Here is a 144,179-nt window from a genome sequence, read left to right on the forward strand (position 1 = left end):
CCCATCCCTATTTTCAGTTTTGAATAACACTGACATCTCATTTTTCTATCCAATCACACACTAGCAGACGGTATATGTAACTTACCTCACAGAGTTCTCATCTTGCCCACATGTGCCTGCGATGTTTATTGAGGTTTTTCTACCCCAAACTGCTATTTGTATAACATGGGATTCAAGATGGAACTATGACTGTTGGTTAGGGTTTATGCTCTTGGGAGAACTTAGTCACCCTCTCGTGCAGTTGCATGACCATGACCTCATGGGCATTTGTCGGCATAGTTATGATAATTTGTTAATGAACTGTTGTTGTTTTAAATTGCCTACTTAATTATAGTGCCCCAGAACAATCATTTTTCTAATTTGTACCATAATTGCATGCCGAGATGAAATGTTGGTGTCTATCATGTGTTTGCGTCTAATCATTTCTTGTTCATAGGAAATTTTCCAAAGAGATATCTTCTTCAATAAAATGATGATCTAGTACCAGCTATCTGAAATGTACTTTCCTTAAGTTAGTTTGTACTTTCCTACAGTTAGTTTGTAAACTAACTGTAGCCTCAGTAATTTACAACCAACTCACTGAATACACATAAAATCGCACATGTAAAGATGTATGATATACTTAAATGTGTCCTGGTTTCAGTAAATATGAAAAAAATAACTGCTGTTGCCTACGTAGAAAACTTTAGCAGTTTTGATAATATGTTTGCCTCTAGCAATTTTAAAGAACACTTTATAAAAATAGTTCACTGAAAGGGTATGACATTTCCCACTCAATTGTGTTAGTGTTTCTGCTGCTGTACAGAATGGGCACCACTCACCATTGGTTCACTGTGGTGGGCCCTTGATTTTGGTGTGTTCCTAATTCATCAGGTGAACTGAATGTCCTCATTCTTCACAGTGCTACTACTAATCTAACAGCACTTCTTTCTTGGTATGACCCAAATTTGCAAAAGTCAGAGAATTTAAGCCAAGTCTCTTGTGAGATAAAGGGCAACAGAACACTAAGCTTTAGAAAGAAAGCCATGGTGGAGGCCACCGAAGTCAGCATGGCTCTTATATTGTCAGTGAAGTTTCTTCTTTACAGTTTACAGTTAGTTCCCATGGAAAAATACATTCAATGCAAAACATTAGTTATGGGCCCAACAGCAGAGTTCAAAACATGCATAGCCGAAGTACATTTTCCCCCCAAATACAAGTATGGGCCTGTTCATTGTCACCCACACAAAGAACTGAGTACCAAAATCCTTTACTCAACTAAATTCTTAATAAGTAAACTGAGACTAACCCTCTAATACCAGATTTGTTAAACAACATGATTTAGGGCCTTGCTATTCATGTACCTTGTAGGACGAAAATGACTGGGAAAGCTAGAATCATGAAAGAGTCATTTTATGTGGCTGCTAAATTCCTCTCAAATCTCCTTGCAACTTAACGAGCAAAGAAAGCTCAATGTGTAATGCCGGCTAATGTGGTTTATGTAGAAAATAGTATCAACCTATCTTTGTAGCTTATCTAAGCCAGGATAATACTTTTAGCCTTTATAGTAGACCCAACTCCATTTTTTCAACTCTTGACTATGTATTTCCTGAAACCCTTTTCCAAAGAGTTAAATTGGATGTGAAATCTGTACCAGGCTATCCAGCTGCCTTTGTTCTAAGTCTCGCCAGCAAAGCCTCGCCTCTGTATCACTTTCATTGCGTTCTGATTGAGCTTGACAGTGTGACAGGAAAGCAAAAGGACGCGATTCCAAACTGAATGAGAGTCTTTTTCAGCCACACAGCAGCCTCCTCCTTAGCCCCTAAGAAAAAGAGGTAACAGATGCTGATAGCAAAGCATCCCCCACCAAGTCCTAACTTTGATGCAGGCAGAAGAAGAATTAAAAAAAGAAAGAAAGAAAGGAGAAAAGACCCTGAATGGAATACAAAGGAGGGGGAATGGGGGGAAATGGTGGTACAGAAAAGTGACTGGGAGAGTTAGGGAGCTGATGCACATTCCAGAAATGATTTAGTTCTCAGAAAGGGGGTTGGTGTCTTCAGAATTTTCTCTTTCAGGTATGGTGCAAGAGGTGATTGGTGATACTGAGATGTCTTGGGATGGAGGATGCTCACGGAACTAAGACTTATCCCATGGTGGAAAGTAATACCCCACAGACAACTTGAGTGTGCTTTGGGGAATTGACCTTTCTGACTGAACAGTGTATAGTAGCAATTATACATTTTTTGGCTATTTTTTGCTTGTTTTTTTTTTTTTTTTTTTTACCATTTTTTTGTTTTGTTTTGGAAGAGAGTTTCTCTGTGTAGCCTTGGCTGTCCTGGAATTCACTCTGTGGATCAGGCTGACTTCAAACTCATAGAGATCCATTTGCCTCTGGTTCCCGAGTGTTGGGATTAAAGGAGTGTACCACCACTACCTGGAACATTGTAAGTTTTATTTCAGTATTTTCTGAAGTCAAGTGTGTAGGAGCATCACAGTGTTTGGTGTTAGAGTGAAGCCTTGTCTCAGAGAGGCTTCTGAGAAACAGCTCTCAGAAAGGAGCACAGTAGACATGTAAGACACCATACTGGGGATCTACTTGTCCATCTTATACAAGACTGTTTTCTTCTTAACATTTTGAGTTAGGGTAACAGTCTGCAGTCCAGGCTGGCTTCAAATTCAGGACCTTCCTGCCTCAGCTTCCCTATGCCAGAATTCCAGGCATTAATTGCTGTGGTTGGCATCTTATATTAGTATTTCTTACAATGTCAATATGTATTTAATCTGCCTTAATGTTTGTCTTAAGAACATGAATCAAAGTAGACAGGTTCTATCCAACTGGATGGGGACAGCGTGAAGGTTCGTGTGGTTCTGAATCCACTGCTAGGATAAAGAGTTGGGAAACAGAGGTGAGTCCCTCAAATCCATAGCCGAGCCCTCAGGGCAGGACAGGAAAGTCTGAGAACTAGTGCTCCTAGTGGGTACATAGGGAGAACAGGACCTCTCAGGGCTTTTGTATTTGCCTGTCTCTCAGAGAGAGAGGGAGAGAGAGAGACACAGAGAGAGAGAGAGAGACACACACACAGAGACAGAGACAGAGAGACAGAGACAGAGAGCAAAACTACTCCACATGGGCTAGAGCTTGCTCTAGTCTGTCATCTAGAATAATGGGGAGGACAATAAATGAAGGACTTCTGCCTTGATGATTCTCAGTGGCTGGTGAGCTTGGTAAAAGCTCCAGGAACGCAGAGCCCAGTGACATGGTATGCGACCCCTATGGGGTCATTATAGGCTATGGCAATGTCTCTATGTGGTGTGGCCACATTTAACAAAAGCATTAACCTTGATTATTAGCCAAGAGCCTGGTTACTGGGCCTTGCCAATTTTAACAACACACAAATTCTCTTTGGGCCTTTTTTTTTTTGTCATTTAGAAATTTGCAGTTGTATATCTTTTAACATTTATTGGGTATGTGTACAACATGTGTGCCATGGCAAGTGTGTGAAGGAGGTCAGTGGACATTCGAGGGAGTCAGTGTCCTCCTTCAGCCACGTAATTCCTAGGAATTAAATTCATGTCGGGAGCTGGAGAGAGGGCTCAGCAGTTAAGAGCTGCTCTCCAGAAGACCTGGGTTCAATTCCCAGCACCCACATGGTAGCTCACAACTATGTGTAACTCCATTTTCAGGGGATCCAGCACCCTCACACAGGCAAAACACCACAAATATCAACAAATTTTAAAAAAATAATCACATCGTCAGGCTTGGCAGCAAGAACTTTTACTTGCTGAGCCATGTTTTTGACCCTTTTTTTCAAATTTCAAATTTTATCTTGTTATTATTTTACTGTTTATCTTTCAAATATAATAATACTGATTTTTTGTCTTGAGTTGAAATGTTCAAAACATAAATAAAAAGTCAACTGAATTTCATGAAAATAAAGTTTGGGCCAGGCACAAAGTTGGAGCAAAAGATAGTCAAATTAGCTAGAATTCTGGCCAACATATACAAAAGACAAAGGAGAGGAAGACATTGATGAAAACAAAACAAAACAAAAAACAAACAAACAAACAAAAAAGCCTGAAGAACTACATGGCTGTCTTACGTCAACTTGACACAAGCTAGAGTCATTTGGGAAGAGGAAACCTCAACTGAGGAAACACCCCTACCACACATGCCTGTAGAACAAGTCTATTGATATGGGAAAGCCCAACCCATTGTGGGCAGTGACACCCCTGGACTGTGGTGGTCCTGGGTGCTAAAAGAAAGCAAGCTGGGAAGCCAGGAGAAGCTAATAAGTAGCTTCCTCCACAGCCTCTATGTCAGGTCCTGCTCTAGCTTCCTACCTTGAGCTCCTGGCCTGACTTTCTTTGATAATGGACTATGACTAGAGAGTTGTAAGCTGGAATAAACCCTTTCCTTTTCAAGTTGCTTTTGCTCATGGTATTTATCATAGGAACTGAAACCCTAACTAAGGCACCCTAAGGACCCTTAACTGAGCTTATAAATGACTCTCTCTCTCTCTCTCTACACACACACACACACACACACACACACACACACACACACACACACACAAAGCATATATAATACACGCTGAGTCTACAACTCTATGTTGAATATATATATATATATTGGAATTATTCTGCACAGATAGATAACTCATACATGGAACACTCATGTAGATTGACACATGCATTTATATATGTTATTGTATACCTAAATATGTTTGGAAATAATGACTTAAGACATATCTCTCATATTTACATTCCTATACAGGTTATACTTTTATGTCTTCCAGATAATTAATGTTCTCTGTCTATATTTAGTCTGATTTGATTTCCTTTAGAGATAGCTAATGGGATAACGCAAGCTCTATGAGCCAGTTAAATCAACCACCTAATCTTACACATGAAACATTAAACAGTGAGGAAGCATCAGCAATTAGCAAATTGCTTTGATGTGACTAACTGCCTGGCTCTCTGCATCACCAGCGTTGTGGGCCTAAGTCCCAGATGAAGCTGTTGATCTAGACATGCTGAATGCAAAAGTAATGAGCGTGCACTTCCTCATGCAAGGATGGTCCATCCACAGAATGCCAGGGAGCCCAGAGGGTGGTGGACAAGGTGTAGGTGGGAGGGAGAAGACCTAGGGAAGAAATCCCACTCTCTTTCTGGAAGGTGTTTCCCTGCTGAAAAATCTGACAACAGATATAACATAATTTTTAAAATGAAAAAAAAAAAAAGGTGTTGAACTGCCCAATATGATGCTGAAGATGGATCAGAACTTATCTTAGGTGTGGTGTCCAACTGGGGTGGTCTAATATAACCTGAGAGATCTGGTCACTAAATCTCACATAGGCACAAGCTGCTTTGTTGAGTATTGACAACATCTAAACACCATCCTGGAAGCAGTCTTTCCTCCTAGGACACGTGTAGCCCTAGGCAAAGCCATGCAGGGAGAATCAATGGGCACACAGAAGAAACATGCTAGTGTTTATTAGGAAAACAGTGTGAAGTGTGTACTTTTCATTGCTCAAGATATTTTTTAAAAATAATCTATTTTTATCTTATATTCACTGGTGTTTTGCCTGCTTGTATGTCTGTGCGAGGGTGTTGGCTTCCCTAGAACTGGAGTTATAGACAGTTGTGAGTTGCCATGTGGGTGCTGGGAGTTGAACCTGAGTCTTCTGGAAGAACAGTCAGTGCTCTTAACTGCTGAGCAGTCTCTCCAGCCCCTGCTTGAAGTATTTTAACTGAGTTACTTCATGTGACTCAAGGACAAGTGAAGGGGCCAGACTGATGGCTCAGTGGGGATCTGTTGCAAAGCTGATGACCTGAGTTTGCTTACTGGCACCCAAATGGCAGAAGGAGAACACCAGCTTCTTGAGTTGTCCTCTGATTTCCTTGCCACAAGAAAATGTGAAGAAAGGATACTTTTTGAAGCCATCAATGAGTAGATGAAGCAGAGGGAGAAAGATCCATCAACACGCTCCTGGTTACATTGGGGCAAGATGGTCTGGTAGGTCTGGGATGTGAGTTCAGGTACCCTGTCTTGAACCCTACTCTTCACCAGCTTCATCTCAGTCATCACAGGCATCGAGTCATCACAGAAGAAGGCTGATGGGGAAAGAGAAAAGGAATTGGTAGTTCAGTGAGAGGAAACAGCCAGTAAACATGGGAGAATTGTAAACCTACTGGGTAAACAAGGAAGCTGATGGTGGTGCCCAGACACTGGAAGTAAAGGGAAGTGGCAGGAAACTGAATACTCTTAAGAGGGGAGGGGCCCACAGCTCCACTGGCACATGACTGAGGAAGCTCCAGGGCAAACTTCCCAGTGCCAGCTGTGGCCATTTGTATGAGCTGATTTAGTTCCCTCCATGACCCCAGGAAGTGACTGGTAAAGCCTCATCTTTGGAAGTGGTAATGGATTTTTAGAGCAGTCTCTCTCTCTTTCTCTCTCTCTCTCTCTCTCTCTCTCTCTCTCTCTCTCTCTCTCTCTCTCTCTCTCTGTGTGTGTGTGTGTGTGTGTGTGTGTGTTTCTGTAGAGGCTAGGAAAAGGTGTCCTGGAGCTGGAGTTACTGGCAGTTGTGAGCCACTCAACATGGGTGCTGGGAACTGAACTCAGGTTCTCTGGAAGAGCAACAAGCATCTTAACCATGGGCGCTTTCCTGGGGAGAAGAGGCTGACCCAGATGGGTTTGAATGAAGGGTCAGAAGGAATTATAGATAAACGAGAGTAATAGCAGTGAAATAAAGAGAGCAATTCAGAAAGACCCTTACGTGCTTGGCCTGAATAAGGTATTTCAATATGACTTAAGTCATCTTTTTTTGTGCATTGGGAAAATGACCTACCTCTATCATCTCTTGAGTGACTGGGTGTGTCAATTTTCTGTTACTTTGATCTATTTGCTGTTGGACCAATACCACACTCTCCTAATTCCTAAGTGAAAAATTTAAATAATTAATTTGCAATATATATTTATAGTCTACATGTTTTGTACTCTCTAAGTTAAAGTTTTAAAGTATTATCAATTTATACACTACATGTGAAATTAACTTGTTTTAAAATTAGTTTTATAATTACCTTATTTCTCAGTTCTGTTTTAAATGCTCCTGTATGACAAATTTCAGAATCACCTTTGTAGGTTTTTTCAGAAGAGGCCTGTTTTTGTATTGTGTTTCTAGTAAGGTTAGGCTGTAATGACATTTAAAACTATTTACTTTGTGTGTGTGTGTGTGTGTGTGTGTGTGTGTGTGTGTGTAGGTCAGAGGACAACTTGTGGAAGTGAGTTCTCTCTAACATGGGTCCCAGGGATTGAACTCAATTTTCATATGTGGCAGCAAGTGCCTTGATCTCTGAGCCATCTTACTGGCTCTGTAGTGACATTTTAAAATACTATTTTTCTTTCCAAACCTTTATCAATGTCCTTCTACAGAATTTTTAATTTCCCTTCATACAAAGCATACATTTTTCTTGTTTTGTTTCCTTTTTCTCGTCTTTAATAGAAGCTACTTTACTTGTTTGACTTTGTAACTAGTTATTTTAAGCAAATAAGAAAGTTATTACCTTTTTATGTTTGTACTTTTACCAGATAACCTACTGAACTCTCTCATGTTTTACACGTTGGTTCACTTGAGGGTTTTCTTTTAAGACTATAATCTGAAAATAATGATACCCCTGCTTCCTCATATCCAATATTTATGCTTCCTACCTCATTCTCTGCTCTAATTACATTCGTGAATACTTCAAGAACAATCATTAAATAATTATGGTGATAACAAGTGCCCTTGTCTTGTTCCTGACTTTAATGAGACTACTTGTACCGTTTCATCATGTCACAGTGTCGTGTGGGCTGCCACTTTGTGGTGCAAAGATGGAAAGTTTTAGACAAATGACTTAGAGCTTTCTTTGTCATTAAGGTCTTATAATAGAAAAAGTCAAGATTTTTTCTTATGGTAAATTTTGAGATAACCACAAGGTTGTAATCCTCTATTTGTATGGTAAAGTCTCCTAGCAGATTTTTTTGTTATTGAGGGAGTTTCTAATATCCCTCTTTTGGATCTAAATTCAACATATTTGGCAATTCAAGCCCCAGGGGTGAGTCAGGTCCCTCGCTACCTTTACTTTTCTCATAGGGTGAGTTTCCTGCTAAGGTTTTTCTGTGTCTCATGGTCCCATTATAGCCACTGCAGCATAGTGGATATGTCCTATTACTTTTGGATTTCTAGGGTGTGTGTGTGTGTGGGGGGTGGCAACCCAATTCTCTTTCCACCTACAGCATACCCTAAGTCTGTATATGTTTCTGCTAATCACACCCCTCTAGTAACATCAATGACATAAACTATTTTTGTTTTTAATATAAAGATATCCTGTTTATTATTGTTGTTGTTGCTATGTGGAAGAGGAGAGAATTCAAGTCATCAAGCTTGCATGTTTGGACAGCAAGTTTCTTAACCCATTGAGCGACCTCACTGACCCTGTTTGTGAGTGTCTCACTATCCAGCCTAGGCTGTCCTTGAGCCTCCTAAGCACTGAGATCACAGGCAGGTGTGACCATAAAGTTCTTATTTAAATGTCTAGAGCGTAGTGCACATGAGCTCTTTGCTAACGTCCTTGCACACTTCATACTGCAGCAGATGCCCATAGCTACACATCCCATAGATTAAGCAGGCAGACCCACTGCTGCTCCACCTTGGCTCCTTGGAACTGAACAGTCAGTGGCAATGCTGTATTGTGTGTCTGCTATATAGCCAGTGTAGAGGGTCATGTCATCTCTCAGTATAGTCTGAGAATTGGGCATGCTGGTGCCCACATTCCCCCCCCTCCTGCCGTTACCTTCTAGAGCTCAAGAATCTAGATTCACTCATATAGTCAAGAGGACAAAATACTTATTGACCTCTGCTTTACTGTGTCCCAAGCATCATTTGAGTGCTGGCTAGATGATTGTGAATAACAAATCAGGTCCTTCCCCACCGGAGCTTCTAGGCCAGGGAGCTCCTGGCTAACTTTGGCACAAGTATGGTTTGTGTGCAAATGCATAAGCAGGCATGTCACTCTTTCCTTTCTACTTCGGATGCTTTCTAGTTCTTTCTCCTGCTTAGTTGCTTTGACTGGGATTTCTAGGACTGTGTTAAGTAATCACTTTGATCTCTCCCTGCTCATGTGATGCTAGCTATGGGTTGGTCCTGTATGTCTTTGTTGAACTGAGACATGTTCTTCCCGTAGTTAACTTGTTGAGAATTTTTAATATGAATGGATGTTAAATTTTGCCACATAAGTCCTGGCATTCTCTACATAGTAGAGCTAATAAGAATATGTTGTATATATTTCCAAATGGCTTAAAATAAGGGTCTTGAAAGTTATCATCATGAAATGGTGCATACCTTTGAGGGGATAGATTTCTGATTATTATGCAATGTATTTTTGTTTTGAAAAAACACACTGGACACTACGAACATGCACAATTATTACTTAATTGTAAATCTTTTTTAATATCAAGGCATATTTACATAGGAGAAAATGCTAGTACCTATTCCAATGGGAGTAAACATCAAGGATGTGAATCCTGGCTAAATGAACTCATCTTCACTCTATAAGCATAAACTTCTCTCCCTCTTAAAAATGTCTTTAAAAATATATTATGATGTTTATTCATATTAAAGAAAGTTCTGGAAACACTTCCTAGTCCTGTAGAGCAAGTTAAATATTAGTCTATATTACTGTGGCTTCATTTCAACATGTCACAGGTTTATTTGCAACCTGCATTTTTACCCGGATTAGTTGCCTAATGACTTCATTTTTTAGGTATTGTGGTACCTTTTTTTTAGACAAGCTTAAAGTATCTTACGTCTATTATCTTATTAACTATTACCTTAGGGAATATTAGGGGCATCTTAATTAGTGTTTCCATTGCTGTGATGAAATACCATATCCAAAAGCAAGTTGGGGAGAAAAGGGTTTATTTGGCTTACACTTCTGTATCGTTGTTCATCACTGAAAGAAGCCAGGACAGGAACCTGGAGGCAGGAGCTGATGCAGAGGCCATGAAGGGGTGCTGCTTCCTGGCTTGCTCCTCATGGCTTGTTCAGCCTGCTTTCTTATAGAACCCAGGACCCGCCCAGGGATGGCACCACCCACTATGGCTTGGACCCTCTCCCCATTAATCACCGATTAAGAAAATGTCCTACAATTAGATCTTATGGAGGCATTTTCTTAATAGAGGATCTTTCCTTTCAGATAATTCTACCTTGTGGCAAGTTGACATAAAGCTAGCCAGCACAGGTGACATGCATGCATTATTTCATGAAATATCACAAGGAGTTTGTGGTCCATGAACAAATGGAATGCACATGAAGTAAGGTAGAACTGGAGATATAAAAGTCTTCACAAACACTACTTGCCTTTAATTTGCTCCTCCCTCCAATCAGAGAGAATGGAATGGGCTTGGTGATGATGCTGAGGATGAGGCTTTTTTTTTTTTTTTTTAAATAGAATGGCTTAGATATATATTGGGAGGGAAGAGCAGATGATTTAAGTGGAAATATCCAGTCTTGTGGACAGCTGTTTGAGAAACTCCTCCAAATAATATACACGTTTTCCTGATGCGGATGCTCAGGAGAGGTCTAGAAAGTGCTTGACTCTAGGTAAATTTAAAAGAAGAAAGATTTACTCAGCTAATGTTTTGGAGGCTCGAGTGCATGCCACCATCTGCTCAACTCTGGTGAGGTCTCAACAGTGAGTAGCATCACAATAATGTGATTCCTCGTACAGTGGTCACATGGTAAGACAGGAAACTTTTCTTTTATAAAAAAAGATCTCTATATCATCTTAAACTCACTATGTAGCCAAGGATGACTTTGAATTTCTGATCCACCTGTTTCCACATCCCTAGAGCCTTACTGACATGCCCCATCATACTAGGTTTATATGATCCTAGGGATCAAATTTATGGCATGGTAGACAAGCATTCTACCCACTGAGGCAGATCCTCAGCCCTCATAGAAATGAACCTGCTCTCACCAGACCTGACCCACTCACAAGAAACTACACCAGTCTGCTCAGAGGCATTGATCCCATGGCATAATTAGCCTCTTCCAGGTCCCACACATTCACTATGTCTACAATGACACAGGGGCAGGCACATGAATGAAGGGTGAACCAGAGTTAAACCATGGCAGAAATGGATACATATTTGTGGAAAGAAAAAGGCAAAAAAGATGTGATGAGGCAAAGGGAAGACAGTGACCCAGTCTTTAAGATCTTGCAACTGCAGTGGTGGTGCATGCCTTTAATCCCAGTACACAGGAGGAAGAAGCAGGTAGATCTCTGAGTTTGAAGCCAGCCTGGTCTACAGAGTGAGTTTCAGGAAAGCCAGGGGTGCTTTGCAGAGAAACAACCAGGGCAGAAGAATACACACGATTGTATCCTGAAGTGGAAAGTACAGTCTGCAGATGTAATAAGACAGGAGACAAAGAAGACACTAAGGCAGCCTGGATGGTCTCGGAAAGCTTCTAAGAGGTGGAGTCTGAGTTAGACTTTAGAACGGAGGGATTTCAGAAAAGTCATAAGGAGGGAACTGGACATGTCAATGTCTGAGCAGGCTAGTTGTAGGAAGGATAGAAAGGAAGAGGTGTGTCTGTCAGTTGTGTGTTCTTACATAGACTAATAAGATTTTGTGAGACTGGATACAAGGCCTGTTTATTTTAGTGACTTTGCAGAAAGTCTGCAATGTTTTAGAAAGCAAATAGTAAAGGATCTCAGCTAACTCCTGGGTCTGAAAAAGGCATGCTGTCGCAGGAAAGAGATGCGTGGAGTCTGGAGTGTTCTTGACTTGTGAATATACAATAGACTTGGGGCACTAGCCTCAACACATTCATTTGCTATTTTATTGGAGCCACCATCTTTTAAAAGTATATGTGTGTATGTTGGAGCATATTGCTTGCTTAATCTGGCTGGTCAGTGAGCTCCAGGACTCCTCTTGCCTGTACCCACTAACATTAGGATTACAGCCTGTACCCACTAACATTAGGATTACAGCCTGTACCCACTAACATTAGGATTACAGCCTGTATCTACTAACATTAAGATTACAGCCTGTATCCACTAACATTAGGATTACAGGCACTCAGCTTCTCCATGAACACTGGAGATCTGAATTCAGGTCCTCACATTTACCCAACATGCCCCTCACCCAGGAAGCTGTTTTTCTGACACTTTACCCCATGTGTTTCCCCTCTAAAAGTGAGGTTGAGCTCACAATTGTTTCCTGTTATCACAGTTTGTTTGTTTTTAATTACTCTTTTTATACTTTTGACTCTGTTGTATCTACTATTGTCATATCTGGGCTCTCCGTTTATCCCAGACACAGTTCATCTCTGGCAGAGAACATTTCCTACCAATGTTGTTATTTTAATCTGGGCTCAATTAGTCTTATAAACCTTAAAAACAGCTATTATTATTTCCAGTAGTCTCTCTGGGAATCAGACCTGTCATTTCACTTAGCATTCTTCCCTTCTTCATAAATCAGAGGAATACCATCTCTGTTCTCTGATAGGATAGTGTTATCCTCAAAGAAATGTCTTAGTAAGATGCTAAAAAACTCAACATGATAGGAACCCATGTAGGTGTTTCTGGATAATTAAAAATGATTTTAAGTTTTAGGTATGAGCAAGGTAGAAAAGCCTATCTCCAGAGTGGAGAATACCTTATTTTCATTTTGGTTTTTAGACTCAGGGTCTGCCTATATGGCCCAGGTTGGCCATGAACTCCTGAGTTCCAGTGATCAACCTGTGTCAGCCTCCCACATAGCTGGGATCACAAAGTGTGCCATTATTCGGGGATAAGGGCACTGAGGACTTTGAGCATGCTCAGTAGGAGTGAAATGGGTTTTAATGCAGAAAGATAGAAGCTGCAGCACACCAGCACCACCCTTAGTTCTGAGCAAATACCAATAGGCAGGGTAATATACAGGAAAGAGATGGCAGAGTTTTGCTGAAGTTCATGCCCTAATTTATTACTTTCCCATCTAATGGAGAGCTGTAGTGAGAATGAGGTTCATATCAAATTCCTATTTCTCCGTTCTCCCTTTTTGTTCCCATTTTAATTCAGATGTATGCATTATCAAACATCTGTTTTAATTACAGCCATTGTTGAGGTAGTTAATCAGCTGTTGTCTCTCACCAGCCCAAATCCTATATTGCTGAATTTTTTTGTACAATCAAAGATACAGTAAATATAAAAGCAATTCTTGTATATCAGCACAAAAAATGCATACAACTTCTTTGCTCACTGATGCAACCAAAACACCCAGGAGTTATTATAATGTGCATTCCCTTGACACAGACTTTTATTTCATGCAAATGACTGTGATTAAGATTCAAATTCTTTTTTTTCATTTTCACACATTACTTAATCAATGTGAAGTACTGTGTAGAAATTGCATCTCTTCCTAACAGTGATTTTGACCAAGTCAAGTGTTGCTCCTAGAATTATAATCCAGACTTGTGATTCAATTATCATTTAGAGACTTTCTAAATTCAAATTAAGTTCCTTCTTGTCTCCTCCTCTCAACACTGTAAACTTAATATCAGTATGGATCATTTGTGACGTGCAATCAACATAACTTTCTGTTGTCAAAAATCAGGCAATGGAATGTCTTTCTCTTTCTCTCCCTCTCTCCCTTCACTTGCAAAAAAAAAAAAAAAAAAAAAAAAAAAAAAAAGCACAGCAACCAATAGAAACTGGTCATTAAAATGTATGAAAATGCTCAAGGTGCAGTCTATTTTTCCACTTCTGTTACATTTGGCTTTAGAGTGAATAAAATCGACAATCCCCAGCATACTTATCTATTTGAACTTACAGGGCATGGCTGCACACACCACCATTTAGAAAGTTAAAAAGAAAACACATGGTACTTAGAGTTTGGCATCTTTGCTTGATGAATTATAGTTGGACATTCAAAAAGCCCATTCTCATCAGAATCAACAAGGAAGGCACAAAACAAAGTAGCATTCCAGAGTCCTGCCAGGCAGCTCCTATAACTGCATAACATTGATCTATTTACAGTTTAATGCACCCAAGCTGGAAGCTGAATCCTGTTTTGTTATTGTCTGTGACTATCTCTCCATTGCTCATTTTGCATTTTATTTTTATTTGAGGAAAAAATTAGATTTGCCAAGGACTGGGAACTGGCAGGTTTGGGGTCTCATGATACCAGCCACATTCATTTTCTTACCATATGCCAAAGCTTGGATTTCTCTTAACCTCTGAGGTGAAACTAAAATATAATTCTAAATTGTTTTCCTTCCTTCAACATTCACTCCAAATTCCTCTTTTGTATGTCCAATTGCAATGTTGCAATGAACATGGGGAACATTCACCTTTTCTTTTCTATGGTTCCTTGAACATGGCACTGTCTCCTCCATGGTTCTGTGGTTCTGTCTCACATCAGAACTCAATTTGTTAAATTTGAATCTTTCTTTCTTTCCTTTCTTTTTTTTTTTTCTTTTTTCTTTTTTTTTTTTGGTTGGGGCTAGAAAGTTGACTCAGTGGTTAAGAGCACTTGTTGCAAAAGATCCAGGTTTGAGACCCAGCACCTACATGATAGTTCACCAAACTCCTCGGGGCACCAAAAGCCTGTATGTGGTACACAGATAGATGTACATGCAGTCGAAACATTCATATATATAAAATAATAAAAGTTAATCTGAAAAAAGAAGCTAAATTTTCATTTAGAGGAGTGTGACAGTTCCTTTCAGATCATCGTTTCTTGTTCATTCCCACAGGCATGGACACACATCTCCTGCTGGGAGACACTGAAAATATATTGGTAATAAGAAGATACGACAGTTCTAACGGTGCTCTTGCTGGTTGGAATCAAAGATCCAGATGTCTGAATTTATGAGACCAGGAAGTATCTGAGTGGCTACAGTGACTCTGAGGGAAGAAGTCATCAGCTGCTTTAGCTGTTCATGGGAAGCCAGGATAGTGTCCTCGGGAGTACAGCAGCCAGTCCTTTAGAAACTGGACCTTCATCATGTAGGGTCAGCCTCTGCTACCCACAGAGGGACCACAGGACAAATTTGTTTTGTTTTGTTGTTTTTCAAGAGATGGGATTTCTCTGTGTCACAGCTCTGGCTGGCCTTGACTTTGCTTTGTAGACCAGGCTGTCCTTGAACTCAGAGATCCTCCAGCCCCTGCCTATGCCTCCCGAGTATTGGCATCAAAGGTGTTTGCCACCACTGCCCAGCTGCAGGACAAAATCCCTATTTAGCCCAATCCTATCTAGGGGGATCCAAAGAGGTTTTAGGATAAAGCTACAGGAGAAAACTGAAGACGACTAACTGGTCTCAGTAGAATCTGCCCACATAATCTATTCAGCTGTTAAGAGCACTAGCTGCTGCTCTCAGAAGACCCAGGTTTGTGTCTCAGCACTGATATGGTAGATCACAAGCATCTGTGACTCCAGTTCCAGAGGACCTGATGCCCTCATCTGACGTTTTGGGACACAAGGCACATGCATAAGGCACATAGATATTTATGCATACACTTGAGCAAACACTCATGCAAATAAAATTATAAATAAAGAATTCATCTTTAATCCCAGCACTCAGGAGGCAGAGGTAGGTGGATCTTTGTGAGTTCAAGGCTAACCCGGTCTACAAACAGAGATCATGTCTCAAATTATCAAAATAAAAAAGTAAATCTTTAAAAAAGGTAATCTAAAGTCTGGTGTGGTAACACAAGTCTTTAATCTCAGAACTTGGGAAGTAGAGGCAGGCAAATCTCTGTGAATCCAAGTCCAGCCTGGTCTACAAAGCAAGTTCCAAGACTGCTAGGGTTGTTACACAGAGAAACCCTGTCTCAAAAAAAAAAAAAAAAAAAAAAAAAAAAAAAAAGAAAGAAAAGAAAAAGAAAAAGAAAAAATAAAGGAAATCTAATCTAAAATAAAGTTACTTGGAAATATAAATATTGTTACATTTAATTTACTACTGGTCATATACTGTGTGTAATAAATTATATTAAGTTTACCAGTTAATTATGTTGTTAATTTCAGTTTCAGATGACAAAATCAAGGCATAGAAAGTTCAGGAACCTGGGTTGTGGTCCACAATCAGGAAATGGTAAAGCCAGGCTCTGAAGCAAAGAACTCTAATGCCAGTGTCTCCCTGCTTGCCATGGCTCTGCTCTTGCCTTACTCTTCCTGACGGTGGCTTCCCTGTAAAAATATGCTGGAGAGTCCTGCAGGTACTGGAACCAAGCTGCCTGTTTCTTTGTGATCCTGAAACCATGCCTTTTGAGATGATTTCTGAGTGTTGTGAGTTTTCTGTTCTGTGTTAGTCTGAACTGCAAACAAACCATGTCAACAGTAGACAATCCTAGAAGGAGAGGGTGAAGTTAGAGGCCAGGGGCCCTCATGCATTGTGTCATGCCAATCCAACCACAGCTACAGCTACATCATGGTGATAAACAATCTTGTCATCTGGGCAGGGTGGGATAGGCCTGTACTCCCAGCCCTCAGGAGGCTGAGGCAGGAGGATCATACTCAAGGACAGCCTTAAGCATGCAGTAAACTCAATATGATAAGACCCTACCAAAAAAAAAAAAAAAAAAAAAAAAAGGTATGTTGTAAGAACTGCTTACAGCTATCATCATCATCAATGGAGATGAGATCTTGCTATGATGCTCATACTGGCCTGGTACCCCTTCATACAAGTAGTGCTTTTACCCCGGTCTCCTAAGTAGCTGGGACTTTGGGTTTGTATCACTGTGTCCAGCTATTATTTTATAGTCTTAACCAAAAGCCAAATTACAAGTGAACATAATTTTGTTAGAAATAAAAATTAATCTGCCATCTTGATCATACCTATGTCTTATTCGAGGCCTCACATACACAATGATCAGTAACCTTATCTGTCCATCCATCCATTCATCCATCCATCCATCCATCCATCCATCCATTCATCCATCCTCCATCCATCCACTATCCATTCATCCATATATCTATTATCTATCTATCTATCTATCTATCTATCTATCTATCTATCTATCTATCTATCTGATACATAGTCTTACCATGTAGCCCTGGCTGTTCTGGAACTCACTATGCAGAACAGGCTGGCTTTGAACTCACAGAGATCTTCCTGTCTCTGCTTCTCCAGTGCTGGGATTGAAGTCCTGTTGCCACTATACCCAGCTTAATTTATTCTTAATAGTCAAGCAATAAAGAACTATTAACCTAATGGGAAGCAACTTCCCTCCAATCTGAGGACACCTTATAATTATGTTGTTGGCATTTCTGGTACAGTTAACTTAAAATATGAAAAAAAATTAACTAATTAACAATTGAAAGACAGGGTTAGTAGACTAGTTTGGAGTTCAGAGATAGATGTGTGATTTTCTAGCTTTGGCCTCAAGTATTAACTGAGACAATAAGGTGAACATTCACAACTGTTAACTGTAGCCAGTGAGCATATTAGTCACCCCACCAGGTGCCCCACTGATTGTTGACACTTTCATAAGCAGTTAGGGAATAAAAAGAAAGGTCATCCAAAGGAGCATCTCAGACCGCATCACGAAGTGAAGTCCCAAAGTATTTTGCTATGTGCTGTTTGTAACAGTACCTGCTAAACACATGTAACTATTTAGATTTAAATACAAATCATTTATGATAAAATTAAGTGAAATAACTGAAAATTCAGTCCTTCACTTACCCTAGGCAACGGTTCAGTCAACACACTCTTGTGGAGACAATACAGTGGGGTAAGGGATGTCTATGGCAGGACTCTGATGAGGAGACACACAGACAAGGCTCCTCACTTTCATGGATCCCTTCTGAAATAAGGAAAAACAACCAACGCACCAAGCCAGAAAACCCAGAGACTTCCCACTGACAACTAACTACTTCAGAGCATGAGGCGTGAAGGTGCCAGGGAAATCACATGACTACCTGTCTTTTGTCATCATCAGAGCCAATTTCCCAATTGAAGTTCCATCTCCCAAAGGCAAGGAGAAATGACACTTCCCAGAAGTGTGAGCTGCAGACTGTGGTTGACCGTGGTCAGCTCTACCCACTCACGGACATCATAAGCTCCAGCCATATGCATGTGGTCACCGTTAGTGGCTTACGTCTTCCCCATGTTTGTGAAGAGCAGAAATCAGCAGCATTCACAAAGGGAATTACTCCATACTAGTACTGTGCTGCCCACCACTCTCCAGGATTTAAATATAGACGGGGAATTTGAAAACAGAGACTGGAAGCTGCAGATTTATTCTACAGCTTTGTAAAAAGTCTGTCTTGGTCTCCTCCAGCCTTTTCCTCTGTGCACAGGCTGAAGGTGCCCCTGCAGGGTGGGCAGCTGTGTGGGGTATGAGGAAGAGAGTAGTAGTCAGCTCAGGCTTTTTCCTCCAAGCACAAGCAAAGCATTTTATAGGTGACCAAGAAGCTCACTGCTCCATAGAGTCTAGAAGGAAACATTCATGGCTGTGCCAGAGGCCGATACATGTAAGAAAAGAAACATGTTTTGATCTGTGTGAGTGCAAGTTGAGTAACTGAGCAGGGTTACCATGGTCTGAGGTACAGGGCAGGAGTGAGAGCTGCAAACTTTGTCACAGGATTTTGTTTTTTGGCTGTGAAACCTTCATCATTGTCAAGCCTTCTGGATTGTCTTCCTTCTTGGACACACACTTCTGTCAGTGTCCTTTGCTGTTTATTTACAGCTTTGAAAATAGCCTGGAGCAAACAGCAGTTTACACAAGGGGAACCACAGAATGTGGTTTTCAATTACTGTTTGGGTGACCCCTGGGCTGAGATGGTGTGATTCTGAGTGGATTTTAAATGCCAGTGGTGACGGAGCAATGGCCAATGTTTATTTGTATAGGTTCTTAATCACTGGCATGGCATTTTTTGTTTTTATCCCTCTCTTAAATTTTGGAGCCATGAATTCCCAAATTATTACTATTTGGTTTTTTTTGTTGTTGTTGTTTTTTTAGGTTTAGAAAATTAACTGCAATACAAACATTTTTGTTCTGATTCATAAAGATTTTATCAGTGTTAATACAATGTCACTACTAACAAAAAAACTAATGTTGATCGGGTGTTTCTCATATGTCCAGAGCCTTCTGGTAGCCTTGAAGAAATGGATAACATTAACACAGGACTTTTGAATGTGAAGGCTGAACACATGCATGTGTCATAAGAGGTATGCAGGAACTTCAGATCAAATTCCATCATTAGCATTCAAAGTGAATCATCTAATAATTGTCATAAAGCTTTCCTGGGAAGTTTTTGAGTTGCCTGACAATACTAAGGTTGCGTTGTATCAAATGTAAACAGGGTGAATGGTTACACTGGACATTGAAGGAGTTCTGTTATAGGAAGTCCAGCCCTACATCATTAGCTGCTGAGGCAAGGTGGGTGGGCTGGCAGGAAAGACATGGCACCACCTGACTTTACCACTGTGGACAGAAGGAAGTTCATCCCCTCAACATATGTCTGGCAAGTCCTGAGTCATTCAGAATAACATGTGATCTTAACTTGACACTCAGCTTCTGTGGATTTTATAAACACACAATTTCTCAACTGAAAGCTCCCAGCAATTCTATTCCCTATTGCTAAGAGCTGGGCCTCACTGGGTGAGGGGCCCTGGAGGCAGTCTAAGCGGCTGTAGCAAACCAGGACTTGTGTGCAGGATTGCACCATAGCAAATGGTAAACCACCCTGTCCTCCCTGTCCTCTGAGCACCACCCAGCCCCTTGTGATCAGTTTGCTAATGTTCCAAACACTACACCGATTATGCAGCTTCAACTGTTTCTGGCTGCTCTCCGAGCTCCTAAAGCACATTGCACAATAAGATTTTGAAATCATGAAGTCTGTGCTCTGAAGGGCTCACAGGGTTAAATCACAGTAGGCGAAATTTCAGCCCTGGGAAGAAAGGAGAGAAATGAATTAGCAGGGCTACTGAGCTACCTTAGCCACAGGCAAACTTGCCAGAGTTCAGAATCTACTGTCTTCCAATGGCGTCAGAGAAAGGTGACAGATTCTGTAATCATGTCCTCTTTTCCCTAAATTGTATAGGTTTTAAGACCTCCCAAACCTGGACTGTAGTTCACTCTTTCCACATCCCTTTCTAGTCTCTTTCCCTACTCCATGATCTTCTTCCCAGAGCGTCTTTTGTGTTCATACAGTGAATATGTGTGTGTATGTATTAAATCTAGATTCTGAATATGATTAATTGTGTGTGTGTGTGTGTGTGTGTGTGTGTGTGTGTGATTGAGGGCTTAAACGCATGTGTCAGGGTGGCATGTGGAACTTCTCAGGAGTCACTTCTCTCTGTCCACTGAGGTAGTATCTCTTGTCTCTACTGCTGCACCAAGTGAGCTTCTAAACAACTTCGGTGCCTCTGTCTCCCATCCTCCCACAGAAGTGTGGGGATGACAGATTTGGGCCACTACACCCAGCATTTCTGTATGTGTCAGGGGTTCATCTCAGGTCCTCAGGTAAGCATGGCCTATGATTTTACAGTCTTGCTAGCTCTCATCAACTTGGGGTATTTTGTTTTTCTTCTCTTCTATACCCCCCCTTTATCACTTTCTCACAGGGTTCCCCCTCTACTCTCATGGTCTATCTATGCCAATGGGTATATATATTTGTGATTCAGACCTCGATTTCACATATGACAGAAACATGTGATATGTGCATTTCTGAGTTTAATCATCAAGATTGTTGGCATCCTCTGCAGACTTCATCCCTGAACTGTTCACACTATCTGGTTTATTAGTGACTTAGACTTGATGTGCAAAACATACATAAGATGAGGTATACTTTGTGGTTGAAGTGTGTGTCTGGTATTTGGCTCCAAAGTTTGACTATACTTTTAAAATTTTTGTCAGTAATTGGGATTGTACCTGGGGCCTTATACATGCTAGACAAGCACTGGCCCACTAAGTTCCACTCCAATCTACATTTGGCTTAAGATGGTCAGAATTAGCTTATTGAAAATGAAAACCCTAACCCTGGTAAAATGGTCCAGTGGACAAAAGGGTTTGTTGCCGAGCTTGGTGACCCAAGTTCCATCCCTAGGACTCAAGTGATCGAAGGAGAAGGAGAGAATCAAGTGTGTCAAGCTGTCCTCTTGCCATGGAACACATGTCAACATATGTACACACACACACACACACACACACACACACACACACACACACACACACTAAATAAACATATATAATATTGAAAACACTTCAATGAAGCCCCCAGCAGCAAAGGCACTGACAGCCTATGTACAAGGCCCTGACAAGGAACTTGGACAGATTACAGTGCCTTTTGTGAGGGCCCTCTTCATAGAAAATGACAAAATGATTTCATTTTCGCTACTTTAGTTTGCCGTGCAGTCTTACTCACTGGCAACCAGGAAGGTAAGAATCTGTGGCTCTTAGATTAAGATTTTTGTTTCTACCCAAATACTGTGAATTAAAATAGGTTTGTCCAAACTACTTTCGATGTGTTGCAAATCTGCGTGTCGTGTTAAAGTGGGCTAGTTGGGATAAGGATGAAAACTTATGAACTATCAGTTGCTCTCATATACTAAACAATTGCCCATCACACACCCTTAACTTTGAAGTTCAATCTGGGAAGAAGCAGGCTTGCTGGGAAAGTGCCACACTCTACTTTGTCCATAAATGTCATGACCCACTGCAGTCCCCTCAGGGCTGTGTGGGAAATCCTCAGAATAATTCACTTCTGCTTGATGCTTTGAGCCCACCTTCTCAGTGCCCTCCGCCATTGCGTTCCCAGGGCATCTCTCACTTTTTAAGGATTCAGCATTAAAAGTGGGTCTCCTGTTGTAGGCTCCACTGTTCATCAATTCCATAGGAACTGGGTGGGCATTTCATATTTTCTTTCCCTTTCAGCCCTGAAAGCAGCATTAGCAGAGAAATTCAAAAGCAAGCAGAAAACTGGCATAGCTAATTTAGGCTAATTAGGATGGCGGAAGCCGATTCGCACTTCAGAGCTTCCCATGCCCTCCCATGTCTCCACCTGATTGCTTTGTCCAGCAGCAAACCCGGGAGGCACTTCCAATTACATCACATCCTCTTCAAACACCAAACCACTCAAGCTAATTTTATCCTATTAAATAGACTGAAGGATCCAGAAGAAAGGGTCTCTCCCTCCCCACAAGCTTCAATTACCAGGGTCTCTGATTATCATCGCTTCAATCCTATATGCACAACTAAATACTTTTTTTTTTTTTTTTTTTTTTTTTTTTTGCTTAGCATTGCCTTCTTGATTTAGATGAAAAGCAAATGTTATGAACATGTCTTTATAGTTCTGGAAATGTGACATAAGGAGAAAAGCTAAAAAGGAAACACCCTACTTATTACCATGGGTAATCAAAGTCAATTTTGAAGTTTCCAAAGATATTAGTATCATAGAAATCAGCACCTCTCTGAATATTAGCATTTACAGAGCTCTCACTCTCTTGCTCTATTGCCTTTCCTTTCCCTCCCCTCTTCTTTGACATCTGCTGGGGACTTGCTACGTTTTCCAGGCAGGTCTTGAACTCAGGAACTGTAGTGATCTATCTGCCTCAATCTCTGGAGTACCAGGGATGACATACCTGCCACTGCCATGTTCTGTTCCTCTCTCTTTTCACAACTGCTGCAAAAGTAGCTAGATTCCAAGGAAACGGGGTTTCAAAGTTCATGATGAGAAGCAGGTGGTGCTGGAAGGAAAGGTCGAGAGGGTCAGTGAGACGGTAACACAGCAATTCATTCCTTCTTCATCTTTGTAGCAAACATTGTCATACATGCCTAGAGAATGACTTTCAAAATTCTAATTTCTAAATTCAGAATAAACTTTCTTCTCAATTTTGACCCATCTGGGTAGTTTTACTAGGAAATGTTTAATGTGTATTTAATTATTACAGCAGCAGGAATAGATTAGTTTTCTAGAATTCTTTCTCTTCTTCTCCTCCTCCTTCTTTTGCTTTGTTTTTGTTTTGCAAGACAAGATCTCATTATGTAGCCCTGGCTCTCATGGAACTCACTCTGTAGACCAGGCTGGCCTCTCCCCACCTCTGACTCTGCTGGGATCAAAGGTGTGCATACCACCACCTGGCTCTAGAATTCTTAATGTGAAGCCATATCTCTAGCCTAAGACTTGGAAGTGAAGTGGGACATTTTATTGCTCTCAATTCATTTTGGGAAATGAGTCATAAAAAGCCATCTTAAAAATCTTTGCTCTAGGCTAGTGGTGGTGGCATATACCTTTGATTACAGCACTGGGGAGGCAAAGGCAGGTGGCTTTCTGTGAGTTCAAGGCCAGCCAGGTCTACACAGTAGGTTCCAGGATACCCAGAGCTATACAGAGAGATGGATCTCCCAAAACAAAACAAAACAACACTGCCTGTTCAAGAAGACATGCCAGGTAAAGACACATGGATTTACATGAAAGGAGGTAAAGAACTGATTTTGAATTTAAATGTATCCACAGTGAAAGTTTAGTTCCTCTTTGGGATCAGAAATAGGTTTGACATGTCTTAGAAAGAACTAAATAAAGAAAGGTATGTCCACCTTCAATACCATCCAGGCACCTGAATGGTCCTTTGCAATGACAGCCACAGCAATTTTTCATTTCTCCTGGCTATGCTCTGTGTGATGGGGAAAATTGTGCAGGTTAAATGTCTAATGTCTCCCTTCCCTTTTTAAACAGTCTTTTTCCTTTAGCAACAATCTACCCAATGACTCTCACACAGTTGTCTCTATTACACACATAGACACACACAGACACACACAACACACACACACACACACACACACACACAACGAGTCTTTTTAATTGTCTTAGGACAATCACATCTCCCACACCCACCCCTGAAGAAACAGCTGTTAAACCAGCATCCATCCAAATTCTGTTTGGGCCAATTTTCTTAATGTTTCAGCAAGGCTTAATCTGTTGGCATAAGTGTTTAGTCCCATTAACAGCTAAAGTGACAGTCCACAGCTCACTGTGCTGACAGTAAACAAGGAATGTGAGGAATGGCTTTGAAACAATGGCTCAGCCTCAAGCCATTTTGTCTTCAGATGCCTGGAGACTTGTCCACACCAGAACTGCCTCTTTCCCTACAGCCCCACTCTTATATAAGGTGGACCTCCTGCCACAGGCTTGTCATTAGCTGACTAAATTTATGTCACTCACATCACTCTGATCTGATTGGCACGTGGACTCAGATGTTCAGTAAAGTCACTTTTCTCAGATTTTGGAGCAGATTCTGATAAAAACTGGAAGGAGGATGCACTTGTCTACAGTGGAGGTTGTTTGGTTTAATCACTTCTGCATATCCCAGGAGATGGGTTCCTCTGTGTAAGAGCTGAACTCCAGCACAGTGTGTTGTGCCTGAGAGCAGAGAACACAAAAATGGAAACAGACCTGTTCAGGTCTAGGCATAGTATCCAGGCAGTAATTCTTTAAACATCCAGCTTCCACTTTGAATCTCTTTAGGATGTCTCTGTCTGTGCAGATGTCCTTTTCTGTCATTTCCTCAACTAGAACTTCATTTTGTCAGACCACAAGTATATGTAGCCTATACTATGGCTGTTGCTTCCCACCTTTTTGCCTCTGCTGAGCCCTTCACTCTTTCCCATCATGTATGTGCCCACTGAGAACAGTGTTCATTGTCTTGGGATCTTCATATGACTGCAGGATTAAAGAGATTACCCTCAGGGAAGCCAAACTCCTCCTTGGGAACATTTTCTCTGGGTGACAATTTTCATGTGCACACAGGTCTCCTACCTGACCAACATTAATCAGTCATTCATTCCCTGAGCCCCACCCCCACTTCCCTTTGAAATCGCACACATGATAGACTCTCTCATGCATGTAGGTAGAAGTTTCTTTCCCAGCTGCCAATCCCAAGTAACCACACAGAGGCTTATGTTAATTACAAATGCTTGGCTGCTAGCTCAAGATTATTACCAACTAGCTCTTATAACTTAAATTAACCCATTTATCTTAGTCTATGTTCTGCACATGGCTAGTGGCTTTACCTGTCCCATCCCCCCCCCCCACATGTTGTGATCCCTCTGTGTCTCCTGGCCACTCCACTCACTCTGCCCTTCTTCCTCCCAGTATCCTTAGTCTGGTTCTCCTACATAAATTTATCCTATCCAGCTATGGGCCAGTCAGCTTCTTTATTAAACCAGACACAATGGCATGTATTCACACAGTGTAAAGGAATGTTCCACACATTTTCTTTCCAGTGTTGCTGAACAGAAGGGGTTGCATAGAGTGTGATGCTCCACAGCCTAAGGTTGGACCTTTAGACAAAGGGGACCAGGAGAAAGGCTGTAAGTGGAGAAGTTGACATATTTGGAATTTTGAAACTCTATCCCCAGCCTCTATTAAAATGAAAAGGCAGGGAGGGTTAAGACAGTGTTTAGTAAACTCTTGCTGTATGCTAGATCTTGTGGATTGTGTGGACTGGGAGTTGAGGCTTTGTGCATGGCAGGATGACAGGCTATATTTACCTACCTATACCCCAGGAGATAAGTTTCTATCTGTACATGCGCCCTATAGTTTCTAAACATACTTCATCTCAGCCTTTGCAGCTGGTTCTTTGTTACTCTGGAATGCCCTCTTCATCCCATCCATGTACACTGGCATCCCCCTGCCTCATTGGTCTTTGTGGTTGCTACGTACTCTTCAACACGCATGAAATATCTTTGGGTAGCCTTACCCTACCCACCATGTCTCTGATCTCAGGTGACCATGTTCCTTTCCCCTCTGGGTTTCTTTATTGACCTCTTCAAGTCCCATAAATACACTTGCTAGTAATGACTGACTTCTCTCTTGGATCTCTTCATCTTGACTTACCAATTATTATTGAATGAATGGCTACTCTGTGTTGGGCATAAAGTAGTCAAGGTAGGGATAGACAAAGCAAGGTCTATTGGGAAATCAGGTGATGAATTACCATGTGGCTCATCTATTTGCCTTTGTCCTCATTCTGTCACATCATGGAAATGTTTTCAGTGGGTCTCTTCTAAGATCTCATTGTCCTAATGCATAGGTATCTCTAGACCAGGGCCATTTTTAAGACAACAAGTTTTCTGCCTCTCTTTCTTGCCATCCCACCTTACTTTCCCTCTGTTTTTGTTTCCCTCATCCCTCTTTCCCTCCCTTGCCCTTTCCATGTGTGTGTGTATGTGTGTGTGTGTGTGTGTGTGTGTGTGTGTGTGCGTGCGCATGCGCGTGCATGTGAGTGCACAAGCCACATGCCTGTGGATATATGTATGTATCTGGTGAGAATGTTATATTCTAGTACATCTCCATGATACACAGTTTCCAGAGAAAGATTTGGAAGATGTAAAGAACTTTCTTCCATACTTTCTGTCTGAGTATTTTCATTATCCTCTCATTCCTGACTCTATTTATAGGTCCCTTTTTCCATATTCCCTGTGTACCTCGTTAAACAAAGCAAAATAACAACAACAAAAAAAACTGATTTAAACAATTTACATATTGTGCTGTGACTAATTTGTTAAAGATCCTTCCTGTTCAGGCACTGGCTACATGAACATGGGTTCTGTGCAACTCTATCTCCGAACATAGACTGCATCAGACTGAGTGCCCAGTGCATCAGTCAAGCTCATCTGAAAGGATGTGTAGTATGTGCCCAAGGACTTAATAAAGAACCTAACTTTGGGAGCTGGTGAGATGACTCAGCGGCAAAGAACACTTACTGCTTTTGCAAAGGATGGTTCCCAGCACCCACACTGGGCAACTCATAACTGCCTGTGACTCCAACTCCAGGGGCTTTGATGCCCACTTTTGGGTTTTGAAGGCAACTTCCCTCACATACGCATCATGCTTCTACATGTACACACTTACACCTGCTTGTGCAAATACCTAAAATGTGATCAATAATAGTAATAATAATAATGATTTATATACTATTATTATCATTAATTGTTTCAAGAACCTGGGTTCTTGGGCAGGGCAGTAACTGAAGTGATCTGGCACACTGTGGTAATATGTGAGAAATGACACCTAAGTCTCATGGGCTTCCTGAGTACTTGTGCCTTACTCCCTGCCAGGGACATCAGCAAGTTTGGGATCCCAGGGGACCCAGAGGACATTGCTTGCACTGTCTTGCAAAGGGCAGGGCAATTGTTCCCTGTTCTCTCTGACTTCAGGCAAGTGCAAGTGTGGCTATTTCTGTTCCTCAAACACACTTCAGTTTCTTACTCATGCAGCCTGTTCCTACCCATTGGGCTGCCTGGCTTTTGATTCTCTTCACCTCTCTTTAAACTAAACTCTAAGTCATTGTGTTTGTAAAGTCCTGTGTCCTCCTCCACAGATCCATCCACAGGATTCCCTTCCTCCTGGGAGCTAATTGCTCTCACCTGCTAACATCAATCATATCTACCTACTGTTATCACCTCCCTGACAGCTAATGACACTGACTGGCAGTTGTTTTTACCCCCACCCCTGGGGGTACTTTGTCTTGCACAAAGTAGATGCTCAATCAATTCAGGCCTTGGTTTTGATATTTGTTTTTCCAGGGACTCCCTCTGATTTCTTTGAGTGTCCTTGTGTGTTGACTCACACACAAGTCTGTCAGGTTTTGGGACAGTACAGATAGTGTTTGTCCTGTTCACAGCAGTCTCCTAGTATCTAGCATATAAATATTTATCCACAATAAACATTTGCTGGACAAATGAACTTAACAGTTGGCAAACACAGGTTGTAGAGTGAGGGGGACCCTAGGAGAAGGAACCATAATGAAAGCAGAGGAAGGCTGGCCTTTGAAGATGCTGATGTGGTGGCTTTGTGTCTGTATTTCACTTTTTTGAAGCACATAGGTAAACGTAGACTTAGCCATTATTGGGAAAGGACATTTTAGACTCCACCATCAATGCAAAAGGACATCAGTAAGTGTGCAGTGACATCATGGAGTCTGGATAACTGAGGGTCTGGTGGAATGGTACAAACAGATGTGTGATGTGGGGACCTTCTCTTACTCATGGGTAAAATGTACTTCCTTGATGCCTGGTGAACCTTGATTGACACTTGGGGTTTAGGCAGAATGATGTACTATGATGGACTGTGAGAAGTCTCCATCCTGTGATTCTAGACTAAATGTGTCTGTCCTCTGAGCACAACCTATTTGTTATCTATCCAACTACAACTGTTCCTTGGCTGAATTCTCAAGGGCAGCTGGACTGTTAGAGGTGGGGATAAAAGGTCATCTACCTTAAGTTGGCAAGAGAGTCTTTTCAGGACTAAGAACTATTTTACTATCATTAAATGTAAAGGTTATTTAAATTTTGTAGTTAGTCCATTCTATGCATAGTTCTTTGTGGACTAGGATTCCTTTTCCATAGCTTTATTTACAAACCTCCCAACTTCACATGTAAATGGGGGGGAAATGGCTCATTTAAAACTCAAAATGAAAACCTATGGTAAAGTCTTGCCGAGAGCTGTCCTATTAAAGTTATGATTGTACAATTGGATATTATGGAGGCAAATAAATAAAAGTAGGTAGAGACTGGGAACATGGCCACTTCCCCTTCTCCTGGTACTTGTAAATGAATGCTTTCAGTCCTCCCAATCCATCTTCATTAACATTGTGAGCAATTTGTATTGGTCTTACGATGCAGCATCTCTGCATTATGTGAACGAACATGGTGCCCTGGAAACAGGCAATTTAATATGACAAGCATCCCATCTCTCACTTTTTATTTCATAAACAGTAATTTCTGCTAGGAATTATTCCATGATTTGTGCATAATTTCATGCAGTGGTTATTTAAATATAAATAGAGAAATCTGTCATTTAATATCTTGTCTGCCCCTTCTTGGGTTGGCATTTGCAACATTTTAAAATAAGGCCACAAGTGAATGATATAAAAAAAGAAAAAAAAAAAGAAAAGAAAAATCCTCAAGCCACATACTAGATAGGAGATAATTGTGTCTGCTCATTAATTGTTCTTTGAGTGACCTCCAATTAACTTTCTCAATATTTCTAGTTTCTTTAAGAAAGAAACTTAAATGGGGTCTCTTTGTGAAATGTGTTTACAATGTAATGAAAAACCTCTTTGTTTACCTAATTAAGATGGCATTCTCTCAGAAGACAGGACTCCCTCTGTGGGGATTCAATTCCCCCCTTTGCAAATGCTAACTTTTGACACCAAACTAACATGGGAGCGGCTGAGATATGAAGCCAGACACACAAGTATGTTGACCAACACCCACCATTTTATTATTCTGGTGTCTCTCACCAAAAATGCCACAGAGTTGATAAAATTAATGAATTTTACCAGGATTCAAAGAGACAGCATGGGGGGAGGGGGTGGCTACTGTAATTAACTTCTGAACAGGAACTAATTCAGCAGTAGCTCAAAGACAGGAGTTTTGTGGATGTAAGTTCAGAATATTGCTTTCATTTGTATCCCACCACTCTCATCAAGCAAAAATTATGAAGACTGGCTAGGAAACATTATGAAACGGAAGAATAAAACATTGTTCCTTGCCCAAGCTTGGCTGTTTCTTTGTCTGTTCTAATCAAAGGCCTGTGAAGAGTTTTTCAGATCAAACAGACTTCTGTGCATATGACCCTGGGTGAACAAGGGATAGTTTCCCATTTCTAAACAATGCCTTGGTAGCAAGAACACAAAAGAAGAAAGTGAAAACATGGGTGTGTGCATGTGTGTGAGCTTGTATATACGTGTGTGTACACTAGTCTTACTGATGCCAATTCTAAGGACTGCTGACTTTCTGATCTACATGTCTGGCCTACATCTCTTCTCTTTGAACTTCCATCTTCTTCAAAGCAAGAGGTATCTTCACGGGGAACAAATTTCCAATTATGAGCAAGTAAGCTGAAATTCAAGAGATTCCTTTTCTGTCCTTATCCTTTTTTTTTTTTTTTCCTTCTTAATTTACTGTTGTCTTAAACTTGAAGGTGAAGTTTTTCTATTTCTTCCTTGTTTGTGTCAGTGTTACTCATTCACTCTCACTGACAAGTCCTTCAGCAGCTTTCAGACGCGGCGGCAACTTGTGTGCCTCCTAAGGGAGTAGATGGCATCCTCATACACACTACTGTGTCCTTAGCTCCCCAGACTCTCCTGGAATGGTGTGCTGACTTCAAACACTAGGGAGAGCTCAGTGCCTTGTAGGAATTCCTGTTTTGAGTCAGTCCCTCTAATGTCAGCATTATTAGAAGTTATTAGAACCATGTTAGATTCATCATTAGAGGGTAGCAGCATTAGAAAGGTTGAGAATCACTGATATAGACTATATTGAGATTATATTGAGATTAATGAACCAAGTATTTAATTATAAATTATGCCCCCTCCTCTCCGTTTTTCCCAGACAGGGTTTCTTGGCTGTCCTGGAACTCACTCTGTAGATTGGGCTGACCTTGAATTTATAGAGATCTACCTGCCTTTGCTTCCAAAGTGTTGGGATTAAAGACATGCCACCATGGACCCCCGCCCCACCTTTTATTTTTTTTTAAACAGGGTTTCTCTATGTAGTCCTGTTGTGGAGTCCTGGAACTTGCTTTGTAGACCAGGCTGACCTCAAATTCACAGAGCTCCGACTGTCTCTGCCTCCCAAGTGCTGGGATTACAGGTGCTCACCACCACTGCCCAGCCCCCCTTATTTTTTAAAACTCAGACTTGCTATTCAGAAAAAAAATTAAGCTGTTTCAACATTTTTCATGTTCATAAAAACGTAAAAAAGAAAGCTTGCCCTTCACCCTATTCCCAGGCTTTCTCATCACTCTTAGTGTGTTTGATCATCTGTGCTTTGCTGAACTCTTTCTTCTGGTCATGCTCTTCCTCTTTGGCCCCTCCTGACCTCATGCCTCACCAGGGGCCAGAATAATCTTTATACATACTGCTTCACCAGAATCAGCTCACGCTTGGATGCCTTGCCCCAACCTACTGAACCAACTCTCAGCATCGGTACTCTGTGTCAGCTAACCATTACTTTCCTTGAACTCAGGTGTCTGAATCCTAGACTTAAGGGTTTGGACCATTTGGAACCACACTTCTGAGGCAGCCCCCCTGAAGCATGTCCAGGTTTGTGCACCGTATGAGTATAAGCATGCCTGTTCATGACAGGAATCCATGCAGCCTGACCTGAACTGGCAGAAGACCAGAAAACATGCAAAGTTAGACAGCCAGTGATTTGGGGATGGCAAATCACAAGTTTAATTAAAATGTATCCTTAGAAAACTCAGCTCGCCTTCGGTCCTCGCCTTCGGTCCCAGCATTCAGGAGGCAGAGGCAGGAGGATCTCTGTGAGTTTGAGGCCAGCATGTTTTACAGAGTGAGTTCCAGGGCAGACAAAGTAACATAGTGTCTTTAAAAAGAAGAAAAGAAAAGACAATTAGCAAAAGGACAGGAGACCTCAGTGTGTCTTAGATCAGGAGTGAGAATACAAAGGGGTGCCTTTCAAGAATTCATTTCTGTTTCCAAATAAAGGTCAGAGAAAAATACAGGTGTTACAAAGCACAACTACTAAAATAATAATCTTTTTTTTTTTTTTTTGGTAGAAGTATTGCTGTAATACTGAAAGGAAATAATTAAAGAATAATACCCCACTTCTCACTTTTACCATAATTTTACTGAAATTCTTCCTTCTTGCCTTCTTTCTAATTTCATACATGCACTTCTGTGGAGGCACAACCCATGCATGCTAAAGTGAGTTTCCCCTAAATGAAGAAACAGTCAAGTCTTTATAAGTCTACACTCACAGTGTCTCACCAGCCATTTCGTTCTGGGATCCCCAAATTCCAAGCCAGAAGCATTGGGAAAATAAAGAGCCAGGGCTCGACTGACTGACTCCAGGGCAAAGCGCAGCAAATACTTCTCCCTGGTCACCAGGGGTTTGGAAGTTAAAACAACCACTTCCGATGAACTCAGTTTCCACTGCCCTCATTAATAGTAACAGTGAGCCAATGATTAAATTACAGATACAAATCCAGGCCGAGAGTCTTTAACACATGGGAAGGAAAACCGAGCTGGTTTGGGTTCTCTTTTTACCAGGAAACCTGTAGTGGACAGAACTAACACTTTCCACAGCAAGCAGAGAAGAAATAAAGGGCAACCAACAACACCCCAGTAAAAAGGCCCCAGAACACAAACTAATAAAATATGTCATATGCTAAGCAACTCAGCTGTCTTCAGAGTTATCTACACAGAGACAAGTGCTTTAACTTTCAGTGAATAATAATCTTAAAAACACACACTTTTTTTTTTTTTGGAAAAAACACACACTTCTTTTTTTTTTTTGGAAAAAAAAATATTCTCCTTCCTCATACTCTACAGACTTCTTTTAAAGCTTGTGTATTCTGAAACAAAAGTAGACACCCTCTTAGTGAATTGTGAATTAATCTGGAAAAAAAAAATCTGGTTTTATACACATGCTTTTAAATGTTCAGCTGAGAAGTGAGAAAAGAAAAGGGAAGAAGTGACCCCAGATTCCAATTTTCTCACTTAGATGAGATTTAACATCTCCGGATCACAAGGGCAGCTTAGGGCTGCCAGAGAGAATCACTCACTAATAGATGCAAGCGTACACTTTGCTGTCTTTGCTTTCCCAGTCACATTTTTAATTACTCCTTTAGACCACAAAGGCGTCGTGTGAAAACCACACGCTTCCTTTCAGCTGCTCCTCTTCAGAGGGGTCTTCTACATTCATTTTGTTCTGAATCCGATTTTATCCGTCTAAAATTTTGAATATGTCCAACTACAGAGTAGTTCCCTCTCAGGAAACTTGAGACAATGACAGGAATTCATAGTAAGTTTCTCCATTCAACCAGACATTTCTTAAGGGAATTGCAGAGGTGCTGTATAGAAAGAGTTAATGTGTGTATATCTCTCTGAAATTGGCAAATGTATTTTATTTCCTCTAATATTCTGACCAGAGATCTAAGCTTTCTTTCCTCCCTGTCCATAGGCTCAAAAAAAAAAAAAAAAAAAAAAAAAAAAAAAAGACTGCATTTGCTAATTATACATCCTGAAAAGAATTTGGTTCGGTGTAAGATGATCCTACTGATATGCTAAATCCCTTTTTCTGCTTGTGCTGCCTGAAGCTTGTGTCTAACATTTTTTTTTCAACTGTATGACAATAAAAGTTCGGGCAACAAAAGAAATAAATGGGCCACTAAAGAAGGTACAGCCAAGCACATGGCAGCCGCCGCTCCCTCTCCTTCTGGCTGCTCTTTTGTAGAATCGGGTTTGGTACCCTCAAGTCAATAGCCCAGACCCAGCCACCTTAGCCACTCAGAATGACACCCAAGCCCTCTCTCTTTACGTTCATGAATAGTCAGCACCCAGCAGACAAAATAGAACTAATCTTTTCTGACAGAATTGTTCAATTTTGAGGAAAATCTTTTGAGTCTTCCACACACTTGCAGAATATGAGACAACAATGGCCGCAATCAAATTTGAAAACAACGGTAGCCAATAGGATGGGGGAAATGTGCCCTTGAATGAAATGGCATACTTATTCAGTCCCAGTGGCCATAAAGTTGGGACAAATATTCATTTCAGTACATGAAAGAGATAAACAAATGGAGTGGGCATCCTCCAGCCTGAGCCCGGCTTCTGTGATAATTCCTTCTGGTATGATGCTATTATACACATGTCCTTCTTTCTTTCCTTTCTTTTCCTTCCTTTCTTCCTTCCTTCCTTCCTTCCTTCCTTCCTTCCTTCCTTTCTTCCCCCCCTCTCTCCCTCTTTTTCATAGAGGAAACATAAATACTTTTCTCTCAGAAATGATTTTGTTTGGGCAGAGGCAAGAGTCTCAGTATAAATGCGCCCCCCCCCTTGAATCCAGCAACCTTTTGTCATCATTTGAAAGCCATTTTGTCATTTAAAAACCCTGTAGCATATCAGTGACTTACAAGTCTAATGTGTGCTAAAGATGAATCTTTGCTCATACTCTCCTCTACCTCCCCCTGTTTCATACAAGGCATCTTTATACCTTTGGAGACAATACAAGCAAGAAGAAAAATCTCCCCCAGTTCATGGCAAAAACAGAAGTTAGCAACATGGTCTATGCAGCTGCAACACTGCATTTAAAATTCCTTTTTCTCATCGGAAGAGGGCTAATCCTGCCCCCGTAATTCCCTACAGCCAAAATGTGCCCCCTCCCCTCGTGACAGTGCAATGCAAAGACACTACCACGCTTATCTTGCCTAACCAGATGGCCGACTTGGATCAATGCACACACGCCACGATCAATGGGAGAGATAAGAATTAGGAAAACAGTGGTACATGCTCCCAGAAAGCTTGTACACTGCATAATTATTTTATGATTCTACACATGGCTACATGTGATACTGAAGTAGAGAAGGAAAGGATAATTAGAGTGCCAGGAAGAATTTTGTAGTAGACTACACTTTGTCAGTCAGCACTTGCCACTCTAGCAAACTCGCTGCCCTTATCTGAAAGTGATTTTAGAAAAAACATGAGCAAAAATGTCAGGGAAGGTATTTCCATTTTTTTGCCAGGTCCTGTCAAGTCCCAAAGTTGAGTTCAGAACCCAAGGAGGCTAGCTGGGATTTGGCTATATCTCTCGTCATTAGCCACTGCTAGCTGCCCAGACAAGGGAACCCAGCAGTTAATATTTGAATGTGATGCAGACTGTAGCCAGAAAGAACTGGGTCCCCCAAAGATGCAGTCAAGTCCATTCAGGAAATTAGTGCAGTAGGAAGTGCTGCCTTTGATTTCTATTTCCTGATTGGCTGACTGAAGCAGCATTTTCCAGCAGGTTGGTAACACTTCGGATGATGATGAAGGAGAAGGAGAAGAAACAGCAGCAGCCATTGTCCACTCCTTCCATAGAGCGATTTCTCTGTCTGCATTTGGATTACAGGAGAAGTATGTGAGGGTTTGAAGCTGGCATTTGGCTGCCTTATCAGAATTCAGACCCAGATCAGAAACCAGAACAATGAACAGTGCCAATCTTCCACCATGGCAATGTGCTCATCAGAGAAACAAGTGTTCTTTTAGTTTCCTCCATGTAAACTACTTCATACATGATTCTATTATTATTTACAGATGCCAACATCTTATTTACCCTGTGTGACTCCCAAATTTATACTTTTATCACCTGGTATTAAATGCTAACAAAAATGTAATGCTGTCTTCTTTCAGATTTGAGACTGAGTTTGCATGTCAATTAGAAGATTCAATGAACCTTTGCACTTTTTTGTAAAGAGAGATAGGAGCTGGGAACTGGGGTCAGCCTTAGAACCCATGCAGCCTGTCATCCAAAGTAGACAACTGCATTCAAAATAAGATGGATGTTCAATGTTCAAATATTAAAATGGCCACAAGCTAATATCTAAGGATCAATAAAGTAAGTATAACCTGGTAAACTCTCCGAGGGATTAAAAAAGAGAGACTGACAGCTGTGAAATGCCCCTCTTCTTCTAAGATATTTTTGTTGGGATAAATAGGTCTGGGTTGCTCTGTGCTTCAGTCATCCTCTGTGATATAATCTGTGGCATTATCTTGTTTTCCCCATCCTATAACATATCTCTCCTCAAACTTCGCTCACAATGGATGGCTGTATGCAGCTAACACTTAACTTCGATGCACACTATCAGACACACAGGCAGATCCTGGATCACATATGTGAGGTGTATTTCCATATTTATTTTTAGTTCAAAAATCTTTCAAAGGCAGAGCTATCATTTAACTTTTTAAAGCTTATTTCTCTTTTTCTCTGAGATAAGTGTAAACATGCCCTTTCCAGCAGTAGTCAGATTCATCTTGGATTCCTTTGGCTGTGAAAACTGATTCTGCGTAGATCATGCTTGACACAGAGTAACTGAGCTCTCAGAAGTAAGCCAGAAGCCTCCTGCTCTCAGGAAGGGAGACATCTAGTGTGGGAAATTGAGGGTTTGAGTAAGAGCCTGTGAGGTTCAGGACAGGGCTGAGATAGGCCCACATCCTGGCTGCAGACAAGGTGAGGGGCCTGCACCTGAGACCCACCAAAAATCCAGAAAAAACCATGTGCTCTCTACCCAATAGTACCCATGGCTCCTAACAGAAGCAAACCTCATCAGGTTGGAGCCCAAAGTGTCAGTGATCAAGACAAATGATATCTAGATCATAGTCAAAGCTCAACAGTCACCCAAGATCTTTAAGGGAGAGCCAAAGAACAAAAGGAAAAACTTTCTCAAATCTGTTTGAACCAAACTACCTGCATTTATCAGGACTAGAACAAAAAATAATGTGGCTAGTACATTTTTGAAAGTCAAATGTGCACTGCTAAGATTAGTAAGAGAGTTAGCATAGTATACAGGAAGCCCTTTGATTCCCAGTGCCACACTAACCAGAAGTGGTGGTATATGCCTGTAATCCCAGCATTCATTAAGAAGGAGGCAAAGTCATCTTTAGCTATGCAGTGAGTTCATGACCAGCCTGGGATACATGAGAACCAGTCTTCAAGGAAAAAAAAAAAAAAAAAAGCATTGTGCTATAAAATAATCCTTTTGCCTTCTGTGCACTGTGAAGGTGTGTTGCACTCATTGTTTTAATAAAGAACTAGTTGGCTAATAGCTAGGCAGGAAGAAGTCAGGCAGGAAAGCCAGACTGAGGGAATGCTGGGAAGAAGAAGGGTGGAGTTGCCAGTCAGATGCAGAGGACGCAGGGTGTGTAGAAGATGATGCAAGAAGCCATGAGCCATGGGGCAGCACACAAATTAATAAGTGGGGATTAATTTAAGTTGTAAGAGCTAGTTAGTAACAGGCCTAAGCTATCAGCAGAGCATTTATAATTAATAATAAGTCTCTGTATGGTTATCTGGGAGCTGACTGGCAGGACAGAAATTTCCTGCCAACAGCATTTCATTAAAATATACAAACAATAAAAGATCATTAAAGGACAAAACAACATAGCATGGTGGTGCATAGTCTATGACCCAACACTCGGGAGGGAGAGACAGGAGGAACGGAAGTTCAAAGTCATCCTTGATGGTATAAGTGAGTTCATGTAGTGTTTCCTTTCTGAAATCTTGTCTCAAAAAAGAGTTAAGGTGTTGGAGAGGTGGTTAAAAGCACTGTCTGCTCTCCCAGAGGACCCAGGTTCAATTCCCAGTACCCACAGGGCTGCTCACAACCACCTGTAACTCCAGTTCTAGGGGATCTGATGCCCGTTTCTGGCCTCCAAGGATACCAGGAAGGAAAGTGGTGCACAGACATACATTCAGACAAAATACCCACACATATAAGTAAACAAAATTAAAAATAAAAGAAGACAGAGCTGAAAAAGAACAAAATAATATTTTTATTTTTTTTCATCAAATTTGTTGGAAAACAACTTACATCCAATATGCTGCACCCATCTTGAATGCTCAATTCAATGAGTTCTAACAATATTCCTAGAATGTTCCCTTGTGTTCTGTGGCAGATAATCCCTCCCTCTTGGTGTTACTGCAATACACTTTGCTTTTTCTGGAATTTTATACTTTTAGAATTTTCTAAAAATGGAGTCATATCTTCTACATATTTTCGGGACCTGGCTCCCTTGATGTAGTATAATGATTTTGAGGTTGCATCACTTCATTAAACATCAGTAGCTCATTTCTGTTTACGACTAAGTAAGATTCTGCTGTTCGGCTCTCTCAGCTATTGTTTACCCATTCCTTACTTAACAGGGATTTGGTTTGTTTCCAGTTTGGCATGTTTGTGAAGAAAGATGTAGAGCAGCCACATAGAAGTCTTTATGTGGGAGCATGTCTTCATTAATTCTGGGTGTCTGATGGTGGAATGACAGAGCATATGTAGATATTTTCTTAACTTTTGAGAAACAACCAGACATTTTCCAAGGCGACTTACCATTTCCTATTCTCACCACAAATATAGGAGCTTGTTGCCCTATGTCCTCTGTAACATTCAATGTCGTCATTAATGTTAGCCATTTTAATGAGCATGCCATAAAATATCATTATGCTTTTACTTTGCATTTCCTTACAATGAATATGTTTATTAACTATTGTTATTTTTTTGTTCTATACATTATGTGTTCAAATCTCTTATCCATTAACATTTTTTACTGTTTCAATCATTTGTAAGCATTTAAAAAATCCTAGCAGGGCATTGGTGGTGCATGCAGAGGCAGGTGGATCTCTGTGAGTTTGAGGCCAGCCTGGTCTACAAGAGCTAGTTCCAGGACAACCTCCAAAGCCACAGAGAAACCATGTCTCGAAAAACCAAAATAAATAAATAAATCTTGTATACAAATAATTTGCTGTATATACTAGCTCCATTATGTTTATTTAATGGTATATTTTGAAAAACAAAACTTCAAAACGTAACAAGTTCTGTTTTATAGCTTGTATTCTTTTTGTAGCTTATGAAAGACATTTATTTTATGCTTACAAAGATTATTTTCTCTTCAATTATGTGTAAAGAGTTTCATGCTTTTTAACCATGTACATTTGGCTTAATTTTATTGTACGATGCAAGATAAACATCTCTTTGAATAGAAAAAAATCAACACTTCTAACAACCTTTGTTGAGAAAAACCTCCCTTTACCAATTGGATTTTCCTACACATTTGAAACATCAGCTTCCCTTCCACACATGACCCCATTCCTGATTCTCTGTCCTATTCTATTGATCTGTATACGGTCTGCCTTTCTTTAATAACACTTTGTTAAGAGAGTGGTAGTGACAGCTTCCAAATTTTTTCTTCTTTAAGTATTATTTTTTGTTTGTTAGTTTTGAAACAAGGCCTCTCTACATAGGCATTCATGGCTGTCCTGGAACACACTATGTAGACCAGGCTGGCCTTGAATTCACAAAGATCCTCCTGCCTTTGCCTTGTGAGTACAGGAATTAAAGGTGTCTGTCACCATGGCAGGATAATAGGTTGTTTTTATAGCTACTTTAATTTTACTTGAATTTTTAAAAACTTATGTGTGTTTGTGTATATGGACAGCGCGTGTGAAAGGTACCAGAGGAGGTCAGAAGAGGGCATCCAAACCCTGAGCTGGAATCTAGGCATTCTTGAGTTGCCTCATGGGAGTGTGAGAAATGAACTTGGATATTCAGCAAGTGCTCTTCACCACTGATCTGTCCTTCCTGCCTCTTGACCATTTTTTATGAACTTTAAGACCACCTTGCCAGTTTCCCTAAAATTTACTGGGACTTAGACCTGAACTGCTTTGAGCCTATGAATTAACTTGAGGGAAATTTACACTCTATTATTTAGTTTACCTCTTCATTTTTTGTGACTTTAAAGTTTCTTGTTCTGCAATTCTTAATATAAAAGTCTATACACAGCTGGGCAGGGATGGCTCATGCCTTTAATTCCAGCACTTGGGAGGCAGAGGCAGGTTGATCTCTGTCTCAGGAGAAATTAAGTCTATACAACTTTTGATGACTTTATTCGTAAGTACTTACATTTTGGACTCTATTTTAAAGAGTATTGACTTTTTAAATGTTGTTTTACAGTTGCTTGTGGCCAGCATATATAGACATGAATTGATTTTGTTGTATCTAATGATCTATTAAATGTGGTTTTACATGTTTCAGAGCCCTTAGAATTTCTCCAGCAAATAAGGAATTTGATTTTTCCAATCTGACGTTTCTGACTTTTATTTGTCTTACCTCCCTGTGGTGACTCAAATCAGTGCAGTGATGGGAAAGAGAAGTGGCAGGAACAAGCAAGTGCACCGCGCTCAGTTTCCGGGCAAGCAAGCAAGCGCTCGTCTTTAAGAATACCTGCATGTGCTTGTAGGTGAACTCTGCATAATGAAGGCACTTTCTTCTAGTTACTGAATCGTCAAAAAGTTGTGGTGTTTCAGAAAAGTGACTGAAAAGGGGGTTTTAAAAACAAAATTGTTAAAATTTCATGTCCCATGTGGGGGAATGGGTACAGCACTGGTCGGGGTCTATTGAGTTATCCCTACTTGGGGTCCTGGGTATCGGTGCCTGCATCTGGATTCTGTAACCAGTACAATAGACGGACAAGTGTCACCTGACAGACACTCATGGCCTTGGCAGTGTAACCTGAATCAGCCTAAGTATGGCTGCAGATGCTGGAGAAGTGATAACCAATGATGGGTGACTCCTAGCAGGATCAACGCTGCCTAAAACAGGGAATGATGAGAGCATTTCCCCATGACGGGTGAGGTATTTGTTATCCAGGAGACCTAAGACAGGGATCACTTCATTTAAAAATTAAAAAGGGAGGAACTGTTGGGAAATTTAAGTGCTTGTTCCTTATAGCTCTCTTCCTCTCCACCCAGTTGTAGAACTCCGGTGCTCTCAAGGTTGATCAAACAAGGTTGTTCTCATAACTTTCCAGTGTGCAGTGCCTGTGCCTTGACCCCAGGTGTAGGTGGTGCATGATTTCCTCCTATGCTCAGCCCATCCCCTGGCTTGGGTATATAAGCCCTTTACTCTCTGTAATAAACAGTGCTGATGGCAGCAGCTTCTTCTTCTCATGGTGGTCTGTTAAGTGTTTCAATCCTGACACCCTCTGCCAAGCTTGGTACTCTGGCTGCGCGGGTGCGGCAACATGTTATAGGATTCTACTCATTTTAAAAAAGGATTTATTTATTTCTCTGTGTGTGTGCCTATGAGTTTATACACAATCTGTATGCAATGCAGGTACCAGAAGAGGCAGGACGATGACATTGGATTCCCCTGGAACTAGGGCTACAGGCAGTCGTTAGCCACCCAGTGTGGGTGCTGGAAACTGAACCTGGGTCCTCTGCAATGTTCGTGTTGACAGAAGCCGTCCTCCTAGTGCCACAGTGCCTGCCTATCACTCTTAGTTTCTCCCTACACTTTCTTTTTCTTCATTGTGCTCATCACTTCCAGCACACTATGTCTTTACTTCATAGGACATTTTTTTTCGTGCTGTGTTTTTCTCCCCTCCAACTCCTGATGTCCTTGGGAAAAAACCCAGGCAGGACTTTATACATGATAAACAAGTTCTCCCATACTCACCCTTTTCTTGACTGGTGGCCACTCTTTACCATGGATTCTGATTGATTTCTTCAAATATGTAAGATATTGACAAAGACTTTTAGAAAGACACCCAGGGTTGTATTTTTGATGTCAAAAAGAAAGAGTGTGAACTCCAGAGACAGGCTGCTGAGGAGAACTAAAAAATTCTCTAATATTTGCTGCGCAATGATTTTTTTAAAAAAATCTGTAAAATAGGATAGAAACATCACTCACCGTTATGTGTTATATAAGAACCAGGTAATAGCTTTGTATAGTGACTCATGCCAGTAATCTCAGCACTTGGAAAGCTGAGGCAGGAGATTGAGGTCAGCCTGGACTGCATAGGGAATTTTAGGTTAGACTTGGTTATGAAGAGAGACCTTGTCTCAAAGACATTTAAAAGTATTGATGTCTGAGAAATATTAAGAAATGTTTGTTTACAAAGGGAGTGTTATACATAGCATTTAGTTGTCATGCATCCTGTCTGGATCCTCAGAAAGAGATATGGACTGGTTACCTTCCAAACTAGATATGCCTTTGTCATATGACATCCAGTCCTACCCATTTGCACTGAAGCACTAGCTAAGATGGAGATTTGCTTTATCTAATATGATGCTCCTTTAGAACTGCCTCTGAGTGGACTTAGTGAAGAGCTATTTCAGTCCAGATGGCCCAGAGCAATAAAATTTGAATTCTTGTCCAAGTCAGCTCACAGAAAACATTTGAATAACAACTGTGGGGGACTTTCTACATAGGACCACAGTGAACCTAGCTGTCAGCTGTCTCTCTCAAATGGCATTCTCCTTCCAAGAGAACCACAGTAGACTTGTAGGGACACAACTGGGACCTGCTCCAACCTACTTTCAGTTCTCACCTCCTTCATTCCTCAGTCCTATCAAAGGCTGTCCTTTTACCACTCACGTAAAGGTGAGCTCTTGGTGTTCTTCGGGGAACTTCCTGAGTCCTCTTGAGAGCACAGGGCTTTCCCAGCATCCTTTGTGACTTGTTCCATGTCCATCTGCAGGATAAAACATTAGCATCTGTCTTAGTTAGGTTTCTCTTGCTGTGACAAACACTATGAACAAAACCAGCTCAGACAGGAACTGGTTATTTCAGCCTACATGTCCCAGGTCACGGTCCATCATGGAGGGAAGTTAGAGCAGGAACTCAAGGCAGGAACGTAGAGGCAGAAACTGAAGCAGAAGCCACGAGCAAAGCTATCTATTGGCTTGCTATCCATAGCTTCCTCAGACTGCTTTCTTATACAACTCAGAACCACAAGCCCAAGGATGGCTCCACAACAGTGGGCTGGGCCCTCCAACATCAGTCATTAACCAAGACAATGCCCTACAGACTTGCCTATAAGCAATCTAATGGATTGCCCTTCCCAGGTAAGTCTAACTTGTGTCAAGCTGAAACAAAACAAAACAAAACAAAACAAAACAAAACAAAAAACAAACAGCAACAACAACAACACACACACAAACCCAAGATAATCATCCTAGAACAACAACAAAAATTAACCTGTTTGTTTTATGCTTCCAGTTTTTTTTGTTTTTTTGGGTTTTTTTTGTTTGTTTGTTTTTATTTACATGCACTATACAAATTCTAGACTTTCCTTAGTTCATCAACTTCCTTACTGCTGAGCAGAACATGCTCTTCCTCAGTGGAAGAAGGGATCAATAAGTCCATTTGGAGGAAAGCTAGTAAGAGAATATGTACTTCTGCAAAAACAAAACAATGCTTTCCCAGTTTCCATAGTCCTCTTCATCCTATCCCCTTGGGTACAACCTAGGACTGGAGATCAAAGGTACAGCCAGCAAAAGAATCTTCCCTCTGCCTCTGTTTTGTTTTGTTTGTTTGCTAATGGTGGTGTGTGTTATATTAGAGAAAAAAGCCCAACCAGGATTAATTAAAAACTTAAAAACCACTGTTATCACCTGTGCAAGACCTGCTGCCAGTGTGCTGTGTGGAGAGGAAGTGAATGCTGTCCTTTGAGATGGAGAACATCAGACAGGTGTTTGCTCTCACCATTTTTAAACAGGTTTATCTGTCGTCTATCTATCTATCTATCTATCTATCTATCTATCTATCTATTATTTATTGGTTTTTCAAGATGGGATTTCTCTTTAGCTTTGGAGGCTGTCCTGGAACTCTCTCTGTAGACCAGAATGGCCTCAAACTCACAGAGATCCACCTGCCTCTGCCTCCTGAGTGCTGGCATCAAAGATGTGCACCACTACCATCTGGCCAACAGATTTGTTTTAAAATTATGTGTCTGTATGTTTCTTTGTGGATATGTGCATGTGGGTGTTAGCAACTGCAGAGTACTTTAGAGCTAGAGTTATAGACCATTGTGTGTAGATGGAAGTTTCTGTTCTGCCTGGTCCTGCAGCCATTTAGTCCCAAGTAAACACACAGAGGCTTATACTAATTATAAACTGTTTGGCCAATGGCTCAGGTTTTTTATTGGATAGCTCTCTCTTAAGTACTAACCCATTTCTATTAATCTAAGTATTTTTACATGGTCTTGGCTTACTGGAAAATGCCTGGAGTCCTGTCTTCCTGGTAGCTATATAGTGTCTCCCTCACAACTCTCTGCCCTGCCTTCCCAGCATTCTCCTAGTATGGTTGCTGATAGGAGAGGTCATTCTGTAAATATGTTTCTCTTATTGTTTAATGAATAAAGCACTGTTGGTAGGACTAGGATACAAGGAGGTTTCGGGAGAAGGGGGAGGAGATTCAAAATGTAGGACCGAGAGAGCAGAATGCTGAGCCCTTTCTCCAGTAAGATGAGACCACATGGATTAACAGAAATGGGTTAATATTTAAGACAGAGCTAGCCAATAAGAAACTAGTAACTGGTCAACAGCTTTATATCTAATACAGCACCTCTGTGTGTTATTTGGGGCTGGCACAGCTCTGGGACCAGGCTGGCAGGAAAAAATGCTCATAACAAGTAGCCTTACCTATACTTCCTACCTGGCTACTGGCCAATCAGTGTTTATTCATCAACCAATAAGATAAACAAATTTACAGCATACAGGACATTCCCCCATCAATTGTGAGTCAACTAACCAAGGTACTGGGAAGCAAACACAGGTCCCCAACAGGATCACTAACTGCTCTCTAAATTGCTGAACCATGCATCGGTCTAGTGCCTCATTACTTCTATCTAATAATTCTAATATCATAGCCATGAAAGTGTGAGGACCCGAGTCCATCACTCTAGAGTCCATGTAAGGTCTAAGGGTGGTGGTGCATATCTGGAGAGGAAGGCAGGAGAATTCTGGGGGCTTGATGGCCAGCCAGACTAGCTAAATCTGTTTACCCCAGGTTCAATGAGTGCTTTTGTTCCACAAAATAGAGTGAAGGGGTTAGAGAGATGGCCCCATGATTAAGAGTGTTTACTGCTATTGCAGAGGACCTAGCTTTTGTTCTCAGCACCCACATAGCTACTCACAATAGCTTAGAACTCCAGTTTCAGGATGTGTGACACTTTCTTCTGTTCTCCATAGGCCCCTGCACACATCTAGTGTATATAAATTCATGTAGGCACATATATATACACACACGAATAACAAATAAATAAACTAACTAAAAAGGCTTAGTCAAAGGCTCTCACCACCACACTTGACAACTTCAATTCAATTCCTTGAACACACATAGTGGAATGCGAGAGCTGATTTTACAAGTTGTACTTATCTCCACACATGTAGCATAACACATGCTTGTCCACACACATGTTCATACACATACACCTGCAATAAATAAATACATGTAAAAACCATGGTTTCCTTTTAAATGGTGAATTATTAAGAAAGATATCTAACATTGACCTTTGGTCTTCACATACATATGCATACATGTGCACCTCCCTCCCCCACACACATACAAGATGCTTACCTAACTAGTGTGAGCCCCTGGATTCCATCCCTAACAAAAAACCAAACCAAAACAAAATAAACACAGCCCAAAATGACCTCAAACAAGCTCTGCATCTGGGCCAGGTTGGGGCTGGGCCTTTAAGAGTAATAATTGTGAATTTTATGAAGCCTATGTCTTATTTAAAAGAACAGTCATTCTTGTGCTATATTCCCAGATGTACTACTTTGTATATTCCCCAGATGCTGCTGCTTTCTTATGAATAAAGAAATAAAGTATTTTTAAGACGAGGGGGAAACACTTGAAGGCTGTTCTGTAATCCTTTTTATTTTTTTTGTTTTTCCCCTTTTTTGAGCCAGGGTCTCACGTACTTTGAGCTGGCCTGTGTCATACTGTGTAGCAGAGAGAATGGTCTTGAACTTCTAATCTTCTTCCCCCACCTCCCCACTGTTGGGATTACAGCAAATGCCTCTATCTCTGTCTCCCTCTGTGTCTCTTCCCCTCCAGAATTGCTTGTTGCTCATCCTGGCCTTGTACTCACTTTAGCAGAGGGTGACCTTGAACTCTGATTCTCCTTTCTCCATCTCCCAAGCTCCAAGATTATTGGCCCGTGGCAGCATGCCTGCCTTACTCTTGAGCTCCAAGTGTCCAGGGGTCATTAGAGCTTTGTCAGAAGTGCCTTTGTGTGGACATGTCTTCCTTTACTGTTTAGTCAGCAGAGACTCAGACAGACAGACAGACAGAAAGACAGACACACCAGGAAAGAGAGCAGTCTACTTCTCTGCTTTTCCTAAGATGGGCATGCAGGGAGGAAACTTGCAATGCCGTTAAAACACATTACTGCCTTTACACTTCTCTATGTGTGTGATAGCCTGGACTCTGCAGCTCCAGGAAAGCACACAGGCAGCAGGGGTTGAAAATGGAGGTGGGGGTGGGGAGAGGCAATGCAGCAGAAGACAGTAGCCACTGCTGTCAGGAGCAAGGGCTGCAGAGCCAGGGAGACCTGAGATCTCAGTATTTCCAAAACCCCACCCATAACTCACTTCATACTTGTTACACTACAAAGTCAGCTGGGTTCCAGTCTACAGATGAGGGAATTAAGACCTTAAGAGATTAATTTGGCCATAGACCCCTTGCTTGGATGGGCTCTGTGCTTCTTTAATCTTTGCTATTGGTGCCTTGAAATTTAAGGCATCTTTGAAAGAGACCCCTATAGTGTGTATGTGTGTGTGTGTGTGTGTGTGTATGTGAGTGCACGCACATGCACGCACACATGCATGTGTGTTTGAACTGCGTTGTGCCCTGCAGATAGAAGACTCAGTACTGCCCTGAAGCCTTTCATCCAGTGTTGTACCTCTGAGAACTGTGGGATTAAAGCTGGAGTAAGGGGGTCACTTCTTTCTCTGAGGGCAGCATTAAGAGCATCAGACCTTCAGGGTCTTAGGAATAAGAGTTTGCAGATACAGCCTAGTCTTAGAAAATGAGTTCAACAGTGACAAGTGTGGAGGAGGAATCAGAAGTGCCTGTGTATTCACATGCACCGCTTGCATTCATGTTAGTACATTTTAAAATTTTTAATATTTTAGTTTTTTCAAATGAGGTCTTACTCTGTAACCTAGAGATGTTCCTGGCAGTATCCTGAGTGCTGGGCTTACAGGCATGAGCCCTATACCCCTTCCTCAGTAAGTACTTAATAAAAGCTGGACAACATGAGGGTGGGCAGATGGCTCAGTGGTTAATGCACTTGCTGTGTAAATGTGAGGAACTGAATTCAGATCGCCAGGATCCCTGTAAATGCTGGGTGGGAATGACAGCACTCTTGGCATCCTAGCACAGACAGGGAGGTGGATCCCCAAAGCAAGCTAGCTAGCCGGGCTAGCTGAAAGAGGGAACTGTGGGTTCCACCGAGAGCACACCTCACTGAAAAGGGAGGGAAGTGATGGAGAAAGACTCCTGAGGTGTCAGGTTCCCACCTCTACCCACACTTGCAGGAGTACTCACCCACATACATGTGCTCACACATGCATGCTCACCGAAGGCATATACAAGTGAAAGAGAGAGAGAGAGAGAGAGAGAGAGAGAGAGAGAGAGGAGAAATATGAAGAAAACCTTCTCCATCTCCTCCAGTGCTCAAGGCAATGGCAGCATGGATTTACTGTCAAGCATAAATGCCCAGAGATGGCACACCTGCACAGCACTGTCTTGCTTAGTAGAAGTCTAGAAAAATAACATCAGGAATGTTAGAGAGGAAGTGTTCATAGTGGTACTATGATTAAGGTGCTGGCTCAATTCTGTGTGTCTCTTAGAGGAAGACCTTCCTGCTGGTCCATTTCATGCCCAGAGAAGGATCATCAAACCTTGTTCCAGGGCATCAGAAACACCTCCAGACCTCTCTCCCTGACTTCACCTCAGTGCTTTGGACTTAGCCAAGGTCAGGAAAAAAGGCTGCTGTGACCAGAAGGCCTGCATCCTGTAGCTCATCGTCTAAATAGCAAGAGCACCCCTATATTGAATCGTGTAGGAGGGCTCAGATTGGCTGTGGAAGACAAATTAGTACTTAACCAAACAGTACAGATAGGGGGTGTGCTGGCTACTTTTATCAACTTGGTACAAGTTGAAGTCATCAGAGAGGAGGGAACCTCAATTGAGAAAATGCCTTCATAACATCAGGCTGTAGGCAAGCTGTGGACCATTTTCTTAATTAGTGATCAATGTAGGAGGGTCAAGCCCATTGTGGGTGGGGCCATCTCTGGGCTGGTGGTCCTAGGTTCTAAAGAAAAGCAGGTTGAGCAAGCCAATAAGCAGCACCCATTCACGGTCTCTGCACCAGCTCCTGCCACCAGGTTCCAGCCCTGTTTGAGTTCCTGCTCTGACTTCCTTCAGTGATAGACTATGGATGCAGATGTGTAAGCCAAATAAACCCTTCCTTCAACTTACTTTTGGTTATGGTGTTTCATTGCAGCAGTAAAAACCCTAACTAGGAGGTCAAGTGGTAAGTGGTACACACCTTTAATCCCAGCACTTGGGAGGCAGAAGCAGGCAAACCTCAGTGAGTTCAAGGCCAGAGTGGTCTACAAAGTGAGTTATAGGATAGCTGGGGCTTTGCAGAGAAACCCTGTCTTGAAAAACCAAAACCAAATCAAAACAAAAAAGAAACCCTAACTAGGACAGGGGGAGAGGACGCTTATGATCAGTCAAGCCTGTGTCAAATGCCCACCTATTGAGCAGGCACTGACTAACAAAGCCACTGAAGGGGGTTGTCCATTTGATTATGCTTTATCTAAAGTTAAACTTAGCTTGGAGTTATATATTTTATCTGGTGTGCACAACAAATAAATATAAAAAGAATAAAATAAAAATACAGAAAAACTAGAATTCTATTTCTAATAGAAATAAAATGGAAGTTCAATATGTAATTTAAACTGTAATGGTGACTGTACTTTACAATGTAAAAGGAACAGCTGGAGGAGATTTTAATGGAGTCTTTTCTTAATGTAAATATATAAAATACATTCATTTTAACATGTTGGCAATATTAAACTTATTGAGATACATTACATTATTTTTACGCTTACAAAAAATCTCTATTTAGATGCTAATTTTAAAAAAACTTACAGAAAATATTTAGTGTGTGTGTGTATGCATGTGTGTGTGCATGCATTCATTCGTGGGTGCGTGCATGTGTGTGTGTGTGTGTGTATGTGTGTGTGTATGTGTGTGTGTGTGTGTGTGTGTGTGTGTGTGTGTGTGTGTGTGTGTATGTGTGTGCGTGTAGGTAGACCTGTGCCATAGCATGTGTATGTGGGTCTGAAGTCAATTGTCTGGGAGTGAGTTCCCTCCTTCCACCTTGTTTGAGTCAGGGGCTTTTGTTTTTGCTGCTGCACTGTGTGAGAACTTGTGTGTTTCCCATTTCACACTGGGAGTGTTATGATTGCAGGTGTAGTTCTAGAACTTGAATTCAGGCCATCAGCTGTGTGTTTCTGCCTCCCATCTCATGCTGTAGGAGTGATGTGATCGCAGGTGTAGTTCTGTAACTTAACTGAGATCATTATACTTGCCCAGCAAGCACATATATTCACTGAGCCATTTTTCTAGCTCCTAACCACCAACTTCTATTTGTAAATACTTGATCTATGTTTAAAAACCATAAAATTTACAGGAAGAAAAATATATTCATAGGCACATGCAATTCAAAAATTATTACTTTCTGTTTACTAATTTAGTATCAGTTTTAAAAATTTAAATGTGAGTTATCATGGATAAATAAAAATCTGGGAAAACAAATAGGCTGATGGATGTTTTTTCAGGGAAAAATCACTTACACCAGAAACAGATGACTGCCAGCAGGTTCCCCTCCCAAAGATGCTTCCTCCAGATGCTCTCTGTTCCTGACCAGGAAGCAAGAGAGAGTGGTGGGTCCAGGACTCCTGACCTAGTTCCCCCAGGTCACATCTGCACCTATCTCCACCCCCCAATGGGCGCAGTCAGTACAACAGGTGCATGCTGGGTGGATATCTCACTCCAGTAAGTTAGTAAAATTAAGAACTCTGTTTCTGAGTCATCTCAGCCCCATTTGGCTGCCATGTTTGGCCAATGACTGCCAGGTTAAATATCACAGAAAATGCCACCACTGTATTTATGTCTGCTACTAGAAGAACTGCCTGACAGATCCATGGTACACAAATAAGGAATAGAATATTCAAACAAATTATAGAGTTGAACAAATAGGTTAAGAATGTGGAACACAACAGGACAATTACATCTGATTCTTTAAAAGTACATTTATTTATTAATGATTTCCAGGTGTATAACTGTGTGAGATTGTGTGCACTGTGCAGGAGCCTGTGGAGACTAGAAAACAATGAATGATCCCCTGGACCTGGGATTACAGGCAGTTGTTGGCTGCCATGTGGATGTTGCCAGAACAGTAGGTCCTCTGCAAGAGCAGTAAGTGGTCTCAACCACTGAGCAATTTCTCTAGCCCCCCAATTCATACATTCATAAATTATAGATTAAAAGAAAAATTGAAGAGGGCATCATGAATCAAAAGTAAGATATAGGCACCTCACAATGACTGTTGAGGGAAATATAGGGGAAATATTTAAACTGTTCATGAGATGAGGAAGCACCTATAATATGTTAATCCATGGGGAAAATCCAAAGAAAAATAATAGATACAGTCTTAGTAGGCAATATATAAGATGCAAATTTAAGAGTGTGAAAAATCATGAACAAGACAGAATGGTAAACTAGTAAAAGTTGTTTCAGAAAGTTATAGGCAAAATGATTAACTTGATATTATTATAATTTATTAAGAAAAGTGTAAGTATGCTAATGGAAGTGAGAAAAGAAATGGGGAGAAAATTCATGGAAGAAAATACAAATAAGAGATGAATGATTTCAATATGCATAAGAAACTATTTCCCACATAAAATTAGCAAACATTTAAAAAGTAATACTCAGTGTTACCAAAGAAATTAGGCATGTTAGTACTCATGATACGTTGTGGGTATGAAAACTTTCTCTCTAGAATTCTGAAAATATATATGTAAGAAGTTTAAATGCTTAGCATCTTTTATTTAAAGAACTTTGCGTTTTGGAAGATATTTTAAGAAAACTTAGGAGGTTAAGGATGTAGTTCAGCTGGTAGAGTACTTACCTAACACACAAAGCAGGTACAGCTCTCTGAAATCCCAATACTCAGGAGAAAGGAGAAGTAGAGGTCAAGCCACCCTTGGCTATAATCGGGAGTTCAAGGCCAGCCTGGATTATTTATGTGAGACCCTTTCTGATATATGTGTGTGTGTATATATATATATATATATATATATATATATATATATATATATATATATATGATAGATTTAAATATCGCATTGAAAGTAATAGTTTTAGGGGTGGGGTAGGTTAGCCAAAACAAAGAATATATTTCTTTAAAAAAGTGAAAAATAAAAACTTTATGAAAACACGTTATTTTGTAAGATTTGATTTGTTTGTTTTGTTATCCATCCATCCATCCATATATCTATGTACCAATTTGAGTTCTGGAGATGTTTTCTTTAGAAAAAGACCAAATGACTTTACAATTTTATTTTTTTAAATGACACCCTAATTAGACATAAGGTAGTCCTGAGTACCAAAAGTATTTATACATGGACTACAAAATAAATATACCATAACTGGGAAAAAATAGTTGCCCACTGATTCACCTTGTACTTCCTCTGTTTATCTTCTGCTGTGTGTCTTGATGCCTTTTGTAAATTCTTCTGTTTCTTGATTTCAGAGCTGCTCTTGGTTCTGGTGTTACCCATTGTATTCCTACTGGTTTTTCCTCTGCTAGTCTAACAGAGGCATCTTCAGTGGGTTCATGAAGAACGATAGTCTTTGGTTCTTTCTCCCTTAGCTTATGAACATGTAATCCTGGCTGTCCTCCAAATTTATGTTTAGACCAAGCTGGCCTTAAACTTACAGAGACCTGCCTGCTTCTGTCTCCTGGGTGCTGGGACTAAAAGTGTGAACCATCTTACCCAGACTAGTTTATGGATGCTTTAGACCTGCTGTTTCTCTTGGCACTTTGCAGTTGTGATGGACCTTGTCACATGTCCATTGGTAATGAGGATTTTCTTATGATGTTGGTCCTCCAAATCCTCCCTGAAAAATCGTTGTGAGATTTAAGACAAATGAGGTCTCATCTCCACTGTAACCACACCTTCTATAGTCTGGAGCTTTAAAGCCATATCCTGTAATCCAAAATGGTAAAAGTAAACATGATACTGTTGGTACTAAGGATCTGAATTGAGATCCTTTTAACAAAGTACGGTGTGGCAATTAATCAAAAGCAGGATTAAAGGTCAAATGGGGGCAAGGACTTCTCAAACACTTTCCAGTCACCTTTAGTACAGTCAAGGTATACATATTAATGTTTCAAAATAAGAATTTTTTGCAGGTGGCCCAGAGGTGAAACTGAAAGCCACATATAGAGATCCTGTTTTTCTTAGCTTCAAAATAGATGCATTTATTGCAGATATTTTGTTTTGTTTTGTTGTTTAGTTTCACAAACCTTGTGAATCACAAGTACTTTATCTTTAGGATTCATCTTAGTGTCTGCTTTAGAATGAGATATCAGCCTTCTCAAGTCTTGCACTGCATGTCTTGATCTGTTATTTCTATAAGCCAATTAAAAACAGCAACAACACAAAACCGCTGACTGTAGAGTCCATCCTGTGTGGATGTGCAATGCTTCCCCTTGCAGGTATGAGCTATTGATAAAACTCCCAGTGTCAGGCCTGTGATAACTCCCTATGTGCCATCAGTTAGAGAGGCCCCGAGGTGCCCAGAGTCATCAATAGTTTCAGTGATGAAAGCAGAAGTGTATAATACTACTCTGTCACCAAGTTGTGCTCACTGTTGGGGCAATAGTGGCATTAATGTCATTAGGGACCAACCAATCACTTTCTGATTCAATGTGAGGCCTGCTCTCTAGGAGTGAATTTATGTCTAATATGTAGCCCTGGTCAAAAACCTGTGCTTTTGGGAGTCATGGGCCCTGGGCAGGCTCAGTGTGTGTGTGTGTGTGTGTGTGTGTGTGTGTGTGTGTGTGTGTGTGTGTGTGTGTGTGTGTTGGGGGGAGCCCTACTCCTCTTGTTCTGCTAAATGAATATGTTATCAAATATAAATATCTTATAAATATTTGTTTATACCCACAACTTAGTGCCACCTTCTCCTCCTCCTTCTTGTTAAGTGTCTTTTTAACATAATGTTATTATAGAATGTTAACAAACCAAGTATAACCACATAATATTGTTACTAAGATGAAAATTTATAGGTGATAAGAAAGGAAATACAAAAAACTAGTTGTGGTGGTACACACCTTTAACCCCAGCACTCAGCAGGTAGAGGCAGGCAGATCTCTGTGAGCTCAAGTCCAGCCTGTTCTACAAAGTGAGTTCTAGGAAAGCCAGAGCTATACAAAGAAATCCAGCCTCAAAAAACAAACAAACAAAAAAGGAAAGAATATAGAAGAAACTGAGTACCATAGATAACATAAATCTTGCACAGGCACCTGCCAATTTTCTGGGTGGTCAACATTCAGTTACACAACGATTCACATTGACAGCTTTGAAAACTAAGAAAGAGAAATCTAAAAGATGCCTGTTCAATGCATGCATGCAGATGAGGCAGAACAGCAACAGCACGATCCTAATTCAGCCAATCTTGCTTTAAAGTTTTAGTGATGCTTTCGGCTGAGCCCAGAGAGGCTTCTTCTGTAGACTCAGAACTGGTCAAAGTGCTCAGACCTAACTGGGACAACTGCATCAACTCCTCACAAGGCTCAGAAAACATGGAAGGGGAGGCAGAGAGACTGTAAGACCCGGAGGGTGGGAGGACAGCTATGAAATACTTCTGCATATAACACAGCCCTTGCACCTAGGAACTCCCTGCAGCTATGGTTACCCACAATAAAGGAAAAGGGGAGGATGTGGAGTAGGAAGACAACTTGTTGGTGAGTATCCTAGCAGGGTCCAGGAGAGGAATTCATGGTAGATATGTTGAAGATACTTTGTATATGTATAAGAAAGTGTCCAAGAATAAATAAAACATATTTAAAAATAAACAAAAGTAATGGGTGTTCGTGTGTCAGCCTAAGTTTCTATTGCTGGGATAAACATCACTGTGAAAAGCAACTTAAAGAGGAAAAGGTTTATTTTACCTTTTAACTCTCAGTCACATTCCATCACTGAGGAAAGCCAGGGCAGGAACTAAAGGTGGAATCTGGAGGCAGGAAGTTAAGCAGAGGCCATGGAGAGTGCTGCTTACTGATTTGTTCCTTCTGGCTTGCTCAGTTTATTTTCTTACAGACCCTAGGACAACCTACCTAAGAATAGCATCACGCACAATGGGCTGGGCCCTTCCCACCTCCCACATTAACCACCAATCAAGAAAACACACATTATGTTTAAAATATCTTTATATGTTAGATACCAATTCAAATAATGGATTTCCCTTTCATTGGAGATGAAACTCTTAGCTATGGGCATGTAAGCAAGCTACGCCCTGAACATTTTCAAGGTCTCCTTGTCTTTACGGCACAATGCATGTCTAAATCTTACACAATATTCTTAATGATCTCGTAAGTAGGACACTGTGGTTACTTGCATTGTCCTTAGACATGATTTACTGCAAGCCTTTCCTGTCCACTGGAGCTTGTATCAGAAAGGTAGGGACATGTCTCATCTGGGTCACCACAGAGCCCTGCCCCTTCTGCGTTGCCTGGTATATCCCAGTGCTTAGTTATTATTACCGGAGTAACTGATAAAATTCCTAAATTCCTATTTGTGTTTTAAATATATTGTGTCATCTTTTCTAACCTGTTTCGCACTGCAAAGATTTGATTTTTATTGAGAAATTACCAATAAGCCTCCAGACTCCCTAAAGACTAAACACGAAAATCCTTAAAATAATTATTTTGTTCTTAGGGACTGCATGAACCCAAAGGACATTTATAATGCCTGATAATGCTCTAGGAAGTTAGCCAAGAACTTTACCATCACTGGGAGTTTTGAAACCTTCAGGACTTTTCTCCTGGTGCGTTTAAGAGCATTCGCGTTCACTCCGAGCAAGGAATGCATTGGCTCATGTTGTCCCTCCCCTCCTCCTCTTAAGAAACACTGCAGCTTCTTTTCAGGGTCACGGACGATTCCAGCTGCCTTTGAGGTGTGCAGAAGACAGGCCTCCGTGCTCCCCCCCCCCCCCCCCGCCCCAGTTCACCTGGCTCTAATCAGAGACAATCCGCAGAACACAGTGCAGTTTCCCAGCAGGATAAAAGCTGGTTTCTATAAGGTAATATTTCTCTCTTGAGAAAGAGGGGTCTGTAACTCTGGTACTGTCAAATTTCCAGGTCATCTTTGCTTGCTGGGAGAAAGAATCCTTATGTGAGAGCTTGCTCCCTGGAGAGGGAGGAGGAAACAACTGCCCTCTGAACTGACCCTTGCCTCAGAAAGATGGCTACAAAGAGCTCCAGGGAGGCCCAGAACTGTGGGCTGAGGAGGTGTGGGTGAATTCAGAAGGAAGATCGCTTAAGCGGGATGACTTGCGTGGACCTCTGTGAATCTCTTGCAAGTAGACCAATACCGTCGCTGGCCAGACGTGGATCATTTTCATGTTGAAGTTGCCCTAAGGATTAATAGGGCTGTACATGGACTCCTCAGATGAAAACGGAATCCTTTAATAGTGTTTTCAAGGGTAAAGGAGAGAGATCTGATCGCTCTGCCGAGGAACAGAGAGAAATCACAACCACTCTCCTTGCACATCAACAAAGGTCTTTTATGTTCCACATGTAACAACTACCTCCTGGCTCTAGAGCAATGGTTCTCAACCCTCCTAATGCTGCAACTCTTTAATACAGTTCTTCATATCATGGGGACCTCAGAACACTATTAAAATTATTTCTGATGGTAAACCGTAATTTTGGTACTGTTAGGAATGACAATGTAAATATCTGATATACAGGATATCTGATATGTGATTCCTGTGAAAGAAAGAGTCATATGACTCCCAAAGGGGTCTAGACTCATAGGTTAAAAACCACGGGCATAGAGGGAAGACCCTCACCCCATCAAAACCCTATGCTTGGCCCATTTCTTCTTCACCTGGGAAATGGAGGAGGGCTTGTGTTTCTTGCACACAAACCCCACTTCCTAAAGTACATGTACGCTTATCATAGCATTTCCAACATTACCCTACCTCAGACAACATGCCAAGGAAACATTTTGTGACCTTTGAAGCTCGCCTAGGGACACAGAACAGTCACTGGATGGAGAATTGCATTCTGATGCCCGATCAGGTCAAGCTGTATGCCATTGTTATTTGGTCATATTTACTAAATGTCTTATTTGCTCTATTATCTATTTTTCCACATGTCTGCTGTTTTTGAGTTTTAATTGCTTTTATTTACCAAATGTCTTATTCATTACATTATCTAGTTTTTCAGATGGGTTCTTCTTTGCACCAGAAAGAGAGTCTGGTCTACCAGCATCACTGCAAGGGTTGAGCTCAGAGGTACCACAACAGTGATACCTTACCACCACCGCTTTGAAAGAACACTGTCATCATTTACGTGACAAGAATTAAACTTCTTGGTCTATGGAATAACTTCAGTTATTCAATAATTCTCAGGGTGTATCAGTATCCTTCCAATTATATTCTAAATACAATCAAGTGAAGAAATAAACCCTTGGAACTGTCTGTGATTTAAAGGGCTAGTATCAGTGGTTAGATTAGCAGCAACAACCCACAGACATAAATAAAACATGCCAGTAACCCCACGAGAGGAAGAATTAACAATGGCAGGTATTTCCCAAATTGTATCAACAGTACATGGAAAGAACACATTGGGGGGGGTGTTTATGCTTTGTATTTTGCTTTTTTATTTTCCTATAAATGCTAGACAGGAAAAAAGATGGCTTTTCTAGTCTCTTCTAACAAAGTCTAGGCAGCTTTACTTGTGGCCTAGCAAAGAACTAACAGTAAAATGATCATGCATTGGGCGACAAAACATGCTCAGTAAAGAGCATAGCCATCAGGAGAAGGCCCACATTAGAGGGTAAGCAGAATTATTTTCTGCTCCAAACAATGTTTAGAGGCAAATGTATTCCACTTTTTCTGAAGACTTTTCACTTTTCTGTGTGCAGTCCTTCATTTAGCCAACTGCATTACCTTCTGAATTCTAGTCTTCAGTGTTCATAAGCTGCATCTACTGTCTCAGACAGCTTGGGCTATGTAATCAAAATGTACAGGCCCTGTGGCTTTTAAAACACACATTCATTTCTCACGGTTTTGGAGGTAGGAAGTCAATGGTCAGGATGCTAATCTTAAGGGGCTCTGGAGAGGACTTGTGTGATAGCTTAAATTGTCAAATTGATGTAATCTAGAACAGAGTGTCACTGAACCCAGGTCAGACTTGCCTGTGGGCATGCCTGATGCAAAAGTTGGGGATGCCATCCCCTGGGTTTGGCTCCTGTATAAACAGGAGGTGAGATGAACACCTTCACATATGAATTAATTTATCATGCTTCTCTCTTGGCTATATAATGTCCCTGAGATGAATGACTAAGTTGCTTTTGTCAGGGTATTTATTCACAGCAGCATGAAATGACACTAAGACACTATGTCACTGAGGTGACTTGAAAGAAAATGGCCCCCAAAGGGAGTGGCACTATTAGGAGGTGTGGCCTTGTTGGACCAAGTGTGTCACTATGGGGATGGGTTTTGAGGTCTCTTTTGCCCAAGCTTCACTCAGTGTGACAGTCAATTGACTTCCTACTGTCTTCTGATCAAGATGTAGCCTCCCTGCACACTGCCATGCTCCCTACCATGATGACAATGGACTGAAACTATAAGCTACCAACCTCAAATGTTTACATTGTGAGAATTGCTGTGGTCATGGTGCCTCCTCATAGAAATAAAAACCCTAACTAAGATGGTCATCTTCACCACCACCTGCCTTCCTTGATGTATACACACAGGGTGGGAGAACTCTGGTCCCTTCCTCTTTATAGAAGCAGTTTGTTCTGTCATAAGGAACTCACCGGATTGATCTCATCTAATCCTAATCATCTCCCAAAGACCTACCCCTAAATGCCACCACATTTGGGGCATATGAATTTGTGTATTTGAATAGTCAGCCCATAGCACATATAATTAACTCATATAGATCCTTATAGGATTATTGGTAACCAAATGATTTCTCAACCACAAGGTATGTCTGGGTGTAGGTTTACATCATAGAGACTTTCAGATTTCTCCATCTCATAGCTGCTTAAGACCTGATGGCTCTTGTACCATAGTTATTAAGACATGGCTTCCTCAGACAATTTTACTAGGTGACATTTCTATCAAGTAGATTTCAAGGTTTTTGTTTGTTTGTTTAAGGCTTTGAATTACCCAGGAGGTCCCACACTCTATGCTTTTACATGTTAACATTTACCTCATTTCAAAAAATATTCTCTGCAGCTATGTTCAGTTGTTCCAAGGTAAGTAAGACATAGCTCCTATCCAATGAGCTAACAACTTGAGAAGAAACCTGTAAACAGGGAGCAAAATGTACAACACTGTAAGAGCATGAAAGTCAGTAGGAATAATTGGCCCTAGGAGAACATGAGTACAGAGACTCCTTCCTGTGGATATGTACCTGCAGAGGAGATTCATGCTTGTAATGAGTTAACCTCCACTGTCAACCTGACTGGACTTAGAGTCACCTGGGAGATTGGTAAGGCACACTTCTGGATGTGTCTGAGAGGGTGTTTCTAGAGAGGAGTAATTAAGAAGAAAAGACCATTCCAAGGGCTGGGAAGCCTACAAAAGGGGGAAGAAAAGAAAGCCAGCCAGTCACAATGATGCAATTTTCTGCTCTAATATGCCTTTCCTGACATGATGGATTGATGTCTCTGAATCTATAAAGCAAAATAAATCTTTCCAGGTTTAAGTTGTTTGTTTTGATTTTCTTTTGCCTTGTTTTGGTGCTGGTGTGTGTGGTGTTTTGTGACCTTGAACTTCTGATCATCCTGCCTCCACCTTCACTAGCATTGCAATCAATGATACCTGCCACCATGCCCAGTTTCACTGTGGTTCAGTTGTTTAGTCAGGCTTCCAATTGGTGCCTTTGTGTTAATTGTTGGCTCTGCCTGCCCAAACTATCTCTGTTTCATTCTCTTGTATACTCCAGCCATTGTGTGTCACTTATTTATTTATTTATTGTTTTTTTTTTTTTTATGTATACAGTGTTTTGCCTACACACTAGAAGAGGGCACCAGATCTTATTATAAATGGTTGTGGGTCACCATGTGGTTGCTGGGAATTGAACTCAGGACCTATGGAAGAGCAGCCAATGCTCCCAACCTCTGAGTCATCTCTCCATCCCCCATGTGTCACTTTCTTAATGAAACCTTCTGGCTACCTGACAACTCAGCCTTCACACATTACTAGTAACCTTCCTCATACATGCTATTTTTATTTTCCCTTAAACTTTATCATCAGCCAGTGGACAAAATGATTTCACACACGTGTGTATATATACACTCATGTATGTACCATCCCTCATTTGAATGTGTGCTCTATAAGGAAAACAATCTTTATCAGTTTTATTTTACTATTATATGCCAAGGGTCTAGATACTTATACACATACAGTAGTTATCAGTAAATATTTCCTGAGTGTGGAATGGTTTGGGATCAGGGACACAGGGTACATAGAGGCAAGGAGAATTAACCAAAACAAAAGGCATATGAAAAATCCACATAACAGCCTACTACCTTATAACAACAACAACAACAAAATCAATCAAACAAGTGAACACATAAACAAAAACAAAAAAGAAACTGAAGAAGTTAATTTGCACAGCTAGCTCATGCTGCCCCTAAAAGCAGGGATTATTAAATGACATTTATACTCCCAGGTGAGGGATAACACTGCAGGATCTGGGCAGGGAGGTCTCAGAAGCCCTGAAACAACACAAGGTCTTATTGGTCCTTTAGGTTGTTTACCAGAATAGGAGAATAAGACCTTGTGGCTGAAGACAGCATACAGCTCAGCCACAAGAAAGCTGAGACTAAGCTGGAGATGCTGGAGATGTCTTTCAATGTTCCAGAAGGTGCTATGTAGGCTGCTAGAGGTGAAAAGGCACCAATAGTCTCACCTAGCTGTGTTTACTACAAAATAAACAAGCAAACACCACTCAACTAGAGAACAAGATGTGCCCATCAATGCAGTAGTGGCACAACTGCTGTGGGGTAACCAATTTGCTTCTTACTGGAATTAAGACCTGCTCTGAAAGAGGGAACTCAGGCCTAGCAATGTAAACCCACTTGACAATCCATGTTCAGAGGGAAGTAGCCCAAGTGGGCAACTTACTACTGCTGTGTAACTAAACTGACATAGCACCAAATTGCCTTCTAAATATTTCATGATTACACTTATAGACAAAACTTCTTTCAACCTTAATCAGAGAGGCTTTTCTACAGGCAACACTGGTGAAGTTAGAATTCAAGATGTTGGGAATAAATGACCATTGAGGGCTCAGCCATAAAAAGAGAAACTTACACCACCTCCTCTAATGTTTGAGGAACATTGCAGAAGAGAGGGCAGGATATATACAAGGACCAGAAGACACAGTAGCAAAATGCTACCCTCTAGATTGTGTGTGGTCATTGTCATCATGAACTCACAATGACTGCAGTTACTTGCACTGGATCCACACAAGAGTGGCCCTGTCCACAATAACCAGTCATGGACAAGGGAGAAGGCTCATTGATTCTGGAAGAGAAGAAATCATGGTCTTCAGACAGCTGGGTCCACCAGGTCCCAGTACGTAGCTCCAAATCTGTGGCTACACAGGCCTCACTTAAACTCAGTGGGTCACAGAACATGTTCCTAGGCAGGAACATGACAAACAGATTTGTAGGTAAGGCAGGTAGACAACAATAGTAGGGATATAAAAAAGAGTGGGAGATAAGGATAGTCAGTGTGTGTTACATGCATGTGTGAAATTGTCACAGAAGAAATTTAATTAAAAAAATAAAGATAAATTAGTCTGAGGGCAAATCCAACAAACATAGAAAGAATTGGATACAGGCACTGACAAAATATGGCCGGAATCTGCATCCTTGACAGAACTATTTAGTAACTTCAGTTCCTTATTGGGTTTTATTTTTACATTATATTGGGATATAAAAGTTAGGGGCTGATTCAGAAATCTCATATGAGGAGGACCTTAAAGGGTGAACAGGCTCTGTAGTGATTCATAGGCAAAACACTTAAAAGATTGATCAATTGGGCATAGTGACACATGCCTGCAGTCCCAGCTGCTCAGGACATTGAGGCAGGAGGATCATAAGTTCAAGGACGAATGGGCATCTTACTGAGACCCTGTTTCCAAATGGAAGGTAGAAAGCCCGGGGCCGGAGCTCAGTGTAGAGAATTTGTGTGCTGCATCAGGGAGGCCTCAGGCCCAATCCCCAAGCAAGGGAGGAAAGGACCTTGCCTGCATTGTCTCATCAGCTCTAATGAGGCTTTGAGAGAAGTACTGTACTCAGACTGCTGTTACTCAGGTCATCAGAGATCTTGTGTTCCACTTTACCATGCTTGTTGTTTCATGGAATTCTTTGCAGTATTAGCCCCATTCTCCTCTCTTCTCCTATCTTCTGTTATACCATTTTCTTTTGTATTTCCCACTTTCCTTCTGCAAACTGCTTCATTCATTCATTCATTCATTCATGGTAGAAGAATGAATGTTTTCAGGGTTGTGTCCCTGGGCCCCATGCCCTCTCGTAGAGTTCTCATTTAAGTGACTCCCATCAACATGGATGATGCTTCCTTGTCCTTCAGTACTCCACCTTTAACCATACCTCCTGCCAACTCCATCCTCTCAGAACTCCTGTAGAAGCCTAAGATAAACAGAATCCATTTATTCCAGAATAAATTCTCACTTAACTCATCTCTCCCACGTCTCCTCTTGTCTTTCCCTTCAGTCTCAGCTAGTTCCCATCCATTTTTCTGAGATAAAAGCAGCTGATGCCTACCTTGGTTCCCAACCTTAGCTACCACCCTTGGACTTTTCTTGTCACTAACTGCTCCTGTGACCTCTTCACTCATAGCCCTAGGCTTGTCAGCACTTCCTCCAGGGGTCATTTTGAAAATATGTATGGGGCTATTGTTTGGGGTCATCACAAGTGTGAGGATTACGTAGTTGGAATCCCAGGAAGTGAGATGTCTATAATGTCTATGGCTCCACACAGCCCATCAGCTTTCAGACAGAGCCTTGAGACACTGATGTAGCACTACCAAGTACTGCATATTGTTTGTTGTTTGTTTTGTTTTGTTTTGTTCCTTGAGCTGGAGAGATGGCTTAGCAGCTAAGAGCACTTACTGCCTTTCCAGAGGAACTGAGTTTGGTTCCTAGCACCCACCTCAGTCAGCGCACAATCAACTGTGACCAGCTCCAGAGATCCACTCTCTTTCATGGTCTCTTCCAGAAAGCACCCAAATTCTGTTCATATGCACAAACCCACACAGCGCCACATATATATAACTGAAAATAAAGCAATCTTTAAACATTTCATTTCTTATAACTAGGGTCTTAATTTGATTTTTGAAATTATAAGGATAGTTGAACTATGGTATTTGGAGGTGTGGTATAGGTGGTATGTGTTTCCATGTTATCTGTGGTGTAGTGTAGAATAATTAGTGTGCTCTCTAATTTTATGTCATTGGTGGTGGGCCTTGAGGCTTCAGATGCTCAAGCCAGGCCCAGTGGCTCACTCTTCCCGCTGCCTACTGATCCAGCAGCATGTCTGCATTTTCTCAATTGAGTATTCCTCTTCTCAAATGACTCTAACTTCTGTCAGGTTGACATAAAATTAGGAGGCCACACCTCCTAATAGTGCCACTCCTTATGAGCCTATGGGGACCCCTTTCATCCAAGTCACCACACAGATGAATAACAAATCATGTGTTTAATGTGTGCCTTATGCAATAGTTGAGATACACTAAAACCCGCTCACTCTTTACTTGAAATTTAAATTTTAGAAGGTGTCTTGCCTACCTGCTGATCTGACAAGCCCCAGGTGGTGGTTGTTTTTTTTTTTTTTTTTTTTTTTTTTGTTTTGTTTTTGTTTTTGTTTTTAACTTTTCTTGATACAGTTTTGCCCAAATTTAAAATTAATTGACGTTTGTTTTAAAATTAAGGCTCTATTTCTTAGAAAAAGGCAGAAGTTTAGATTTGGCCTATACTTAGCTTGAGGGAGGGGAGGCTACTCCAGTTAGATGGGTCCATTCTCCACAGGTTACCTACCCCAACTCTTCTTCCAGTCTGTACCCTATTCTGTGGTTCACAAAAGTATTAAATCCTATAGGTAAGAGGAAAGCAAACCCATTACTTACTTATTGTGTCTATTCAAATGGATAGTGAACAGGCTAGAAAAATGATTGTCTCATATGGGAAGGCAATTGCCAACAGGCCTGGGTTCAATTCTCCCCACAAACTCATAAAAATTGTCCCCTTACCTCCGCTAGTGTGCACACTGTGACCACCCTGCCCCCACCCAAAACACACCAAATAAATGTAATAAAAATGTTTTACTAGGGAAATGTGAGACAACTCAATAAGGCCACATAATTCCAAAAGCAGAGAAGAAGGGCCTTCCTGTTTCATTTGCTTATTTTCCCCTGGACCAGTTTAAACCCAAAGAGAGACTTGAGCACAGAAAACTCGGGAGCGCTGATGGAAACGAACCCCATGTTTCTTCTGTTTTCCTTGAGCTACTTTTCCTCCCATGGTGATTAAATTTGGGCGAGGGAGAGAAGAGGAAAGGGACGGAGGAGGCAGGGACACATGCCGGCCAGACACAGGTGAGGCACAGATTTTGGCTTTGTGGGAACCTGGTTCACTTTTTACCAGGGAAATGGTTTCCTTATCTAGAGCTGTAGGGTAAGGTAGAGTCCTGGACCCCCTGAGAGCTGTAAAATAATGTGCTCCTGTGGATGACTGCAGCACTTCTACAGAGACTTGAAAATAAACAAACCTAAGCCCGAAGGAGCGTTGGTGGTGCTTGCCTTTAATCCCAGCACTCGGGAGGCAGAGGCAGGAGGAGTTTGAGGCCAGCCTGATCTATAAAGAGAGTTCCAGGACAGGTTCCAAAGCAATACAGAGAAACCCTGTCTCAAAACCCAGTAAACAAACAAAGAAACAAATAAAACTGAGCCCTGTGTGGTTGACTTCATCTGTGTCTCAGGCTCCTTCCAGAAGAGAAGCAAAGCAGAGGGGATGTCAAGGCCTAAAATGGAGGCAATAGTTTCAGCTCCTCCGCACAAATTTGATGGTGCCAGGTGCTAATGACAGAATTCTTTCTACTTCCTCCCACTTTAAATAGGCTTCCTGTGTAACTGTAGGACTCCTGGTGTGGACTGCCATGGCTGTGAACCCCACTAGGGTTTCTGCTCAAGACTCCGTGCCCCCAAACTATCATCCACACCCCTCCACTCTGTTACTTTGTAGTCCTGGTTGGCCAGGAGCTTGTTATGGAGACAAGGCTGTCCTCAAACTCCTGTCTCTGCTTCCTGAGCACTGGAATTTAAGGTGTGTGCCATATATGTACCCCACCCCCAGGTCTTTTTGAGGTATTACACCTGTTCTCAACCTGCCCTGACCCACAGGTCTCTGAGGAAGGCAGAGAGGCTGTTACTTCTGGCCTGCTCCTGGGAATTCTGCAAGGTGGAAAGAAGCTGTGGGCTGTGTCTCATAATGAAGGGCACAATGGACCCATGTGCTCACCCTTTCATGTCATTAAAGTGCATGAGAACTATGTGAAGTAATGAGTCTTCCTAAGTGTTCAAGGCACCAGAGGTCTCAAGGAGAAACACAGGAGCTGCGGAAGTATGGAAGCCCCTGCAGCTTGTGTCTCGCAACTTCTCTGCTAACTCAGCATGGCCAGGTTTCATTTAGTTTGAAAAGCACCAGCTAATTCAGATGCAACATTTCATGAGAAGGAAAGCAAGGCCAGAAAGAGTACCTAGGTGGAATGAGGCCAATCAGCAGCAGGACTGGGATCAGAACCTGGGTCTTGCTAACTGCTGAAAGCTTAGTTTCAGGAGCCCCTCAGGTTCTACTGGGGAAATGGTTGTGCTGGGAGATGCTCACTGGTTCAGGCCACAGCAGGACTAGGTTGTCAGATGGCGCCATTGCCAATCAGCTGGGGCCTCCCCTAACTGGTTCCAGCCCACCAGCTGGGTCAGGAATGCAACTTTGACCCATGATCCGAGTCCAGGGATGCCTGGAAAGCTCAGAGCTCTTGGGTCTGCTGGTGAGGCAGGTGCCCCAGTGCCCTTGGTATTTTTCCTGCACTGTGTAGCTCACCACATGACCAGGGCAGAGTTCACCTGGGAAAATTCCATTTCTGAGCTTTACTTTATTAATGGAACTGAAAGGAATGTTGCATTTTCTACAGAGGGCCGGGAGGATCTGTGTACTGTGATGAAATAATGAACTGGAATCATCATTGTGCCTGTCTGTGCTAGACAGGGGCTTTGCAATACCCTTCTAGAGTCACAGTTATAATGTAATCTGTTATGTGTGACTCAAACCCCCACCAAGCTTAGGCTTATCTCTACACTCTGAGAGTTAAAATGACTGGCCCAATGTCACATTAGTATATATTCCCCTCCAGCCCTGACTGCAACAGAGTGCCCTAGTCACTCAGAAGCTACTACTCCCTGGGTGGCATTTGGCTGCTGGAACTTGTCACCATACAGATTCTTCTCTTTCTTGCCAATTATTTCATGTGGACTACATAGACTGACTGAGAGAAACAGTAGAAGGTTCCACACTCTAGATTAGGTCTCCTCCCTTTGCTTAAATTGCTTGGACATCAGGTGGGATGGAGTGCCCACGAAAAGTTTCTGGTTGCTATGGAAATGATGGTCCTGCTTTATGTGTAGACTAGCCTGGACTAAATCTTTTTGATCTAATTACAGAAATAGAGATCAAGTCTTTCTGATTCCCCTCTTCCCTTCTTTTCCTCCCTCCTTCCCTCCTTTCTCTCCCCCTTCACATACTCTTGTATACCCACAGATGTGTATATAAAACAATTTGTGGGCACCATTGGTATGATCACCAAATATTTTCAGCATATACCTTCATGGCCTTTTGTAGTTAAATGGGCCTGTATGTGTCATTTTGTCCAATGAGTTTGCCCAGAAATCCTACAAATCACTTCTGAGCTGAGCTTTCACTTGCCATCACGAAACCCTTAGATTTCTTGCCCCCTCTGTATGTGACCTGCAGAGTCCAAGAAGGTAACTGCTCTACCACCAGGCTTCCTGAGTGACCACCTCAAGCTGACTGCTACTAACCCCAGGAACCTAGAGCGGACAAAAGCCTCAGCAAGAGTGATTGGGTCATTCTGGCCCACAGGAACAGGGCTGTTTGCAACTGCAGCAGAGCAGTCTCTCTGGCTAACACACCTTTACAGAGCCAGATGTTGTATGTGCCTTTTCTTCCTCCATATAAACCAAGGATGTAGGTACTGTTGGCATGTCCACCCTGTGTTTAAAAAACTCTAGCTGAGAAAAATGAATTAACTTGTCAAAGAGCTCTGCAGACAGTTGGTGGTGTTTCCATCTCCCACCTGCCACCCTGGAAACCCTGCTTTAGCTAGCACAAACCTGTGGTCCCCTGGCTTGGGTGTTTTGTGAGGCCAGAGGAAGGGAACACTTTGCAAACTTGTGTTTGCTTCATCTTGTCACTTCACTATGTAATGGGACCTTCTTGTCATCCTCAAAATCCATGTACTTCAACAGGAAGATTTAGTGGGGTTTGCATCTTTGTTTTTCAAGCTTCAGTTTTTAAGTATCATGTATGTGTGTCTGTCTGTGGGTGGATTTGTACATGTAAGTGCAGGTGCCTTCAGAAGCTAGATGTATGAGAGCTTCTGGAGGTGGCATTAAACATGGCCAAGAACCACCTGACATAGACACTGGGAACCAAATGTGGATCATCTGTAATAGCAGTGTGAGCTCTTCACTGCTGAGCCATCTCTCCAGCCCCAGGAAATTTGGTTTTTAACAAGTCCTTATAGTTTGATGGTTGACATTCCATCACTTTCTAGAAAACTATGATCTGGCAAATATATACCCTTCTCACAGCAAGCAGCCCTCATCTAAGAAAGTTAGTTTTATTAACCAAAAAAAAAAAAATCATTCTTCCAATTGATGGCTGTGTGAATGACCTTTGGCCTGCTGTAATATAGCAATGTGTCTACCACAGTAAAAATGCCAGAGTGAGACAGGACCCACAAAAGGCAATAAAGGAGCAACATTCCGAAGACAAATGCACTTGAGACACTTATGACAGCCCTGGGAAGGAGGGGGCAGCAATCAGTTATAAGAAGTGACAGTGTTTTGGCAGCCTCCATTACTTTAACTGACAGGAAAAATAAAGCTAGTATAAATTACTTTTTTAAAGGAGCAAGCCATGAGTGTTCCGAATAGAAATCAAAGTTAGTTTGGGCTTTTGACTGACAGCTGCCAGGTGCCCTCTCTTCTCTGAGTGCACTGAGGTAGGCATTTCTCTGGGACAGACATTAAAACCTTTCTAGCGCTACTAATTTCTCTTTGGTTATTTGATTTAATCTGGGTTTTATTCTGCTGTTAATCCCCTCAGACTCACTCTGCCCCTCAGATGGTCTCTTTGAGGCATATCCTCATCTGGGTCTGCTTGTGGCTAAAGGCAAATCCTCCATAAATTTAGTCAGGAATAGAGAGGGTTGTCTATTCAAATAGCCATTGTTTGTAATGCCATGTTTCCTAAAGATGTGAGACACTATGATTTTTTTCTTTTATTCATGTGGGGGTGCATGTATGCTTTCCATGGTATGGGTGTGTAGGTTAGAGAACAATTTGAGGGAATCAGTTAGTTCTCTCTTTCACCATGTGGGCCCTGGGAATTGAACTTAGGTCTTCAGGCTTTGTGGCAAATATCTCTACCAGCAAAGTCATCTTAACAACCTAAGGTATGACTTTTGGCTTTCTACAATATGAGTGTAACATACCCTAAAGGTGCTGTTTTTCTTTTTTTTTTTCCATGTTCACTTATGCCTTCTTTAGCTATATTCTTATTTTCCCCTATATAAAAAGTCTTGCAAAGTTAAAGGAACCTGCCATTTCTCTTTTTCTCAAACAGCATATTTATCTATTGAAATGGGTAAGGTAGAAATGCTTCCCACTGGTGAGTAGCCACATCCAGCATAACACCTCTAGGATTGGGACACAGTGTCTATTTTATTGGCTGGTCAAAGACCAGAGTATTGGGATTCTTGCCTAAGAACAGCTCACACACTCAGAGGCTTTTTTCTAGTCTTGAAGTGGCTTAATGTTCAAAACTGCTTCCTTGTGATGAAAGTTCAAACACTATTGGGGTCAAAGTTGAAAGAAGTCTGCCACTTCGTGGGCAGATGAGGGTTTGGAAGGCCTGGTGTGTGGCTGAGGTGAGCAGGAGAGATAAAGATGACCCAAGTTCACATTCAGTTACCTGCTTCTGACTTCCTCAAGAACTGAGGTTCATTAAATTCCTTTCTCACAAGAGGGGAAGAATTCACAGCCATCAAAAAGTAAATCTTACCTTTGTTCTGGCGAGGGAAGTCAGCCTCCTGTTTCTGGGGATGGTTTTCTGCATTGTGGAATCCCGTCACAGGTATTTATGAAATTGTGCTCAATTCAGCTTTTCCTCCTGCTGCATCTGAAGGCTCTAGTGTCTCCTAGTCAGAGAGAGATTGAGCAGGCGGGTGTTTCTCTTGGAAGACCCCTAAGAGAAGACGGCAGATCTGAGGACCATCTTTGCACAGATTCGATTTGGAACGGAAACAACCCACACATACATGCTGCATGCGGAGATGCTCCTGCCATGTAGAAGCAGCTTAACAGCATGCAAACTTCACTCTTTTACAACTCATTTTAATGGGATTGGATTCACTGGTACAGATTTCACTAAGCCTGCCTTGAGAGAGAGAGAGAGAGAGAGAGAGAGAGAGAGAGAGAGAGAGAGAGAGAGAGAGATTCAAATTTTCTCCAGACTTCTGGTTCCCTCCCCAAACTCATCAGTATTACCACTTAGCATTTCAGTGTTAATTGTAAAGACAAGAGAGGATTTTCTCTGTAAAACAATAGTGGTCTTTGGACACAGTTCTGGGGCTTCAAAGAAGAGTCCTACGGACTGTAGATGTATGTCGGTGCAAATGCAGAAAGCAAATCTTCCCCTGCACATGCAGATGAGGTGGCATTCACAATTTCCCTCTACATGCGTGGCCTCAGAGCTGGAGACAAGGGTTCCCAGGACACAATCTTTGTAAAGGGGAACTCAATAATCAAGACAAAAGATGATTTCATGTGTGTGGTCCCATTGCAAGAGCCAGGCCATAAGACCTAGGGATTCTTGGGTTTTGTGCTTACAATCCATTGCCAATGCACCAGGCACCCAAGCCTTAGTTACACTCCATCTCTGTTTTGTATGACTATAAATGAGTACGACTCTGCTGTGAAATGGTGTCATAGAACTAAAGAGGGACTGTGTTTTACTCTAGGCTACCCATCCCTTTTAGAAGTGTCTTTATTTGTATTTGTATTTTCCTGTTATCACTGATGGAAGACAGAGTAGTACACAGCCAGGCACCCTAGAGGGAACAGATATTCTTCAGGTCACACAGCTGTGACCCCAGCTCCCCACTTCTCATGTGTCCCTAAAGCTTCCTTGATCTGGGTTGGAAAGATATGTTGCTATTAGTTAGAAGTGCTTCTGTCTTCCACGAAAAAGTCTCACTGTGAACCACAGATAAAGCTATTCAATGAAAGAATGGGGGCACGAAGGCAAACACTTTGATCATACACTCTTATACCTCCCATCAGCAGCTGGAAACAAGGATCCCCTGGACTCACAGTGAAATGCAAATTGTAGTGGGTAGGCCTGGGTGGCCTTGGGAATCAGCATTTCCACACAGGTGGTGTGGTGTGTCAGTGTTTGAACCGTACTCTTGAATAGCAAAGAAAAAGAATATACTAGCTAGTTGTACACTTTCTTCTTCAAGTACATAAGCAACAGACTTTGTGCTTGAGCATAAGGATACTAAGCTGGGGCTTCTGGGGCAGACCTGTAATCCTAGTCATTTGGGAGGCTGAGGCAGGAAGATTGTAGGTTCAAGGCAAGCCCAGCTAACTCCATTAGACACTATCTGTCTTAACCAGTTTTTCTACTGCTGTGATGAGCCACCATGAAGAGTTTATTTGGCTTACGCTTCCACATCACAGTTCATTATCAAAGCAAGTCAGGACAGGAACTCAAGCAGGTCAGGAACCTGGAGGTAGAAGCTGATACAATGGCTATGGAGGGATGATGCTTACTGGCTTGCTCTCCATGGCTTGCTCAGCCTACACTCTTATAGAATCCAGGACCACCTGTCCTGGAATGAAACCACCCATGATGGGCTGGGCCCTCTCCCACCAATCAGTAACTAAGATAATGCTCTACAGGCTCGCCTGCAGCCCAGTCTTATGGAGATACTTTCTTAATTGAGGTTTCCTCCTCTCAGATGGCCTTAGCTTACGTCAAATTGACAAAAAAAAAAAAAAAAAAAAAAAAAAAAACCACCAAGAACATTATCACAGAATAAAAAGTAAAATGAAAACTAAGGATTGTAGCTCAGTGGTACAGCTGTCTCCTAGAATGTGCAAGACTCTGGCTTCAATACCCAGTACTAGGGTGTTGGGGAGGGTCCTGGAGCTGAACTTCATGCTTTCAAATCCTGGTGTCAAGTGTCATCCATCTATAACAAAGCATCCATTTTTTTCCTTGTGGGAAACAGGGTTATTATGAATATTTGCCAAGATGGCATATTGGAAATCTAGAGAACTGATGAGGGCCTGAAATATGACAATTGAGGTAGCAAAAGGACATTCACTGTAGAGACATTAATGGGTACCCCTTCCAGTAATGATCAAGTATGGGGAGTGGGGGAGGGCACAAAAGCAGGTCCCAGATTCCTGCATTGGATGGCGAGTGGGTATGTTCCATCTGCAGGCAGAAGGAGCATGTGGAAGGCAGGAGGAGCTGAGTGACACACAGGAATGATGTATACAATTTTGGACACATTTAGCTGAGGGTCTAGGCTTGAGATACATGTTCAAGAAGGCTTAACATGAATAGACCATGTGAAACCACAAGAGATAAGACAGGACAGAACTCTGGCCAACCCTCTTGGTGAAGGAGTGAAGAACAAAAGAGAATCTACAAAGCAAACTGAAAGAATGCTTTTATTTTTTTAAACAGAATAGGACTAGCTACTAGCTGCTGAAAGGCCATGTGTGTTGAGGGAGCTCTTAGGACTACTCCTTCTGGTTCAGAATTTGTGTCACCCTGGCTTAGTTGTACACCCCTGCAATTCCAGCCCTTGGGAGGCAGAGCCAGGAAGATCAAAAGTTCATAGCTACCCTGAGCTACATAAGAAGTTATCGGTCAGCCTGGGCTATTTTAACCCTGTTTCTAGCAGCATCAAGAAGTGTTTGTGAATGGCCTTCTCACATTAGCCATGGCTCTTCCTTACAGGCCTTGTTCTTGTAGTCACTGGATCCAGAAATACTTGACCACGAATTCCAATGCGCTCCAAAGAACAGTATATTCTGACATCAAAAGGAATACAAAATTGAAGAGATGGCTTAGTAAACAAAGCTTTTGCCTCACAAGGGTGAGGACTGGAGTTTGAATTCTCAGTATCCATGTTAAAGTCAAGCAGACAGGGAAACAGCAGGTGATCCTAGCACTTGGAGTGGTGTGTGTGTGTGTGTGTGTGTGTGTGTGTGTGTGTGTGTGTGTGTGTGTGTGTGTAAACCCTCGGGGTAAACTGACTATTCAGACTACCTAAAATGGCAAGCTCCAGGTTTGGCAAGAGACCCGGAAGAACAGAGCTCAATGGAAGAAGACAGATGTTGTCAACGTCGGGCATCCACATTCATACGCATACTCATGTATGAATATGCCTTCACACTGACCTGTGTGCAACACATGTATGCACCCACACACATGTGAACACACACACACTTGCCAAAAGGAAGAAAAAAAGACAATAAAGAAAAATATTTTTTTAAAAGAATAAAGACAGGGATATGACCTTGTTTTATTCAGCCTGACACCTCAGGCTGTGGCTCAGCCAGGACCCAGCCTACAAAGACACTTAAATCAATGTTTGCTGAATGAAAGGCAACATGAAATATTGCACTTAACAGGCTCTGCTCAAATCCCACTACTTCAGAGGGCTTCTCCTGATGAATCCCACTCTTGGGAGGTGCTGTTCTTGTGGATTTCTGTGTAAGCTTTTAATCCCACCATCTTGCAAATTATTATTATTCCTGTGTTGTTTTTAATCGGTGCTTTGTTAATTGTGGTTGTGTGTATGAGCAAGTGTGTGCTTGCAAATGCACACAGGCTTCCCTCCCTTGATTTACATGAGGGTCTTTTAGGTCAGACCCATGGTTTTCCTTGGTTTTGAATTCCCATGCAAATTTGGGCACAGGCACGGGCAAAGCACCTGTTGATGTAATCTTTGTCTTCTTTCTGGGATATACCTTTCAATATTTGAATCTTTATTCCAATAATATCTTAGCTCCTAGTCTATATGCTTTTCTTTTTCACAGAAAAAGAAAGGAAGGAAGGAAGGAAGGAAGGGAGGGAGGAAGGAAAGAAGGCCATATCTGAAGTTGGGATTTCATAAAAGAACAGTATTATATCCTTCATTCTTCCCTAGAAATCCAGGAGATACTTCTGCTAACAAACTTCATGGCCAGTTGAGGCTAAATAGTGTGTCACACCCACCACACACACACACACACACACACACACACACACACACACACACACTGTACTTTAATTCTGTAGCCAACAGAGGAAAACACACTTCCTGCTTCCAGAAAAAAGCAAGTATACGAGGAGGAAAGCCTAAAGGTAAGAGGGTATCTGTGATCACCAATAGCTTCCCTCAAGAGGCTGTCTCAGGCACAACTCTTCAGGAAGGAGAAGCTTTCTAAGGCACGCAGGATGAACAAGGCAAGGTACAGTCAACATGTAGGGAAATACAAACACCAAAATCAATCTGCTTAAACTGTGAGAAAAACTGCAATCAGTTCCCACTAACTGGCAAGACCCAAATGAACAGCTTTTATCAACTTTATACTACACCCACTTAGTCATTCACTCAGTAGTGTGCATTGAGCACTTACTGTGTATCAGGGCCCCATTCAGGTACTAAGGGTGTGGAGAAGAGAAAGCATGACTCCTGAGCTCAGCTACTTATCTGGACTAACAAACTAGAACTACAGTTCTTAAGTAATTACTAAGGAGTTCTTCCTTCCTTTTACTTTTTTGTTGATGAATGAAATTAAGGGCATGATTTATAATTTGGACAAACACATATTTCGTTTTGTGACACAGTGTCTTACCTTGTAGCCCAGACTTTCCTCTAATTTACTCCAGCCCAGGCTGGCCTTTAACTTATAGCAATCCTCCTGCCTCAGCCTCCTGAGGAATGGGAAAACAGGTGTGAACCATCATACCCAGCATATCTTATATAAAAATTTAAAAGTACTTTCTTAGTGCAATACTTTAAGCCTTCCAAACAGTGATTACATAAAATACATAGTTACACAAAATGACCTAACACTTAACATTAGGGAATATATATTTACGCCTCAGAAAAATGGACATTTTCCTAGTGTTTAGGCTTTTGTTATAGAGTATTTGAAGCCTTCTGTAACATACAACATATCATCAGATTACTTAAAGAGCTCTTTCCTGAAATTAATAACAAGAGTCTTATTTCAGATATTCTGTGACTTACCACAAATGAGCTTGTAGTTTTCTTTAGCTTTATGAACTACTTGGCTAGGCAAGGCTTGTAGCCCAGCATCTAAGTTTCCTCAGGCTGGAGAGCCGAGCTTAGCAAAACTGGGTGCTTGGCTGGTGGCTTCTTCTGGCCTGTGCCTTCACATTGCTGTTCTGTTTTGTTACAAGTTCGTTATTGTGCTTTTTATAACTAAGATACGCTGTTGAGAATCTGGAGCGATCCATCATAACATCTACTTCTTGTATGACGTGTTTATTACATTTCTTTCTGTTGGCTTCATGGTACGTTTCCACGGTGGCATATGATTAACTGTATGTATTTGTTTTCTAGGTGTGTGAGTTGGTACAAAGATAGACAGCTGGGCCAACCTCACCTGTGATTGGGAGCTTTTTAGAATCACAAGAACATAGTGTTGATACCTAGGACCTTTTGATTTACAGCCTGATTTCCCTTGCTGGCAATTGGCTGCTTTCTTTGCTGTGTTGCAAGAGCAAACGAGTCGTGTCATATTATGGCAACACCAGCATTATAAACTTAGTTTCCTTACCATCAGTTTAATGACTTTTAAGTCTCCCCCCCCCCCTTTTTTTTTTTTTTTGAAAGAATGCATCCTTTAAGGACATCACTCATTCTGGTGTTTCTTCTCTTTACTTATTATTGTTAATTAGAAACATTTATGTGTGTTTGGCATATGGATGTTTTGCGTGCATGTACGACTATGCACTACGTACATGCAAGAGCCCATAGAATTCATAAGAGGGAATTGGATGCCCTGGAGCTAATCATGGCTGATTGCCAAGTGCCATCTGGGTGCTGGGAACTGAACCTAGGTCCTTTGCCAAATCAGCCAAAACTCTTAACCATTGAGCCATCTCTCCATGTTTTCTTTCTTTCCTTGCTTCTTTTTGAGATAGGGTCTTCCTGTGCAGCCTCAGCTGACCTGTAATGCGCCATGTAGACAGATTCTGGTATTCCCCTTAAAGGAAAGTTCCTGGGGGCTGGGTGCTCTGGGAAGAAAAGTAACATCATTGTTGTGTTAATAGCAATTACAGGAAGGCCCTGTTGTATGAATGCCACCTCATGCATCTAGAAGCTGGTATTCCAGAAGAAACCATTTACTTATAAGTTACTTAAATTTTCTTTTAGAAAGAAAACAGTGTGCCTCTAGCCGGGAGGCAATATTAGAAAATGTACCTGATTAATATTTTTGAGGTCTGCTACTTTGTCCCTGCTCCAACACCCACTCAAAACTGGCTTTCTCCTTGATTCTTGATTAAAATTCCTTGGATAGCCTCAAAGTACAATCCCTTAGACAAAATTAATTGCCTTAAAAAAAAAAAAAAAAAAGTCAGCAACAGAAAGCCCAGTAGGAACACAGGCATTATTCTAGAGAGCAGCCACCCCAAGACAGTTTTGTTAGTGGAAACACATTAGTTTTTCACAAACTAAGCAAGGATGATATTTACAGAACACTTTAGCAAAGGTCAGAGGCTATCTGCTCACAAACCATGTGCTTGCTTTTGGAAAACCTGCTACTCTACAACAGGTTTTCCACGGGTGTGGGTCCATGGAACTTTCAAGATTTTTTTGCAGTTTTAGGATATGTTAGATATACTAAATTCGTTTTAAAAACAGAATCACCTCCTCCCCAATCAAGTCTTTTAGCAGATATGAAGACGGAACTTTGTTTAAAGCAAAAATTGTCCATCTCAAGGCATTGAGAACGCAAGATCCTGGTTTTCAGGTCAGCGTTTCCTAAAGTGGGCTCCACTGGTGGGAGTTAGGAATCCTGGGGGCCTTTGCAAGGCAGGGTCCATGAGGTACTGAGATTGCCCTGCAGCAGGAGCCGCTCCGTGCTGCAGAAGGGGCCGGCGAAGGCAGAGGGCGCCACCGTGAGGCTCCCATTTCAACGCTTGTCGTTCTGATTGTGGTGGGTTGGAGATCACAGGGAAGCTGTGCTATCCGCGGAGGAGACATCAGACAGTGTAGTAAAAAGGGTAATCCATTTATTTTGAGAGAAATTTGCACTCTGAGATCATACACGCAGCAGATCACAGAAACACACGCAAGCATGAAATTTAATTTTTAGTAACTCTTTCCCGGGGCTTCCACCGAAAACAGTAGTGAAAGGGAAATGGTAATCACGACATGGTAATTACAGAGGGCTGGGGAATGAAAAACTTTGAAAATGTAGTGTTCTTAGGATTTCCTTAAACATGAGACAGACTTCGGTATTTTAACAGAAAATGGTGGAATTAACATCACAGAGATAAGACTTTTAAACTTCAAAATCAAGAAGGATAATGGGCATGTTTCCCTGTTGTGCTGGGCTCACTGGCGATGCAGAATCTATAAATGTGATAAATATTGACTTACCCGGCTTCCAACAGATGGAACGAAACATGTCGTAAAACAAAGCAATACTTTTGTGCTTCAGGCATGAAGTGAGTGGGAGATTAGACCGGGGCGTCCCCGGATTAATAAGAGGAAGCAAAGTGGATATTATTGTTTATGCCCAACTGCAGGGCATTTTCAGGAAAGAAGGACAGAAGGAAGGGAAAAAAGAAGAGAGGGAGGAAGGAGGAAAAAAGAAAGATAAGACAGGAACTGACCAAACCCTGGCTCTTCCCTAGGGTGATATTAATTCTCCTTTTTAAAAATTTTAGTTATTGAAAATAATAATAAACACATTTAAATGTCTTGAAAAATCAAGTTTAACTGAAAGTCTTGAACTAAACAATCAATGATTATTTGTCTCAGAAAAGAATTAGGATTCGATGTGTCCAAGGCTAAGTAAAGATGCTAGTATGTGAGATACAGGCTCACCCCAACGCCAGCATTTAAACATTTAACAGAAGTAGATTTTCTAAACTTTCTACTCAAATTTTCTCTGAAGGCCAAAGACACAATGTGGTGAACATTTGAATTATATAAATACCAATAATACCTGATAGGCATTGTCACCCTTGTGTGTGTGTGAATGGGTTTCATTTGGAAAGGGAAGATGTTGGGAGGGGGGGAACCTTTTAGGAAAGTTTTGGTGAAAAGGCCATTTTTTCCTTGAAAGTACTATGTCAGATAATACAAGAAGAAAAGATGAAGATGAATTTACCAGTTTGGGGTTTGATTGAGATAATTTGTGGTAATGGTGGCTTGTTCTCACACCAGAGAGCCAAACTTTTACACACTAGACTTTCAAAAGCACCACCCTGTCAGCAAAATAATTTGTCAGGTTGTCAAAAATACAGCCATCCCCGAGCCAGGAAATTTCTCTTGAGTTTGTGTCTTCACACGGCATGATGGCTGGAGTGACAGCCTGGCTGCAGATCTGTCTGGCAGCTTCATTAGCCATCTCTCGCCTGATTGATTAAACCGCATTTAAGAACTACTTTTATTTTTTTTTTCAAGTCTCTTGTTTAAATTAAAAGGTCGGGTTGCAAGCAAAGGTCCACTGCTCCCTTCAGCATGGGACTGTAATTCAGTCACATTACCACTGGTGATATTGGCCTGTGTGAGACTGGTGGCCAGGCTCAGCCACCATGGGCCTCTCTGGGGCATCCAGGACTCTTAAGTGCTGAGGTGTTTATTTATTTGCAATAGAAGGACCAACTGAAGGATTCTGGCTGGGGAATCTTCAATTGTTATGAATAACAAAATTCTGCTTTCATTGGAAACACATTTCCATATGTGGAATACACCTGAAGCCTCCCATCCACCCTGACTATGGGAGTCAAGACTTTTTTCTTTAAAGTGCATATACACCACACAAACCTCCATATTTTATCACAGTCTATGCTAAAACAAACAAACAAAAAACCAACCAAACAAACAAAAACAAAAGCAAAAAGTCAGCTCTCTGAAATGCTTGGATTCTTGCATCACGAAAGCAAAACCAGCTTTTTATTGCCACAGAGAGGAAGTTTTTTATTATGTTTGAAACAGCAGGACCACACTCCTGAGCCCTCCCACAAGCATGGCAGATGAACAGGAAAGGCAGGCAGCTTTTCTTCCTCCCTACCCTCCCTTCCTGGTTCTTCTGCTGGACAGCCAGCAAGTAAGGAGAACTCTGCATAGGAGGAGAAAGTGTGTTTAGCTTTCCTAGCCTCACAGGTGGCCACTGATGTCCATGCCACTGCAGGCCCAGAAGAAGAATGCAAAAACTAGCAACTATGGTTGCACAACCCTTTGCCTACATTCAGGGGAGGGAGAAGGTGTTCACAGCCTCTGCTTCGCCTTTGTTTCACGTGGCTGATGTTGTTTATGATGCCTGCTTTTATTTCATAATGTATTTACCATGCCCCAGCATGAGGCCGATTCCTTTGTCATGAAGTTGATGAGAGAGGGGAGGTCAGGACGCATCCACACAGGTAGTGGGACTGACTCTGGAGACTAAAGTCTTATGTTTCCATGTAACTATTTTTTCATTTGATACTTACAGAACTTTAAGCTTCCATCTGTTATTAAATTCTATGTAAAATTGATTTTTGGATTAGATTTTAGTGAGGTTTTTTTTTTTCATTTTCAATTATAATTAAATCCTCCATAATCATCAAGGGTTGAGTAGAACTGGTATTGGCCAGCTCCTACTGAGCATCAGTAACTCAGTGTGAACAAGGTTAGTGAACCATATTAAAGGAACAGTATTGCCTTTTCATTTTCATTTCAATGAGATTCAATTTATAATAAATAAATTTGCATATTGATACTACCAATTAAATTCAAAATCACACACATGCACACATATACACGCACACTACTCACAAGCAAAGTTTCACAAAAGTGAAATGGAAACAGTTTTCACTTCTTTGAGAACATTGCTGAGCCATCTGCACAGCAAATACCAACTTCCTGAAATGGGTTCCCACAGCCTGCCCATGGCGACTTGGCTGCAGCTGATGTATGTCAAGTTTACACATGGGCACTGACTGGAAGACAGAACTAAGAATTTTTAAAAAATTGTAGTTAGTAACTTTTCTTGCTATCATCTTTTGAATTTTCTGATGTTGAGAAACAAACAAACAAACAAACAAAAACAAACAAACAACTCTGCACTAAGAAGTGAAATGCAGGTAAAAATATCAAGTCATTACTTACCTAGTATAAATAAGTTTAGCTGTTTTAAAAATGATTCTGATGCTCCAAATTTAAGTGAAAAATGGAGATATCTCTTTGGAAGGCATAGAATATAAAAATATATTTGTTTGATTGCAAGCTTAATTAATTAAGATGACTGTTTTAATCATTAAACTTTTGTTAAAAAGGAAAGTTGTGACACATACCCTAATTTAAGTCACAGGAAATGTTATAGGAGTATTTTCCTGATAGTTTTTATGCAGTGCAAATTGCAAAATAATTCTAAACCTTAAGGCTGACTAAAATTATTTCTAAAAAGAAATGTTCATGAGAGTTCTTCTGTATCCAGTAAGTCATTTACAAATACCTGGCTCCTAATGATCAAAAGAATTAATATTCTATAACTTCTGCTCCTGATCCAATACGTCAATAAAATAAACCAATCACTGTTTATGCAAATCAAAGCACAAATAAGAACAATTTCAAAATACATTCAGATACCCAAACCTTAAAATTAAGTTAATGACAACAACTATGGGTATAAAACTTTCCTGTGGAATAACTGCCAAATTGGTGGAAAGAAGGGAAATATTTTTCCAGCATTTAAGATGTATGTACCCCTTTAAACGGTATTTATTTTTCATTTGAAAATCTTTACCAAGTGGATTGAATCTAAATAGCTAACAATTTGTTCCACTCATAACTCATGTTTTTGAAAAAAAGTTATGTTAATATTGATGGATATATTTGGCAAAGCGCTATCAGCTATGTATAAAAGCTATTCCAAACAGCGTCTTTAATAAGGTAGGAGATGAAAAATAAGCAGCATGCAGCAGTATGTATGCACTTAGGAGGCACACTGCATTTAGGAGAGCTCTAATGAATAAGAAATGTTTTATTTCCTGTGTCTGAGACACAGAGCCAAACCATCAAGAATCAAAGCAACTCAAAGTATTAGGTAACAATCAGTAAACTTGGGCAAGATTCTTTTTCCCTCTCAAGTTTAATTGGCTCATTGTTCCCAAGAACCATAAACCGTGGGCTTGGTGGCAGTGCCGAAGTCTACTCCCATAAAGGGAGATTAACATACTCTGGAACTTTGCACTAATCCTTGTTTTGAGTTAACTCAAGCAGATTGGATTAGTAATTCTTACCTACCACCCACTAGAAGGGACCCTGGCTTCTTCCCCCTGACAGCATGTGGGATTGTACACCTTGTAGGCATTATCTTCCTCTGGAAGCGTTCTCTTGGGGAGAGGGAAGGAGAAAGAAACTGTTGTATATGATGAGGGTAAAAGCCCAGGGCTTTCAAAGCTGCACCAGGCAGTTTTCCATTACCATCTTGGTGTACTTTGGGTTAATGCAGGCCGTGGTCAGGTATTCGGAGTTCATTAACAAATCCTCATTAGTGAACTGGTTTCCCTTTTCCCCACACCTGGGGGAGGCTGCTGCACTAAAGAGGGAGGAAGCCTTTTCTCTCGCTCCCCCTTGGAACTATCTCTACATCCTTTCTTTCTCTCCTCAACTCTCAGACAAGATCCTGAAGAAACAAAATGAGCAGTTCTCAAGGAGGACCATCACTGTCCCATTCTTAAGAGTACCAGGGCTTGACACAGCCATCAGTGTGGAGTTCTAACACAAAGAGCATCTGACCTCAATACCAAGAAATATAGGACTCAGATCACAGAGGCTGAAGCAGTCACAGAGCACTTGAGGAGGTTTGATTTTCCATTTGTGAGCAAATTGTATAAAATCCCTTTTGATTCCTACCTTTAATTTTCTAAAAATCATATAACAACTAGGACTAGTCATGACCTGTGCTATTCTACTCCTGTCCATGCAGAATAGCATAGAAATCTGGCACTGCCCCATTTTCTTGAACGCCTCCACTCTAGAGCAGCCAGATGGCCCTTTGTCATGATGTGACACAGTCAATAACTTATCACTGTCAGATTGTGACAAACAGACAAAACAGTCCATTTTCTGCTGTAGAGTGATATATAAACACCAACTCTTTACATTATTAAAAATAACCACAGTAATAGAATTTAAAGCAGAACTGCCAATAGGCTTAATGGGTTAATTTTTTTTAAAAAGGATTAGTTGTTTATAATCACTTTGCTTCATTCTTTTAAAATGAATTCTAGCTAAATGAAAACTACTGCCAAGTAGTCATTCAAAGGTAGGTAATGACCTGCAGTTTGGAGGAATTTGGAAGAACTCAGTGGTGCCCTGCATGAGGATCAACAATTGATATTCAACCCCAGACAAACAGACAATAGGGTCCTATTTGCACAGGACAGACTGAGAAGTTACATGAGGTGCCCAGAGCCATTCAGTCACTATGGGATTTGAACCTCTGTTGACTCAAGTCCAGTGCACCTATCGTTCCAGTACCAAGTTTCTGATGTTTCTCAACATCTAATAGGAAGTTAGAGGTTCTAAACAGATGATGTTGACTGAAGGAGTGGGAGGAAGGCAGGCTGGACTAACGGATGAGCTTTGAGCTGGAGGGGATAGAGAGGCAGGTCTTCAGAATGTTCTTAGCAGCTGGGTTGTCTACAACAGCAAATAATCTAGATACATAAAAAGTTTGAAAAATTAGAAGGTGTGTGCTTTAAGATACAGAGTCACTGCCTCCAAACTGTATATCCCTCCTCCTTTCCCCAAATGACACAGCCCCATGCTGGCTTAGGATCCAGCCAAGACACCTTCCTGAGTCACAGAACAGCATCAACCCTAGAACTAGATGCTGTTACTAGGGCTTCAGTCTCTTTGTCAATGGCCCTGACATCTTCATCTTATGACATCACATCATCCATCCTTCTCTCCAGTCCTCTGTGACCCTCTACCACTATGGGCTTGGCACAATCCTCTTCTGGAGTCCCTCTTAGGGGCAATATGGCTTTCCTTCCTTGTTTCTTCTCTTCTTTCCTTCCTTCCTTCCCTCCTTCCTTCCCTCTTTCCTTCCTTCCTTCCCTCCTTCCCGCCATTCCTTTCCCCCTTTCTTCTCATTCTCCTTTCCTTTTTTTTCAGTAGTTAACATCTTTGATATGAGACTGGGTTTGAATTCTGCCTCACAGGTGGCAGCTGAGACATCAATGTCTTCACCTAAGCCTGTACACCATAAATTGCTAAATGGCTAACAGAAAAATCACACAAGCTGCCATGTTATTTCTGAAAATATTACATCTGTAGAATTCTTGATGCCTCAGAGGAAATTGGATAGAAAATTCCAGTCTCCTTCAATGACTCGTACTTCCCTCTCCTTGTTTATCATTTTCAAGATGCTTTACCCCTGCTCCTTCTAAAAGCTGTGCCCGAAGTATGATGGACACTCATACTGTGGGCACAGTATGGGCTGATCTAGGAAGAGTAGAAAAATCTCAGTTGATGCCACAGTGCTTAATGCTACAAGTGCATCCTTGGTTTTTGTTTTTTAATTTTTGTAAGAGTTTGCCTAAAGTGAGGCATGCATGAAGCAAAAGTGCATAATATGCTCCAGTGTTCCAGTTTCCCCATCACATGCTCACTGGGGGCCAAGTGAAAGAGTTTCCATTTTTTCTTATTACATTCCTTCTTGTTAGATTTGGTCTACTAAGATATTTTTAGATTCTGACTCTGTCACATAGCAAATAGTTTTTCCAATAAGCTCCAGAGCATTTGCAAGTGGGATTAACTTACATATCTGGTACATCATTATCCAGGTTATTAATGAAAATGGTGAGAGTAGACCCGAGAGCCTGGTAAACATTTGCCTAACCCTGTCTCCAGAGTGACATTCACAAGGGGACACTTGCACCAGTCCAGAGCCAAACAGAAAAACAGAAACCACCGTAGAATTCGACACAGGGAGAATTTATTGTAGGGCGGTTGCTTCAAAACCCACAGAAAATCTGAAGAGCAACACAGCTCCACTAGAGACTTCAACAGCAGGGAGCTGCTCTCACTCAGAGGCTGGAGTCACCAAATGGGCTGTGTTGGTGGATCCCACCAGCAAAGGATAGAGCCAAAGACCAGCAGGTGTGAGTTTGATCCCCAGAACCAACAATAGAATGAGAAAGGTGACCCCTGAAGGTTGTTATCTGACCATGTATGTGCATACCTGCACTGTCACATGCCCACACATGACAATGCCCACACACATTTTAAAAGGTAAAGCTGATCTAATTGGGCTGTCTCTATCAAAGCCTTTCCCTCAGAGCTTAGGGAACCCCTCAGAAGAGAAGGCAGAAAGAGTGGAAGAGTCAGAGGGGATAAAGAACACCAGGAAAACAAGGTCCTCTGAATCAGCCCAGCAAGGTTCATGTGAACTCAAGGGGACTGAAGCAGCAAGGCACAGGCAAGACACCAGTCTTTGCCGGAGCTCTGTGTATATATTGTAGCTATTAGCTTAGTGTTTTTAGGGGAGGGACTCCTGAGTGTGTGAACACATGTGTCTCTGATTCTTGTGTGTTCTCTTGGGGCTCTTTTATTTTTTATTTTTTGTTGTCTTGTCCTGTCTAACTTTGATGTGATGGTTGCTGTTTTATTTCAATATATTTTATTTTGTCATGTTTGGTTGTCATCTCCTAGAAGCCTGTTCTTCTCTAATGAGAGACAGGAAGTGAATGGATCCAGAGGCGAGTGAAATTGGGGAGGAACTAGGAAGAGTAGAGGGAGCAGAAACTGTAATCAGCATATATTCTGTGAGAAAAGAATCTATTTTTTAATAAAAAGAGGAGACAGTAAAGTTGAGAAGTTGTAGCCATGGTGGGAGTTGCCATCAATGGCCCTTTGCATCCCTTCTGTTAAGTCCACTGGCTGGAAGCTGGATGAGGCAATCACAGCTAGGTTAGCTCACCTGCCATGATTGAGATCAGAGGGGAGCAGACTTGAAGTCATAGACGTCCGGGGCTATCTTTGCCATCTCCACTCATTCAGTTACTCTCCCACTGAACACTTTATCTCCTCAAAGTGGCTGACATTCACTATCTCTTTGGATAGGGTTGTTTATCCAGTTACTGATGGACTATTTCTGAATCTGAGATCATTTTTCTGTTTTGCTCACAAGAAAATAAGGGAAGAAATTGCCTGGAGAGCTTATCCTTATAGACAGATATTCTACCAAGTGAAGAAATTAAAATACCATGAATTAACTAAGTCTTAATGATTTTCACTTGCCCACCCAAGACCTCACAAGCTATAGCCTAAGGGACAAGCCCAGTATATCTTCTGGATTGCTCATTGAACGTGGCTACACCTATTCACTTACACTTGACAACAGAACAGCAGCAGTAAGCTGAGCTGTTGGAAGGTAACCAGATGGTCTGCGAAATGTAAAATATTAATGTCTGATTCTTTATAGAAAAGGAGAAGGAAGAAAGAAGAAACCAGAACCCTGCTTAGAATTTGCAGACTTCAACTATAGCTTCTGAATAGCAGAGATTGCCCATCTCACCCCACTCCTGTCCCTCTGTCCTCTTAGCCCTCACATGTGCTTGGCATGCATTTGTGTGCTTGCAGAACACATGCCTTGAAATCATGATACCCAGCATGATGAAATTAGGTCATGAAAGTGGAACCCGTCATGATGGGGCTGTGCCCTCAGAAGAGACCTGCGGGACCTTCTTCGTTTCCTACTGTGTGACAACATAGCACAAAGATGCCCTATGGTAAACCAGGAAGTGGCTTTTACCATGAGCCTCATCACTGAGGCAAGCCCACCCCTCCAGTCCACCCCGTCACCCTCCAAGAACCATGGGAAATAGAATTTCGTTGTTTAAACTGCCCAGGAATTTGTCGCAGTAGCCTGAACTGACTAAAATAGCAGCTGACCAATTGTCATTGCTCTGTCTCTTCTTGGGGGAAATGTAAAACATTCCCACAATGGCCCATAAGAGCTTACATGAAAGGATTCCTCATTACTTCTCTATTACTATTACACTTCTACCCTCAGTCAATCATATTTGATTCTACTTTGCCGAATCAGCCCAAAGGTGTTCGTAGGTTCTTCTCTTTTCTGGTGAACGCTGAAGGCACATGCCACAGTAGGACTTTATCCTTGCTGTTCTGTTGGCCTGGACAGTTTTTGTCCCAGGTATCAACCAGGGCACTCTTTTGCTGAAGGCTCACTTTTCATGGGTCCTTTTTCTGACTTTTCTAGTCAGAACTGTGACCACTACCTTCTCTCTGCACAGTGTCCTCGTCCCCTTCTATGCTTTGCTATATTCAAAGTATTGTCATCCTGTGATACAATGATTTGCTTTGGGTTTGTTATTTCTCTAGGGCAGGATTCTTGTACTTCTTGTTCACTAATGTATCTCTAGTACCCGAGGTAATGTCAGGGAAATAAAAGGTATGAACTTTGTTTCTTTTTAAGACAAAGTCTTAGCTATCTCAGCCTAGCCTTGAACTTGCTATGTAGCTATGTAAATTTCGGATCATCCTGCCTCTACTTCTTAGCTGCTGGAATGATAGTGTTCACCACACCTGGTTTATGAGGTGCTAGGCAAGTACTCTACCAAATGAATTATTTATTATACTTCTCTGGGACTATGATAAGTATTTTTTTGAATGAAGGAATTTTCAAACAGTAAGTAACTCACTTAGAACCACTATCTACTTTCTTATCATTCCCACAGTTGGACCAACAAAGAGAATTTCAATATTTCTAAACTACTGTTCATCAGTAAGGTTTTCAAGGAGTTTGTAGTCAACATTTTAAAAACCAACATTAAGCTGGGCAGTGATGGCCACCACTTTTAATCTCAGCACTCAGAAGGCAGGCAGATCTCTGTGAATTCAAGGCCAGCCTGGTCTATAGATTGATTTCCAGGACAGAGACAGAGAAACCCTGTCTCTCATAATGGGAGATGTCATTCTGTAAATATGTTTCTCTTTGGTTAATGAATAAAGCACTGTTGACCAATAGGAAAGCAAGATAGGTGGGACTAGGAGACAAGGAGGAGAGAGGAAGAAGTAGGGAGGAGATTCAAGATGGAGGATGGAGAGAGCAGAATGTCGACCCCTCTCTCTGGTAAGATGATATCATGTGGAAATACTTAGATTAATAGAAATGGGTTAATATTTAAGACAGAGCAAGCCCATAAGAAACTAGTAACTGGCCAACAGCTTTATATCTAATACAGTGTCTCTGTGTGTTATTTGGGGCTGGCGTGGCTGTGGGACCAGGCCAGTGGGAAAACATACTCCTAACACTCTCAAAACAAAACAAAAACAAACAACAACAACAAAAAATCCCCAACTTTGAGTAACTTTGATCGAGGGCCTGGTGATATGGCTCAGCAGATAAAAGAGCTTTCTGGCTGGCAAGACCACTGATGCAGCATTGATCCCCAGGACCCACGTGGTTAAAGGATGGAGTCGACTTCCATGTGCATACTACAGCCTGTGGGAACATTCTCACATACACTTAAATAAAAGTAATTTTAAGGTTGTTTTGTTTTGTTTTAAAGGACCTGAACAGAACCAGTGTGGGTGTTCTGGGTAACAACTCCAACCTTTAATCGCTGGTTCCAAAGATTTCTTCAGCACTTTTCATCAGTGACTTTTCTTTAATAAAATGTCTACAATGTATAATTTAAGCTCATATGGGTATGACAAGCGTATCTAAGGAGCTCTGAGATGTGCTTTTATGATTCAATGAGCCACAGGAAGCCCTTCCAATACCTACTTTAGAAATACTAGAAAATACCTTAAAGTGACAAAACTCACTTAAGACCAGTTGACAGGAAAGAGAATGTATCTGAAACCTGTCACAGATCATTTGGTTGCTTGATTTTTCTACAACACTCTTGCTTCTTTCTATTTGTACACATATTTCTCATTCTTAAACAGCAAGTTCCTCGTTGTTTCCTCGAGGTGTACTTCCCCCACACCAGAAGACTGACACAGGTGATCTCTCTCTCTCTCTCTCTCTCTCTCTCTCTCTCTCTCTCTCTCTCTTGTTTTGAGGGTTTATTTTATTTTTAATTACGTGTATATTCATGGGGCCATGTGACTGCAAGTGCCTGTGAACTTCAGAGCTGGAACTACAGATGGCTGTAAACCATTCAACATGGATGCTATAAGAGCACAAATGCTCCTAACCACTGAGCAAGTTTTTCCAGCTCACCCCTGGCCAGGTCATCTCTTCTAATATAGCACTCTGTAACAGTTGTTATGATATTTACATGTTTTTTTGCTTTCCTAGAATTGAAGCTAAAAGTGTGTAGGGACAATGATTTGTCCAGTGTGTTTTTTTTCATTGTGTATTTTTTTTATCATTTTATACACAGAATAAACAATAAATTAGGACATTTGACTCTTAAAAAGTAGTATTTATTTGTACCTATTTCTTCTCCTTTTCCAAGTCTATAAAGAGGTTTTTGATGTAACAGAAGTCCAAACTCTTCATACACTAGAGTCTTGCTGCCGGCCTGATGAAATAGCTGAGCTAAATCAATCTGATTGAACAAACTTTTAGTTCACTGTCAACCTATACCATTGGCTCTGAGACTGTTTTCCTGGTCGAGTTGTTGTTTCAGTATTTTGAAACATTCAGACTACTCATTTGTTCTCAATGTTGATTTCTTTTCCATATGGATTTCTTATTCTAAGCTAGCAGCACTCCTTTGCTGTCATTGAAAAGGTCTTCCAACATAGCTAGGCTGCCCAATATCTAGCTCCTGGGTGCTAGACTGCAGCAGCTTCCACACAAAGCTCTTGCATGTCCTGTGCACTAGTGTCTGGTTCACATTCAACAATGTCTTTCCTTTCAGGCTTGAGAATAACGTCCGCTCCTGCCTCACTCTTGAGAAACTGTGTGAATTTTTCTTTTTTTACGTTTGGACATGATAATTTTATTTAACCTTACAGAAGCCTTCTGTCAGTGAGCAGGTAGTAAGAATAGTTTTTAAAGCCCAAAAGATGCTGTTTTAGTTGTTGTAGAATGAAACCTGAGTGTTCTGCTTGGAGCCTTTGTGCTGAGTTCCTTCCTAGAAGGATGAGAAGCTCACAAAAATGAACTCTGAGGTGATCTAAGCCGTTTCCAGCCACTCCTCAGCTCCTAACTATGATGTTTTCCCCTACTTTAAACCATTTTTGTAGTTATTAAAAATATAATTAAAAGAAAGGTTTAATTGGACCTCCAGTGCTAACCTAAAACTGTTTCGAATGACCTCTATTTTATTATTTCACAACAGTCTTTTGTTCTGCGTCTTTCCATCTGTTTGCTAAGCACTTTTCAATGGAAGTCTCAATTAGGAGGGAAAGAGGGAGGGGACAATCATTTAATTCAAAAATTAATTTGGAGATCAGGCTGCTGACTTAGGCTCATGCCAGCAACTTAAGGCTTTTCAGCCTTGGCCACATGATCCAGGGGAACTGGGCAGCAACTGTCTAGCTGCCTTAATCCTCCTTAATTTGAGTGCAAAGAAATTCACGTGTGTTTCTAAGAACGTTTTTTTTTTTTAGTACAAGAAGTCCATTTTAGGGGACACTATCTAATGCCCTTGTTTCTCTGACCTTGCTGTGCTCCAAATTAATTTTTAAAGCATAGAGTAGAGAGTGGGATGAGTGTAATAGTGTGGGACTAGGCTAAACACACGCTTACGTCCTGAGTTATCAGAGCCATTAATAAAGGGGTCGTCAACGATTGGACTTATATCATGCAGTGAGTTTTCTTTATGTCAGGATGAAGCTAGGCTCAGATATGAGGAAGACAAAAATAGTCATGCCTACCCTAACTTACCTTGAAGACCTGGTGGAAGGTACCAGGGAGTGACCCACAATCATCACTTCCATTGTTTGTAGCTCTCCAGGGCCCCCAGTCTTTAGAGGAACTGAATTAAAGTGCATAGTCAATTTTCCAGAAAGCAGATTAAGGCTTTGCAGTCATGGCAGCTGGGAGGGATCTCTCTTGGTTTCTATTTGGGAAAGGAAGAACATAGAGTCTACAAAGCTGGTGGGTTCCTGTGCACTTGAGTCGCATGAGTTGATAGGCATCTGAATGGTCAGAAATTTCTATCTAGGTTTTGCTAAAAAATGGAAAGTCAGGGGTTAGGCAGGGCTACTGCTCCCAAGCAAAACTGCTGAATAGGAGTGTTGGTTTCTTGTGCTTTCTGCTTCTGCCTCTTTCATTCTTCTCCAGTGAGGAGTCCCATTTCTTCAAAGAACCTCTCTCCCCAAAGCAAAAATATTCCCGTGCCCATCTCTGCATATCACCAAACTTATGCTCAAGAAAGGGTGGGTCAGACTCTTCAAACCATAAATAGCAGTTATTATTCTGGTCTAAGCACTTTGCACATAATGCTGTTTGCTTCTCAGTAACCTTCTGAGGTAGGCATTATTCTTCTCCTTACTTTGCATTCTAGGCTAGGCTTCTCTAGATGCCTCACTGAAATTCCAACCCAGGAAGTCTTAGCACAAAGCTTCTCAGTCACACAACACCCTCTCTTTGCTTGAGTGTATCTGTACCAAATAACTTTGTGTGTTCTGTCGTCCAGAATAGTTGCTTCTGACTAGGGAATGGAGCCTCAATAAAAGAGTAAGGAGGCTGCTATTGTGTGTCTCTCACCTGGGTAGCCTTCCCCTGTCTCTGCTAGCAAGTTGTAGAGGCAGTTGTCTGTTCCGGGTTTGCTATTGCCTTCATGTAAGCTAATAGGCCAGTGTAATGATGGTAAAAAGAACAAAAGTATTTAGGGACTTTAATCTTCTGGTTGTATGAACCTTCAAAGTCATCTGATCCAATCGTCTGCCTGATGCAGGGACCTTCTGAATACTTGAGGACAATATTCCAGCCTCTCCTTCCTGGCACTGGTGAACTCTGTGTCCTTCAAAGCTTGGGTTTGCTTCCCTGTTCTTATTCATGTTGAGTGCAGACCCGCCTATTCTGTGAGCCCAGTTTGCATGTAGGGTGAGGAAAGCATGCAGGAATCACTTTTCTCTTTCTCCTCAGACATTCCCAAGTAAAATGATTCTCTATCAGGTCAGTGGGGTTACAAATAGGCCAAGAGTTTGATCATGTACCAAAGGCTATAGGCCAGCACCCAAGGACAAACAGTTCATTCCCAAATTTTTCAGATTGAGTGTATGGTGAGGATGCTTCATTCCAGGAAGCAGGTAGTCTTTCAGTGCCCCCAAACAAACAACATTCTACCTAACCCTCAGGTCCCTGAGCTTGACAGCTTGTTTCTTCTTCACCTGCCTCTCTAGTCTTGTCTTCTCTCAATGACTCCCAAACCAAGGCAGAGTGCTTGTGGTAAGTACTACCCTACATGAATTTTGATAGCAGTGACCTCATTTCACAGACCTAAACTGTTTGAGCTTTTATTTTAAGAAGTTATGGTTATCTATTTTTAAAATAGCCCATTTTAAAAAGCCTATTGGCCACTCTGACAAAAACAAGCAAATCAGTAAGAAGCTGCTGGAAGATTTGAATAAAGACACAAAATATTCTGCAAATGAGATGCCTGCCCCCAAAGTAATCCAGTTTACTCCAGGCTTAACCAGTTGGCTTCTAGAAGCTAGGCAGCTGTGTTAAAGGATGGAGGCCTATGTTCTTCAGGGACTTGTCACTGGGAAAGGCTGATGTGGCAGCAAGGGGGAACTCACCCCTTGGCCACCAAACCCAGTCTCAGAGTTTTATCTAGTCTGGGAGCAGCCCTGGCCCTGGGCCAGTTATTCAGCTTTGATGTGCAAACTCGGCAGATGAAGAAGCACCAAGTGTAATTAAAACAGGGTAAGGGAGAGATGGGGCAGGCTGGGTGCTCTCCACTGTTCACAGTGGCCAAATTCTGGGCTGTTGCTGAGACTAGTTAAGCCAAGGAAAACAACAATGAAAAGTTCCACATTGCATGACTGTTTGTGGCTGTCCACATTCATGTATGTGGCAGGAAGATGAATCAGAGGGCTTTGTGCATGTTTTATTATTGTTAAATAATTTGAATCTTCCTGATATTTTACTCACTGCTTAAATCAATTGGATTTGATTTAACTTTTAAATTTAATAATTTATTTTTTACCTCTGGATACCAGAAGTAATCAGTGCAAAAAGCTAGGCTAAAGGTCACAATATATTCAAGGAAGCAAGGCCTAACATCAGAAGCCAGCTTTTTAGTTTCAACTCCTGTACAATTAGTTGCGCCCTTTAGCAAGTCACTTTAGCTCATGAACATGTGTGAACATATGTGAGATGGCTACAGGATCTATTATACTTTTTCCAGTTGAGATGAAGGCAGGGAAATCACAAATTCAAAGGCAGCCTTAGCTATGGAGTGACTTTGAGGCCAGCCTAAGATACACGAGACTGTCTCAAAAGCAAAGCAAAGGCAGAAGAAAAAAGACAGACATGAATGGCCAAATAATGGAAACTGAATGGCAGATATCAAGACAACTGAACAAAGTGCAGAAAGCAATTAAACAGCAGTGCCAAGGAAAAGTGAAATAGGGTTAGGGGTTAAATTTAATTAGGGCAGTGCTCAGCATAACCCTTAGTATCAAGTAGGAATGAATGCAAACATAAACACAAACACTTTCAAGTGAAGGACAGAACATGCTGCTGTCAGCAGGACCCAGCCTGGGAAAAATGTTCAGGCAGCACATCCAGTGTTGAGACTATTTGTGGAGCCCATTAACTCTCTTGGTATTTTTCCTTGAGTCAACTTTGATTTGAGTCTGAAAAATCTTCTGAATGCTCATGTGATAAAGGCCTGGTTGCCCCTGCCTGGATCAGGGAGATCTGGTTTAATGAATGGATTAACCCATTGATGGATTCATACTTTGATGGTGTCATTGGGAAAAAGCAGAAGCTAGGAAGTGAGGCCTGTGCTGGAGGTCACTGGGGACTTGTGTTTCTTGCTCTGGTCCCATCTTGTGTCTCTCTTTTTCTAGATGTCAGGAGACAACCTCTATGGTTCTGCACCATTATGAGCACAAAGGTCCTTGTGTTCACAGATATCACAGAGGAAGCCAGGAATGTCAAACCGGCATATTTTCCACTCAGAAAGCTAGGAATGGAAGTAGCTAATAGCCTAAGTAACTCCTGTGATTTCTGTAGGGCCAAGCGATACCTGGATCCCCCAAGTTCCCACAACCAGGACCAGAGGTGGCTAATAGCTAAGAAGACCTTTTTGGTATCTGTATGACCAAGACCACACCTGATTCCCCCTCACCTAAGGTAAGATAACACATGTAGCCCATCTTTGGAATCTGCCTTCATAGAAGTGACAGGTACTTTTGGGAAGAATTTTGATGTAAGTACTCCTGCTTGTGCACAGGGATTGTGTTACACCAGACCCCCCCCCATTGTATTGTACTTACATATGCCTAAAATAAACTGATCGGTGTTAGACTCTAGTTTGAACCAGCACCGGCTGCTGAGCCTTGTTTAACTAGATTGTTTTCTTGCCTCAGGTGGACAGACACTCTGCTGTCCTTGTTTGCAGAGATCCCCACACAGCACACCTTCTTTGTCATGATACTCTCTTCCCTTCAGGCCTACAGTGATAGAGTCCAGAGACCACAGACTAAAACTTATGAAACTGCAATCCCAGACAAATTACTCTTTCTTTCTTTCTTTCTTTCTTTCTTTCTTTCTTTCTTTCTTTTTTTTTTTTTTTTCAAAATTGCTTCTTCTAGGTATTTTGATAGAGCAGAAAGTGACTCACACAGACTTTGGACTTGACCATTTGATTCAGAGGTATGACAGTGGGGGCTCTGGGATTCCCTTATTGTTTAACCATTGTTAATTTGGTTCATTTTAACTAAAACATACACATTGTATAGATTAATAAGGCATCTCATTATAATTTTACATAATATATACTTTTGATAATCTTTAAATCAGTTTCAAGTTCTTTCCTCAAACAATTAGCATTTCTTTATCATGGAACTGTTTTAAATCCTTTCTTCTAATTGCCTGAATTATGGAACACATGATTGCTGTGTATAGCTACCTCACTGTGTTACATAGCACACCAGAACTTCAAACCTCTTTTGAGTGATAACGAGTCCCATTAATCAATCCTTCCCACCTTGCCCTTCCTCCGTGCCCTCCCACCTCTGGTCACTGCTACTCTGCTTAAACCTCTATGACTCCCACCTTTTCAGACTCCACACATGGGTGAGAAAATGCAGTGCTTGTCTTTCTGTTCCTAGCTTATTTTGCTTAACACAGTGGCTCTCAATTCCATTCATGTTGTAGAAAGTGACAGGTTTTCATTCTTTCTATGGTGGAACAGTATTCCATTGTGTTTACACTTTCTTCTTCTACTTATCAGTTCAAAAGCACTAAGGTTGTTTGCATTTCTTGGTTATTGTGAATAGTGCTACATTGAACAGGGGCATACAGACATTTCAAATATATTTTGATATCATTTCCTCTGTATAAATCTCTCATCTCTCTCTCCCCCCTCTCTATCTATATATATGTGTGTGTGTATCATCAAAAAGCTCTATTTTTAATTTTTTGAGGAATTTCCATACTCTTTTCTCTACTGAATACACTAATTTACATTCTCATTACATAGTTGCCATTAAAATGATTATTATAACAATAATGCATTTAGCTATTCATATTTGTCTACATATTATACTGTTGGGTGTACAGTTACCCTTCCACACAATCATAACAGTCAGAATTGATCAGAATGCATTGCCCTGACTTCCAATTCTCCATGTCTCTGATCTTGTGAGATGGAGGGCTTCCATAGCCCATTTGGCATGGAAGGTGGTTAATTCCATTTGTGAATAGAGACACCAAATTTGATCCAGATTTTCATTCAATTAGCACCTGGGTTACATGTTGTTTATCTTTACACTTTTTATTTGAGAAGTATTTTTCTGCCCTATAAGCAAGCCTTTTAAGCAAATTATTGGCCAGTGTACAAGATAAATCCAGGATAGCAAAGAGTTATGGTACAGTTATCCAAATACACTCCAGCAACCCAAGAACAACCTTCCCTCCTGACTGTTAGGAAGCAAAAGCAAAATTCCCCCAAATATTCGAATCTCCCAAATAAAAGAGCAAGATTGAGAAAGAGGACCAGACCGGAAAACAAAAGAGAGAAGGAACCTCCAGGGGGAGGTGGCAGATGGTCTACCAGGTGGATTTTGACAGTCCACAGAACCGGCCAAACTGACTGGTGGACCAGGCAATTTTTAGCAATGATGGCAGTGTGAGCCAGTGTGTACCAGCCACATGGCCCAGTGCCAGCCATCACTCCCAGTGACATTCCAGATAAGCAATGCATTCATTGCTGAAGAGGACTGTGGGGGGGGGGGGGGAAGTGGGAGGAAGATCAGGAGAACAGGCAAGTGGTATGGAGCAGAGTACACTCCCAGCTCAGATCTAACAGGTTCCAACATGTCTGAATAGGTAACTAGTGAGGTGGCTTAACCTTTGGTCTCTACACACTAGGAAACATTGCCTTCTGAGAAAGATTTGATTTACTCAAAGAAGTAATTAAATCTGGTGGCATACTGCTAATCAAGGTAGCATTCAGCACTCAGAGCTGGAAAATTCTTTCTCTCCTCTTTGTAAATGCCTAAACCCTGGGCACCTTATTATTCAAGTTTCTAATTAAAAAGAAAAAAGAAAGAAAGAAAGAAAAGAAAAGAAAAAGAAAGAACGAAAGAAAGAAAGAAAGAAAGGAAAGGAACGGAGCAGGGAAACAGGAGCAGTTCAATCACCTGCAGTAATTCATCATGTTCACAGACTAATAAAAGATCACAGTTCTCGAAGATGCTCCCCCCACACAGACACCAAGCGCCACCAGGCTCCACTATGAGCGAGCCAGGAGTTGCTTCGTCCTTTACCTCTCTGTGACTTAACTGTCACACTGCATCGTTGCTGCTAAACTGCACAGAAGGTATTTCTAATCTCATAACGGTGACTGAAAGGGGTTGAAGGACACAAATTAAGTCTCCGAGCAGTACAGCTGAGTGAGGAGGGAAGGTCAGTCAGTTGACTCTTCCCACAATTCCCTGAACAAGGCAATTATTCATGAAGGAAATTTCAAATTATTTTCATTAGACTTCTGTTTTACCAATCTAACCAAAGTGATTAATTAGGGATTAAAATATTTACTCTGCACATGCTGCCTTGGCTGAGCACTAGCATATTTAAGCTTTGTGCTAAAAGGGTCAGCTGTTTCCAGTATTGTTTGGAATTCATTTTCTATTTTCTCTGTGAAAGGGCACTGACATGCATGTCTATACCACACTTAGGGTCTCTCCAGGACCAGACTGGAGAAGCAGAAAGAGGCTCTAGAGTTCCCACCCTTTGACCCCAAATTTCTTCCTTGTTAGAATCACTTTGCATCAATGACCACAATTTTTTCTATATCCACATTAACATAGGAATGTATCCAAGGATGCCCTGGATTGGGGGAGTATAACAACACCCCTACTCTATGACATTCCATAGATCAGCAGTAAGGATGCTGTAAGACTCACCATGACATCTGTCTGGGAAGAAGACTACAAGAATGGGGGTGGGGGGAGGATTCTGAGCTTTTAGGATTCTCAGAACCCTAGGATTCCATAGAACAGATTCTAACAGCTTTAGCTATCTCTGGCCATATGCAGAGGGGGATTCAAGCAGGACACTCCATTTGTTCCCATGTACCTATCGGGACTGGCCCAGTTATGAGTTTGAGGTTATTGCTGCTTCAGTGAGACTGTAGATGGGACACTGGTGCTAAGGTACTCATTCATTTTGCCCTGCAGAGAGATTGCTAAGAGTTAAAAGGAGGCAAGGTGCTATTTGCTTATATTGCCCTCAAATGCATGCCTGAGAGAAATGGACCCCTGGGGCATTCTACAGCTGCATCCCTGGAGGCTTGCAGAGGCAACTAAATGATGAGACATTTTGTTTTGTTGTTAGTTTCCTGTCATCTTATGGCTCCCCCACAAGACTCAAGAGACAATGTGTAGGGCTAAGCCAATTCCCTGCTCTGGTGGAAGAGGTAAGTAGCAGATACATAGGAGAAACATAGGTGAGTAAATAAGACTTCAATCCTTGTCATGCACAGTTGAGTAAATAAGTCTAAGACTTGTTTGCAGGGACAGGCAAAACTCAAAAGGGCAGGATGGGAAGAACTACTCTCAGAAGAGAAAGCACCTGGGTCAGTTGTACCGATGTGGAGAGAGTTCTTGATGGGTGGGAAGGAAGAATTTATTGACAGGAGACCATTCGTTTCAACCAAGTTTTGGGGTCATGAGCCAGGCTGGCTGGAGCCCAAGGAGACAGCTGGTGAGGAGACGTGGACATCCCGGCAGGTACAGCAAGCAGCACAGCGCTGGAGTTTGTCTAGGAATAGTAATAGCAAAAACCAATAATTCATGGAGCATGTATCAGGAGTCACATAGAACATGGGTGGTGTCTTGCTTCCCTTTCTTCTCACAAGAACCCTATGCCCATTTCATATACAATTAATAGCATCCACCAAGATTTGCCCTAGTATGTCAGGGGACAAAGCCTATGCTCCTAATTAGCACAAAACACAGCCTTCCTAGTTATTGAAAACAGCTGGGAACCTTAATGATGGCTATCTGGCCTTGAGGAACAAAACTTGCAGGAGTCAAGGGTGTCCCTCTCACTCCAGGGCAGCAGGCCCCAGGACATTTAGATGGGGAAGTAGCAGGTTTGGATGGTCATCTTCACTCAGGTCTTCAAAAGTCCTGAGATTTAGGCAAGCTACTGGAAACTTGTGCCTTGGATGTTTTCACTATGACACAAAAGCAATTTTGCTTGTCTCATCTTCTCTGTGAGACTGTTATAAGGTTTTCATAAGTAGTTAATTAAAGGGCCTTACAAATATTTGGCAAATGATAGGCCAGTACTTTGAGTCCCTTCATCTAGCGCTCCTTTGACAAACCTACCACCTGGATACTATTACTGCTTTGAGATAAAAGGGGGCAGAAAGAAATATTTTTTATATAGCTTAAAAAATTCTAAGTTTTTATGATTATATCTTTGTAGGAAGCAGTAATATTAACTTAAAGAAAAGATTATTTTAAGAACTCTCTGAATCTTCGAGAAAAAAAGAGTGGCAGAGGCAAGGCATACCGGCATATAATCAGAAATCATGTAAATCAGTGAAGGACCAGCTAGCTACAGGGGAAATTTTACCAAGAAGCAATGTAGGTTACCTGGAATTATGAATTACTGAATTTTGGGTACCCTTGGCTCCATTTCTGAGAGAATGTATCAGATATAAAACAAATTGATCTTGGCTAACAGCTTTGAAACATTATCTGCTCCTAGAAGTTGGACATGTTTCAGAATATGTGAAGTCTCAAGAAGTTATATTTTGCCTTCACCTTCTATCTGCGTTTTCGAGCCACTGGAACCTCACCAAGATGAAAAAGATGCATAACAGGATTTGCATTCCTTGCCAGGGAAGGACCGCTGCAAGCGAACACTTGAGAATTTACCTGTTAGCAATATTATTAGAACTCTCAATCGGTTTCCTTGTGGGGCGGAAGTGTCCTGAGGGGAAGAAGTCACCGCCACTTTCTAATGTTTTTAATCTTTTTAGTCTGTCTAAGCTGTAAACTGTCAATCACAGGGACTATGTAGTCACCTTGAATGCTGTTTAATCAGGAGAATGTTTTGTGTATCTACAAATACCTGATGACACAGGAATTAAGTCTTCACAATAATTACCCCCCACAACATCACTTGACATCATTCTTCATAGGCCAAGCCAAATCTGTGCTTAATCTCTCATGGTTTTTCAGTATGAGATGCTGCGTTGTACCCTCATAGCTGGAGTCTTTATTTCACATGGAGGACACGGGTAAGTGAAATCTGCACTTTGGGCTGTTTATAATGTCTAAATGGCTCTGTCTGTCACAAAATGTGGCTGATGACAGGGTAATTAGGTTGATGCAGACTGATTTCCAAGTTCACTGAGAAACAGGAGCTGCTCTGGTTCTGAAGTGGGTAAGTGATGAGTGAGTGCTGTGTGCACTGAGGTTTCTGTTCATGCTTTCAGCTTATGCCGCTCTTTACACAAGGAAAAATAACTCAGCCACACACCTCTCTCTTAATCATTTACACCTTGGAAACTACATATATTTCATCCTTCTATGCTTTCTATTTTCTCATTCCTCTTCCACTTTTTTTCCTTTAACCTTTTCTTGGATTTTTCAAATTATGTACACTGACTTTATGATATTTTTATAAAGGAAAGTGCACAAATGTATACATTTATTATATGTATAGTCATCTGGGGCTGTAGCTCAGTTGATAGAGTGCTTGCCTAAGATAAATGAAGTTTGGGTTCTAGCCCCAGCTCTCTCTCTCTCTCTCTCTCTCTCTCTCTCTCTCTATATATATATATATATATATATATATATATAGTGTGTGTGTGTGTGTGTGTGTACATACATATTAATTGTTTGGGGTGACACATATTATACTTATAATTTCAGGACTTGGGCGGGCAGAGGCAGGAGAATCAGGAGTTTAGAAATATACTCAACCACATAGATAATTTGAGGCTACCCTGGGAAACAAGACTGTGTCTCAAACAATATAGCCATCTAATAATATTATACAAGACAAGGCATTTGGTTTAACACATTAAGCCTGGCAACATTGGCTTCAAGTGCTGGCTGATTGGTCTTGGATGCTGGTCAGAGACAGCCAGTCAATGGTTCTGCTGGTATCACAAATGGGATGGGCAAGTACTGGTTGGTAACAGTGTGGGTGTTGAGTGTGCACACATCTGTGATTCAAAGGGCAGGCCTTTGCAGGATTGTAGAGCAAGTGCTGACTGCCAGGAGAAAGAGTGAGTATATTCTGCAAAACCAGAATGACCAAGTCCCAGTGGAAAGGACAGTCTGAAGAAGGCCAGGTCTTTGTGGCCTGCTTTGGACTGCAGCTCTTGGGCTTTAGATCTACGACTCTCCCAAGGCTTAAGCACCACACTATGATGCCTGGTGGGCAGCTTCTTGACGTTACGCTCTCACTAATGCTGAGTGGCGCTGCTCCTGGCTGACTCTGTGAGGACGGTGAGAGCGTGGCCCCTTGTAGACTGCTGTCTTCCCTCTGGTCGTTCTTCAGGAAGCTCACGGTAAGGACTGAGTTGCTTCATATTTCTTTAGGAGGCTCATGCTAATAACTAAGTTACTTCCATCTCTGCTGTATTGCTTCTAGGGCTTGTTTTATAGACTGCACTTTAAAATCTAAAATTTCCTGCCTAGAAAAAAAGGAGCAGAGAAAATTCATTTAGTCATTCAATCTGCAAATATCCTGCCCCACTCTGAGACAGGGTCCCTCTGACTATCCTGAGACTCACTATGTAGACCAGGTTGGCTTCAGACTCACAGAGACCTGCCAGCCTCTGTTTCCTAAGTGCTGGACTAAAAGCTAGCTACCACACCAGCTACCACACCTCAGTTGGCCAAGCCTTGCTCACAGTGCTGAAATACAGCAATAAATAAAAAAAGCAAAAATGTCTGCTTACATTGAGCTAAATTCCAGTAAGAAAAGACAGAAGACAATTTAACCACGTAAATCATGTATGATGGTTATACCTGGAAAAGAATGAAGGAAAGAAGAGGGGTGGGTCTGTGGAGAGGGTTGTAATTGAAATGGATGGCCAGGGAAATCTCACTGAGGACGTGAAGGCCCTGAGACTGGAGTGGGAAAGGGGGGAGAAGGAAAGATGTCCTGAGATGGGGATTACAGAGGAGTATCCAGCAGGCTTGTGTGACCAGCACTGAGGCTGAGAGATGTGGCAAGAGCTGTGTCTGGCCTTTACAGAGCTCTCATGTTCCTTCAGAGCGGGACACAAAGCTATAAACGGTTTGAGCGGAGGAGTGACAGGATATCATTCTGTTGACTATACTAGAAATCAAGTGAAAAGGGCCAGGACAGAAGCCAGAAAATGGGTGTGAGCATTCCAGGTGCAGATGTAAGACCCGGATGACAACTGTGAATTCTGAAAAATGAAAATGATTAGGTATTGAGAAGGATGAGCTCATGGAATTTAACAGCAGATGAGCTGCGATATCCAAGACTAATTTTTATACTGAGAAAATAGAAGAATTTTATTTACAAAAGCAGAGATGGTGTTGGAAACCATTTGGATTTAAACCATCTAGGCTTGTGGCTGGATGATGTCACAATGAATACAGAAGAAGAAACCCAAGGACTAAGCCCTGGTCACTTGCTGCTAAAGGGGCCAGAAACTGAGGAGTACATTTGTTGAGTTGGTGCTATCTGCTGTATCAAAAAAACCCCAACATCTAGTGACTCAAACACTGTAGCTGATTTCTTACTCATGCCAAATTCAACTGTGTGTTTTGGTGAGTGACTCACCTCTCATTACAGCTACTCCTCATCTCCCAGCTTTAGTGCTTAGGGTAGGTCGCCATGAGCATCCATATCATATTGAGAGAAAGACGTTGAAGACCAGGCCTAGGATTTGTACCTGTGACTCCTCTAAACTGCAGTGGAGATTCACAATGAAGCCCAGCTAAGTGCTTATGAGAAACAGTAAACAGGTTTGGGTAAGAGCCATCTGGGTTCTGAGAGAGGGAGAATACAGCCAGGGACAATGGGAGAGTTTTGTTTCTAAGGTATCAGAAAAGTCTGGAGTCCAGGCAATGTCCAGGGAGCCAGGGAATGGGAAGATTTCAGGGACAAGTGTCCAGTGAAGTTAAAAGCTTGAGTAAGATGACAGTTGACCATTAACAGAAATTAATGTCTTTGACACCAAAGTGACAGCGCGATGGAGTAGTCACTCCAATGACTTAGTGTGAATTCACAAGAAATTAAGATGAAGAATTGGAGTCAACAGACGACTATTTCTTTGTTCACTAGCTCACCTGTCACAGTCATGTTAGGACACAGAATTCGCCCCAGATGAGTAAGAGGAAGGAACTTTCAGAAAGTCTCCCTTGTTTAGGTGTGAGCTAGACTAAAGGATTAAGCAGCAGATCAGGTACCCAAACATGAGGTACTGTGCAGAGTGATTACCACACTGAGATGAAGAGTCAAAGAGACAAAATCAGGTCGACAAGACCCATAATAGGTTACTTGTTATTAGAGAAACAGAGAGATTGGTCCAAGGCCAAAAGAAACCAGAGGCAGAAAGTATACAGCTAGAAATATAAGAGCTGGGACAGGGATGGAGCAGTCTGGAAGCCCAAACCTTGGAAACCCTGGAGTCTGATGACCAACAAATGCTTAGCTAGCTATCTTGGTATCCCCTAATCCAGTCTAGCTGATACTTAAAACAAACCATGACAATACTATGTTCACCTCAAATAGGAAACAAATAATTGACAAATCCTTTAAATACCAATTGCTAGATAAAATCAAGAGGGTTTACTTAATATCTGAGCTATTTAGTTTTGCCTGGGAAGGAAGTAAGAAGTTTCTTCTGGAAATGCCCATGCAGAGCATGGCTTGTAATTAGAAAGGGATAAGATGATGTTGCATTGCTAACTCATGGGCGTACAAATGCACACATACCACTTACAGAAGGAAATTTAAAATCAAGTCTAATGTGTATCGTGTGTAGTAAAGTGTGTATAGTGTGTAGTATTGTACAATGTGTATAGTGTGTACAGTGTGTAGTAGAGTGTGTATAGTATGTAGTATTGTACAATGTATATAGTGTGTACAGTGTGTAGCAGAGTGTGTATAGTGTGTAGTAGAGTATGTATAGTGTGTAGTAGAGTGTATCTAGTGTGTAGTAGATGTGTACAGTGTGTAGTAGAGTGTGTACAGTATATACTGTGTAGTAGTGTGTGTATAGTGTACATAGTATATAGTGTGTAGTATATAGTATAGTGCATAGTAGAGTGTGTATAGTGTGTAGTAGAGTATGTATAGTGTGTACTTAGTATAATCAGTATGCTCTTCCACCTCTGCCTCCAGAAGCACCTCTTCTTGATGCTGTATAACACAGGTACATCTAGGAATCACCTCTCTTCTGTAAAAGGATGAGGGCTTCACACAATATTCGTGTTTTCAGTGCACAGCACACTTGAGGTTTCTTTGATGACTTCCCTAATCATCTTTTACCCAATACAATTAGCATTATCTAAATTAGTTATCAGTTTACCAAATTGTATCCTCTTTTCAAAAAAAAGTCATATTGCAAAATTATAGGTATAGCCATAGACAGAACCAGCATTGTATGCTTGCAGACATTTGGAGAGAGATAATGTTCTTAATCCTAATTAGAATCCGTTCCTTTTCCTATAGGGCTTCTCAGAATCAGGGTGACCTTATTTTCATTTGGAGAGTAAAGCAAGGACTTCCATTTGTCTTGTAACACATCATCTCCTATTCAAATGTGTTTATGTAAACTCCAGGCCTTTTGCTGTCTTTCTGTGTTAAGGGGCCTTTTTTTAGCAACTAGAATGCAGTCTGTTCCCAATGATTATTTTTAAAAGACACCATCGGGAACAGACTGCATTCTAGTTGCTATTTTCTTTACTATTAACTTTAATGCATTTTAATTATTATTTGAGCTAAGTCCAAACTCAGAATTAAAACATATCTGGTGGAATGTTCCACACAGATCAGAAAGTCCCTGTTTGGTGAGAATCTGTTCTCCCTTTCTGCCCCAGTCCTGTTGTTTTAATAGAAGATTTGATCCCAGTTAGAGCCTACATTGTCAGCATTCCTTAATTTAACACATATCCATGTGACTAAGTACAGACAAATGTCCCAACTTCTGGGACATTGACTTCATAGACAAGTCACCTACTCCAGTACACCCTCTCTTTCCCGTGCTGCTAAGGTGAGATGTGCACACAGCCACAAGCTAGCTTTAACTGCAGGAAAGGACACTGCACAAAGAGATGAGATGGATCCCTGAAAGGTTGTGCAGAAAAGAACCATCCCATAACCACATAGCTGGATGTAGGACTATGTTCTCTAAGCCATGGTAGTAAGGTTCCTTTGTTAACGTTAACAGTAACATAGTTATCAAATGGGCTCAGCTTTGCAGATATACCAGAAAGATGAGAATAATACAATATGTAACTACTTGAAACATTGATACTACTTTTTTGTTTGTTTTTTGAGACAGGGTTTTTATGTATTTCTTTGGAGCCTGTCCTGGAACTGCTCTGTAGACCAGGCTGGCCTCAAACTCACAGAGATCTGCCTGCCTCTGCCTCCTGAGTGCTGGGACTAAAGGCGTGAGCCACCAACGTCAGCCCATACTACTTAAAAAAAAATTTTTTTTTTATCAATTTCTTGTGGGTTTCACTTGTGTATGATGTCATGTTTCTTCAACTCTTCTTTTTGAGTAATCAAACAAGGACTTTTTTCCTGACTCAACCCCAAAGTCTGACTTTCCACTGGCTCTCAACATTCCAATCTCTGATCTTTTATCAAAGACAGTTTATTCAAACTGGAATCTGAATAAAGTAATTATTGCTCAGCAACACTGCAACTGTAAACTAAATTAAAGTAAGATGGTCAAGGCCAGTGCTTTGTTAGAAATGACATAATTTTTAATAAAATGAATTTTTGATTATTTCAAATTCAGGGTACAAATGGCACTAGGCTTGTCAACAAGGGAAAAAAAAGAGTAATAAGGAATAAATGAAATAAACAACCAGCCCCCACCAAAAGTACAGATTTTGTTCATTTTGGCTTTTCTAGCAGGTGCATCTGAGAAGTCATTGGTTTGTGTGACCTGGAGTGTTTGTTGGTGCAATAATGAGCTATCATTCAAAATAAGAACACACACAAAATACCAAAAAAAGTTAACTCCTAAAAGAAGACTTTGATACACAGATGCTTACAATTTCCTGGTGTGCTTTGAAGAACGAACACCCTTTGTTGCTTGCTAATGCTAGAAAGAACTTAGGATTGGCATTTGATGCAACAAGAGGCATTCTAAAAGGCGCAGAATAAAATCAGTGTGAAGAGTTTCTCAAGGCCCTGTGTTGCAGTGGCAATAAATGCATTTTTATATAAGTATTCAGGTGCTTGGGTAGAAATCATCTTGAAATAGTCGCCTTAGCCTTTCATATTTAGGGATGCCAGGTGCAAAGCACACTTGAATGGATCCCTCTAATCATTAATAGGAACATATAAACCTTCCATGGCAGCAGCATTGAGGTCAGAGAGTGGGGGAGGGATGGGATTATATGCTGCGTGTCTCACCCTGAGATCCACCCTCAGAGTCTTGTTACACAAAGTTCTTTTTTAAAAATACAAATTCCATCAGTGAGACAACCAAGAAAGGAGCTCAACTCCTCGAGGGCAACTTTGCCTTGAAGCTTAGCATTTAAGTTTCTGTGACCTGTATGTTCAACAATGCAGCCAAGGGAAGAAGGGTTTGGAGCCACATCAACAGGACAGCCATGGCATCCATTCTGCCTAGGGTTTCCTTCTCTGGGCCTGCTCTTCTATCCATGCCTCTTGAGACCAGACTTCCTCTCTGCCTTTTGCTGGTGCTGTTTCTACACTTTGCTGGGGACTTCTTCTCAAGAGCTGCTGCTTCTAGGTTCAGAGTTTAAGCCTCTGAGGATGCACACTGTCTTCTGGAGGCCACCATCCATGCTTCATGTCGACCAGTCTTCTGGTTATTCTGGTGGGGTGCCGGGTGTCCCATAGAAGTCTCAAACCAGCTGAAATGGGGTCTCAATAAATGGCTTTGTGAAGTGCCCTCTCCTCAGCTTCTCATTTTAGCTTCCAAAAGCCCAGGGATGAGGCTTCAAGTCCTCCCCACCTGTCTGCAGTGTTTGTCTCACTGAGTAACAATCGTTTGCCCGTCTGTTTCTCCTAACTGAATTCCTTCAAGGTTGGAATTACTTGTTCATCATTTCATAGCTCAGGTCTGCTCCAGAACTTGGCAGATAGCTGGCATAATGCATGTTTATTGAGTGAATAAATGAAGGAAGAATGAGCTCTCTGAAGACAACTTACAGTGACCACTGGGGTTAGAACCTTCAGTCTGCTTCCCACACATGGTCCAAGAGGTTCATGACTCCAGATTTTTTCTTTCTAATTACTATTTTAGAACAAAATCCTGAAGATTCTAAATGAGTCTGTTGCAAAAAAATAGATTAAAATTGATTGATTGATTGATTGATTGACTAAAGCCCAAAGCTCATCTCTCACAAGACTCTTCTGATGGTTTTGTTTCCAGGTGAGAACTAAAATTAGACTGAGGAAGAGAGATCGCCGATGCCAGCAGCATCCTCACACAAACCTTCTTAGCTAGCATTTCCATGCCTTTGCTGACGTAATTGTCAAGAACATGTCAGTAGTTAAAATCAAGGTCTTGGATCAGCTGCAGCTGAACAAGAGCATCCTAACCAGAAGTTTGCTGAGAGATTTCAACTGTTCTTCAGACTTCTAGATGTTGAGTGACTCAAAAAAAAAAAAAAAAAAAAAAAAAAGTTTGCTCAAGGACATTACACTGAGAACAAGTCTGATGGCGTTATAGACAAAGTCTTGGCAGAACACTCAGGAGCTCTGACTTAAAAGACTGGAGACAGAATTTAGCTAATCTTAACATTAAAAAATATGTCAAGGGGTAATTTTAAAAGTAAGTGGAATGTCATTTTACAAGTCTAGCATAGCATTGCACTTTCCTCACAAACACTCTTGTTACGTGTGTCATCACATGAAAGAAAATTGTTAAGACATTTGTAAGTAAGAAAATTCATGTATGGGCTTGTCTCCTGTCCTCAACACAAACAAGAGTTTTAGAGGCCGCACATCTACATGATTTGATTAAAAGAGGCTCTTTGGGCTCTGGAAGGATAAACAATGAAACTTTAAGTGGACTAAAGCATCTGTTTACACTGATCCACATTATCCGTTGGCCCCCGATGAGCAAGAAAACAATAATCATTAGCCATGGACAAATAAAACTTTATTTCTAATCATCAGAATAGTTTTATCCCCCACCCCCACACACACCCGGAAAATAAAATAAAATAAATGGCTTCAGACTCCTTCACTAGACTGGCCTGTCTTCTCCAAAGGAAGAAAACTATGCTGTTAAGCCAATTATTAAATCTTGGGGGAGAAAGGCCCCCCGAAGGTGTATAAAATGTAGTCTGTTACAATAAATTACTAGAGAAGAGTTAACCAATGTCTAAAACACAGAATGGAAACAGAATTTCCAAGCGTGTAATAAAGTGGGTGGCTGTAATCCAAGCACTGGGAAGATGGAGGCAGGAAGATTATGAATTGAGACTAGCCAATGCTATATGGTAAAGCTCTGTCTCATAAATTTCCCAAAGGGGCTGGAGAAATCACTCAGTGGTTGAGTGCTTGCTGTTTTTACAGAGGACCTAGCTCGGCACCCAGCATCCATGTTGGGCCTATAACTCCAAGGCATCTGATGCCAAGCTGAAACGCAGACGTGCCACTGCTCAGATCTCCAGCCCTCTGCAGAATCCCTGCATTTCAAAGTTCTACAATTCTTACTTGGCCTGTGATCTACTGCTGTCTGTGATCTACTGCTGTCTGATGGTTGACCAAGTTGGCTGTGTGTGGTGTGACTGTGGAAGAGGCAGAATTCTTTCCCCTATGTGGATGTCATGTTTCAATACGACATATCAGAAGATGCTTTGTTGGACTAGGCTGTTGTGGATCCTCTATCAAAAGTCACATGGAGGTTAGGAAACCAGCTCAACTCGTAAAAGTGCTTAATGTGGAAGCCTGAGGGTCTGAGTTCAATACCTCTAATCTGCAAAGAAAGCACACATCTCTAAACCTAGCACTCCTGTGGCAAGACGGGAGTCAGCGCTGGGGGAGTATGTGGACATATGGTAGAAATAAGCGAGACCCTGGCTCAACAAGGCAGAAGAGAAAGAACCCAACTTCTCCGATCGCCACATGAGTGCATGCGTGTGCGCGCCCGCGCGCGCGCGCACACACACACACACACACACACACACACACACACACACAATCTCTAGTCATGCATCCAAGTCAAGTTCCAGGTATCTGGACCATGTCGGACTGAATCCTGCTGCCGACACCTTGGGCTTACCCATATCACCTTGGAAATCTACTTTTCTTCTCATTTATGCAACTAATCCCCAAAACTGTAGTACTTTCTACTCATGAGCCTTTGTGTCTAGGTAGCAGCTCTGCCCTCTTAGGATGGGACAAAGTCCTTAGAACCTATCCTATAACTTCAACCAACTGCAACAATGTAGCCTGTTATCTACTTTGACCACAGCAAAGCAACTGCAACTATCAAAATTTTCACTGACATTATTCACTGACATTATTCGTTACAAATAAATGTTACAGTTCAGAGTTTGTAATTCATAAAACATTCAGAAATGTCAGCTAAACTATTCTCACACTAAGCTTGAGGAAAAACATTTTATTCAGATTGCTAACCTAAGTTTTAAATAAAGATTTTTACAAAGAGCAGCTTAGCGGGTTTTAAATATTCTTTCTGCAGGGTGTCATGGAGTGATACTTCCCAAAGCCAACCCATGTTATCCATCATATGATAATTAATGACAATGGGGGAGCAGAGCTTCTCTCTGTAACTTCCAGTCAATTTTATCCTTTCCAAAGATTCCCTTCTATTCTGAGAAAAGGGTTTTTGGAAGGAAAGAATAACCAAAGGAAAAGGAAAGGGCAAAGGAAATCTTCCTTAGAAAATCAAATCTTCTTTTGCAGAGACTGGCATGGTTTTAACATGCTCACAGAGGTATCCCCCCTGGTTATGTTGCAAAAGCCATGCAAATAATAATTGTGGCTAAGTGCTACACTGACAGTCAATATTGTATTTTCCAAGCTTGTACTCATTATTCTTTAAAGTATTCATGCATTTTGTGAAAGATCAAAAGATTTACATATCATATGGAGTGCTTTAGGGAGTAACTTGCTGAGAACTTTAAATTCACAATGTTCCACAGCCTTTTAAAGTCGGATTTCACTTCCCTCTTCTTTGTGATAAAAAAAAAAATAACAAGATAGAGTTAGATGGGTTCTTCCCTCAATATAATAAAATGGCTATTTTTAAATATAAGATGAGAGTTTGATATTTTTATCTGTGATTCTAAACACAGTTTTGTGGTTCTAAATAATAAACTGCAGCTTCCTTTTAACATATGCATTGAAGGAAAGAACCAAGTCTATGTAACCCAACTTCCACAGCTCCTCAAGAAACCCACTACACACACCATAATCTTCACTGGTGTTGTTAATAGTAGAAATGATAGATGGGCCTGAAGACACTGAGAGTGTAGGATTTCTGGAAATGGAGACTAGAGAGTCATGGCTTTTATTCTACAAAATGTAAGGTAAGTGTGGTAGGAGCTGGTAGAGGTTTCTTGGTAGATGTAGACATAAAGTGTAATGGAGAACATTCTAAGGAGAAGTGGTCTGGCCCACTGGAACCAAATATCCTTTACTAATTGGGTCAGGTCAGAAGCTGAAGGTCTCTGTGCTGGAACTCTTTGCAAAGGGATTGCTGTGCCTTTGCTCCTAGGGTTAGTGTTGACAAGACAATAGGGGGAGGTTGTTGACATGAGCGGAGCCAGCGCCAAGTCGTTGCTCTCCACACAAATGTCTTTAAGAGAAGCACAGTGAGACTCGGGAGATGGTTCATGGGTGAAAGCTCCAGTCACACAAATCTGAAAATCTACATAAAAAGCCCAATGCAGTGGTGTACAACTATAATCTCTACATACTCACTTCAACAAGAAAGTTAGAGACCGGAGAGCCTGCTAGCCTCCAGCATGCAGTACAGTGGTACAAAGAACAGAGACCCTGCCTCAGCAAGGTGGAAGGTGAGAACAGACTCTCAGAGTCGCCTCTGAGCTCCACATGCCTGGTGGGGCACATATTTACCCATGCACATGCTCACACACACTAAAAAAGATCAGTTACGCCAATATGACATGTCAAAAAGGTTGTTTTCATCCAATACCCTAAACACACACACACACACACACACACACACACACACACACACGCACGCACGCACGCACGCACGCACGCACGCACACCCACACCATTTTGTCCCAGTGCATTCTACTCACTCTGCCTAGCCCAGCACACTGTGGCCAAGTTAAGAGATTCACCATCATCAAGCCTTTCTTCTTGAGATGTGCTGTCTTCCTACTGTGGCAAAAAGTCCTGGGGGAAACCAGAGAGTGTGTTTATTTGGGACATTTCCCTTTACTCCAGAACAAACGGTGGAAAAACTCTTCTTAATGAACCAATGCAGTGTAGAGAATTCTGCTTAAATATTTGCTCAGATAATATTTTCTTACTCTGAAGCTACAGATCTGGCAACAGAGACAGATTAATAATAGCAGTGAGCCCCACAGTTGTTTGAAGAGAGACTCATGTATCAAGGCAGCAACTAAAGAAAGGCCGAGAACTCACAGTGATGTGCTGCACCATCCTGCATATGTAAGGCTGTACATAACTCTGCCTTCTTATCCCAGAGTGTCCCAACAGAATTGACTCAGGAATTCCAAAGTCAAAACACACGTGAATAGGCTTAGTCAGTTGTAGCTTTGGATATAATATTCTGAAACATTTGAAAGCTGTAGGTCCTAAACCCTCTATGATGTGAAGCTTGTTATAAACTTGAACTAAAAATATCATTGACAAAAATCATGATCTTTAGGGAGAAGATAAAATACAGATACAACTAAAAAATATTTGTTTTGTTTCTGTGTGAGGGGTGAGTTAACAGGTGAGCAACATGTAATGAGACAATGACTCAAAAAAAAAAAAATAGTTCTAGATCGTGGTCTCAGTTTTCAGCCTTCACATTGTTTCAGAACTAAAGACGTGTTGAGTTGCCCAGGGTAGCCTTGAACACCTACTTCAAGTAATCTTCTTCCTTAGTTCCCAAATACTACCTCTTAACTTATATCACATTTGATAAATATCTCTCTCCCTGCCTTTCACTTCCTTTCCTCCAATCTCTCCTCCTTCTTTCCTTTCTCTTCTCCCTTCCTCCTTCCCCAAGCTGCTTTATTCACAAAAGTATCCAAAACTTTTGTCTAATATCTTCTTAGATTATGTTTGGTGATTGAATTTGAAATAATTGTTAGCAGAGTTTAGTTCCTTCTGATATGTGCATTTCAGTTCTCATGGGCTTCTTTGTATTAAAACTAGTAACAGCAAATACTCCACTAAGTTTGCAGATATTAAAGTTACTAGGTGGTAGGTTTAAAATTCTTTTTCTTTTCTTTTTATTTCTTTATTTTATTTTATGTATATATTGTTTTGCTTGTATGCATGTATGTGCATTGTGTATGTGTAGTACCCTCGGAGATCAGAAGGCACAGATGGTTGTGAGCCAAACGTTTGGGTTCTGAGAACTGAAATGAACCCAGGACCTCTGAACTAGTAAATATGATTTTAATGGCTGAGACATCTCTCTACCCTGCTATTTTGTAATTCAATATCTATTTGTTATTTTCAAAAATAAAATCTGTTTTAAAAACATGAGAGACCAGGCTGGCAGTGAAGACAGCCTTTCAGTGTCTGAAATCTTGTGATGCATTCAGGGCTGGGTCAGGAGCAACATATATCCCAGGATCAAAAAATAAAAAGAATGCTGGAATGCTAAAACCTGTCTCAGATCTTACTACCTACCCCTGCATTGCTAATAATTGTTTAGCAGTCAGCTTGGGTGCCAGGGGATTGACGTCACTACCGTCTTCTCAAAAATAAGATACTATTTTCTTTTTTCCTTCCTTCCTTTCTTCCTTTCTACCTTCTTCCCTTTCTTCCTTTTCTTTTAAGACAAAGTCTTAGTATGTAGCCTGGCTCACCTGAAAACCACTATAGAGACCAGGCTGTCCTCAAGCTCACAGAAATCCACCTGCTTCTGCTTTCTGAGTGCTGTGATTAAAGCATATGCTCTACCACACCTGGCCTAAGGATGGAGATTTGTAACAAAGAATGTGATGGAAGCCATTTCTCAACCTTGTTGACTGGAAAAGATGTCAGAGAGTGCTTCAGGTCACATGGTCTGTTAGTCAGCACTGCCTAATTGTGACAAAGTACCTCAAAGAATCAGCTTAGATTCAAGATGGAGGACGGAGAGAGCATAACTCCGGCTCCTGTCTCCGAAAATGAAAAGCTGGGGATTCTTTACAGACTAACATGGTTTGATCAAGCAAGACCCCCCTGGAACAGCGTCCCAGGGGATCCAACATCCAAAACAGCTGGGACAAAGTAGCTTTGCAGACCACTACAGCCAGGATTTCTGCGTCTTCTTAGGATCCTCATGACAGCGGCCCCTACCAGCAGGAAGCAGTTTGGAAAGAATGACGCCCAAATTTCCAAATATTGCCTATAAATGTTTGCTTTCATTTAACTTGAGTTGGTTATAAATGGTTAATGATCACAACCAATCTCTTTTTAAAGGTAAAAAAGGGGATTATGGCGTAGAAGTGAATACTTTGGTTTGGAATGGATTTTCATTTATCGATACAAAGTTAAGGTCAATTTTGTGATATGTATATTTCTCCTCTTGTTTAGGTATTGTGCTTATATAGCTCATTTAGAAATGTAATGTATAATTTAGTACAGATTTTAGATGTTTACCTATAATACTCAATACTTTAGTTAGGTTTTACCTATAATAGTCAAACATAATGTTAGTTAGGTTTACTAGATATATAGAGATGTATTTGAGATGGATAGGCATTCTCAAACCTTTCAAAGTCCTACAGAATATGGCATTTAAAATGGTTTAGGGTTTTTCTTAACAGTGAGACATAACTGTTCTTGGCAACACCACCTGAATCAGAAAGGAAGATGGACATTAAAGAAACTCGTTATAGAGTTTGCTTTCAATATGGCAAGACTAGCCATTTGGGCAAGATACTGCTCTTGTTTTGACTGTTTAACTTTATGCTTTATAAACCGGACATGCAGGACCCACAGGAAAGTGACTGCTGATACAAGATGGACATTGCTACAGGGTTCCTGCTTCATAGAAGAGACTGCCAGACCAACTGCAGGACACAGAGAAAAGTGACTGACAAACTGCCAATACAGGCAGACAGTTTAAAGTTTCCTCCTTTGCTGAGGAGTCTGACAGACACACTATGGCCTATAGGCTGAAGATGGAACATTACAGAAGAACTATGAGTGACTGACCAGGCGAGTTGTCTCTGTCATTTCTAGACTTTATATATTATCCTCTGTGGTCTTTGATGGAGTTGAAGACAGATAGTTATGATTATAGTTTTCCTTAATTAGGATTAAAGATAAGTTACATATAAAACTTTAGACTCACAAAGATAGGATAGATGATAGAATACTTTCTTTAAATCTTGCTAAATGTTAATGGACTAAATATTGTTAACTGTGGTTCTTATTTGATAATTGTTTTGTTGTATATTTTGCTATGTTAAGGTTAAAGCCCTTCTTTTTATTTTAGACAGAAAATAGGAGATGATGGGAGATGTCAGCCTGTAAATACGTTTCTCGTATTGGTTAATGAATAAAGCACTGCTGACCAATAGGAAAGCAAGATAGGCAGGACTAGGAGACAAGGAGGAGAGAGGAAGTAGGGAGGAGATTCAAGATGGAGGAAGGAGAGAGCAGAATGCTGGCCCCTCTCTCTGGTAAGATGAAACCACGTGGAAATACTTAGATTAATAGAAATGGGTTAATATTTAAGACAGAACTAGCCTATAAGAAAATAGTAACTGGCCAACAGCTTTATATCTTAAAAAAAAAAATCAGCTTATATGTTTTGGCTACTTGGCTGCTGGCTTCAGAGATCTTAGCCCATGGCTACTTGGTCCTATCCCATTTGGGCCTGATGTAGTTCAGTATCTCATGGCAGGAGTGTGTAGAGTAAAACTGTTCACGTGGTAGAAGGAGTGAACAGAGACTGGTATTCTTCAGCAGAACCATCCCTATTGGCTGAAGACCTCCTACTAGGTCCCATCCATTAGATGTTCAGAAATCTCTCCCAAAGAGCCAAGCTGAGGACAAGCCCTTAACTTAATAGATTTTTGTTGTATTCATACTATAGCATTTGGCATCACTTGATATTCCAGGAAAACACTAGAGATTTCCCACGCAAGCAAAAGAGTTGGTGAATGAGTAAGAAAGCGTGGGACAAACTAACACTATCATAAGGATCTCGGTGAAGAAATTTGATTACAAAGTAAGATTAAAACCCAGAAAAATCCCTTCAGATAAAATGCTGGCCAGCTTTATGTTAACTTGACACAAGGCAAAAACATCTGGGAGGAAGGAACCTAATAGAGAAAACACCTCAGTAAGATCTGTTTGTAGGTAGGCCTATAGGGAATTTTCTTAGTTAGTGATGGATGGTGGAGGGTTCAGCCCTTTATGGGCGGTGCCATCAGGCTAATGGTCCTGAGTTCTTTAAGACATCAGGCTGAGAAGTCCATTGGAAGCAAGCCAGTAAGCAAGCAGCACCCCTCCGTGGCTTCAGTATCAGCTCCTGCCTGCAGGTTCTTGCCTTGTTTGAGTTCTTGTCCTGACTTCCTTCAATGTTGAACAGTGAAATGGAAGTACAAGACAAATAAGCCCTTTCCTCCCCAACTTAATTTTGGCCCTGGTGTTTCATCACATCAATAGTAATCCTAATTAGGACGGATCCATGTAAGAGAAGTAGGCATATTCTTAGAGTACCCAGGTGTAAACTTCTTGGAACCCTTGTAAATTTAGTCTTCCATTTCAATGAGTGTCTTGCTACTCACATACAACACCCAGTGAGATTTGCTTCTTGCAAATACTTGCAGAAGGCCCTAGGCTATCATTCATTTATTATCTTCATGGCTTCTCTATATACATAGAGAGAGTCCCAGGGGTGGCTGAATATAGACAATGTGACTGTGAAGTACATCTTCCATGACATGTATCCAAGTCAACACAGACTGGATCTGGAGAGCAGAACACCTTTTCTGGGAATCCAAACATGGCTTGGAAGAATATCTGCTAACATTTATTGGGTACTTAATTTGCACCTTGAACTGTGCTAAATATTTGACATTCATTATCTCATTTACTGCCCATGATTTCTATTATTTTATAGATGATGAAATTGAGGATTACAGTAGTCGAGAACCCTGCCCTAGGTCACATGGCTATATATGTGGATAAGAAGGAATCCAAGCCTAGGTGTGGCTGTCTCATGCATTGTACATCCTTTGTGATAACTTGTTGCTGGGAAGGGGTGTCTCAAAGCTAGTGAGGGCCACAAAGTTCAGACTTCAGAAAGAAAGGTAGACCAGTAATGCCAAAAGTGAAATATGGAATGAAAATAACAACAACAAATATAATGCCTGTGATAAATCCATATCTAGACATTCTCATGCTTTCCGGATTTGCCAGGCTACAAATGAAAAGAACAACTACCATGCTTATAAAAAACTTCATAAAATATATGAAGTTCTTCATGGGACGGGACTGTTGAGCAGTTTTGAAGTTGAATGCTTGGAATCTGTTTAGAAATACTGCACCTTCCCACTGTGTAGAGTTTGCTTTAATGTACATTTTGTCCCTTTTTCTGGCAGCAAATTTACTTTTGTATTGAATGTTGCTTATTCAGACTAGTAAAGCCATTTGTTTTTGCTGACTGGAAGTCACATTGTCAGGTATTTAGGAATGAAAACACTGTGCTGAGTGGCAATAAATCCACATTTCCTACACTGACAACTAGGTACAGCTTGGTGCTTTGCTGAGCTTGGTGCCTTTCTGGGATGCTGAAGGAATCCCCATCATCATGGCCTATTAGACCATGGATATGAGAGATGTGCAAATAAAACATATTACATTTTATGCCTGTGTTATGTGTGTGCATATGTGTGTATGTTCTTGAGTGTGTGTATGCATGTGCATGTTCATGCAGGCAGGCAGATGTACACAGGTTCACGTGCACATGTGTATGTATGAGTGTGGAGGACAGAATTTGGTGTCAGGTATCTTCACTGATCACAAAATACTGTATTTGTTGAACAGAATCTCTTGCTGAATTTCAAACTCACTGACTTGGCTAGCCTAATTAATCACCTGTCCTTAGGGATCCTGGCATCACAGGTGGATTGCCAGCCCACCCATCTTTTATAGGGGTCCTGGGAATCCAGATTCTGGCCCTTAAACTTGCATGTCAGGTGTTTTAATCATTGAACAATCTCCCTATCCCCAATACCTTACATTTTAAGGTGACACATTAAGAAAAGCAAAAAAGAAAGATGCAAAATATAATTAGATAAAAAACTTTTAAGAAAATGCAAAAATACTATAAAGATGCAACTGGTAAGCTAAAATTCTATTAGCAAACTTTATGTAAAGTTTTGGGATGAAAAGTGTATGAAAGGTAATTCCTAACGTGTAGACTAAGTTGAGATTGGTGGTTGATATGTTTTCACGTCAAGTATGTCAAGAAACATGGTCTTTACAGGTACCTACACAATATACTGCATTCTTTTTTAATGAGTGGGAACATTGTATCAATAGTTCTTGGTTTCTCTTAATGAAGTCAATGCTTCATTGTTTTCACTGAATAACTAGGGTTAAGGGCATCTTGTGTCAGTTACCTTACATTCCCTACACACTTGCACTATTTTGTTTGTTTTATAACAAGTTCTCACCATGGAGCCCTGGATGACCTAGAATTTGCTGAGTAAAACAGGCTGGTCTTGAACTCAGAGATTAACCTGCCTCTACCTCCAAAATGCTGGAATTAAAGGCCAGCGCTTACACTTTTATTGAGTAGTGTGAACAGAACACACACACACACACACACACACACACACAATGAAACCACCCAGCACATTTCTTCTAACCTGGCCAGAACCTGAGATGGACCTTTCTGTTTTGCTCTCAGCTGATTCAGGCTTCCTTCCAGGCAATTCCGCACAGCATCAGGCTTACCTCGTGTTTCACTGAAATACTGGTTCTGAAAAGCACCCTCAAAATGACATTCTGGGATGGGGACCGATGTTGTATGCAGCATGGAGGCAAGAACAAGGGGAGGTGGCCAAGCAGTGTTAATGCAAATGTGTTCCCGGGCTTACTTGCTGGCACACCGAGTGGACACCCAGCCATCTGAATCCGGGCCAGCGAATTTGGCACATCTTCGGCTGGCAGAGCACGAGTCCAGTGCAGCATCCTGCTGCTGTTGGCATGTATACAGCTGTCTTTCTTCATCTGGCTCTCTCTGCCACCACGGACACTCAACAGGTGTTGCCAGGGACACAGTGTGTTTGGCAGCTGTCAACTTTCAATAATCATCTCTGTAGCAGATCCCACTCAGTTCTCCCACCCCACCTCTCCCCCTCCACACTCCTTTCCAGAACCCCAGCTCCATTGGACCACTGCAAAATGCAGTTAAGTAAGGATGCTGTTGAAGGCCTGAGGTCATGTGGAGACAGATTCTGCTGGGCCACAGCTCTATTGTGCCTTTTACTGCTACAAACTACAGCTCTTTTAGGTTGATTCAGCCATCTTTTCTTATGCCTCTTTCTAAGGTCAATTGTTTTTAATGTTTTATCTTATTGGGATGTGGGTAATGGTTTATTTTGCCTGATACAGTTTCACAACTCATTATCATTATCTATTGGTGACAAACCTGCTCCAGGACAGCTGTATCTATGTTCTTACAGGAGAGGGGGTACTAAATTATAATGATTTTTTATTTTAATGAACACATAAAGATTATGTACTATATGGTATAATGGTTTTTAAATATGTAAATATGTGTACATTATGATATAGCTATGCCAAGCTCATTAACATATACATGATCCCTGAAGTGACCTGTTAAGCCATTTTTCTTGCCCTTCATTAGTTGTTTTTGAGACAGAACCACAAAAGAGCAGGTCTCTTTTGGATCATAAGCACAGAGGAAGAAAAACAGCCTGCTGGAACCAATGTCTCCCTGGAGCAGAACCTGAGAGGAGGGCTTTGTGGGGATGCATTAGAAAAGCAGCAGAGGTCAGACAGACTCAGTGTGACTGGACACTCCATCAACTGTCCATTTCACCGCTTTCTGACCCTTCTCCACAGGCAAGCTCCACCCCAGTTCCGACGCCTGGCACCTGTTAGTCCCTGAAATGCATGTGCTTTTACGTACAATACCCATTGTCTATGTCTTGTATAATGTAACACCTGCAATTTTAGAGTATAAATATAAATATATATTATATATGTATATATATATATTATATATGTATATATGTATATCATAGTCTTAATGTACCCCAAGCTGGTCTCTAACACATTGTATAGTCAAAGATGACCTTAAACTTCTGGTCCTTCTGCCTCTATCTCCTAAGTATTAAAATTACAAGTGTATGTTATCACAGCTGGTTTATGGAGAGCAGGGCCTGGAATCCAGGGTCTGTGCATGCTAGACAAGCATTTTACTGACTGAACTACATCCACTCTAGCCTGAGACTACAGATGGCAACTCAGTAACTGAGTAGGAATTTTAAGGTTACCATTGTCTCTGACAGCTGGCTAATCACATGCTCAAGAATAAAGCATCAGCAGTGTTTCCCTGCAAGGCGTATCTACTCCACAGGAGACCCACACAGAGTGCCACAAAGATGCTGCCAAACAGCTGAACAAACATTCTCTTCCTCACTTATTAATCTCCGTACATGGCTGCTCACAATGAAAAGAACAGAGGCTAGAAGAGTCCACAAACCAGGGTTGTCCTCCTCAGCACACACAAGCAACTGGACCAAGTTGCAGAGGCACTTCTGCAGGGTAAAAAATCCTCACTGACACTATGAAGGTTTCTTCCTGCTTTCCAATACAGCCATTAATATGTAAAGCTTAAGATTGCCAGGGGGAATTATTGCATATCACATATGATGGTAACTCATGTTGTAATGATCGCATGTGTCTTTTTTGTGGTTTTCAAATAAAATGTCTTACTCTTGAACAGTATAATTGGCCTCTTACTATGATAATAATTAAATGCCATAAATGTACCATGTTGCCTCAGATGGAAGGCATAGTTTCAACTTCTGGGATCTTTAATGTATGCTTTTCTGCACAACTAGGATATCCACAACAAACATATATGTGTGCAAGTATGTATATGTTATTATTATCATTACATGACATAAATGTGCATGTTATATATTGTGTAACAAGTATAAATCCCACAAATCAGTCATTGAATGCATTAGGGGGTGCTTAGACTCTGATACATCATTTATATTCTGGCTATTGAGGATAAAGAACTATGCTGGGCTGGAGAGATGGTTCGGTGTTTAAGGATATGTACTGCTCTTGCAGAAGACCAGAGTTTGGTCCCTTGCACTCATGTCAGGTGGCTTACAACCACCCATATCTCCAGCTGCAGGGTAACTGACACCACTAGCCACTTAAGACACCTTCACTCATGTATATACCCTCACAAAGGCCCACACACATATGCATAGTTCAAAACTTAAATACATTTTTAAACAAAAAAATAACTAAATACCACTAATTTAGTATATGTGTTATTTCCCAAATGATACTTGCCACAACCACTTAAGATGCTCCACCATGGCATCTTAGATAGACTTTCAATAGGCTCTTCTAGAATGTAATTTGATAGGCTACTTATGTGTTTCTGGATGATGAAGCTTATGATGAACATTTCATCATGAGTTGTCTTCATATCCCTTTTGTAAACATGATTTGCCCAACAATAATTTGTGGAAGAAAGATTATTGGTAGACCAGATGGTGACACATGCCCCATAAGCAAATAAGGCAGACCCTAGTCAAAGTGCATGATGACTCCAGTAAAGGTGAATCCCACCCTTTCCTGAAAGGTCAGATGTAATTGGTCTTCTATCATGTAGCTAGCTGGCTGGCCTCCCCAAGGAATGACGGCCACCTGAAGGCTCAATGCCTGTCTCTACTCCTACAAGTTGGAGATAGGTCGGATTTAATGAGAGAACACACACTGCTGGGCCAGGTGCAGTCTCGGAGCCTTCTACCACGGCTACTATGCCAATGGGCCTACTGAGAAAACCTGGATACAGTTAGAGAGGAAGGCTACCTGACATCTGTTGGATGGGATGGGCTCTATTCCTGTCTACGAACTTCTTCTTTGGCAGGTGTCTTCTGTATGTCATCATATGTGCCTGGAGGAATGTATACTGCCAGCCACCTCCATGGCATTTGCATGTGCCTCTTCTGTGGATTTGCTAATTCGGGGTCTCCAAGTCCTATCCCTCCTGGAGCCCTCACTAAGCACTCACAAGCAGCAGATGCTTGGCTGTGGGCAGGACACCACAGAATCCATTATACACACCAGACCTTTGATATGGTCACTATTATTCTTCAATCATGTCACCTGTTTCCTAGTAGGGACCCCAGCTCCAAGGCAGTGTTCTCTGAACGTCAGTTTATACCAGATATCCACTACCAAATTGATCAAAGATTGAAATAGTATAATCTCAGTTCTACTAGGGGATATAGTTGGGTGCTGGTGTGTGAGTTTATTAACCACAAATCCATTCCAACATTCTTACATACTTGAGCCCATTGACCTGTAGCTCTATAGAAAGGAAATTTTTGATGTCTCTATCTTATTTCAGAAGCCATTTTCAAACTCACATGCTAAGAAACTCCTGCAACTCTTAGACCAACTTCACAGGTATTGACAAATATCAAGTCCAGAGTCATGGAAATATCTACATGTCACATGGTATATATAGCCTTCTATTCCAGCCCCTATTCTAAAATCCTCATGGTCATTTTCTACTGATGTGCCTACATTTCTTGCCAACACATAATAATAATAATAATAATAATAATAATAATAATAATAATAGTTTTGTAGTTATAGAAGTAAAGTTATTGGAGAATTAACCTAGAATCAGTTGTGAGAAACTGAGAAGAAAACATAGCTATTGGAGTTGAGAACAAAGTGGAGATTTAGTTGTAAGAAAAAGGAAGAAACAGAAGTTGATGGGTAGTCAGATTTGACCATTAGGAGAAGAAATTCCTGAATTATGCTACCACATGGGATGTCTTCCTGTCTTTGCAAATGTTCTCTCCTTATCATATCTCCCCAAGGTCTTCCTAGCTGCACTGCTTTGACTGCCACTTAGTGTGAATTGAACATAAGACCAGAGTTGGTCCAATAGAAGACTGACTTCTGATGCTAGGCTAGAGCACCTTAATCTTCCCCAACTCAGAATGGGATTGGTTCCAGGACAGATTGACTGCAATGGTTAAGGTTCTCTAGAGTCACAGATCTTAGGGAATGAATCTCTCTCTCTCTCTCTCTCTCTCTCTCTCTCTCTAATATATATATATAATACATATATATATATAATACATATATATATAATACATATATATATATATATATATATATATATATATATATATATTGGAATGCTTACAGGCTGCAGTCACACAATGACTACTTATAAGTGGAAAGTCTAAGAATCTAGTAGCTGCCCAGTCTCACAAAGCTGGCTGTCTTGCTGGTCCGCTGGGATCCTGAAGAAGAAATGGATGTGTTGATGAGGCAAGCAGACCAAGAACAAACCCTTCCTTCTTCCGTTGTCCTTATATAGGCTTTCAGCAGAAGGCGTGGCCCAGATTAAAGGCGTGCCTTCCTGCGTCAAAATCTGGATTAAAGCTGTGTGTCACTCTGCCTCAAGATCTGGATCGCAGGTGTACCCTCTGTTTTTGGATTACAGTTCATTCCAGATCTAGTCAAGTTGACAACCAAAGAGTAACCATTATGTTGACCAAGCCTAGAGGTGGACAGATCAGGACCCAAGAGGCTCAGAAACATAGGAGTGTAATAAAGATTGGCTCTGCTTAGATGCTGAATCTTCTTGAGGAACTTACTGAGGTTCTTCTCTGTCTCCTGCTGATTAGTGAACTGGGAATGGCAGCATCTATGTTTGCAAACTGTAATGGGGCCAGAATGAGTGCACCACTTAGAGTATTTATAATCACATCCAGCACAGAACAAGTGTTCAGTAAACTATAGTCAAAGCAGTAGCAACGGTTATGTTCTTACAGAGGATGATGAGCAAAGAGGATCAGGGAGAGACACTACCTCAAAAACTAAGGAGGACAGCTCCTGAGGAACACCTGGGGTTGACCTCTGGACTCCAAACATGTATCTCACACACACACACACACACACACACACACACACAGAGAGAGAGAGGGGGGGGGAGAGAGAAATTATTTCCTGTTACCTATACATTTTTTTTGCAAGGGATCAGTGATTCTCAACCTGTGGGTCTCACTCCCCTTTAGGAGTCAAATGACCCTTTCACAAGGATCATCAGACCATCAGAAAACAGATATTTACATTACAATTCATAACAGTAGCAAAACAACAGTTATGAAGTAGCAACAAAAATAATTTTATGGTTGGGAGTTACCACAACACAAGGAACTGTATTAAAGGGACACAGCATTAGGAAGGTGTCGAACCACTGGGACAGATGAACTTGGCAGTGCACCAAAAAATGGTTAGGTAACCTATCGCTTCTTAGATGCTTGTGTCCTAGTAAATACACTTCCACAAATCTAGCCTAAAGAAATGATATCAAGCATGGGAAAAATTTCTACATGTTAAAATTGCATCATGTTAATAACATAAATAATCAGAAGGAAACTAAATATTCAACACAAGGAAAAAATAAAACTGTCAATGATATGAAATACTATGCATGCAATTAGCATTATGTGTATCTAATGATTAAAATAATTTTATGCTAAGTTAAAATGATATATAATTTACCACCATGACCATTTAGTGAGGATACTTGGTAGATGGCAGCTTTGCTGGCTGTCTTCCCCTTCTGGTACCTCTCTTCTAACATGGCTATCAGCTGCCCATCATTTCTTTTGTGTCTCCCATCATCCACCCTGCTCCCAACCCCATCTAATTCATGTGTTTACTATTAATATAAAGATGGAGAACTTCTAGGGATGCATCCTCTTTATCTTTCCCATAAATTCTCTCTACCCAGGAGGAACTCTCAGACAGGAGGTGGGGCCAGTGAGGTGTAATATTTAACCTGTGTTCTGTAAAGGATAAAACTTCCTCATGAAAAAAAAATGTGCTCTCAAACATACTTGAAAACTATTACCAATAAAGTTTTGTCTAAAAGAAAGAAAGTAAGGCAGAGGATGGGGAGGAGTAATGTGCAATGCTGTCCTCTGGATGTATCATGGCTAGTACCCTCTTGAACTTACAGTAACTGCAGTTACTGGCACAAGATGAAGCCATTCAACATTCCAATATTGTCTGGGGAAGGCCTCAGAGGCTCAACCTTAATGGAGGTGCTCCTGGGAAAAAAAATCCATTTTTTTTCATCATTTTAGCTACTGTTAGTCTGCCTATTCTCCAGTGGGTGGTTCTACATCCGTGCATTTGCAGGAGGCACTAATTGGATTCACTGGATTATGGTGGGGAGGCATGAAGGTGGAGGGGGAGGGAAGCAGAGGAATGAGAGGAGGAGTTGGGGGAAATATGATCAAGATACATTGTCAAAGAATAAATTGAAATATTCCAAAATAAATATGAACCAAGCGTACACTACTCTGAAAAGATAAAAATGAAATAAGTAAATACCAGATGGAATGCATTTGTATCCTTGGAGGCATTTCTTTATAGCTACCAGACACACATGGCCAATTAAACTGCCACTCATCGAGAAATGGACACCTTAAAAGAGGAGTGCAAAAAAGATCTCATTTTGTCTCCAAACCAGGGAATGCGGGTGGATGGTGGGTGGGGGCTGGGTGCAGAAAGCACTGTTCTAGAAACCACTGGAAGGCCCTAGGTCTGAGCTCAGTGAGGAGATGGTCCAGACTCAATCATGTCTGCTGTGGGCTAATGCTTGGGACCCTTTGACATCCTTGAGTGTGACTCCTTTTTCAGGTTGCGTATCAGAACCTTAGGAAAATGAGTGAAGATGTCGGACAGATACTCCACTGAAAAGAACAAAGGAGGAGTACAGTGGCACTGGAGGTTTTGCACAATTTTTGGAGTCAGATGCCAAAGGGTCTCTAGCTCTCACAGGGTTAGAAGAGCCATTATTCTGTTTGTTTAAGAATTTTTTTTTTGTCCTTATGTGTTGCTATGTAGGTATGTGAATGTGTGTGCAGGTGCCCATGGGGACTAAAGGTCTCAGATCCTCTGGAAATGGAGTGCCTAATGGTTATGAGTGGCCTGATATAGTTGCCGGGAACTGAACTTGGGTCCCTGGGAAAAACAGCCGGTGCTCTTCCTGCTGAGCTGTTTCTCCAGCTCCAAAGGAGAATAAGGCTCTAGAATGCCACAGAAGTCACAATGTAGCTGGTACTTAACAGGCTTGTTGCACAGGCCTTTCTAACAGAACACTGTGACTACAGACTTATATGTTATTCACCCCTCCCCCACGTAATTAAAAGTCATTTCATACAACAGTTCTCAAGAGGCAGTTGGCTTAAAGATTGTACCTGAAGTCTTCCTATCCAATTGCAGGTCTAACTCTGACAGGGTAATCACCTTGTGTACTTGACCCAGCCCGGGACTTTCTAAAGTCGAAGCCCTCCAGGATCCCCCGGATCATTCCCATGTCAAAGACATTCTCAGCACCATAGCCTGCATCAAGTTACTCCATTGACTATAATTTATTTTCCCTTTAAGTTCAGTCAAAGGTTAACGTCTTCAAAGCAGGCTGTCAAAACCTGACATCGTGTTTGTTTTGCAATGTTGTTGTAACACAAAACGTACAAAGGTGCCCTCCCACTAAGTCTTCATGTCATGGGGAGATCAACATGTGTTTGGATTCTGAGCAAAAGCTAGCCTGTGGCAGCTTGCAAAGGAAGTGTGAGGCTCACCCAGCAGGTTAAGAACTAACAAAACAACAAAAAGTGCCGTTAGAATAATCAGTACCCTTGCAGAGCAGAACAACCCTGCCAAGTGCTAGCCTTGACTAGTTGTTTGTTTATTTATTTGCATGTATATGTGTGAGGTGTATCACATGTACAGGTATGCTTGCATGTATGTGTGTTCTGGTGTAGGCAGAGGCTGAGGTTGACATCAGGAATCTTCAAACATTTTCACCTTGTATACTGAAGGGGGCTCTCTGACTTGACTCAGACCTCTCCAACTCAGCTAGCTTAGCTGGCCAGCTTACTCCCTGGAACCCCTGTCTGTGCTTCCCATGACTCGTGCTGGGATTGCAGCAGGCTGCTGTGTCCATCCCTCATTTACATGGTTGCCAGGGATGCACACTTTGGTCTCATAGTCATGGCAAACACTTTATCACTCTCCCCAGCCTTGAAAGCTTTCCTTTACCTAAAGAAGTGAATGACAGAGAGGAGCTGTACAAGTTAAGAAAGGAGGCTATAGTTTTCAGGTGTATTATAAAGCATGGCTAATATTGTGGGTTTAATGTGAAATGTTTTCCATATACTTGTGTGTTTGAACACTTTAGTCCCTGGCTGGTAGCACATCTGGGGAGGTTGCCAGACCTTTTAGACAATGGTGACCACCTGATAGAAATAAGGCTATTGTGGCAGGAATTATGAATTATAGTCCAAACCTAATTCTGGCTGAAACATACTGCTTCCTGACTGCCAAACCCATGTAACCGGACACCCCATGATGCCACCATGTCTAGCTGCCATGATGGGCTATCCCTAAACTGTGAGCTGAAAGAAATCCTTCAAGTTGCTTCTTATCAATAAGAAAACTAATAACTAATACAACAAAGAATAGCCAAAGCCAGTCTGGAGGCCTGCACATAACGACAGGCCACAGGAGGCAAAAGCTCCTCTAAGTAATTGAATTTTCACCCTCTGCTTCATCAACTTGTTCTTTTAGTGGCCCAACTATCATCTTTCATCTCCACAGAGAATTTTGTTTTACTTGCCACCGTTCTCCAGTTGGGCCAGCTTGTGGTGGGTCTTTCTTAAAGAAGCTTGTGTTTATTTGGTGGGTAAAGATGAAGAAAGTTTTGACAAGTGTCCTGGGCCAGGAGTTCTTAAGGGATTTGAGCTTTTGCCCAGTTGAGCTCTACCAGGAAAGCATTTTCAAGAGAAAGGTTTCACTTGAAACTGTCCGGTCAAACACATCTAGAGTTCTCCATGGCGCACAAACACACCCAGAGTACAGTGAAAACAATCTACGTATGTCACTGTAAGGAGTAAGGTTTTTTCCCTGCCTGCCACCTGGTCTTGTCCCGCCAGCCCCAAATAACGCACAGAGACTCTGTATTTGATACAATGCTATTGGCCAGGTGTTAGTTTCTTATCGGCTAGCTCTGTCTTAATTATTAACCCATTTCTATGTATTTCCACGTGGTCTTACCAGCGAGAAGCAGCTGGCGGTTCTAATCTCTCCAGATTCTCCATGTTGACTCCTGCTTACTACTTCCCCTTTCCTCCTTGTCTCCTAGTCTCTCCTATCTTCATTTCCTATTGGCTAACAGTGCTTTATTCATTAACCAGTATGAGAAACATATACAGAATGACATCTCCCATCATGTCACAAATGCATATGAGATATTACTGCATAGGACAATGCTTCAATTTTCATTTTCTCCAAGAAAACAGAGCCTCAAGCCCTTTTTAACCCCCCCCCCCACACACATACATACACACAGAGGTATATCAACAGCACAGGGTGCAGTGGTCTGTGTGCACCAGCTCTCTTGTACCTATGACTAGAGTGAAAATTGTTTTGTCAGCTTTCAAGCATATGTGTTATGTTGGAAATTCATGTGACTCCATCTGGGTTTTACTCTTTATTTAATAGATCATCGAGTCCCTGATGCCCCTCCAATTAATTAATAGTGGAAGAAGAGTCGGGTACCAGACACTTCTGTAAGCTCTTTATGTCAAGCGGAGGAGAGTAAGCGTTTCATTAGCGTGATGACCACTTGCACCTAATTCTTTGATGTGCCCTAGATAAGCAACTCCAAGTGTAATGATTAGGGTGTACTTTCGAGATGGCTTCCAGCTGTCATAAATGAAAATGGCTCTTGTGGGTTTTAAAATGTTTCTTATGACTTAATTCAAATAGATCCCCACTGAACTGACTGTGTTCTCCTATCAGAAAATATTTAAATGCCATTGCAACAGCTCTGTGCTAAATAAGACTCTTGCACTACTCTCTCATCTAAAGGTTACAGTGTTCAGAACTTCATAAAGCAACCATTGCTCTTGCTCAGTTACTCCTACGATAACAGAAAATGTCTCCCAAATTGGAAGAGTTTAATCACATCCTCCATTAAAATCATTCTTCAATGGGGGTAGCATAATCTACCCTCTAAAATAAACTATTTTGGAGAACTATGTCCTAGGCTCTGTGTATGTACTCATATCTACATATTCAAAGACTTCTTTTCTGAAGATTCACACCACCACCCTTGAGCTATCTTCTGAGTGAAGTCCCTTTTCCCATGATAATGTCTCTGACCCTTTTCTCAAGAGTTGTTGTCTTGTTTTGTTTTTTTAATAACACCTTATTTCTATAATCCTTTTGGATTCAAACCCTAGCTGCCAGCTTACACATGCACATGCTCTATCCATGCCTATTTCCCTCAAAGTGAGTAGCCATCATCAAATGACATAGAGCAGAGGGCATCGTCTTTCTGCTACTGTTGGGTCAGTGCTTTAAATGTGGGTTGGTGGGTTTTGTTTTGTTTACAACAATACTAATGATAGCTGATGAATTCAGCTCTTATGTTGCCCCTGAACGCAAAATGACTTATGTGGGGGAACGGCCTGTAAGAAGGTAATTAAAGTTAAGTTGGGTCATAAGAATAAGAATTTAATCAATAGGATTAGTGTCCTTACCAGGGGAAGGAAGGAGGCAGCACATTCGATCGCTCTCCACATGTACACAGGACTCAGTAGGAAGGTGGCCATCTGGAAGTCGGGAAGGGAGACCCCAGCAGAAACCAACATTTCCGGCACATTGGTTATGGACTTGTAGCTTCAGGAAATGTCAGAAAATAAATTTATGTTGACTAGGCCATCCATCCTGTGGTTTTTGTTACAAAAGAATAATTGAGGATTGTGGTACAGTGACAGGGAGGGGTTGCTGTACAAACATGGCATGGTGCCAAAGTGATTGGGAACTGGTAGTTTCTTGGGCCCGAAGTTGTGTGGTGTATGTTAGACAGAAGCTGAAGGCAATGAGGATCAGAGAGGGTCTGCTAAGAGCTTTAGAAAATGCCATTGTTGTCTTAGTGTTCACACACTATGAACAGTAGGGATATAGATGTTAGGAATACTGATGTTAAGACCATTCTAGCAAGGTCTCTAAATGTGTGGCTGAAGGTGGACAGAAGCTGATCTTTGTTGCAGAGTGGTTTATGGCCGTGCTGTGCTCTGGTGTTTGGGAGGACATATGGTGCCAGTGTTTACCGAGGAGGGGCAGCTTGATGTCCACCTGCTGTTTAGAACAAAATGCAAGAGGGGAGAAATAGAACGAGGGTTTTTTTTGTTGTTGTTGTTTGTTTGTTTGAAATTACTTTATTTGTATGTCTGCATATACATGTGAGTGCAGTATCCACAGAGGCCAGGAGGGGGCATTGCATCTCCTGAGGGGCATTGCATCTCCTGAAGCCTGAAGTGGTTGTGAGCTGCCAGATAAGAGTTCTGGGAACCAAACACAGGTCCTCTGAAAGGATGACAGGTGTCCTTAACCACTGAGCCACCCCTCCAGCCCTGAGTGAATGAATTATAAGAAAGACAGAAAGAGAGGGAGAGAACATGAAGATTTGAAAATTTCTTTGACTGTTCTTATTACAAGAAAAATAAAATGTGTTTGAAGGGAACATTAAGAGTCTTACTGGGCAACAACTTGGGAGGTTAGAATTGGTGTGACCTGTAAGAGTATGGTTTTTCTGCCCGCCGCCTGCTCTTGTTCCGCCGCCACGCCAGCCCCAAATAATGCACAGAGACTCTGTATTTGATATTATGCTGTTGGCCTGTTACTTGTTTCTTATCGGCTAGCTCTGTCTTAAGTATTAACCCATTTCTATGTATTTCCATGTGGTCTTACCAGCGAGAGGCGGCTGGCAGTTCTGCCTTCTCCTGACTCTCCATCTTGACTCCTCCTTACTACTTCCTCTTCCTCCTTGTCTCCTAGTCCCTCCTATCCTCCTTTCCTGTTGGCCAACAGTGCTTTATTTATTAACCAGTATGAGAAGCATATACAGAATGACATCTCCCATCATCTCCTCTTTTCTGTCTAAATAAAAAGAAGGGTTTTAACCTTAACATAGCAAAATATATCACATAACAGTTATCAAATAAGAATCACAGTTAACACTATTTAGTCCATTAACATTTAGCAAGATTTGAAGAAAATATTCCATCATCTATTTTATCTTTGTGAGTTAAAGTCCTATATGTAATTTATCTTTAAGCTTAACTAAGGAAAACTATAACCATAACTATCTGTCTTCAACTCCATCAAAGACCACAGAAGGATAGTATATAAACTCTAGAAATGACAGAGACAACTCACTGCCTGGTCACCCGAAGTTCTTTTGTAATCTTCCATCTTCAGCCCATAGGCCATAGTGTGTCTAGCAGACTCTTCAGCAAAGCAGGAAACTTTAAACTGTCTTCTTGTATTGGAAGTTTGTCAGCCATTTTTCTCTGTATCCTGCAGACTGTCTGGCAGATTCTTCCATGAAGCAGGAACTCTGTAGCAATGTCCATCTTGAGTCAGCAGTCAATTTTCTGTGGGTCCTGCATATCCAGTTTATACAGCACAAAGTCAAACAGTCCAGACAAGAGCAGTATCTTGTCCAAATGGCTAGTCTTGCCATATTGAAAGCAAACTTCATAATGCATTTCTTCGATGTCCATCTTCCATCTTCCTTTCTGGTGCAGGTGGTATTGCCAAGAGCAATTATGTCTCACTGTCAAGAAAAACCCTAAACCATTTTAAATGCCATATTCTGTAGGTCTTTGAAAGGTTTGAAGAATGCCTATCCATCTCAAATACATCTCTATATATCTAGAAAACCTAACTAAACTATAAGTTTTGACTATTATAGGTAACTATAAATAATCTGCACAAAATTATACATTACATTTCTAACTGAGCTATATAAACACAATACCTAAACAAGAGGAGAAATATACATATGACAAAATTGAACTTAAATTTGTATCAGTAAATGAAAATCCATTCCAAAACAAAGTATTCATATCTATACCATAATTCCCTTTTTACCTTTAAAAAGAACTGGCTGTGATCATTAACCATTTATAACCAAGTCCATTTAAATGAAAACAAACATTTATAAACAATATTTGGGAATTTGAGCGTCGTTCTTTCCAAACTACTTCCTGCTGACAGGAGGAGCTGTCATGGGGGATCCTGAGAAGACGTAGAAATCTTGGCTGTAGTCTGTAAGGCTGTTTTGTTCAGCTGTTTTGAATGTAGGATCACCTGGTACTCTGTTTCAGGCGGTCTGGCTTGCTCAAACCACATTAGTCTGGAAGGAATCCACAGCTTTTTATTTTCTGTGGAAACAAAAATAGAAATCCTTTTCCCCAGTAACTTATCCTTGAACTTAAATGTTGGAGTCAAAGCATGTTTAAAATATATAAATTGAATTAATCCAGCAGCATTTCCTTTATCAGTTGTTGTTATTTTCTCAGCAGTCAAACAATGTAGAGACAACACAATAGCATACAGTAACCAGATTCTCTCTGAGTTTTTCATCTTTACGTGGCTTTATTATTACTCTGTTTATTTTACTTTTATTTTTTCATTTTTTGACATAGGGTTTTACTGTGTAACTCTTATCTGTCCTGGAATTTACTCGGCATACCAGGTTTACTTTGCAAATCACAGAGATCTGCTTGCCTCTGTCTCTTGAGTGCTGGAATTAAAGGCATGTGCTACAACACCCAGTTCCTCTTTGTCTCTTTAAAACCATTTTTTTTTTTTATGTCTACATATATTTTAAAACACACTGTAAACCTTTAGAGGTTTTTCTTAATATGAATCTGTCTTTACTGTAAATCTTTATCTTCATCTGGTCACAAGTCTTTTATCTGGTAAACAACAACATTGCTAAAATGAAAGTCATAGCTGTGTCAGCCACGGTTTACCAAAGATGGTGGCGGGTATTTTACCGCCTGCACGGAAAGCTGTGCTCACCGCCTTGGTCTGCGCTGCCACCCAGAAAGCATGCTGCCGGCTTGGAGATGTGGTCACTGCCATTGCCATCTCTCATACACACCAATAAATTGTTAGCAGAGTTATTTAAAAGCTGTGCGGTTTTTTGCCGCTTAAGCTGAGTCAGGAATCTTCCCTTAAAGGAGCCGCGCGAATATCTGCTTGTCTCTAGCAAAGCAGATTTCAACTGAGAAAAATGCTGCTACCAAGAAACCTTGCTTGTCTCTGTTCTTTTGTTTCTAAAACCCTTTTTTAAGCTTTTGTTAAATTTTAAGTGGAAGTTCTTATTAACCACGTGGGAGCCATTTGTAACGAGTATGGGTTTTTCCTCCGCCGCCAGGTCTTGTCCTGCCGCCGCGCCAGCCCCAAATAATACACAGAGACTCTGTATTTGATACAATACTGTTGGCCCGGTTACTTGTTTCTTATCGGCTAGCTCTGCCTTTAATTATTAACCCATTTCTGCTGATCTATGTATTTTCACATGGCCTTCTCTTACCGGGGAGGCGGCTGGGGTCCAGCTCTCTCCAGACTCTCCATCTTGACTCCTCCTTACTACTTCCTATTTCCTCCTTGTCTCCTAGTCCCTCCTATCTTCCTTTCCTATTGGCCAACAGTGATTTATTATTAACCAGTATGAGAAACATATACAGAATGACATCTCCCATCAGTAACCCTCAGATCCCACCAGTCACACCTCATGAGAAGCCAGAAATAGAGAAGGAACTGTACACAGGAGACATTGCCAGCTTCCCAACCTTGGTGTTGGACTTCTAGAACTGAGAAAATTAATGTCTATTGTTCACATTACCAAATCTATGACTTTTTAAACACCAGCCTAATAGGACTAATGCACTGTATCTGCTGTCAGATTTTTTATATGTTGCTGTTGAGATGTGCCTGTCTAACATACCTGACGCTATGAGGAGAGGAGAGGAGAGCTGCATGGGGAGACCCTCACATGTGGATGCCGGTGTTCACCGGTTCATCGGTGGCTTACAAGTCTTCCAAGCAACTGTAGCAGAATCTCACTCAGCCCCTGCATCCGTTCATCAGAATGAGGAGTCACATAGTGGCTATGGCTTAGAAGAAAATTTGCTCATCTTCTTGCATCTAGATGAAGATAACGATAGCAGTAATAACCGCTAGGCACCTTCTACGTGGAGTAATTGACTTGATCTCTTTGTGGCTCATTGTATTAGTCAGGGTTCTCTAGAGGCACTGTAGCATGTGCCTATAATTCCAGTACTGGGAAGGAGGATTCCTGAGCTTTGCTGGCCAGCTTGTCTAATTGAATGGGCTAGCCTCAGGTCCCAGTAATCAATCCTGTCTGAAAAAAAAAAAAAACAAGGTGCAGAGTGATTAAAGAAGACACCCAGCATCAACTGTCCTCACAGGTATATACACAGACACACACGTACACAGACATGCATGCATACAGTTACACATGAGTGTGTGGCAAAGCAGGAAAGGGGGAAGGAAGGAAGGAGCTTTCAAGTATGCAGCTGTTAACATTTATAAACTTTCAGTGATAAGTGTCCTTAGATGGGACAGGCGAGAAGATACAAAGAAACCGAAGGGAAGGTGACCCTGGCCACAGAGATTAGAACAATACAGCTGCAAGCCTAATAGTGCCTGGAGTCACTAGCAGAGAGCCAGTTTACCCAGAGCCTCTTCAGGAGCAAGTCTTCTGCCTCCGGAAGTGTGCGGAAGTCTGTGCTTCTATATATGCCCTGCTTTGTTGTCATTTCTGCAGCAGCCCTAGGAAACTGACATGTTACCAATTAGGAATTAGGAAAGGCCACAGGGTTGGTTCTGCTCATATTGTAATAGCCATATGTTGGGACCCAGAATTTAACTGCCTCAAGTCACAGGCCCCTTTATATTTCTCCCTTGCAGGTAGCCTCAATGACATGTTCATAGGCAGAGCTTTGAGGCCACCCAGTAAATCTTCACTGGACACTTTGGAACTATGGCACAGGGCAGGTCATACCAGGGCATGAGGAAAGGCCAGAGCCTCAGATATACCAGAGGAGCAAGACGGGCATTCTTGGAGCAATTGTTCAACATTTCATAAAACTTAGCTTGAATTAGTAATCTAACTGCTCAAAAACTTATAGAAAAATGCAATGGAGGTATTGGAAAAGAAAAACAATTTTTTTCCTATTCATAGAAAACATATACTGGGGCCGGAGAGATGGCTCAGGTGTTAAGAGCACCAGCTACTCTTTCAGAGGACCCGAGTCAATTCCCAGCATCCACATGGCAGCTCATAGCTATCTATAACTCCAGTTCTTAGGACCCAACACCCTCACATAGACATACACACAGACAAAATACCATGGCAACACACCAAAGTATATAAAATAAAGTTGAATAAAAAAATTAAAACAAAGAAATCATAGACCAATCTATATTTTAGACAAGAAAAATGAAACAATGATATTTAGAACACAGGCCCTTCTCCCACACAACATGCTAATGTACACTGTTGGAGCATCTCATTCTGGTTGTCTTAACACTTCTAAACTGCCAAAAAGAATGGCTTATGAATGTATTTCAAATGATAGACATTAAAAAAATCAAGTTATTAGCTATTTTAAAAATAACTGTGTTTCAGGGCAGATCTTTAGCATTCCAAACCAGTTTGCAGCCCGATGAATTCGGCTTGATGGAAACCAAAGCAAACAAACAAAAGGAAGGCTTAGAGAAGCCACCTCCCAGCTGCACGGAAGAAATGGCTTTGAGGCAGTTAACCCCAGCTAGGAAGAGCTGCGGCAAAACAGCGTGTCTACACCGTACACATACATATTCAGATGCTTTGTCAAAGAAGCTCAGTGCTGGAGCATTTCAATTAACAAAGTGGGATGGTTTACCTGATAAAATGCTCCCTGTGTGAGTGTAATTACATATTTATACCCCACAGAGATTTTTTAATTTCTGTTTGGTGTGTTTGCCTTGAAAGTGTTTGTCACTAGGAGCATTCTTGATGCGCAATTTTAAAGCTGCATTGGCCAACCGAGTGGCTCATTTTTATTTTAGATTCATTACAATCTGAAGATGGTCCTTTTTGCCCTGCACAACACAATATTGATACTTGCTTGAGAAGACAATACATCAAGGAACCAGAGAAGCATTAAAAGGATGCTGTCAAGTACCTGTCTTTTGCTTCTCCAAAACAGGATTGTCTTTTTTAACCCACTGGAGGCTATTAATTGAATTTGAAATGCTTAGAAATGCACTGTTTTTGTCAATTTGTTTCTCATCTTCTACTCAGAAAGCTTTCCCTTCCTCCCTGCCACTTCTTGCCAGGGTAACAAATCCATCGGAAGGGACCAACATCTTTTCTGGGGTTCTTAAGCCCTCCCCTTCCTGTGACTACATAAACCTGGCTATGGATTGCTGACTGGTTTCACAGAAAAGGAAGCAGGTCTCTGGTAGTCACCTCTCAGCCTGAGAGCTCACCATTGATTGACGGCCTATAAAGCCCTAGATAAAATCAACACGGTCATTCTTTTGGGAAGTAGCTGACATTAGGGAAGGAAAAACAGAAAGTGGTAATGTCAGAGTGTGGTAAGTGCTATTCAAGGGGAAATTATGGAAGTGACAAAGGGCAGGAAGCTCTTTTTGTGGGCCTCTCTACCAAGGTGACATCTGAGTAATAAGTTGACACCAGAAGGATGACAAAGAGCTTGACAGGAACAAAACTAAAAGGAGATGATGGGTCAGCCTGGCATCGGCTGGAGTGATTGAGAAGCTCTGTGAGTTCACCTGGAGTTGGAGGCTTGAGGGCCTTGAAGGTCAAATTAAATGATAAGAATTGATTCTCAGGGGAATAAAAAAAAAAAGGAAGGAAGGAAGGAAGGAAGGAAGGAAGGAAGGAAGAAAGAAAAGGAAAAGACTTAAGCAGCAGGCTGCAACACCCTTCTGTGGTTCCAGGGATGGACCTAACTAGACTGGCAAGAGAATGATAAAAAAAAAAATGGACAGATGGACACACAAGCAAAGTTGGGGTTGGATGGACTTGGCCCTTTGCTTGAGAAATGTCAGAACCCCAGAAGTTTGGTGCATTTATTATTTAGAGTTGAACAGGGAGGCAAGGGTTATTGCATACAGCTGAACCAAGGAGCTAGGGCTGTTGTGTACATATAAACAAGGAGGCAGGATTTATGGTACACAGCTGGATCAAGGACACAGGTTTAGCCAGACTCGGTGGGAGCATTCTCTGTAGGGCAACAGTCTTCTACTGTAAATATCCAGGCTGAGGGGCTAAGCTATGGAGGACATTTCCTTCACTCACTGTCAGTACACGTACTTGGAGCACAGGAAGGCTTTACCAATTCCCTTTGAGACTGACTCACCCTGGGAAGGCTTTGCCACTCCCATAGTCCGAGGCTAGGGTCCTTGATGTGGGCATGGCTATGTCAACAGCACGTATTCGCTTAGGACTTCCTCTGTTCCCCACAGAAGGCTCAGGAACTGAGGTATGGGAAGGAGGTAGCTCATCCCATATACCCACATTTATAAAAGAGAGGACCTGGGAGGTGAACAGGAGCGATCAACAGAGTTGTTCTGGGTTAGAAAAAAACCTTTCTTGGTACCACCAGATGTCGAGCACTAGGTGTGCTATGGGCCACTGAGTCAAAGATATACCCAAACCAGCAGCTTACCTTTTTCAGTGACTCCTGGCAACCCGGTCCAGTGGGGCTTCGGCTGGATACCAAGGCATGTGCTGGGCAGCTGTTGCAATCGCTATTTCAACCGGCTTTCTGTGTTTGCCTTCTCTCCTCCTCCTCCTGGGAAGGCCTTTCTGTCTTCTGTTTGTCCCTAGTTTATTCAGTGTGACTCTTAGTGGACTTCTGTCACTCCCCTTTGCTTCAGGGTTAACATGTGACTCAGATTTATCCAGTTATGCTCTCCTGTGCCTGGACCAGATGGGCAGGTCCAAGAGACATGAAGGTAGCACAGGTTAGATCAATTGGAGTCTCTCCCCAGGACCCCAAGCTATGCTAGCACTGAAAGAGATCTCATGTCTTCTGTTTGGATCACAAAATACAAAATTGTGGAGCTGGGAGTGTTGGTAGACTCTATGCCTCCCACAGAGTAAGAATTTCTGCAGTAAGAGAGCATGGGACAGTATACAAAGAAGACATATGCAAACTTGCAAGGGAGAGAAAATTGGCCTAATTTTTGAGATCCAGCAGTGCCTGATTTCTAGGTAATGTGGCCTAATGAATTTACATCTTTGCTTCAGATAACTAATGTTGAACTTCTGTTGACCAAAACCAAAGTATGAGCATCAGTCCCTCCCCATGACTCCCAATATCATGCTGTAGAGTTCTAGAACAGGAGCAGTCTGCTGTAGGTAGAGGCCTCCATGGCAAATTTGAAGGTGAGTCTGAGAAGTCTAGCTATGACCAGGGATGAGTCCTCTGGCAATTACAGGTTTAATCTTCTTACTCTTAAATATTCCTTTTTTTTTTTTTTTTTTTTTTTTTTTTTTTTCCTTTTTGCTTTTTGGTTTTGTTTTTTTGAGACAGGGTTTCTGTAACGTGTACAGTTTTTTCTGCCTGCCGCCACCTGGTCTTGTCCCGCCGCCGCACCAGCCGCAAATAACACACAGAGACTCTGTATTTGGTACAATACTGTTGGCCCGGTTACTTGTTTCTTATCGGCTAGCTCTGCCTTAATTATTAACCCATTTCTGCTGATCTATGTATTTCTCTTACCAGGGAGCCGGCGGCATACTGCTTTCTCCAGACTCTCCATCTTGACTCCTCCTTACTACTTCCTATTTCCTCCTTGTCTCCTAGTCCCTCCTATCTTCCTTTCCTGTTGGCCAACAGTGCTTTATTATTAACCAGTATGAGAAACATATACAGAATGACATATCCCATCATCTCCTCTTTTCTGTCTAAATAAAAAGAAGGGTTTTAACCTTAACATAGCAAAATATATCACATAACAGTTATCCAATAAGAATCACAGTTAACAATATTTAGTCCATTATCATTTAGCAAGATTTGAAGAAAATATTCCATCATCTATTTTATCTTTGTGAGTTAAAGTCCTATATGTAATTTATCTTTAAGCTTAACTAAGGAAAACTATAACCATAACTATCTGTCTTCAACTCCATCAAAGACCACAGAAGGATAGTAAATAAACTCTACAAATGACAGAGACATCTTGCCTTTGTCAGTCACCTGAAGTTCTTTTGTAATCTTCCATCTTCAGCCCATAGGCCATAGTGTGTCTAGCAGACTCTTCAGCAACTCGGGAAACTTTAAACTGTCTTCTTGTATTGGCAGTTTGTCAGTCACTTTTGTCTGTGTCCTGCATACTGTCTCGCAGACTCTTCCATGAAGCAGGATCTCTGTAGCAACGTCCATCTTGAATCAGAAGTCACTTTCCTGTGGGTCCTGCATGTCCAGTTTCTACATCACAAAGTCAAACAGTCCAGACAAGAGGAGTATCTTGTCCAAATGGCTAGTCTTGCCATATTGGAAGTAAACTCCATAATGAGTTTCTTCAATGTCCATCTTCATCTCCCTTTCTGACGCAGGTGGTGTTGCCAGGAACAATTATGTCTCATTGTCAAGAAAAACCCTAAACCAACCATTTTAAATGCCATATTCTGTAGGTCTTTGAAAGGTTTGAAGAATTCCTATCTATCTTAAATACATCTCTGTGTATCTTGAAAACCCTAACTAAACTCTAAGCTTTGACTATCATAGGTAATTATCTATAATCTGTACTACATTATACATTACATTTCTAAATGAGCTATACAAACAAGAGGAGAAATATACATATGACAAAATTGACCTTAAATTGTATCAATAAATGAAAATCCATTCCAAAACAAACTATGCATATCTATATCATAATTCCCTTTTTACCTTTAAAAAGATATTGGTTGTGATCCTTAACCATTTATAACCAAGTCCATTTAAATGAAAACAAACATTTATAAACAATATTTGGGAGTTTGGGCGTCATTCTTTCCAAACTACTTCCTGCTGATAGGGGGCGCTGTTGTGGGGATCTTAAGATAATAGTTACACAGAGAAACTCTGTCTCAAAAAATAAAAAGTAAAAGAAACAAGTAACCGGGCCAACAGTATTGTACCAAATACAGAGTCTCTGTGTGTTATTTGGGGCTGGTGCGGCGGCAGGACAAGACCGGGCGGCGGCAGGCAGAAAAAACTGTACACGTTACAAATGGCGCCCAACGTGGGGCTCCTAAGAAGATGCAGAAATCCTGGCTGTAATCTGTAAGTCTGCCTTATTCTAGTTGTTTTGAATGTTGGATCATCAGGAACTCTGTTTCAGGGGGTCTGGCTTGCTCAAACCACATTAGTCTGGAAGGAATCCACAGCTTTTCAATTTCTGTGGAAACAAAAATAGAAATCCTTTTCCCCAGTAACTTGTCCTTGAACTTGGATGTTGGAGTCAAAGCATTTTTAAAATATATAAATTGAATTAATCCAGCAGCATTTCCTTTATCAGTTGTTGTTATTTTCTCAGCAGTCAAACAATGTAGAGACAACACAATAGCATACAGTAACCAGATTCTCTCTGAGCTTTTCATCTTTACGTGGCTTTATTACTCTGTTTATTTTACTTTTAGTTTTTCATTTTTTGACTCTTATCTGTCCTGGAATTTACTCTGCATACCAGGTTTACTTTGCAAATCACAGAGATCTGCTTGCCTCTGTCTCCTGAGTGCTGGGATTAAAGGCGTGTGCTACAACACCCAGGTTTCTGTCGTGGAACTTGCTCTGTAGACCAGGCTGGCTTCGAACTCAAAGAGATCCACCTGCCTCTGCCTCCTGAGTGCTGGGATTAAAGGTGTGTGCCACCACCACTTGGCTTACTCTTCATTTTCATTAACAAGATTTCCTTCAACCAGCTTTACTGCAACGAGCAGACAAATCTGACTCATACCCTTGTATACACATATAATATAAATATGATTATAAACACCTGAACAACATGAATATAAATATCTTAGAGTTGCTATGTCTGGTGTGTGTGTGTGTGTGTGTGTGTGTGTGTCTGTGTGTACAGATCTATGAGGATGTGCATTCTTACAGAGGCAGAAGAGGATGTTGGGAATCTTTCCCAAGTTTTCTCACTGAACCTGAAGCTTGTTAGATAGAGTCATTAGCCAGCAAGATCTATCAATCTCTACCTCTACCTTTAACATGAGGATCACAGGCATAAGCAACCGCACCTGGCTTTTTTGTATAGGTGCTGGGGATTCAAAGTTTTATTTTCCACTGAGCCAACTCCCCATACACACACAGACACACACACGTCCTTGAATGTGCAGCAATCCTGTCTCTGACTCCTGACTACTGTGATTACAGGTATGCACTAGTGTACCCAGCTCAGCAGAGGATGAAAACAATTTTGAGCAGAAATTAAATTTGAACAATGAATATTTTTCTCCAGAACCCAATCAGGAATAATTAGCATTTGGTTTACTTACAAAAGCCATGCTAGAACATTGAAAAATTAATTCATGTGCTCTTCAATTATTTATGAATTGTATGCTAGGTGTGCTAGGAACTGAGTGATAGGCAATGCACGATTTGTGCTTTGTTTGTTTTTTGAGACAGGGTTTCTCTGTATAGCCCTTGCTGTCCCAAATTTGCTCTGTAGACCAGTCTTACCTTGAACTCTGCCTCCTGAGTGCTGGGATTAAACCAGATCTTATAATTTGTGCTTTTAAGGATGTTGCACAAGAAAACACATAACCAGCATCACATAAATGCTTGTCATGAGGACAACAGTGAGCATGAATGTTAAGGATCTTTCCAGTCACTCAGTGAGTTCCCAGTTTTCCCCTTCCTTCTAGTCAATTTTCTCTTTGCCCCTGTAGAAAGTGATATGTGTCAATCTAGCTATGAGGTGAAACAAAGAACTGTAAGGTAATTTTCCTAAGATGAGAGGGGAAAGGAATCTCAGGTCAGAGTTCTCCCCAAATCTTTCCTTCCTGCCTCTTCTCTGGGGGTTCGCTGTGACTTTAATCACTCCCACCATTCAATGGTTTTACTTTCAGAAGGAGCTCTCAGCACTAACATTGTTTTTAAAGCCTCTGAGTTCATTTCTACAGGTGTGATAGACAGTCTTCTTCCTCTGCTTTATTTCCACACCAGGCAACCAGATAGTAGTTCTCTTCTCATCGTTCTGCCTCTGACCACAACACAGGGCAATCCACTCTCCACCTTGGCACCAATGCTTTTGGACGGTCAGAATACCTCATCAGAACTACTAGACTAGACCTTAAGATAGGCTTATCCCCTTCCTCTGGATCCCATGCTCTGGGGACCAAAAGGTCTTGAGTTTTTTTATGAAAACCATCAGCACTTTGCTCATTCATTTCTGCCCATTTGCCAACCCCATGCCTGCACAGCAGACTTGCTGACCTGTTCCCCTACCAACCATGTTACCTTGTATATGACTGAACCTAACTTCATCATCTCAGATTACTGTCAAAAATCAATTAGACTATGCAGCTGAAACAACAAATACTTATTTCTCAAAGTTTGGAAGAAGGTGGGTGAGTCCAGGACCAAAGAGCCCCAGACCCTGAATCTGGTGAGTGCCCATCTTCTCTTCTTCTCATTTGCTGATGGCTATCTTCTCATGGATCCTCAGGGGGATGGAGGGTGGGAGTCTAGCTTTTGCATGTTTCATCTTTATGGATGTGAACCTTATCACTGGGCCGCTACCCCATGATCTAATCACCTCCCAAATCCTGCCTCCTAATGCCACTGCCACATGGATTAGACAATGGCACACCAGTCTGTGGGGAACAGGAGCATTGGTCCACAGCAATATAATCCAAGCACTTAGCCCTCTGTATCTGGCCCTGTCATTTGTTCATATTGGCTTCTCCTTTGCTCGACTGTGAGTGGTTTGAAAATAGTTATTATGTGTTACTAATTTTAATATTTCCAGTTCCTAATGTTTGTTGAAACACAAAATTATGTCAATTTGAATTGCACAATAATGTTGAATTTTTAGCATTCTGTATTCACAGGAGAGGCCCCTTTTTATATCAGGAGGGCTCAGCATCCAACAGGGCATATACCAGAAATCCATTCCTGGCTCCTCTGAATATCTGGCCCCAACTTACTTCTAAGGAATTACCATTATAAACAAGAAGAATATGGCTTGCTTTCTACTGTTGGTGGAGAGCCACTCTACAGGACCCAGTCTGGATCCTGCCACTGACTGTCATTCTGATGTTGAACCATTTGTCCTCTATTGTATAGCCCTGCCCTTCTAAATTTTCTGAACTGTTCTTAAGTTTTTGTTTATGAGTATGCCTTTGTGCCTGTGTGAATGTGAGTGAGTCACATGTGTGCAGGTGCACCAAGACCTAGAGTGTATGGGACCTCTGGAACTAGAATTAAAGGTAGTTATGAGTCACTTGCTGTAGGTATTTGGAACAGAACTCTGGAGCCACCTCTGAGCCACCTCTCTAGTTCCCTGAATTGACTTTCAAACTTTTCATTTCTCTGCACAGTACAGTAAACTTGCCACCGAAAGCCTTGAAATGCTCATGCTGGATTGTATGGGATTGAGACAATGATTTAATCACTATTCATTGTTCACCGACATAAAATTTACAGGCACTCAATTTCTTGGAAAAACACCACCAACAGAATTGATGTATGTATGATTTCTTCATTCCACTTCTAAGAATGTACACCCAAAGAATGGAGAAAAGACCATCTCAGAAAGAATCCTATGTTTGTGTTCTAGAGACATTATTTGCAATGACCAAGAAGTGGAAACAATCCAAGCATAGTTCTGTGAATGAACAGGTGAACAAAATACATGTCTTAGGGGTTCTATTGCTGTGAAGACATTTAATGGGGTGGCTTACCATTCAGAGGTTCAGCCCATTATCATCATAGTGGGGCATGGTGGTGTGCAGACAGACATTGTGCTGGAGATATAGCCGAGAGTCCTACATCTTGCAGGTAACAGGAAGTGAACTAAGACACTGGGCAGTATCTTGAGCACATAGTAGACCTCAAAGCCTGCCTCCACAGTGACAGACTTCTTCCAACAAGACCACACCTACTTCAACAAAGCCACATCCCCTCATAATACCTCTCCCTTTGAGCTTATTCCATTCAAACCACCCATAAGTGCTCTGGAAGCCTCTGGTGAGGACTCTACACAGTAGATTGACATGCGGGATGCCACAGCACTTCACATTTAAAAGTAAAGTGCTCAATTTTGTGCTTTGTTTATTTTACTTCAAATGAAAATTAAAATTAAAACATAGAAACTAAAATACTAAAAAAAATAAATAAATAAAAATAAGTAAAACCTACTGGCACAGTAAAAGTGTAGGCTAAGGTGTAAAGTGGAGTGAACCAGGGTGTGCTGTGAGCAGACAAAGGGCTCCCCAGTGAAGAAGAAAAGCAGTGCTGCAGTCCCCTGGTTTTGTAGTCTTGCTGAAGCCATCACAAGGTTAACTAGAATTTGATCTCCTTGATGGAGAAGCCTGTGGGAAAGTACCCAGCTGTCTCCTAGGAATTCAAGGTCGGATGCCTTAGCTAACTTACGTTAGGTTCTGTGTAAGTGCAAATCTCCCCCTGCAGCTGTTGAGTGAGCTACAAGATGTGGGTTTTGCCTTTAAAGCCCCTTGATCTAAATGCTCTGGGCTACACTTAGGTCCTGACTACCTGAGTGTAGTCCCAGCCGGCTGGGAAAATGACTTTCAATTGTCTGTAAACTGTGTTCAAATGGCCACTCTGGTGGGCTCCCCTAACACTCCTAATGGGGTTTTTGCAGGTACCTTCAAAAATTAACTTGAAATTCTGAGGCTGTGAATGCAGAAACAATCTAATACTGTGAGGGACTTGGGAGCCCCTGTCCTTCCAGATGCTGTATTGCTCTTCAGGGTTAGGGTCACTCTGGAGACTTTGCCTGGTGCTTTGGTCTTGGTTTTCCTTAGTCATATGAAACCAGTCCAGGCAGCTGTGATAGACTGAGGTCACCTTGTATTTCCAGTGCCTTGTCCAGGAAGACTCTCGGGGGAGGAATGAGAGCTAAACAGGAAAGGCATAGACAGGAAGGGTAGTGGTGCGGACACATCCACCGGTGGCAGTTTGCATGGAAACTCAGGAGGGTAACTTACTGAAAGAGGAAAAAGAACTCAAGCTCAGTGCCGGTGAACTTCCTACTGGAGATTCAGAGAGCTGTAGAGAGTATCTGTGGGAGGAGACTGGCGTGCCCAACATCCAAGGCACGAAAAAACTCAGGAAAGTGTAGGCTGGAGCCATGTGCTTCTCAGAGCCATTAGAATTGTTTGAGAGGGTTCTTGAAAATGATTGTGGAGCTAGGCTCTCTGACAGTAATGAACGCTAACTTTCTGGTCCCTGTACATGTACTCGCCGCTATTCTGAGGGCTATACACAATGTTCCACTCACAGACACTCTGTGAAGTAAATACTACACTGTCCCATTTTATTTGTGTTTTCACAAACATGGGGAATTGAACCCATGGCCTTGCCCATGCTAGGCAAGCACTCTGCACTGAGCTTTGCCCTCAGCCACATCCTCATTTTTAAATGGGAGAAAATGCAGTAAAGAGTTGTTAAGTGACTGTCAGAGGATAACTGGAACCCACAGGATCATCACTAACGTGCTGGGATGATGTAATGATCCACATAGTCACTCACAACCCATCTCTCTCTTACATTTCCATCATGTTGTATCTTCCTTTAGCAACTAAATATCCCCACCGTCTCTTTAGATACTCTTAGGAATCCAATATGGAGGCATTGTCTGTCTGTAATCCCAGGTGGAAGCAGGAAGAAGTACACGGTTACCCTTGGCTATACAGTGAGTTTGAGGTCAACCTGGGCAAATAAGTCCCTTTTTAAAAAATAGAAAAGATATTATTTGAAGCCCATATTATGAAGTATTAATTCAAGCTCCCTTCGATTGAGAAGGTGGTGGTGATGTCATATTTCCTGAAAGTATGTGGCATTCAAGTGTTTGGAAAGTTTGCTGCATACAATAATAAACAAAAACAGGGGGTGGGAAGATGGCTCAGTCAGTAAAGCTCTGCTATACAAACTGAGTCAGGATCCCCAGCATCTATGTAAAAAAGCCAAGCATTGTTGCACATCTCTGTAACCCTAGTACCAGGTGGTGGAGACAGGTGGTTCCCCAGAGCTCACTGACAAGCTGAGCACCAGTGAGAGACGCTGTTTCAAAGGTGATATTGAGAGCAATCAAGGAAGGTCTCCACAGGTAGACAGATACATGTGCACCCACAGCCACAAATGCACACACACACTGCATGCATACACACACAATTAAAAATATTAGATGTGTTTGCATATCATCCATGAAGCTACCTGGGAGATGTGTGTGTGTGTGTGTGTGTGTGTGTGTGTGTGTGTGTGTGTGTGTGTGCGCTTTTACTCAGCACTCAGAGAATATAAGGTTTCATCTCTCGGTGCTTCAAAAGGATGCACACTGCTGAGATCATTTGAGAAAATGCAAATCACTGGCAGTTTGGGCAGTCTCCAAAAGAATGAAAGTGAGCAGCCACCGCTATCAGCAGTGTTTAAATGAAAATGCAAAATCTTTGTCTTTAAAGGTGTTTACTTAACTGCAGAGTCTGTGCAGCTTGTGGAAAGTTATAGTGGAGGAAATTACACTTTGCTTCTTATCATCATTTCCCTACCTGCCAAACATCCCCATTTCAGAGCTGCTGGAGCTTTAGTGGTACTTAAAATGATCAGTAGAGAATGCCAACATCACCTTTAGGACAGGGAAGAAGGTGATGGCCCCAAATAATATGCACCCTCTCTTTCCGATCCCCCTCATTCAGAAGGGTTTATTTGAAAACATGATTTATTTATGTCTTACTAGATTTATGTTCTCCTTTCTCCTGGCCCAGTGTGAAGGAATCAGCAGAGAGTCAGGGGATCACCATGCTCTTGGAAAACACAGAACTCTGTTCCCCACAAACAGTAAAACATTTGCTGAGTAGATTTTTTTAAAGATAAATAGTTGTATAAATTAGTGATCAATTTGCCATTCGTGATCAATTAATGGATGGATGTACTTAAGTTCTTGAGGTGAGATGTAATGATGTATGGGTTTCTATGGAGCATTCCTTCTCCCTTCCTCCTTATGTTTTACTTTGAGTCAACAGTAAAAAAGGTTTGCATTGCAGAAGCTACTTAACAATGGGTAAGCTAAGATGAGAAACTGCCTCCAAGCCACCTAACAATGGAGAAGAATCAATAGAAGAGAAAATACATTCCATTACAGAGAGGAAGACGCTGGGACAGAATAGCTAGGCAGTGCTGAAAAATGATTGGCAAGTCTGGAAGCCTAGATGAACAGCAGTTTCAGCCACAGGACTCTCCAAAGGTAAACCAGATGACCCTGGTTTAAAAAAAATTGGCAGTCTTCCCCACTGGACAAGGTCCTTATAAACCTCAAAATCAGCTGTGGTTTTGGTGAGACACATGGGTCTTAATGGAGAGGAATCTTATTTTGGTACTCTGTGTCACCCAGAGGTGGAGAATGCATTGTTTAAAACTGAGCTACCAACTTGACCAGATCTGGAATCAACTAAGAGACGTGCCTCTGGGTAGATCTGTAAAAGTATTTCCTGGAGAGATGAACGGAGTGGGAAAGACCTTGTTGTAGCATGGATAGTACTTTCCGGGTT

At 41.4% G+C, this 144,179-nt stretch overlaps 1 pseudogene; it reads right to left on the bottom strand.

Annotated features, from left to right (window-relative positions):
* Positions 1–51,047: 51,047 nt before the first annotated feature.
* Positions 51,048–115,465, bottom strand: LOC127216441 (ribosome biogenesis protein BRX1 homolog; annotated as a pseudogene).
* Positions 115,466–144,179: the final 28,714 nt, after the last annotated feature.

The sequence above is a fragment of the Phodopus roborovskii genome, unplaced genomic scaffold (assembly GCF_943737965.1).
Source record: "Phodopus roborovskii unplaced genomic scaffold, PHOROB, whole genome shotgun sequence".
Taxonomy (NCBI): Eukaryota; Metazoa; Chordata; class Mammalia; order Rodentia; family Cricetidae; genus Phodopus; species Phodopus roborovskii.